Genomic DNA, 142,873 nt, shown 5'->3' with positions numbered 1-142,873 from the left:
AGGCAGGAGCCAGCCCTTGTCTCCTAGGCTGGTTTCCTGGGATTTGGATTACCCTGTTACTGGCATGCTGTTATGTGTGTCCAGGGTACACCAAGTGTCACTGTGGTAGAGATGAGCTGGGAGAAGGAACTTGGAGAGATGATGGTTTTGGTTATGTTGAGGCAAAACATCTGCGCTCTGGAGCATCTTTAAAGGGGAACTGGGCCCAGCCATACATTTCTCACACTCGGGTGGCTAATGTCCCCCAGAAGTTATTCAGGGACTCAGCATGACTGGCTGAGCTGAATGGAGCTCACAGCCAATTCAAGAAGCCCTGGGCAACTGCATGATATGGGCCAGAGGACTGTGCTGCTCCCAGCTAAGGGTGGGGCCTGGGTCCACCTTTCTTGACCCTCAGTTTCCTCATCTGCCATATTAGGGCATCAGTTGTCTCAGGTTTCTCTCCTACCGCAGGATCCAGAAGATCTTTGGTGATTCTTCCAGTGCCTGGTGGTTTCAGGCATCCTTTGCTCATGACTTCATCACTCCAGGCTCTGACTTACTTCATGTGGGTTCTCCTCTGTGTCCATGTCTCCTTTCTCTTAGGACACTATCATGGGTCTTAAGGACCACCCAAACCCTGGATGACCTCATATAAAGATTATCCAGTCAATTAAGTCTTCAAAGAAGCTGTTTGCAAATAAGTTGCCTTGCATATACACTAAGGATTAGGACATCGAAATCTCCTTTGTGGAATATATCAGTCACTTCAGTTGTCAAAGAGAATATTCCTAAGAGATCTTTAGAGAGATTTCCAGATCCTTCATCTTCAACATCTAGTTGGGAGAACTGTCTTAGATGTAAGCATGCATCACGGCTGGATCTTCCTCAGATTCCCCTTACCTACCCACCAGCATGATAGGGAACTCCCAAGACCTTCCTTCTGATCAACTAATGTTGTCCCTTAATGCACCTGAGGGTGAGGTGTCCAGTGTCAGCTCTGGGCCCACCAGTTTTAAGTGACATTTCTGGGGACACTTGTCCTATGATAGCCAGAAGAAGCATGAACATCCTTACATAATTATACCAGGCATTCTGGACAAGTGCAACTGAGTCTGGAACCCACAGAAACTGTGATCTCTCTTTTTGTACATGTGTGAGTCCTTCGTTTGCCCATAGATTAAGAGGACAGAGAAGTGCCTGACAGTGCAACCCAACCCAGAAGAGGAAGCTGTGTTTGATTTCCTCACCCACTATGGAAACTCACAAATATAAGAGAAACTCCTCTTGCTGTGGCTGAATTGTGTCTTCTTCAAAACTTGTGCATGCAAAACCTAGCCCCCAATACCTTAGGATAAAAACTTAATTGGAAATAGTATTTTTGCAGATTGATAAGATAGAATGAGATCATTTGGAGTTGGGCCAATCCCTAATACAACTTGTTTGGTCTCCTTATCAGAAGAGGAAATTTGGGTACAGGTGAGAATGCCATGGAAGGATAATAGCAGATGGGAGTGGGTGGATGCTTCTATCAGCCAAAGAATGCTAGTGGTTTCCAGAAAAGAAAAAAAAACACACACACAAGAAGCTAGAGAGAGATGTGGAAATAGTCCCTCAGAGTCTCCAGATAGTTGCAACCTGAGAACTCCTTGATCTCATTTTTTCGGTCTCCAGAGTTGTGAGGGAACACATTTCTACTGCACAAGCCAGCTAGGGTGGGTAAACATTTGTCATGACAGTCCCACAGAGTAAAAGCACCAGAAAATGAAGGAAAAATTTCACCAGTGGAACACATAAAGAGGATGAGATTAGAGAAACCATGGGTGTGCTACAACAAAGGTAAGAAGAACCTGGCAGACAAGATGCAACATTCAGAAGATGATATTGTGATAGAAAGAGATGAGGAATTGGCCAATGGGTTCATAAACTCAGTGGGAGAGAGGGAGGGAGGGAGGGAGGGAGGGAGGGAGGGAGGGAGGGAAGGAGGGAGGGAGGGAGAGAGATATAGATGCTCTGCAACTTATGATGGGGTTACACCCTGGTTAAAGCCATTATTAGTTGAAAATATAGGAAGTTGAAGCTTCATTGGATACATTTCACCTACAAAAAATCCCAGTTTGGCCTCCCTTAAATGTGCTCAGAACATAACCTTGTGGTTGGGTAACAACACTGCATGCAGATAGGTATATACATAAGTAGACATCCTATATATGCATCTGTCTATGTACCTATCTGCCTTCCTATCATCTATGAACTACCCACCAATAATTTCCCTACTTACTAATATATTTGCCTATCATCTATGATTTACTCATCTCTATCCACTATTTACCTAGCTGACAATCACACATCTCCTATCATCTATTAATTATTTATCAATCATCTGTCTCTTTACTACTTGTCAATCATCTATCATTAGTTAATTAACAATAAGTTTTCTAATTATTTTACCACCTATTCATCCCTCCATCCCTTTCTACCAATTACCCATCAATCATCTCTCTATCTGCCATTTACCTGTCATTCAACTCTTTATCATCTGATATACCAATCATCTCTCTCCACAATCTACTTATCATTTTTCATCAGTCTACCAACAAATTATGTAGTTATCTATCTTTGATATTTCTATCCATACAATGGGTTTCAAACTTAGATATTCTACCCACTGGGAACACTTGGGAATCCCTGGAAACATTTTTGGTGTCATGCTAGATGAAGGGAAACTTCCAATATCTGGTAGGTGGAGCCCAGGATGGTTGCTTAACACCCTATGCTGCCCAGGATGGTCCCACTACAGAGACACATTTTGTCCTAAATGTCAGCGTTGATGACCTAGAACAACTTTTGGCAAGGACAGCCTTCATTGAACACAAGGAGCTCAGGATTTCATTCAACGAGAGTACATGGAAAGTTCTTGGGGAGAAAATATCACAAGAGAGAAAGATATTCATTGCAAGGAATGGTGATTGTGTAAAAGCAAGTAGTTGTCATTTTCATGGGATGTTGAACAACTCAGGCTGAAAAACATTTTCTTAAAATCACCTGTGCATCCCCCATTGCTTTTTCTCATTGGCTTCTCACCCATGTGACAGATAGGGGGACCTGTCATGGAGGTGGAGATTTTGTCTTGAAGAAGGCTGAGTGAGACATAAGCAGTGACATCCCTAGGGGTCCTGGGCTGAGGTGAAGACAGGGGTCAGATTCAAAGCTAAGGATAGAAGCAAGGACCAGAAGAACTTCCTGATTCATCTAGAACTCTCCTGCTGGTGTCTTCTATTTCTAATCTTATAGATCTCACCAATGGGTTTGGCAATGATCCTTTTGGTAGGACACCCAAGATACCACACCTAAGCTCCATTTCATTCAAATTAACCACTCCAATTCTACCAGAGAAATTGTTGAAGAAATGAGAACACAAGCCACAGACTTGGAAAAGGCATTTGCAAAACACATTTGGATGAAGGTTGTATGCAAAATATACAAAGAGCTCTTGGAATTTACCACCAAAATGAAAGAGCTCAATGCAAAAATGGGTCAAGCACCTCACTAGAAAAGAGATGGGAAAATAAGCATGTGAAATCACATCCTACGCCATACGTCACCACAGAGTTGCTATTCCAGGCCACAGCAGAAAGCTGGATTGGAAGAGGAGCAGCCTGGGCTAGAACCGGCACCCACGGGGGATGCCACGCTTCAGGCCAGGGCGTTAACCCGCTGTGCCACAGTGCCAGCTTGAGCCTGTATCTTTTTAACTGGTGAGTTGAGGCCATTTACATTAAGGTGACTGGATTAGTAACACCTTGGCCCTGTCCTTTTCCTATAAAGATTCCTATTGCTTACTTTTATTTCTTTTGTAATTTTAGGAGGATTTTCTTTCTTTACTTTCTTTCATAATGATGACTCTCTGTGTCTGTGTATAGCGCATACTTAAGCATCTTTGAAGACTGGACAAGTGGTGACAAATTCTTTTAATTTCTATTTGTTCTGGAAGGTCTTTATTTCATTTTCACTCATAAATGAGAGCTTTGCAGGATACAGTTGACAGTTTTTTTTTTCTCTTAAGACTTGCATTATGTCTTGCCAGTCTCTTTTAGCCTGTAGGGATTCTGATGAGAAGTCAGCTATGAGTCTAATTGCAGACTCTCTGAAAGTAATCTGGCATTTCTCTTTTTCACATTCTCTAATTCATGAATTGAAATTTCATTCCGATTGGGAACTCTTGAGATGATTGAAATGTAATCCAACTGTGGTATGTAGACATGGGATCTTTGGGAGGTGAGTGGGATTAAACAAGGTCACCATGTTAGAGGCCCCACAGTTGAATTCTGGTAACTTATGAAGAAAAGGAACCGAAATCAGAAGACACACTCCCTTGCTGAATCTCTACCAGAAGAGTCATTCAGTTTCACTGGGAAAATATTAAATTGAGGGTCAGAGTAGCAGCTGATTCCAAGGTTAGGCCAGGAACTACTATGAATTTGGGACTTCTTGCTGGGCTACAATATAAAGATTATGGTTGGGGGCAGGAAATAGGGACACAGGAGCCAATTTCAAGAGCCTCTGTGGGAATAATATGGGCAATACAGGCTCCAGAGTGATTTAACAAGCCACAGATGATAAAGTATAAGGATATTTACTTGCATATGAATAACCATAGAGGCATCAGTAAGTGGTAGAAATTGAAGGGCTCTTGCTTGTAATAGAATGCAGAGTACCATTTGGTCACAAGGGATTTACAATGCTCCAGGGTTAAAGAGAAGTAGTCAGTATGTGTACCAGTCTCCAAGGGATGCCTTAAATAATTGCTCCAACTTGAGTGACAAAAAGCAAAAGAAATAAATTCCCTCTCCTGCTCAGGAGAGCAGAACTATGAGGTCAAGATGTGTTCAGGGATATAGTCCCTCGGGAGGGTCCATGGGAAGATCCTTTCTGCTCTTGGATTTTTCAGCTCTTGGTGGCTCCAGGAATCCTTCACTTGTGGCCGGGTGACTAGTCTCCACATTTATCTCATATGACATCTCGTCTGTTTTATGTCTCCTCTTTGTCTTTTTTAACGGCACTGCCACTAGGTTTAGGGCTACCCTAATCCATGATGGCCTCATTTGAAGACCCTAACGCATTTGAGTAATCACTCTATCTAAACTTTGAATAAATCAGAGCTCAGTGCCCAAATGGCTGCCACAATTGCAATTTCCATCTCTTCATGGGCTGCAAGTGACTGTTTTCCTCTGCAGCCTTTCAATGATCAAGGGAGTTGACTGAGTGCTTCCCGGGACTCAGATTAAATGTCTCAGTCCTGGATTTTCAAAATGGATGAAGGACACAAATCTTACCTGATTCCATCAAATTACTAGAGGAGAACATTGGGAAAACTCTGCAAGATGTTGGCATAGGTAAAGACTTTTTGGACAATACCCTAGAAACACAAGCAATCAAAAGAAAAATAGGGTAAGTAGAGTATATCAAGCTAAGAATCTTCTATACTACAAAGGAAACACTCAACAAAGTGCAGAGGCAACTGAAAAATGAGAGAAATTGCAAACTGATAAGCAATTAATATACAGAATCTATAAAAAATTCAAGAAATTCAACAACAATAAAGCAAACAATCCAGTGAGAAATGAGCAAAGAACATGAATTGGCATTTTCCAAAGGATACAATTCACATGCCAAGCAGAAACACAAACACAGAAATGCTCAGGATTACTAGATATCAGCAAAATGCAAATAAAACCAGACTCCAGTTAGAATGACAAAGACAAATAAATGCTGGCTGGGCTGTGAGGAAAAAGGTTTGCTAATCCACTGCCAGTAGGAATAAAAACTAGTACTACCTTTGTCTAAGACAGTATGGAGACTCCCCAGAAAGCTGAAAATAGTTCTACTATATGACGAAGCCATCCCTGTTAGGTCTGGAACAGTTTGGGGTTCTGACCTTTCATACCCCCAGAAAGGAGAGAAGGAAAAAGGAGTGGGAGACTGACCTCAATGGAGACAGTTTGCTTTATTGGAAGCAAAGAGGTTGGTGACAGTCTGTTCTTGTGAAGAGACTGCACCCTGGGCATATTTGGAACTCGGGTTTTATTGGGTTAGCAGAGAATTTGCCACAGAGTGGGGTGTGTGAAGAAGGCAGCTGGTGGAAGAGAAGGGGCTGTTGAAAGTTTCCAAGAATTTCTCCCTTATCAGTTTCATAGCTGCCCTGTGAAGCTTATCTGTTTTTTCATTTGCATTGCAAGGGGTTGAGAAGGGTCTGGTTAGGCATAAAGAATCTCGATAAAACAGAGGAAGTGGGGTGGAGAGGTGAGGAGGAAGAAAGGGAGGAAGGGAAAGGTGCAATAAGTTCTTTATTCCAGCCCCAAGAGGCAAAAAGGAAAAGGGACTTTGATTCCATATGGCTACTTGCTGCTGAGCAGGGGCATTGCGAGTGCTGGGGTTTGCCTCTAGAGCCTGGAATTCTCCTCAAGTGTTGAGGCAAGGGGCTGGCATCCATGAGTGAGGTGGTGGAGTAGCATCATGGTCTTAACTTTGTTTCTAGAGGCAGCTTTGATGTGGTTTTGTAAGAAATTTTGGAACAGGTTAAATAGGTATGGTCTGAATAGCAGAGCCTGTGGGGCCTGGTTAATATGTTGCCATAGAGATGATCTGGGACCTGAAAGGAAGGGAGAGGGCAAGTTGGAGGCAAGGGGGGAGGTGAGATCTCGAGCCTCAGAATGGTTCTGGTTCTTCCAAACATGACTTCAAGGAGACTGAATTGTAGGGGTTTCTGTGGCAGAGCTCTAAGCTTTACGAGGGCTAAGAGTAGTTTTGTCCAATCTAAACTGAGTTTGATGGAAAGTTTGATGAGAGTTTGTTTTAAAGATGATTGAGGCCTATAAGGGAATACGAAATTTCTAAGGGATATTGTAAACCCCCAATGACTTGTGAACCTGGGGGTGGGGGTGAATTTGGGGCCATTATGTGACTGGGGGGATGTGCCAGTTACCATGGAGAGCTGGATGCTCAATGGCCACTTCATGGTCCCCACCCCAGTTGCCACAAAAAGAAGGAAAGTAGGGAGGGGGAGGTTAAGACACACAAAGACCCATTCTCTGTATGGGCCACCAAATGTTAGGAGGTATGGAATAGCTCGGGGTTCTGGCCTTTCATGCCTCCAGAAAGGAGAGATGAAAAAAGGAATTGGAGACTGACCTCAACAGCGACGGGTTTCTTTATTAGAAGCAAAGAGGTTGGGGACAATCTGTTCTTGTGAAAAGACTGTTCTCTGGGTGCATTTGGAACACAGGTTTTACCTGGTTAGCAGGGAATTTGCCACAGGGTGCAGGGTGTGTAGGAGGCAGCTGGCAGAAGGGTAGGGGGCTCTTTGTAGTCTCCAAGAATTACTGCTTATCAGTTTCATAGCTGCCCTGTGAGGCTTATCTGTTTTTCCGTTTGCATTGCAAGGGGTTGAGAAGGGTCTGTTTAGGCACCAAGGACCTCAATAAACCAGACGAAGTGTGTGGTGGGGGGAGCAGAGGAAGAAAAAGAGGAAGGGAAAGGTGTGACAAATCCTTTAGTCCCACTCCTGGGAATCTACCAAAATAGGGTGATATCAGCATATAGAAAGGTTATCTGTACTCCCAACTTTATTGCAGCTTAATTCACAATAGCTAAGAGATGGAATCAACCCAGATGCCCATTACCTGATGACTTAAAAAGAAAATGTGGTATATATACACTATGGACTACTACTCAGCCATAAAAAAAGAATGGAATACTTGAATAGTCTTGAAGAGTTATGGAAAGAGTTATGGAAGAAGAGTTATGGACTACTATGGACTACTATGGACTACTACTCAGCCATAAAAAAAGAATGGAATACTTGAATAGTCTTGAAGAGTTATGGAAAAAATGGCAGAGGAAACTTCCATAATTAGCAGGACATGAAGGACCTACGAGGAGGGAGTGAATGCTCACAGCTTGGGGCTTGAATAGCCGAGAGCCTGAACACCAGCACAGGAAGGAGAGGTGAGATGAGACTGCAGTTGCCCAAGACTCTGGTGGAAAAGCAGTAGGAAGAGCCAGAAGAAATGAGGCGTGAAGCCCCATGGGGGAAAGCGCACTAGCCTAAATAGAGGAGAGAGAAAATATAAAAGGGCCAGTACAGACCCCATTCTCTCTCCAATCACCTTACAAAGATGTACAAGCTGATAGAGCAGGTGCCATTTTGGACATACATAACAGCTGCACCAGCATGGGGCTGCACCTGGCAATCAGCCAGAGAGAAAAACCTGACTCTGGTGGGGAATAATAACAGGAGACTAAAAGCAGTGAATGTGGAGAGTGTATGAAATGGGACTGTGAAAAAAAACAGGATGTGTGGGAGAACTCACATTATGGCTGAAATGCGAATAGTCTTGGCAGGAGACACCACAAGCTTGGGTGGCTTCGGCTACCTGGTGAGAGACACTGCAGGGGAATCTGAACTTACACTGAGGACTGCACAGATCCTTTCTGTGGTCCTTGAGACAGAGCAGACGAATATTATACCACTGGGGCTAGCACTCAGGCACTCATTGCCAAAGGAGAGAGAGAGAGAGAGAGAGAGAGAGAGAGAGGAATTTACCATGCCAAACCTGGGTGTGTCACCTTAGGCACACCCTTAAACCTGGAAAACTGAACAGAGATCTCTGGCCTCACCCACCACAAGCCTCTAGAGATTCACGGTAAGCAGACAGACCACTTATCTACAGAGTCATAATACAATGAAAAAAGCAGCAATAGCAGAAAAAAGGAAGAAACCAATGAGCATCTCCATAAATGCCAAACAACGAAAGAAATGACCCAAGAAACAAGAATAAGGAAGCAACATGATGGTCCCAAAAGAACATGACACTTCAATTAAGGATTATGAAGATGATGAGATTGAAGAAATGCAAGAAATGGAACTCAGATATTGATGATAAGAATACTTAGAAGTAATCAGAAGCAAACACACGAACTACTGAAATCCATGCATGACATGAAAAAATTCTCTCATGAAAATGAAATCTTAAGTAGGAACAAAATGAAATGCAGAATTCAATAGAATATGAAATTGAGATATTGAAGAGAAATTGAAAGGAAAAGAAGAATTCAATATAACAAATAAAAATGCAGTTGAGATTCTTAAAAACAGAATCAGTGAGGCAGAAGACAGAATCTCAGACTTAGAAGACAGAGCACAGGAAAGTATACAGTCAAACCAAAGAGAAGAAGAGGAAATTAGAAATCTAAAAAATAATGTTGAGATTCTATAGGGTACTATTAAAAACCCAACATTTGAGTTCTAGGATTTCCTGAAGGCATGGGAGAGAGAAAGAGTTAGAAGGCCTTTTTAGTGAGATACTAGCAGAGAACTTCCCAGGTTTGGAGAAAGACACGTCCAAGTACAGGAAGCTCCAGAACTCCAAATAGACATGACCAGAAATGATCCTCGCCAGGACACACTGTAATCAAACTCACTACAGTGAAACATAAAGAAAAAGTTTCTAAAATGAGCAAGAATGAAATACCAGATAACTCTCAGAAGATCTTTAATTGGACTCATAGAAACCCTACAGCCTAGGAGGGAGTAGTGAAATACAGCCCACGTCCTAAGAGAAAAAACCTGCCATCCCAGAATATTATACCCTGCAAAGCTCTGATTTGTGAATGAAGGTGAAATAAAAACCTTTCATAGCAAACAGAAATTGAAAGAATTTGTTACCACTCATCCAGCTGGGCAAAAGATGCTTAAAGATGTATTACACACAGAAACACAGAAACACGGCCATCAGTACGAAAGAATGTAAAGGAAGAAAGTCACAGTAAGTTCAATGCATGTATTAGAAATATCTTTGGAAAAAATGCAGGGCAAAGACACTACTTATCAATAGTGACTTTGAATGAAATTTGCCTCATGTCTCCAGTTAAAAGACACAGACTGGCTGAATTCATTAAAAAATAAAACCCATTATTTGCTGCTTATAAGAAACACATCTTTCTAACAAAGGTGATTGCAGACTGGAAGTGAAAGGTTTTAAAAAGATGTTCCATGCCAATAGAAACCAAAAAAGAGCTGGTTTAGCCATCTTAATATCAAAAAATCAGACTTTAAGACAAAAACTGTTAAGAGAGACAAAGAGCGTACTATATAGTGATTAAGGGATCAATTCAACAGGAAGATGCAACTATTATAAATGTATATGTACCTAATTACAGGTCACTGGGCTATATAAAAGACATCTTAAGGGGCTTACAGCAAGACTAGACTCTAATACAATAGTATTGGGGGACATCAATACTCCACTATCAGCAATGGGCAGATCAACTGGACTGAAAATCAACAAGGAAACAGCAGATTTAATCAACACTATAGCCCAAATGGATCTAATAGATATCCATAGAACTTTTCATCCTACAGAGAATACACATTCTTCTCAGCAGTACATAAAACTTTCTGTTGGATTGACCATAATGGGATTGACCATCTCTAGGACTGACATACTAGGTCATTAAGAAAGTCTCATCAACTTCAAAAGAATCAAAATCGTAGCATGCATCTTTTCACACCACAATGGGTGAAGCTGGAAATCAACAACTCAGGAATCTCTAGAGCATATGCAGACACATTGAGACTGAACAACATGCTCCTGAATGAACTGTGGGTCATAGAAGAAACCAAAAGAGAAATAAAAAACTTTCTCGAGGCAAATGATGGTAAGAACACAACATATCAAAACTTATGGGATACAGCAAAAGCAGTGTTACAGAGAAAGTAAATAGCAAAAGGTGCCTTAGAGATGGGGCCAGCACCATGGTGCAGTAGCTTAATCCTTGACCTGTGGCACCAGCATGCCATATGGGTGCTGGTTGTAGTCCTGGATGCTTCTCTTCCAATCCAGCTCTCTGCTATGGCATGGGAAAGTAGGAGAAGAAGGCCCAAGTCCTTGGGCTCTGCACCCACATGGGAGACTGGGAAGAAGCACCTGGCTCTTGGCTTCAGATTCGGATAAGTGCAGCTCCAGCCATTGTGGCCACTTGGGGAGTGAATCAACAGAAGGAAGACCTTTCTCTCTGTCTCTCCCACTCACTGTCTGTAATTCTACATCTCAAATAAATAAACAAAATCTTTTCAAAAATTAGAGATGAAAGCGGGAATGTAACAAGAGACACCACTGAAACAAATAGCCATCAGAAACTATTAGGAAGAGTTGTTGCCAACAAACTGGGAAATATAGCAGAAATGGATAGATTGCTGGGTGCATACAACCTACCTAAACTGAACCATGAATAAACAGAAAACATAAACAGACCATTAAACAAGTAAGAAATTGAATCAGTAATAATGGCCCTCCCAACAAAAAAAGCCCAGGAGCGGATGGATTCACTGCTGAAATCTACCAGACATTTAAAGAAGAACTAACTCAAAATCTTCTCCAACTATTCAAAACAATTGAAAGAGACGCTATCCTCCCAAATTCGTTCTATCCCAATTCCTGAACATAAAAAAGATGCAGCAGAGAAAGAGAATTATAGACCAATGTCTCTGATGAACATAGACCCAAAAATCCTCAGAAATTTCTGGCCAACACATTTAACAACAAATCCAGAAAGATCATCCACCAGATGAAATGGGATTCATCCATGGTGTGCATGGATAGTTCAACATTCACGAATCATATTTCTGATACACCACATTAACAGACTGCAGAATAAAAACTATTTGATTATCTCAACAGATGAAGAGAACGCATTTGATAAAATACAACACCATTTCATGATGAAAACTCTAAGCAAATTGGGTTTATAAGGAATATTCCTCAACACAATCAAGGCAATTTATGATAAACTCACGTCCAGCATCGTATTGAATAGGAAAATGTTGGAAGCATTTCCACTGAGATCTGGTACAGACAGGAATGTCTTCTTTCACCATTGCTATTCAATATAGTTCTGGAAGTTTTGGCCAGAGCCATTAGGCAAGAAAAGGAAATTAAAGGGATACAAACTGGGAAGGAAGAAGTCAAACTATCCCTCTTTGCAGGTGATATGATTCTTTACTTAGGGGATCCAAAGAACTCCACTAGGAGAATATTGGAACTCATAGAAAAATTTGGCAAAGTAGTAGGACACAAAATCAATGCACAAAAAACCAACAGTCTTTGTATGCACAGCACTGGTTTATTAAAAGAAATATTAAGGGACTCAAAGGGGGACTTAGATGCCAACACAATAGTACTCGGGGACTTCAACACTCCACTCTCAGAAATAGACAGATCAACAAGACAGAAGATCAACAAGGAAACACCAGATTTAATCGAACAATAGCCCAAATGCACCTTACAGAAATCTATAGAACTTTCAATCGTACTTTTAAAGAATTTACATTCTTCTCAGCAGTGCATGGAACCTATTTTAGGATTGACCACATACTAGGCCATAAAGCAAGTCGCAGCAAAGTCAAAAGAATTAGTATCATACCATGCAGTTTCTCAGACCACAGTGGAATGAAGGTGGAAATTAGAAACTCAGGAATCCCTAGAGAGTATGCAAACACATGAAGACTGAACAACATGCTCCTGAATGAACACTGGGTCATAGAAAAAATCAAAAGAGAATTCCAAAAGTTTCTGGAAGTAAATGAGGATAACAACACAACATATCAAAACTTGTGGGACACAGTGAAAGCAGTGTTGAGAGGAAAGTTTATAGCAATAGGTGCCTACATCAAGAAATTGGAAAATTGGAAAGGCACCAAGTAAATGAGCTTTCAACGGATCTCAAGGATCTGCAAAAACAGCAGCAAAACAGACCCAAATGCAGCAGAAGAGGAATAATTAAAACCAGAGAAGAAATCCACAGGATTGAATCCAAGAAAAATTACAAAAGATCAGCCAGACGAGGAGCTGTTTTTTTGAAAAAATACACAAAATTGACACCCCATTGGCCCAACTAACTAAAAAAAGAAGAGAAAAGACTCAAATCAATAAAATCAGAGATGAAAAAGGAAACATAAAAACAGACACCACAGAAATAAAAAGAATCATCAGAAATTACTACAAGGACTTGTATGCCAGCAAACACGGAAACCTATCAGAAATGGATAGATTCCTGGACACATGCAACCTACCTACATTGAACCATGAGGACATCGAAAACCTAAACAGACCCATACCTGAGACAGAAATTGCAACAGTAATAAAGGACATCCCAACAAAGAAAAGTCCAGGACCAGACGGATTCACTGCTGAATTCTACCAGACATTTAAAGAAGAACTAACTCCTATTCTTCTCAAGCTATTCAGAACACTCGAAAAAGAGGGAGTCCTCCCAAATTCTTTCTATGAAGCCAGCATCTCCTTAATCCGTAAGCCGGACAAAGCTGCAGCATCGAAAGAGAATTACAGACCAATATCCCTGATGAACATAGATGCAAAACTCCTCAATAAAATTCTGGCCAACAGAATGCAACAACACATCAGAAAGATCATCCACCCAGACCAAGTGGGATTTATCCCTGGAATGCAGGGATGGTTTAATGTGCGCAAAACAATCAATGTGACACACCACATTAACAGACTGCAGAAGAAAAACCATATGACTATCTCAATAGATGCCAAGAAAGCATTTGATAAAATGCAACACCCGTTCATGATGAAAACTCTAAGCAGACTGGGTAGGGAAGGAACATTCCTCAAGACAATCATAGCAATTTATGAAAAACCCACAGCCAGCATCCTATTCAATGTGGAATAGTTGGAAGCATTTCCACTGAGATCTGGTACCAGAGAGGGATGCCCACTCCCACCACCGCTATTCAATATAATTCTGGATGTTTTTTCCAGTGCCATTAGGCAAGAAAAAGAAATTAAAGGGATACAAATTGGGAAGGAAGAACTCAAACTATCCCTCTTTGCAGATGATATGATTCTTTATTTAGGGGATCCACAGAAATCTACTAAGAGACTATTGGAACTCATCGAAGAGTTTGGCAAAGTAGCAGGGTATGAAATCAATGCACAAAAATCAACAGCCTTTGTATACACAAGGAATGCCACAGCTGAGAAAGAACTGCTAAGATCAATCCCATTCACAATAGCTACAAAAACAATCAAATACCTTGGAATAAACTTAACCAAGGACGTTAAAGATCTCTACTATGAGAATTAGAATATCTTAAAGGAATAGAAGAGGATACCAAGAAATGGAAAAATCTTCCATGCTCATGGATTGGAAGAATCAATATCATCAAAATGTCCATTCTCCCAAAAGTAATCTGTAGATTCATTGCCATACCAAACAAAATACCAAAGACATATTTCTCAGATCTGGATAAAATGATGGTGAAATTCACATTGAGGCACAGGAGACCTCAAATAACTAAAGCAATCCTGTACAATAAAAACAGATCAGGAGGGCCGGCGCCGCGGCTCACTAGGCTAATCCTCCGCCTTGCGGCGCTGGTACACCGGGTTCTAGTCCCGGTCGGGGCACCGGATTCTGTCCCGGTTGCCCCTCTTCCAGGCCAGCTCTCTGCTGTGGCCAGGGAGTGCAGTGGAGGATGGCCCAGGTGCTTGGGCCCTGCACCCCACGGGAGACCAGGAAAAAAGCACCTGGCTCCTGGCTCCTGCCATCGGATCAGCGCGGTGCACTGGCCGCAGCGTGCCGGCCGTGGCGGCCATTGGAGGGTGAACCAACGGCAAAAGGAAGACCTTTCTCTCTGTCTCTCTCTCACACTGTCCACTCTGCCTGTCAAAAAAAAAAAATAGATCAGGAGGCATCACCATACCACATTTCAAATCTTACTACAGGGCAGTATAATGGTACTGGTACAAAAACAGCAGGGATAGACCAAGGGAACAGGATAGAAACACGAGAAATCAATAAACATCTACAACCAACTTATATTTGATCAAGCAGCTAAAACCAATGCCTGGAGCAATGACAGTTTATTCAACAAATTGTGCTGGGAAAACTGGATTTCCACATGCAGTCATATGAAGCAAGACCCCTACCTTACACTTTACACACACACACACACACACACACACACACACCAGTCAACATGGATTAAAGATCTAAAGCTATGACCTGACACCATTAATTTATTAGAGAACATCAGAGAGACCCTGCAAGATACAGGCATAGGCAAATATTACTTGGAAATGTCCACAGAGGGACTGGCAGTCAAAGCCAAAATTAACAACTGGGATTACTTCAAATTGAGAAGTTTCTGTACTGCAAAACAAACTGTCAGTATAGTGCAGGGGTAACATACAGTATGAGAAAAAAGCTTGCAAATTATACAAGTGATAAAGGATTAATAACCAGAATCTACAAAGAGATTAAGAAACTCCTTAACAACAAAACAAACAACCCACTTACGAGATGGGCCAAGGACCTAAATACACATTTTTCTTTTTTCTTTTTTTTTTTTTTGACTGGCAGAGTGGACAGTGAGAGAGAGAGACAGAGAGAAAGGTCTTCCTTTGCCGTTGGTTCACCCTCCAATGGCCGCCGCGGCCGGCGCACCGCGCTGATCCGATGGCAGGAGCCAGGAGCCAGGTGCTTTTCCTGGTCTCCCATGGGGTGCAGGGCCCAAGCACCTGGGCCATCCTCCACTGCACTCCCGGGCCACAGCAGAGGGCTGGCCTGGAAGAGGGGCAACCGGGACAGAATCCGGCGCCCCGACCGGGACTAGAACCCGGTGTGCCGGCACCGCTAGGCGGAGGATTAGCCTAGTGAGCCACGGCGCCGGCCAAAATACACATTTTTCAAAAGAGGAAATCTAAATGGCCAATAGACACATGAAAGAATGCTCAGGATCAATAGCCATCACGGAAATGCAAATCAAAACCACCATGAGGTTTCACCTCACCCTGGTTAGAATGGCTCACATTCAGAAATCTACCAACAGCAGATGCTGGTGAGGATGTGGGGAAAAAGGGACACCTACCCACTGTTGGTAGGAATGCAAACTGGTTAAGCCATTGTGGAATTCAGATTGGAGATTCCTCAGAAACCTGAATACAGTCCTACCACTGACTGAGAAATCCCATTTTTCAGAGTTTACCCAAAAGAACTTAAGTTGGCAAATAAAATAGCTATCTGTACCCTAATGTTTATTGCAGTCCAATTCACAATAGCTAAGACATGGAATCAACCTAAATGCCTATCAAAGAAGAGTGGATAAAGAAATTATGGGATATGTACTCAATAGAATACTATACAGCGGTAATGAAAAAAATTAAAACCGGGCATTTGCAACAATATGAGTGAATCTGGAAAACATCATGCTGAGTGAAATAAGCCAGTCCCAAAGGGACAAATATATGTTCTCCCTGATCTGTGACAACTGAGCACTAAAAGGAAACTTGTAGAAGTGAAACTGACACTATGAGACACAATTACTTGATCAACTCTTGTCCTGACTGTTGAGGACTTCTTACTATTTTATTCTTTTTAGTATTTTCTCTTCTATTTAATACCATTGTTTGATTCTTTAATTAGCACACAATTATTCTTAGGAGCTTTACTCTAACTGAAAATTAAATCCTGTTAAAAATAAATATGGAGAAGAGAGGAAAGAAATGTAGAGTTCAGCACATGCTCACTCAGACTTACCGCTAATGATAGAGCTACAAACATGCCATTGGACTCCACATCCCATTAAGTTGGCATGTACCAATGCCATCTCACTAGATAAACTGATCATTTTAAATTCTTTTTTTTTTAACAGGCAGAGTGGACAGTGAGAGAGAGAGACAGAGAGAAAGGTCTTCCTTTGCTGTTGGTTCACCCTCCAATGGCTGCCGCGGCCAGCACGCTGTGACTGGCACACCTTCTGATCGATGGCAGGAGCCAGGTATTTATCCTGGTCTCCCATGGGGTGCAGGACCCAAGGACTTGGGCCATCCTCCACTGCACTCCCTGGCCACAGCAAAGAGCTGGCCTGAAAGAGGGGAACCGGGACAGAATCTGGCGCCCCGACTGGGACTAGAACCCGGTGTGCCAGCACCGCACGGCGGAGGATTAGCCTAGTGAGCTGCGGCGCTGGCCTTAAATTCTTAATTGATCATAAAGATAGGATTAAGTATCAAAGGGATTACATAAATAACACCAGTGTCTGCTAATATTAATTGATAGAATTAAAAAGGAGAGAATGATCCAACATAGGAAGCCGGATACCCAGCAGACTCACAGGATGGCAAATGCCCTAAACAGCACACTGGACTCAGAATCAGCCCTTAAGGCATTCAGATCTGGAAAGAGCCCATGAGAGTTTCTCAGGCATGGAAAGCCAAGACACTCTGGCAAAAAAAATGACCTCAATGAAAGATCTGAGTGAGGTCCCAGCAGAAAGAATGGGCCATCAAAGAAGGAGGTACCTTTCTCTGAAGGGAGGAGAGAACTTCCACTTTGATTATGACCTTGTCTAAATACGGTCAGAGTTGGTGAACTCAAGGGGCTTCCATAGCCTTGGCAGCTCATGACAAGAGCCTCGGGTGATTACTGACATCACAAATAAGATTGTCAATTGTTAAATCAACAACAGTTTACACTGTGCATTTATTCCCAATGTAGAATCTCCATATTTGATGTGTCCTACTATGATAATTAATGGTAAAACTAGTATTCAAACAGTACTGTATACTTTGTGTATCTGTGTGGGTGCAATCTGTTGAAATCTTTACTTAGTATACAGTAAGTTGATCTTCTGTATATAAAGATAGTTAAAAATGAATCCAAATAAGAATGGGATGGGTGAGGTTGTAGGAGAAGGAGTGGTTTTGAGTGGGAAGGTAGTTAAGGGGGGAAAATCTGATATAATCCAAAAGTTATACTTTTGAAACTTATTTTTATTAAATAAAAGTTCCTCTCCAAAAAAAATAAAGAAATTCAAAACACACACAAATACACTTATTCTGTGAAGTACTAAGCCTTTTTGCAGTAATGGAAATTTAAAATATATTATGTCAAAAACTAAAAAAAAAAAAAAACAGAAAGAAAGAGAGAAGGAAGGATGGTGGGAGATAGAGTATAAGGGAGGATTTATTTTCATAGACTTTTATCTCAAACTCATTTTGAATCTCATAAAAATCAATTATTAAAATTTAAAAAGGGATTGAAGCGGCAAGATGTCCGAATAGGAAGGGAGCACACTGATAGTCCGGGGAGAGACAGTTTAATAAAAGTGGAGATACTGCAGGTTCAAGGAAGAGTAGGGGAAGAAAAAGCAGAAGAAACTCTTCCAGAACGAGTGATTCACAGTGGACCTGCATGGAGAGCGTGGGAGCCCACAGTTCGGGACACCAGCGGCAGACTCAACACACCAGTGCTGGAACATGAGGTGAGCCAAACCTCAATAGCCCGAGACACCGGCAGGCAAGTGGAAAGAGGAGACTAGAGGGAACAACCCCGGGGGGAAAGTTCACCAGGCTAACTAGAAGAGAGAGAGAGAGAGAAAGAGAGAGAGAGAGAGAGAGAGAAAAGTGACTGATATGGACACGGGTTTCTCTCTCTCTGCTCACCTCTCAAAGGCGAGCAAGACAAAGAGCAGGTGACATCTTGGACATACGTCATAGGCAGAGTGACCTCAGGTCTGCACTGGCCCTGAGCCTGGCAGAAAAACCTGACTCTGGGCGGGGTGAATTAACAGATCAGGACCTAGTGAATGTGTGGTGCTACTGAACTGAGACAGTGAAAAAAGAGACTGTGGGGGAGAGAACTCACAGAATTCACGTGAGTACTCTCCAGAGATGCTGCAATTCCGTAACTTTGGCAACCCAGTGGGAGACTGAAGGAGAATTTGAGCCCACTCTGAGGGCAGAACAGATTCCCTGTGTGGTCCTTGGGAAAGAGCTTCCAATCTCTGGCTCCTGTGGGTATATCATTTGCCTGCTAACTACCTCCAACTTCGTTCAGCTCTGTGGAATTATTTCCCTTTTGAATCAAAAAAAGAAAGAAAGAAAGAGAGAGAGAACTACCATGCCTAACCTGGGAGTGTCACCTTTAGCAAACCAGAGCTCTCAGGCCACACCCATCTCAAGCCTCTAAGGCTCTATCAAAAACAGTCCACTTAATCTAGAGTCATAGTATAACAAGAAAAAGCACCACAGTGAAGAAACCAAATATCTCCAATATGCCAAATAACAAATGCAAAAACCAAGGTAATAAAAACAAGGAAGTCACTATGACGCCCCCAAATGAAAAAGACACCCCAATTCAAGATTATGAAGATGATGACATAGAAGAAATGCAAGAAGCAGATCTCAAAAAATTGATAAGAACATTAAGAAGTTCTCAAAAACAAATTCTTGAACTACAGAAATCCTTAATGGACAAGATAGAAAATCTCTCTCATGAAAATGAAATATTAAGGAGGAATCAAAATGAAACGAAACAACTAGTACAACAGGAAACTGTGATAGTGATGAGAAATCATAATGAAATGAAGAATTCAATAGATCAAATGACAAACACATTAGAGAGTCTTAAAAACAGAATGGGTGAAGCAGAAGAATGTCAGACTTAGAAGACAGAGCACAGGAAAGGATACAGTCAGACCAAAGAAAAGAAGAGGAAATTAGAAATCTAAAACATATTGTCGGGAATTTTCAGGATACTATTAAAAAAACCAACATTCGGGTTCTAGGAGTTCCTGAAGGCATGGAGAGAGAGAAAGGATTAGACGGCCTTTTTAGTGAGATACTTGCAGAGAACTTCCCGGGTTTGGAGAAGGACAGAGACATCCGAGTACAGGAAGCTCATAGAACCCCTAGTAAACATGACCAAAAGAGATCCTCACCACGACATATTGTAATTAAACTCACCACAGTGAAACATAAAGAAAAGAACCTAAAATGTGCAAGAGAGAAATGTCAGATTACTCTCAGAGGATCTACAATCAGACTAAAAAAAAAAAAAGAAATATCCAATATCCCTGATGAACATAGATGCAAAAATCCTCAATAAAATTCTGGCCAATAGAATGCAACAACACATCAGAAAGATCATCCACCCAGACCAAGTGGGATTTATCCTTGGAATGCAGGGATGGTTTAATGTGCACAAAACAATCAATGTGACACACCACATTAACAGATTGCAGAAGAAAAACCATATGATTATCTCTAATGACGCAGAGAAAGCATTTGATAAAATACAACACCCTTTCATGATGAAAACTCTAAGCTAACTAGGTATGGAAAGAACATTCCTCAAGACAATCAAAGCAATCTAAGAAAAACCCACAGCCAGCATCATATTCAATGGGGAAAAGTTGGAAGCATTTTCCACTGTGATCTGGCACCAGAAAGGGATGCCCACTCTCACCCCCTGCTATTCAATATAGTTCTGGAATTTCTAGCCAGAGCTATTAGGCAAGAAAAAGAAATTAAAGGGATACAAATTGGGAAGGAAGAACTCAAACCATCCCTCTTTGCAGATGATATGATTCTTTATTTAGGGGACCCAAGGGACTCTACTAAGAGACTATTGGAACTCATAGATGATTTGGCAAAGTAGCAGGGTATAAAATCAATGCACAAAAATCAACAGCTTTTGTATACACTGGCAATGCCACAGCTGAGGAAGAACTTCTAAGATCAATCCCATTCACAATAGCTACAAAAACAATCAAATACCTTGGAATAATTTTCACCAAGGACGTTAAAGATCTCTACGATGAAAATTACACAACGTTAAAGAAAGAAATAGAAGAGGATACTAAAAAATGGAAAAATTTTTCCATGCTCATGGATTGGAAGAATCAATATCATCAAAATGACCCTTCTCCCAAAAGCAATTTATAGATTTAATGCAATACCAATCAAGATACCAAAGACCTTCTTCTCAGATCTGGAAAAAATGATGCTGAAATTCATATGGAGACACAGGAGACCTCGAATAGCTAAAGCAATCTTGTACAACAAAAACAAAGCCGGAGACATCTCAATACCAGATTTCAGGACATACTACAGGGCAGTTGTAATCAAAACAGCATGGTACTGGTACAGAAACAGATCAATAGAACAATGGAACAGAATAGAAAATCCAGAAATCAATCCAAACATCTACAGCCAACTTATATTTGATCAACGATCTAAAACCAATTCCTGGAGCAAGGACAGTCTATTCAATAAATGGTGCTGGGAAATCTGGATTTCCACATGCAGAATCATGAAGCAAGACCCTTACCTTTCACCTTACACAAAAATTCACTCAACATGGATTAAAGACTTAAATCTAAAATATACGACCTGACACCATCAAATTATTAGAGAGCCTTGAAAAAACCCTGCAAGATATAGGTACCGGCAATGACTTCTTTGAAAACACCCCAGAAGCACAGGCAGTCAAAGCCAAAATTAACATTTGGGATTGCATCAAATTGAGAAGTTTCTGTACTGCAAAAGAAACAGTCAGGAAAGTGAAGAGGCAACCGACAGAATGGGACAAAATATTTGCAAACTATGCAACTGATAAAGGGTTGATAACCAGAATCTACAAAGAGATCAAGAAACTCCACAACATCAAAACAAACAACCCACTTAAGAGATGGGCCAAGAACCTCAATAGACATTTTTCAAAAGAGGAAATCCAAATGGCCAACAGACACATGAAAAAATGTTCAAGATCACTAGCAATCAGGGAAATGCAAATCAAAACCACAATGAGGCTTCACCTCACCCCAGTTAGAATGGCTCACCTACAGAAATCTACCAACAATAGATGCTGGAGAGGATGTGGGGAAAAAGGGACACCTACCACTGTTGGTGGGAATGCAAATTGGTTAAGCCACTATGGAAGTCAGTTTGGAGATTCCTCAGAAACCTGAATATAACCCTACCATTCAACCCAGCCATCCCACTACTTGGAATTTACCCAAAGGAAATGAAATTGGCAAACAAAAAAGCTGTCTGCACATTAATGTTTATTGCAGCTCAATTCACAATAGCTAAGACCTGGAACCAACCCAAATGCCCATCAACAGTAGACTGGATAAAGAAATTATGGGACATGTACTCTATAGAATACTATACAGCAGTCAAAAACAACAAAACCTGGTCATTTGCAACAAGATGGAGGAATCTGGAAAACATCATGCTGAGTGAATTGAGCCAGTCCCAAAGGGACAAATATCATATGTTCTCCCTGATCGGCGACAACTAACTGAGCACCAAAGGGGAAACGTGTTGAAGTGAAATGGACACTATGAGAAACAGTGACTTGATTAGCTCTTGTCCTGACGGTTGATGTACAATGTAATACTTTATCCATTTTAGTATTTTTTTGTTCTAGTACCATTGGTTGAACTCTGTAATTAACACACAATTATTCTTAGGTGTTTAAATTTTAACTGAAAAGTGATCTCTGTTAGGAATTTGGAAAGCATTAAGCTGAGAGAAATAAGCCAGTCCCAAAGGGCCAAATCCCATATGTTCTCCCTGATTGGTGACAACTGACTGTACACCAAAAAGGAAACCTGTTAAAGTGAAACAAACACTATGAGAAACAGTGACTTGATCAGCATAGCCCTGACTGTTGATGAACAACTTAATACGTTATCCCTCTTAGATTTTTTTTGTTCTACTTAATACTTTTGGTTGAATACTGTAATCAATACACAGTTATTCTCAAGTGTTGAAACTTAACTGAAAAGTGATCGCTGTTAAATATAAGAGTGGGAATAAGAAAGGGAGGAGATGTGCAATTTGGGACATGCTCAAACTGACTTACTTCAAACGGTAGAGTTAGAAACATGCCAGGGGATTCCAATTCAATCCCATCAAGGTGGCATGTACCAATGCCATCTCACTAGTCCAAGTGATCAATTTCTGTTCACAATTGATCATAATGAAAGGACTAAGAGCCAAAGGGATCACATAAACAAGAATAGTATCTGTAAATACTAGCTGATAGAATAAAAATGGAGAGAATGATCCAACATGGGAAGCGAGATACACAGCAGACCTATAGAATGGCAGATGTCCTAAACAGCACTCTGGCCTCAGAATCAGCCCTTAAGGCATGTGGATCCAGCTGAAAAGCCCATGAGAGTATTTCAGGCATGGAAAGCCAAGACACTCTGGGGGAAAAACAAAAACCTAAATGAAAGATCTCCACGAGTGAGATCCCAGGGGAAAGAATGAGTCATCAAAGAAGGAGGGACCTTTCTCTGAAGGGAGGAGAGAACTTCCACTTTGATCAAGGCCTTGTCTAAATATGATCAGAGTCGGTGAACTCAGGGGCTTCCATAGCCTTGGCAGCTCATGACAAGAGCCTAGGGTGATTACTGAGGCCATAAACAAGAGTGTCAATTTGTTAAGTCAACAACAGGAGTCACTGTGCACTTACTCCTCATGTAGGATCTCTGTCCTTAATGTGCTGTACATTGAGATTTAATGCTATAACTAGTACTCAAACAGTATTTTTCACTTTATATTTCTGTGTGGGAGCAAACTGTTGAAATCTTTAATTAATGTATGCTAAACTGATCTGTATATAAAGAGAATCGAAAATGAAACTTGATGTGAATGGAAGGGGAGAGGGAGTGGGAAAGGGGAGGGTGGTGGGTGGGATGGACGTTATGGGGGGGAAGCCATTGTAATCCATAAGCTGTACTTTGGAAATTTATATTCATTAAATAAAAGTTAAAAATAAAAAATAAAAAAATTTAAAAAATAAAAAACATTTAAAAAGCACCCACCAGAGGAGACATGAGATTTATTTTCTCCATGACTCAGGTGGTGGGTGGTACTCAAGTCCCCAAGTATAAGGTGGGACTTGAGAGCCTAGTTCTCCACCACCTAGCCACCTTATCTACCCCATGGTGAGGATACAGAATTGTGTCTCTCATGGTCCTCGTAAGGATTGCCTGACATGGAGGAGGAACATTAGAAATGTCCCATGTGCACAGTAGTTTTGTCCCATACTGGCTATTTATCCCCAGTCTGTTGGAAGAATTGGAAAAGGCTGGAAATGTGCCGGTGCTCGAGAATGTTTACTCAAAGATGGCATCATTCTGTACAGGATTTGTAGCCAGCTCTGTGACCTAGTGAGGGACTCTGGGTGTCTATCAGAACGAGGACTCCAGGACCCACAGATATTGCCTCTTTTGGTTAGTATAAGGACCTTAGTCTTGGGAAAAGTTGGAATGCTGTGGGTTGAATTGTGTCCTTCCCAAAGGACACCTTAAAGTCCTCACTCCCACTGCTTATGAGCAGGGTTTTATTTGGAAATAGGATCTTTGCAGATGGAACTAAAATGCAAGGTTAGGATGATGTAAATCTGGCATACAGTGGGATTCTAATCCAAATACTGATGTCTGGCTAAGAAGAGGAGAGTAGGACACAGACACATAGACACAAAAGAGAAGAGACTACCAGACAAGTAATACCAAAGACTGTGGGCAAACACCAGAAGCTGAAGAGGCGTAAGAGAGGGGCTTTCTCAGACTCTGAGAGAAAGCATAGCTTTGCCAACAGTTTGGTTTCAGCCTCCAGAAATGAGAGAGAATACATTTCTGTTGTTTTAAGCCCTCCTCAGCTCTCTGGAGAAATATTAGGAAACACTTTGACTTTTTGTTTCTTCTGTCCATCAATAAGTCAATGTACTCATCCACCTACCCACCCATTCACCAATCCATCCATTCATTCATCCATCTACTCTCCCCATCGATCTGTACACAGCTCACTTATTCACATGTCCTTTCATTTATTCGCCCATTTTTATTTGTTCATTCTCCTACCCACCAATCCATCCACTCATCCATCCATTTACCCACCCCATCCATCCATCCCTTATTCATTCTTCTATCCATTCATTTATTCACTCACCTTTTCATCCATCCTTCCATCCATCCATTTATTCATCTATCCACATACTCATGTACCCATCCATTTCCATGCAGTTATCCACTTAACTATTCAATTATCTATTCACTAATTTCTTCATTATCCATCCACACACAATCAATTCTCACCCATTCCTTCCATTTATTTGACTGTCCATTTATTTATCCATCCAATGATTCATCTATCCAGGCATTATTTATCCATCCACTCAGCCATTCATTTATGAAATTATCTGTTCATTATTTATGTGTATGCATTCATTTCCTAGTCATCTGTCCATGTATTCATTCATCCACCCATTTATTCATCTATCCAGGTATCCATTTATCCATCTATGTATCCTTTCATCCATCCACTCTTTTATTCAATTATCTATTTTTCATTCGTTCATTATTCACCCACACATTTAATTCTTACACAGCTAGTCATCCACCTATTTATCTGTCCATTTATCCATCCATCCATTAACCACCCACACATCCATTCATTTATTCCTTATCCAGCCACTCACCCATCCTTCCATCTTCTATTATCCATTCATTCATCCATCCAGCTACTCATTTTCTATGCCAACCACTCATTCACTCATTCATTCATTCATTCATTCATTCATTCATCTATCCCTTTATTATCTCATCCCTGTAATCAGTTACTCATTTATTCATCCATTTAACTCATCTATTCATTCATTAACTATCTATCAATCCATTCATCTATATACCCATCCCTTTATCCACTCATGCACCACTTATTAATTCCTCATTCATTCATTTGTTCATTCACTTATGCATTCATCCATGCAACTAACCATTCAACAAACAGTATGGATCCACAGTAGTTTTTTCTAGTCTCTTACCGACAAAACCACACAAATGTCCTGCCCATTTGTTCTCTATGGCTGTAACTGATGCAAAGAATTTAGCACCTCTCTTATTCTATGTGAATGGTTGCTGATCTGTCCCTGTCCTGGATGAGAGGTGGCCTTTCCCTGTCTCTCTAAGAACCTGTGTGTATTCAGTACCCAGAACCCAATGCCTCCAAGTCCAGTCCAGAAGCATGTTGAAGGGCAATTTGTTGGGGGAGGGTTCCAAGGTGGCAGAGGAGGGAGGAAGCTTACTGATCTAGTCCAGAAGGTAGTTTTAAAAAGTGGAGGTAGTGTAGTCTCAGAAAAGAGTTCAGAAAAAAATGGCAAAGGAAACTCTACTTAAATTAGAGGGACACGGTGGACCTACATGGAGGGCATGTGCACCCATGGTTTGGGACTCTGATAGCTGAGAGCCTACACACAAGTGCTAGAAAATGAGGTGAGATGAGACTGCAGTATCCTGAGGCACTGACAAAAAAAGTGTCAGCAAGAGCCTAGAGGGAATAAGGCTCAAAGACCTGTGGGATAAAGTGTATCAGCCTAACTAGAGGAGAGAGAAAAAAATGATGGTATGGACACATTTATCTCTCCCTCTGATCACCTCACAAAGGCATACAAGATGATAGATCACCCACATTTTGTACATATGTTAACAGCTGTGCAAGCCTGTGTCTGTACCTGCAATCAGCTGAGTGGAGACTCCTGACTCTGGTGGGGAGAAATAACATGGGACTAGGAGCTTGTGACTGTGAAGCTTCTGAACTGAGACTGTGAAAAAAAGAAAAAAAAAACTGAGGGTGTGTGGGAGAACTTACAGTGCGGCTGAGATTTTGAGCAGTCTTAGTGGGAGGTGCCACAAGCTAGGGAGTCCTGGTTACCTGGTGAGAGACATTGCAAGGGAATCTTAACTTACACTGAAGACTGAACAGATCCTTTCTGTGGTCCTTAGGACAGAGCAGGCACAGCTCCAGCTGTTGTGGCTGGCTAGAGAGTGAACCAGCAGGTGGAAGACCTCTTTTTCTTTCTCTTTCTTTTCTTTCTTTCTTTCTTTCTTTCTTTCTTTCTTTCTTTCTTTCTTTCTTTCTTTCTCTCTCTCTTTCTCTCTCTCTCTCTTTCTTTCTCTCTCTCTCTCTCTCTCTTTTCCTCTCCTTCTATGTGTAACTTTGCCTTTCAAATACATACATAATCTTTAAAAAAACACAGAGCATTGTAATTCATGTACTTCTTCAGTCCTCTCTGTAGAATGCACAGTGAAAAATATCACAGGTTCAAGCCCACATTTAGTTTTTGAGCATATGAGTAGGTGTGGCAGATATGACTTCTACACAAATGGCTGGATTCTGGTTCTCAGAAAGTGGGAAAAAATCCTGGCTATTTTCCTCCCAGACTAGATCTGCAAGAAGACTTTGCATGTGGATGAACTTCACTATGGGTCTGCCATCAGCAGCTGCCTCCCCAAATATAGTCTGGCTTCCACCTGTCCTGCCCATCTTCAATAATCACATCAGAACCCTCCCTGGCTTATATACCCTCTCCTTTGTCTGCAGTGAAGTTCCTGTGCTCACAGAACAAGGCTTGTCCCTGAAGCCATTTGGCTCTGTCCCTCCACCCATGTTTCCTCACAAATCCCACCAATGCCAAGGACTCTATAAACCCTGGCTTCAGGACTGTCATATTTTTTGACTTTTATTTAATAAATATAAATTTCTAAACTACAGCTTTTGGATAATAGTGGCTTTCTGCTGGGATCTCACTCGCAGCAATATTTCATTTAGGTCTTTTTTATTTTTGCCAGAGTGTCTAGGCTTTCCATGCCTAAAATATTCTCATGGCTCTTCAGCCAGATCCAAATGCCTTAAGGGCTGATTCTGAGGCCAGAGTGCTGTTTAGGACATCTGCCATTCTATGAATCTGCTGGGTATCCCACTTCCCATGCTGGATCATTCTCTCCTTTTTAATTCTATCTGTTAGTATTAGCAGACACTACTCTTGTTTACGTGATCCCTTTGACTCTTAATCCTATCATTATGATCAATTGCGAGCTGAAACTGATCACTTGGACTAGTGAGATGGCACTGGTACATGCCACCTTGATGGGATTGTATTGGAATCCCCTGGCACGTTTCTAACTCTACCACTAGGGGCAAGTCAGATTGAGCATGTCCCACATTGTATACCTCCTGCCTCTCTTATTCCCACTGTTATATTTAACAGGGATCACTTTTCAGTTAAATTTAAACAACTAAGAATAATTGTGTGTTAATTAAAGAGTTCAACCAATAGTATTAAGTAAAATTAAAAAAATACTACAAGGGATAAAGTAGCAAGTTTTCATCAACAGTCAGGGCAAGGGCTAATCAAGTCACTATTCCTCATAGTGTCCCTCTCACTTCAACAGGTTTCCTTTTTTGTGCTTGGTTAGTTGTCATCATTCAGGGAGAACATATGATATTTGTCCCTTTGGGACTGGCTCAATTCACTCAGCATGATGTTTTCCAGATTCCTCCATTTTGTTGCAAATGACCGGGTTCCATTTTTTTTTTTACTGCTGTATAGTATTCTATAGAGTACATGCCCCATAATTTCTTTATCCAGTCCACTGGTGATGGGCATTTAGGTTGATTCCAGGTCTTAGCTATTGTGAATTGAACTGCAATAAGCATTGAGGTGCAGACAGCCTTTTTATTTGTCAATATAATTTCCTTTGGGTAAATTCCAAGGAGTGGGATGGCTGGGTTGTATGGTAGGGTTATATTCAGGTTTCTGAAGAATCTCCAGACTGAATTCCATAGAGGCTTAACCAGTTTGCATTCCCACCAACAGTGGGTAGGTGTCCCTTTTTCCCCACATCCTCACCAGCATCTGTTGTTGGTAGATTTCTGAATGTGAGCCATTCTAACCGGGGTGAGGTGAATCCTCATTGTGGTTCTGATTTGCATTTCCCTGAGTGCTAATGATCCTGAACATTTTTTCATGTGCCTGTTGGGCCATTTGGATTTCCTCTTTTGAAAATGTCTATTGAGGTCCTTGGCCCTTCTCGTAAGTGTGTTGTTTGTTTTATTTTTGTGGAGTTTCTTGATCTCTTTGTAGGTTCTGGTTACTAATCTTTTGTCTGCTGCAGAGTTTGCAAATATTTTTTCCCATTCTGTCAGTTGCCTCTTCACTCGCCTGACTGTTTCTTTTGCAGTACAGAAACTTCTCAATCTGAAGTAATCCAAATAGTTGATTTTGGCTTTGACTGCCTGTGCCTCCAGAGTCTTTTCCAAGAAGTCTTTGCCGGTTCCAATATCTTGCAGGGTTTCTCCAATGTTCTCTAATAATTTGATGGTGTTGGGTCATGGATTTAGGTCTTTAATCCGTGTTGAGTGGATTTTTGTGTAAGGTGAAAGGTAAGGGTCTTGCTTCATGCTTCTGCACGTGGAAATCCAATTTTCCCAGCACCATTTGTTGAATTGACTGTCCTTGCTCCAGGAATTGGTTTTAGCTCCTTGATCAAATATGAGTTGGCTGTAGATGTTTGGGTTGATTTCTGGTGTTTCAATTCTGTTCCATTGGTCTATCCATCTGTTTCTGTACCAGTACCATGCTGTTTTGATTACAACTGCCCTGTAGTATGTCCTGAAATCTGGTATTGTGATGCCTCTGGCTTTGTTTTTGTTGTACAAGATTGTGTTAGCTATTCGAGGTCTCCTGTGTCTCCATATGAATTTCAGCATCATTTTATCCAGATCTGAGAAGAAGGTCTTTGGTATCTTGATTGGTATCGCATTGAATCTATAAATTGCTTTTGGGAGAATGGACATTTTGCAGATATTGATTCTTCCAATACTGGGACTTTTTTTTCCAATTTACTGGGAGGTTTTCTTCCTTTACCTTCTTTTGTATTGATATCCATGTTTCTGTGTTTCTGTGTGCAACACATCTTTAAGCATCTTTTGCAGGGCTGGACGAGTGGCGACAAATTCTTTCAATTTCTGTTTGCTATGAAAGGTCTTTATTTCACCTTCATTCACAAATGAGTGATTTGCAGGATATAATATTCTGGGCTGGCAGTTTTTCTCTCTTTGTACCTGTGCTATGTCTCGCCATTCCCTCCTAGCCTGTAGTGTTTCTGATGAGAAGTCAGCTGTGAGTCTGATTGGAGATCCTCTGAGAGTAATCTGACATTTCTGTCTTGCACATTTTAGAATCTTTTCTTTATGTTTCTCTGTGGTGAGTTTGATTACAATGTGTCATGGTGAGGATCTCTTAGGTCATGTTAACTAGGGGTTCTGTGAGCTTCCTGTACTAGGATGTCTCTGTCCTTCTCCAAACCTGGGAAGTTCTCTGCTGGTAGCTCACTGAAAAGGCCTTCTAATCCTTTCTCTCTCTCTCTCCATGCTCCAGGAATTCCTAGACCCAAATGTTGGGTTTTTTGATTCCAACCATTATTTTTTAGATTTCTACTTTCCTCTTTTTTTCTTTGGTTTGACTCTATACTTTCCTGTGCTGTCTTCTAAGTCCTATATTCTCTCTTCTGCTTCACTCATTCTGTTTCTAAGGCTCTTAAATGTGTTTGTCATCTGTTCCATTGCATTCTTCATTTCATTTTGATTTATCTTCATTGTTTCAATTTCATGTTCTACTAAATCCTGCATTTCATTATGATTCCTCCTTAAGATTTCCTTTCCACGAGAGAGATTTTCTATCCTGTCCAGTATGGATTTCTTTAGCTCATGAATTTGTTTTTGATAACTTCTTAATGTTCTTATTATACATTTTTTGAAATGCGTATCTTGAATTTCTTGCATCCCATCATCTTCATAATCTTGAATTGGAGTGTCATGTTCATTTGGGGGCGTCATAGTGTCTTCCTTGTTCTTGTTTCCTCAGTTTCTGCATTTGTTGCTTGGCCTTGTGGAGATATTCTTTGGTTTCTTCTTTTTTTTTTTTCCTCACTGTGGTGGCTTCTCTCATTATGCTGTGACTCCAGATTAAGTGGACTGTCTGCTTTTGGCGGCTCTCTAGAGGCTTGAGCTGGGTGTGGCCAGAGAGCTCTGTTCAGTTCTTCAGGGTTAGGGGTATGCCAAAGGTGACACACCCAGGTTTGGTATGGGAAATTTCTCTCTCTCTCTCTCTCTCTCTCTCTCTCTCTCTCTCTCTCTCTCTCTCTCTCTTCAGAAGGGAAGTAATTCTGCCCAGCTGAGCTCTTCTCTTTGATGGCAATCAGTGCCTGAGCACTAGCCCCAGTGGTTACAATATTCATCTGCTCTGTCCCAAGGACCATGCAAAGGATCTGTGCAGTCCTCAGTGTAAGCTCAGATTCCCCTGCAATGTCTCCCACTGGGTTGCCACAGTTATCGATTTTTTGGTGTCTCCCACAGAGAGTACTCACGTCTCAGGCACACTGTGAGTTCTCCCACACACCCTCAGGTTTGTTTGTTTGTTTGTTTTTTTCACAGTCCCAAATCATAAGCTCCACACTTTCACTAGGTCTTAATCTCCTGTTATTTCTCCTCACCACAGTCCGGTTTTTCTGCTTGGCTGAGGGAGGGCACAGCCCTGAGCTGGTGCAGCTATTATGTATGTCCAAAATGGCACCTGCTGTATTATTTTCCCCACTTTTATAAGAGGAGGGAAAGAGAGAATCATGTCTATACCGGTCTCTTATTTTATTTATTTATTTTTCTCTCCTCTAGTTAGCCTGGTGAACTTTCTCCCATGGGGCTTCAAGCTTCGTTCCCTCTAGGCACTTCTTGCTGCTTTTCCATCAGTGTCTCTGGCTACTGCAGTTTCGCCTCACCTCCCTTTTCAGCGCTGGTATGTAGACTCGGCGGCTGGGGTCCTGAGCCATGGGTGCCCATGCCACCCACATAGGTCCATTGTGTCCCACTAGCTCCAGAAGAGTTTCTTCTGCAGTTTTTCCCTAACTCTTCCCTGAGACTTCACTATCTCCACTTTTACTAAACCATCTTTTCCTGGACTTTCAGTGTGCCCCCTCCCTATTCTGCCATCTTGGAGTACCTTGGACTGTCATATTTTTGCTGGAAACTTCCATGGTTTGTCCAAGTCTGACATGCAGCTACAAATTCCTGAATGAGGCCAGCTATGGATCTATGCATGACAATGTCCTGTCCATCAGGAGCACACACCAATCCTGACCAGTCATCCTTTGGCACTTCATGTGTGGCCTCAGTAGTCTTACTGAGTCTTGGAAGCCTCCACTCCCTGAACTCTTATTGTATAAAGCCTGTGGAGTCATGTCTTATTTTGTTGCTCATTTTTAAAAAGTTTTTCATGTACTTGAGAGGAGAGAGGATGGGTGGGGGGAGAGGGAGGGAGAGAGAGACAGAGAGAGAGACTGAGATGGAGTGAATCTGTATGTCTGTTTAAATCCCCAAATGTCCACAATGGCTGGAAATGTGTCTGGTTAAAGTCTGGAGACAGATTCTCAATCCAAGTTTTCCACATGGGTAACTGGGACCCAGGTACCTCCCAGGGTGCATTAGTAGGAAGCTGGAATCTTCATTCAGGCACTCCAACGTGAGATGCAGGCGTGTCTGTTTTTTGTTGTTTTGTTTTGTTTTTGAAGAAGTATTTTATTTATTTGAAAGACAGAGAGGTAGAGACAGGAAGAGAGCAAGGTCTTCCTTTCCACTGGTTCACTCCCCAAATGACTGCAATGGCCAGAGCTGAGTTGATCTGAAGCCGAGAGCCTGGAGCTTCTTCCAGGTCTCCACACGGGTGCAGGGACCCAAGGACTTGGGCCATCTTCTCCTGCTTTCCCAGGCCATAGCAGAGAGCTGGATCAGAAAAGGAGCAGCAGGGGCTCAAACTGGTTTCCATATGGGATGCTCGTGCTGCAGGCTGAGGCTCTACCCACTATGCCACAGAACTGGCCCAAGATGCAGGTGTTTTACCCAGTGTCTTCCTCATGCAAAACATTTGCCGGCTATGTTATTTTCAATGATGCAAGTAATTGTATATATTTACAGGGGCAATGTGACCCTTTGATACATGTACAAAGGACATTTTAAAAAAATTAATGGAAATGTCTAGGCATGAATTGCAAAAAATGTTTACACCAGAAAACACTTAAGTTTTTTATTACATTTTGCACAAGCTTTGAGAAGTACCCTTTTATGCAGTGTTAAGTAATGATAAAATCACATGCAGAAAGCACTGAGCCATCCCCACCATCTCCTTCTGAGTTTCCCACATCAGTACATCAGGTGTACAAGGCAGTGACCTTCCTCAAGAGGTCCATCCAGGTTTCCCTATTACTTCAGCAGGTGCACAATGCTCTGAACCATCCCTAGCAGCTTCAACAGCCTCATCTGGATCTCCCAGGCAGGTATAACAGGTGCATAGTAAGAGCCTGTGACATCTGTGCTGGAAACACAGGTGGCGCTCCTGGACACGGGTCAGCTTCCTGTCCTCCTGCTGCACCTCTGTGGAGTCCCCTGTGCAGCTTTGGCGATGGCTCAACGCCTTGTGCACCTGCTACGTACACATATCTTTGAAGCACGAGAGGTAATCAGAAGGCGCACAGCCCATCCCAAGACTTTACCCCATCTCGCATGTTGGACGTAAGAGACAGGCCCCTGACCGGTCGAGGGACCTGCCATTCTCTGCCCCAAACCTGCCTTGCTCAGCCCTCCGAATGAACCTGAGCAGCGCGAGTCTGCGTGCGGGACCCCGCCTGCAGCCAGTTCCTGCCCCGTGATGGACTGGGGACCTGCCGGCCTGCACCCAGAAGCGTCCCCACGGCCCTCCGGCTTTGCCCTGAGTGCTCAGCAGACCTCTCCGTCTGCTCCTAGAGATCGCCCACTTCCAGTCATGAGGACAGCTGTGCCTTGTTCCCGCCCCCTGCCTGCTCCTGATTAGACAGAGGACCTGACCGTCTGCACCCAGAGGCCCTCCGCTTCCTCGACCGCGGTCCGCCCCTGAGGAGAGGAGGGCACTGGCTGGCTGCGCCCAGAACCCCGCCTCGTACCGTGACCCTCCCTGTCCAAGACCACCTGGGGGAATTGCCCGTCTGCCCCAAGAACTCCCACCACGTCCCCTCTCCTGACTGGACAGACCACCAGCCGGTCGGAGCCCACACCCTGCCTTCTTCCCCACCCTGCTTGTCCCTGACCAGAGGGCAGACCTGTCATAGGCCGGCCAAAGCCCGCCACCTTCTCCCCTGGCAGGGCCCGACTGGACGAGGGTGTGCCAGCAGCGAGCACTCCGAAACCGGCTTCGCTCCCTCCCCTGCCTTCCCTGATTGGGCAGCGTGCGTGTCACTCGGCCACGGGGCCAGTAGTCATTGCCCCTTTCATCCCCACCCCCCGCCTTCGTCACTGAGTGCCCTCAGAGGACAGTGGCCCTGCCAATCTGCTCCCGGGACTTAGGAGTCCTCGGAACCCCCTTCCCAGCACCCTGCGGGAGAGAGAGCTGCCTGACGAGCTTGTCTTCACACGGCACCGCCCTCTTCTGCGTCTCTGCTCGCCCTTGATTGGAAGAGGCCCTGCCAATCTGCGCGAGGTCCAGCCCTCCTCCGTCGGCCCCTCCTCTCAGTGCCCCTGACTGGCTGAGACAGCAGCCAGTCTCGGCGCCTCGAGCCACGCCCCTCGCGGCTCCTGACTGGACAGCGGGAAGTGACGTCTGCGCGCACAACGCGGCAGTCGTCCCGCCCATGTCCAGCTCGGAACGGACCGGGCAGCTTCGGGTCTGTGTCCCGCACGTCCCTGGCAGCCCCTGAGCGGGCGCGTACCCTCCTGTCCGTCCGCCAGAACCTCGCCCTGGAGCTTGGCCCTGCCTGCCCTTGTCTGGGAGGAGGAACGCGCAGTAGGAGCCCAGAACCTGTCTTCTGCCACGCTGCCTGCCCGCGCCCAGCACGGGCGGGACAGGCCGCACTGTTCCTCCTCATCCAGCAGAGCCACTCAGGGCCGGGCAGAGGGCGAGGTTCTGAACCTAGACCTGCGCCTCACTCGTCCAGGGAGGCCAGGCAGCCACCGGCGAGGAAGGAGGTGGCGTTCTGCGCGCGCACTGGAAAAAGTCATTAGCGGCAGTGCAGAGGGCGGCAGGAGGCGCACTCGGGCGGCTTCCGGGTCGTGTTAGGGGCAGCAGGAGCGCTGAGGGGCTGGGGTGCTGGCGGGAGACTGACAGATTCTCGGTCCAGTCAGGGGCAGAAGGAGCGCCAAGGGGGTGGGGTTTAGGCGGGAGACTGACAGGTTCCCCGTCCAGTCAGGGGCAGGCAGGGGAGAGAATGAGGTGGGTTTCTTGCAACAGACTGACAGGTTCCCCGTCCAGTCAAGAGCAGGCAGTGGAGCCTAAAGGGGTGGGGTTCTTGCGGCAGACTGACAGTAGGACAGGCAGGGGAAGCAAGGAGGTGGGGTTCTGGCGGGAGACTGACAGGTTCCCGGTCCCGTCAGGGGCAGTCAGGGCAGCCTCAGGGGGTGGGGTTCTAGGCGCAGACAGGCAGGTTCCAGGTCCAGTGAGGGACAGGCAGGGGGTGGACGTTGGGGAGGGGGCGGAAGTTTTGTGGGCTTTATTATCTGGCTGGCATGTTGCCCGTCCACTCACTGGCAGGCATGGGCGGGCCGAGCCCAAACTGGCATCTCCGTCGTCCAATCAAGGGCAGGGAGGGCGGTGAACAGGACAGGACTTCTGGGTCCAGGTTGGCCAGAGCAGCGTCCATTCATGGCGGGCAGGGGAAAAGAGTGGAGGTGTTGTGTGCCAAAATGTGCAGTCAGGGAGACTGCGACTAGGGCCGGGGGAAGAGGGCGGGCTTCATGTTCTGCATGAAAGATCTGTGAGTGAGATCCCAGTGGAAAGAGCAGGTCATCAAAGAAGGAGGTACCTTTCTCTGAAGGGAGGAGAGAACCTCCACTTTGACTACGACCTTGTCTAAATAGGATCAGAGTCGGTGAACTCAAAAGGCTTCCATAGCCTTGGAAACTCATGACAAGAGCCTCGAGTGGTCACTGACGTCAAAAATAAGAGTGTCCGTTTTTAGATCAACAACAGGAATTCACTGTGCAGTTACCCGCATGTTGGACCTCTGTCATTCATGAGGTGTAGTATGAGAATTAACAGTACACCTTCAGACTGCACTTTATGTATTTGTGTGGGTGTAAACAGTTGAAATCTCTACTTAGTATTGAGTTGGTCTTGTGCATATTAAACTCAATTAAAAACTTACCTTAATGAAAAATGGAACCGGAAAAGGTGTAGGAGGTGGGATGGGAGTGGGGTGGAAGGGTGGGAATTGGGGGAAAAACACTATATTCCTAAAAGCTGTACATATGAAATTTGTATTCATTGGAAAAAAAGTCTTCTAAAAAAAAGACAAAAAATATAGCTACGTGAGACTGAATGAGTTAGTGACATTTATGGGCTTCTATGAAGTCATTTACTTAAAATACTGTTGGTTCTGTACCTGAATATTTCAGAGTGTATATTCCAAAGATCGTTTATGCTAATGTTATGGCTTTCAGTGCTTTGCAAAGTATAATTTTGAAAACAGAAATGGAGGCCGGCGCCGCGGCTCACTAGGCTAATCCTCCGCCTTGCAGCACCGGCACACTGGGTTCTAATCCCGGTCTGGGCGCCGGATTCTGTCCCGGTTGCCCCTCTTCCAGGCCAGCTCTCTGCTGTGGCCTGGGAGTGCAGTGGAGGATGGCCCAAGTGCTTGGGCCCTGCACCCCATGGGAGACCAGGAGAAGCACCTGGCTCCTGGCTTTGGATCAGTGTGGTGCACTGTGGCCATTGGAGGGTGAACCAATGGTAAAGGAAGACCTTTCTCTCTCTCTCTCTCTCTCTCACTGTCCACTCTGCCTGTCAAAAAAAAAGAAAAAAAAAAAAAAAGCCGGCGCCGTGGCTCAATAGGCTAATCCTCCACCTTGCGGCGCCGGCACATCGGGTTCTAGTCCCGGTTGGGGCGCCGGATTCTGTCCCGGTTGCCCCTCTTCCAGGCCAGCTCTCTGCTATGGCCTGGGAGTGCAGTGGAGGATGGCCCAGGTGCTTGGGCCCTGCACCCCATGGGAGACCAGGAAAAGCACCTGGCTCCTGGCTCCTGCCATCAGATCAGCGCGGTGCGCCAGCTGCAGCGGCGGCCATTGGAGGGTGAACCAACGGCAAAAGGAAGACCTTTCTCTCTGTCTCTCTCTCACTGTCCACTCTGCCTGTCAAAAATTTAAAAAAAAAAAAAAAGAAAAAAAAAGAAAGAAAGAAAACAGAAATGGAAATGCTTGCCTTTTGCACCCTACTTAATTCTTCCAAAACTAAAAAAAATAAAATAAAAATTTAATTATTTTGGTTTTGTGGCAATGTCATTGTTCACATGACTTCAGTAAAAACATGTTCTACCTGCCTGCACCGTGGCTCACTAGGCTAATCCTCCGCCTGTGGCACCAGCAGCCTGGGTTCTAGTCCTGGTCGGGGTGCCGGATCCTGTCCCGGTTGCTCCTCTGCCAGTCCAGCTCTCTGCTGTGGCCCGGGAGGGCAGTGGAGGATGGCCCAAGTGCTTGGGTCCCTGCACCCACATGGGAGACAGGGAGGAAGTACCCGGCTCCTGGCTCCGGATCGGCACAGCGCAAAGTCAACCAACCAACCGACTATAATATGTTTGCGGTTACATTTTAACTCTTGGTTTTTAAGCTGCAAACTTAATGTTGCATTCTTGTTGGCTTTGTTTTATATTTTCATGTTTGAATTGTGTGCTACAAAGTACAATTTTCCAGAATAATGCTGGTCTGACATTTTGGCATAACTTTTACCTACAGAACACACAAAATTAACAGTACCCTCTAGGAAAACTCACTCTAAGCAACCCTATGTTGTGGGAAAACTGGGAAGATGAGTCCAAATTGGTGTTCTAGTATCAGTGAGATATGAGACCAGACAAAATGTTGAAAAGAGAAGCAAAGTTTGAGTAGAGGACAGAGAATCTCTGAGCAAGTGGAGATGGCTTGCTGTCAGGGGTTAGGGTGAGAACTTCTTTGACTTCTGCAAGCTGAGAAGGGGCAGAGTAAGAACCCATCCTCAAACCAGGGTTCCAGCAAAAGGTGGCGTCTGAATGCGATGTGGAAAACTCAAGATAAATAGCTAATTTGTGGGCAGGAGATCACACTTCCCCCTACCCTAATGTAATGTAATGTAAAAATTTCCTCCTCTTTTCTTCTCATCTTGGGAAGGCCTCTACCACAATTTTAAAGTCAGTTAGAAACAAGTCTAATTAGAACATAAAGGACTCTGCCACAGTCCACATGGGAATTACTCTTTCACATGACAAAGAATTAAGATAATCTCTGTCTGCCACATATTCACCTGTAACACCCTCAATAATAGCGGTTACTCTAAACGCTGTAGAGGTTTTCTATCTGCAACAGTTGGGCTGGGCCAAACCTAAGTCACAAGATAGAAATCCCTTCAGAGTAACTGCTATATTCAAATACTTGAACCTTCTTGCAGCTGCCTCCTATAAGTTGCGTCTAAAGCATAGGCAAGACCAACAGGAAGCAGAATTAAATCCTACTCTGATATGGAATGCTGGCAAAAGGTTAGCTGTTTGTGCCACCATTTTTTGGACAATGATGTAGTTTTGGAGGAGATGAGTGTACTCTCCTTGACAGATAGTAGGTTAAATCTCCACTTACAACACCTGCATCCTATATGGGCACCACTTCACATCCCAGCAGTTCTTCTTCCATCCAGCTGCCTGATTTGGCACAGAAAAGTAGTGGAGGATGTCCCAAGAGTTTAGGCCCCTGCGCCTGCCTGGGGAACCTGGAAAAAGCTCCTGGTTCCTGGTTTTTGGATCAAGCTCAGCTCTGGTCGTCACAACCACTTGGGGAACCAGTGGAAACAAGACTTCACTTGTCTCTCCCTCTGTCTATAGCTCTGCCTCTCAAATGAATAAACACACTTACCACGTATCACCATTCATCAGATTGGCCATAAACTGATCACTCAATAAGGGAGAATTTCTTGTCGAACGGCAATCGTACATCATAGCACTTGTTCCTAGGCCCTTTCATACATTTTAATTATATCATCAGTGCTGGTTCTCTAGCTTGTTCCCTGCCAGCTGCAGGGCTTGATCTTATCTACCTATCTCTCCATACTTATTTCCATATATACGTATGGATCCAACTTTCTAGAGAATCCAGACTAACAGTACATCCCCAGCTCTATCATACCAGCTCAGTGTACTAATGGTCTATAAGATGGCTATGAAATACCATCACAGGTTTCTCTTGGGTCAATCTGATATAAGTGCACGCTCATGTGCAGAAAATACAGAAATAAATCCGTGGTACAGAAAATCTAGCAGTGATAACAGAACATTATTTCAGAGCAGACAACAGCAGTAATCATTGAGGGCAAGTAGAGTGAAAATGAAATTTGCACGTGTCTGGGCCTGACGTGAAATTCAATTTCAGAGATGATGATGTCAAACATGGTTATGGGAGTTTGTTGGACTTGGCAACTACAGCAAAGAAATTATGCCACTTGAATGCAAGCCTCAGACACTGTATGTTCAGTGGGCAGAGGCTAGCATCTGTACTGCAGAGCATTAAGTATACAAAAGCACCTATGAGGGGGGCCAGCAGCGTGGCACAGAAGGTTAAAGCCCTGGCCGGGAGCGCTGGCATCCCACATGGGCACTGGTTCTATCGGGCTGCTCCCCTTCCAATCCAGCCCTCTGCTATGGCCTGGGAAAGCCCAAGGGCCCAAGTCGTTGGGGCCCTTTACCTGCGTGGGAGACCTGGAAGGAGCTCCTGGCTCCTGGCTTTGGATTGGTACAGCTCCGGCTGTTGTGGCCATCTGGGGAGTGAACCAGCGGATGGAAGACCTCTCTCTACCTCTGTCTCTACCTCTGTAACTCTTTCAAATAAATAAAAAAATTTAAAAAGCACCTGTGACAAGGAAAAGCTTTCTCCTTGCTAGATCATTGCCTCAATCAAGTTTTTAAAGCACTCCTACCCGGTATCTCTGTGCTGTAAGGAAAACGACATTTAGGGGGAAAAAAGGACATCTAGAACTACAAAGTCAATGAAAGACCAATAATATAATTTACAGGCAAGCACATTATGCTGAGGCCATCGAGCTCGCCCCAAGTTTGTTGATTCAGTTATAGTTTAGAAATGAGACATCATTTTAGAAGCTGTCTGAGGTTTGGGAATACAAATGGAAACTTTGGATAACCTGGGTGGGTGAACAATGTGAAAGTAGTCAAAACTATTGGTTCTTTGAGGATTTTGTAGAATTGTCAAGACGAAAGGGAAAGATTAGGGTTCTTGTGAGGCCAGTGATGAGTCCTGCTGCTACAGATCATCCTAACACAGCTCCATGCTGCCCTGAATGAAGGAAGTCTGGAGATCCTGAAAACAAAACGGTGTTGAGGGAAGTAGGGTACTGGTTCTTCGTATTTCACCAGATTTACACCCTCCTTACATAAGGAAACCATGGTTACACAGGTTTCACTAAGAGTCGACCCATCAAGTACAATGAGGGTAGGATGAAACCTGCATGGCAAAGGCACAGGTGTCAAAGACTTAAAAGGCACATCATATTACAATAGTAAATCCATGTGTAACACATACAAATGTACTTTATTCCTAACAACTTGTTGTCCCTTTGTTACGGATGAGAAATATGGAATATGGGTTACAACCAAAGATTGAGGTGTGATAACCTCTAAATATAATTTATATGTGGTAAACCAGGTGTAAAATCTCTACCTTAGAATCAACAGGGAAGAGGGATTAGATCCTCAGATTTAACCCTGTTAATGGCTTTGCTGGTGTCACCATTTATTTTAGCAGATATGCCAAAATAAAGTTAACATACCGCACACTTCAATCAGTTGTACTTAGTCTGTCCTGTATCTTTGAATTTTCAGAAATTTCCATGTTGTGAGGGTGGAGCTGGACTCTGGATTATTACTTTAACATATGGAAATATGGAGAGAACAAGCATTGGCCCTTACCAAAACAAAGACATATCACATCTGGATCACTTTTTTATTATGAATGCCAATTTCAAACAGTAGAAAGCAGCAAAGAAAAAAAAGGTTCTTTGATCAAAGCTCAAGGAATGATGTAGCGTACATAAGGGACCTCAACGTCCTCGCCACTCTCACTGTTGCAACACAGTTCAAGCACCAGAGCCCGCACATGGTGGCCCAGTTTTCTCTTCGACACACAGCTCACAATTTCTGTCATTCTGAGACAAAAACAAAACAAAACAAAACAAAAACAGAAGGTTAAGGAGGTGAAACAGAAGAGAAGCACATATCGTAGGCAAAGACAAGATGAGAGTCAACTATTGCTTGATACAGCTGGAAATTTAAGACCCCACTGAGCAGGACACCTCCACCCTCCCTAGCTACCAACTCACGGCTGATCTAGCCGTTCCTTCAGCTTGGAGGCAGGCATAAAGAATGAGTAGAGCATGGACACACCCTGGGACAGCATGGTTATTTCCAGTTTGTGCTCTGTCTACAGAGGATGAGAAGGAGGAAGGGGAACGACCATCTGTAAGATTCTGAATTTATACAACTACCAACCCCGTGGGTAGGGGAAATGAAGAAGAAAAGCATCTTACCTTGAAGTATTCTAGGAACTGCCTGAGGGTCATCTCCTCACCATTAGGCTGTAATCCATGTACATCAAAGCGATCCCACAAAGTCCATTCTTGGTTATAATACTTGGAAACAAAGAACAGGGGGAAGGATAGTTGTTATTCCAGATGGTCTGGCCACTATCAGCCAACTTGACATGTTAGGTCAGAGCCACTGAAGTTCTTTATTCCAAGTAGTCTGATAGCCACATCTCAATTTAAGTAACTGTAATTCTTATAATGACCAAATAGTCACATATGACTGAGACCTTGTTACCTCTTCCACTCATTTTCCATCTCGTTTACTTTCCTCCTTTTAATTTCTTACAAGTACCTTGGCAATCTGTTGTTTTTTTTTTTTTCAAAATGTGTGTCGTGCTCCTACCTTGTACACTGAATGAATAAACCAGGGAACACAAAAAGCAGATACCTAGTAACAGAAACTTACATGTGCCATAAGGAATACGGATGACTGCACACACATACACACACACACATACACACTCACACACACATTTTTCACTCATATACATAGTTGGGGTAACATGACATCTCCATACAGGCAGGCCATTACCCTTCTCACCTGGTGATGTGGTGGGGCAACGGGCTCAGAGAAGCTGAAGAATGGCAGAGCCAAGTTCATGAAGCTGTTCTTATAGGACGCAAGCTGTTGGTGTCCCTGCACTACCTTGTACAGCTCCAGACACACAAGGCCAACTACAGCTGATGTGGTTGTCGCAATGGCTGGGATGATCTTTCCTGCAATAAGCTTGCTCTGTGAATCAAGTGTGCCATAGATGTTATTTTTAGAGAAGGCTGAAATCTACACAAGAAGCTAAGTTCAAATTCTAGACTTAAGTAAGCTTGCAAGGGGTGGAAGATTGATCAGACCGCCATTACCTTATGACGGTCTGCAGGGGATATATCATAGTTCTCTGCTCTGAGGTTGGATGCAGCAACAATGAAATCCATATGAAAGTTGCTATCATCATCCTGTTGTGAATGAGGAGGAGGGGGGAGAGGGGAAAGAATAAGCATGAAAAGGATTCTTGGCTACATGGGAGAAGTACATTTCCCACTCCAACTACCTGCTAACCTCCACACCACAAAGGATGACTGGGCCCTGTTGTAGATCCATAATGCTGACAAAGCCTGAGAGCTGAGCCACTGTCAACCTATTTCCCTACCCAGATCAGGGCCCCACCAACAACCTTCTCAAAATTGATGGGATACATCTTGAATCCGCAGAGTTTGTCTGGACTGGGAAGCACGGCCTTGAGCTCCTCTAGATGGCTGTCATCTGCACGAAAAGAGGAGACATGCTTAGTCCCTCTGATCCTAACCGTTTCTGAGGTAAAATCAGTAGCCCAGGGTACACAAAGTGTTCATGCATATGATGGACACTTTGGGAAATAGTGAAACAAGAAAAATAGGAGGGAATATTCCCCCAGAGAAAGAGGTACAAAGATGTAGGAAGCATGATAGGAAAATTATCCAGCATAGCCAAGAGGCAGAAGCAACCCAAATTTCTGTCAACAAAATGAAATAATCCATGTAACAGACTCAGTCTTAAAGAGGAAGGAAATTTTGACACATACTTTTAACACACATTAACCTCCTAGGTGTTTTGTCTGTCCATGCATTACTGAAGACATCACAGCCATAAAATAAATAAGACACAAAAGAAAAATAGTATGATTCTACTTTTTATATTCCTAGAATAATAACTTGTGGAAACAGAAAACAGGTATGCTGCCTGAGACAGTGAGGAAGGGGAAAATGAGGAGAAACTGTAACAGGACTTGAATTTTTAGTTAACATTAAAAAGTCTTAGAAAGTGGTTGTACAACAAGAACACATTTAGCATCACTGAACACTCATCATAAACAGGTAATAGTCTCATCAGACTTTGACCATATTAAAAAAAGAGGGAGTGGATAGGATCTTCACAGAAGACAGAAAAGATAAACCATGGATATCGAGGTCTTAAGGAAGAATAACACACACAGATGAGGAGATACAGGGAGGAAACACGAGACTGGAGTTAAAAAAGAAAATGAGTAAGGGAAGGAAGGAAAACTTCCAGACAGTAACAAAGAAGGGAACTATCAAGTCGGATTAATATCAAGAAATTTGAAGGGCAAGATTCAGTGGAAGAATACTAATAGAGATAGGTAACGTACATAAGGCGAGTCAAAAACAAATACATGGAAGGCAGACATGCATGAGAGATACAGATAAATACGTGCACAGAGGAACATAAAGAGGTGGCAATTATAAAGGAAAATAGGGCAGCTGATCTTAAGTCGTGAGATATGTAAAATGGAAGAAACACATTCAGGGTAAGATACTACAGAGAGGGGCCGGCGCCGTGGCTCAATAGGCTAATCCTCCGCCTGCGGCGCCGGCACCCCAGGTTCTAGTCCTGGTCGGGGTGCCGGATTCTGTCCCGGTTGCCCCTCTTCCAGGCCAGCTCTCTGCTGTGGCCCAGGAGTGCAGTGGAGGATGGCCCAAGTGCTTGGGCCCTGCACCCGCATGGGAGACCAGGAGAAGCACCTGGCTGCTGCCTTCGGATCAGCGTGATGTGCTGGCCGCAGCGGCCATTGGAGGGTGAACCAACGGCAAAGGAAGACCTTTCTCTCTGTCTCTCTCTCTCTCTCTCACTGTCCACTCTGCCTATCAAAAATTAAAAAAAAAAAAAGATACTACAGAGAGGAAGACACACAGCATGAGCCACACTGTAGACAGATGGAGATGGGAACTTGAGAATGAGGTGAGAAGACATATGGAGGACAACGTGATAAGGAGGAAAACAGAGAACAAAAAGTTTGGGGTAAATATTTACATGGGGATACAAGAGAAATTGAAGAGATAAAGCAGGTAAGGTATCAAGAAAAGATAACACTGGTTCAGATCATATAGAGAAGCAAAGAACAAAGGCAAACAAAAACCAGAAAAGGGATGATGAACAGCTATTTCTGACATCTATTGTGGTAGGAAGAAAAGAAATGAGACCTCCAACCAGTCATCCTTATTTCACACAGAATAAAAGTAACACCCAAAAAGATGATATGTTAGTAAACCCTATGCCTATAGTCACAGAGAAGGGCCAAGTGGTAAGGCTAGTGAGGAGACATGGGTGGAGAAAGTAGAGTGCAACTCCTGGCCAGCTGGCCAAAACTCACCAAGAGAGACACTGGCACTCTGCAGCTCCTGGTCAGAAACATGAATCCTGACACCAGACTTGGGGATGAATTCAGGTACCTGTAGAGACTGCAGGAGTGTGGCCACAGCAGGTCGGTCTTGAGAGCCCATCAGCCCATACATCTGGGCAAACAGGTTAGCAGCAGCCATCACATAGTCCAGATGTAGGGTCTATGAGAAGGCAAACACACAAAGTCAGTTCTCAGTGGGGAAATCTGCCTGTTTCCTATCTATGCAACTTCCCCTTGACCCAAAGAGATCCCAGGAAGTTGAGACTTACATTGTTGACATCAAATGTAAGTGGATGTGGACAGCGTTTGGGTCCAGACCAGAATGGGGCTCCTGAGCTTGTCAGCTAGGAGAGGAAAGATTTTGGAGGAGTAGAACCTGAGTGTAGAAGACCAGCTGGCAATGCTACCACCTTACTTTGTTCCTGTGAGTCTAGACACTATTCTGGGAAACTTTTTATCAGAATAACAAAAAAATCATAAACTTGTCAATCTGGCAGGCACTATACAAACTAAAGCTTAACATTTATATGTTAACCCTGAAAAAACCCCCATTATATGAGTTATTATTTCTTCTTTACAGATAAAGTTACTGAAATACAAAGAGGAAAATAAATGGCTTGCTCTAATGTCAAGTCCATTGGGTTTCAAACCAACAATGGCTGTTAAACTTGAAACTATGTTAACTATAAAACTTTAGAACTATAAAGCTTTCCCTGATAGTATCTACAATGTGAGATCAGAAACAATACTCCACACCATCAGCCAGGGAAACAGAAATGAAAAACCCCTTTCCTGGTGGAAAAGGAATGAGGCAGAACACGTTTGCAGAACTGCAGCTTGTTTTTCTGAGATACCAATCCTTGGGTTGCCTGTGACTGCTGGATTATCAAAAACCTAGGAGAATTCTCTTGTTTCCCAGAAATGTACTCTGCCCAAAGGTCCAGGAAAGTGCAATAATACCTGGTTGGGAGGGAAGTTGTGGAGTAGCTGCCGGATGTTGTTAGAATACTGGGTGTGCCAGTGGTAGCAAGCCCAAGTCACACAGTCAGCCCATGTATGTGGTCGCTGCAGTACCAGGCTACGCTGTAAGGCCTCCAGCACCTCCACTGGTTGGGTGCCTCCCAGCTGCAAAGTCCGTTCCACAAACTTTGGGTCTCTATAGGGAAGAAGCAAACAGCAAAATTATTCAACAGACCCAGAAGCAGGCTTCTTGAAAATCCCACACTCTCCATGCAAAGCCAGACGTGATTCCCAAAAGGTGTCAAGAGGCTCAAACATAATAAGGTACAGATGTGAGGGAAGCAGACACAAGGTTTTTAGGCTGCTGGGCAGGGGCAAGCATCACAGTTCATTTAGGTTACACACGTGAGATACTGGTTGACATTTTCTGCAGGGTGCTTGAAGAGGCCTTCAAATTCATCCCGGGCCCACTGCAGACAAAGCAAACATTACACAGGGACAATGAATAACACAGAGGTTTCTAAATGTATTCGAAAGATTAATCAATGAATCAAGCAAGTTGAAAGAAGCACTTTTGCTCTGTGAGTGCGCAACAGTGAAGTTTCTTAAATGTGGCTCCCCAAATTTACCAACTTCACACCGCTACTTTTTCAATGGCTTATCTATATAGTGGTAATGCAGGTGCTTAGGCATTAAAAGTTACTTGTCACGTCTGTGTACATTACTAGAATACGGGTGTTTTTCCTCAAAAAAAAAAAAAAAAGGAAAATTCACAGCTAAATATAACAACAACAATCCTCATACAGACCCTGGGACTGGCAAAAAACAAAGCACTTCTGCATATGTACTGCCATTTTATACTTTAAATACGAAATATTTATATAAGACCAGTAAGTACAATCACTTGCAAAGTCATCTGGATCTCTAGCGCCGGAGATTCACTGGAGACTGTAGCTCTTTCCTACTGCCTACTTCATCATTCTAGATAGTAATTTCTATGCTCCATGGACTTGCTACAAAGAAACAACCAAATACATATATATCTAAAGCTTATTCAAAATAGCAAATGCATGTTAAATGTTATAGAAAGGATGAGATACTAATTGTCATGGAAGTTTTATGGATAAGGAATCCGAGGCATGTGGAAGTTTCACAGAAGTCTGAGGTCATATAATGAAAATGTTTTAAAACCTTTCTCATAGATTTCCCTGCATGTTGGACACAAAAGAAAACGTGACCTACTAGAGGTTATATAAACATATAAATACACATGAGAGCCAAAAACTGACAGTCATGAGTACATAAATAAGTATATCCACTCATGCTGAAAGTGCTAAGTTGGGAAGGCAACTTTTTTTTTCCACAAATAATTCCTCCTAAACAAAGTCTCAAATATTACAGTAAGAAACACTCTAAACACACAATGGTGTGGTTCTTGGGTTGCAGATTAGCATTAGATTATGTGTATCAGTTACTCAGGTGTATTTATTTTCTTCAACTAAATATGCCCTGTTCTATATGTATGGCCATTATGTCAATAGAAACTATTCTGATAAACTAACTGTTGAAACATTTTGAGCAGCAGTTATAGAAATATAAACATATACTTTAACACAAATTTTTCTGTAATAACTTTGTTAACTTTGAAATAACAAAGTTAACAATGAAGTCAATTTTGCTCAGAAACACATTAGTGTTTACACATTCTCACTTTTCAGACGTTTACTGAAACTGTAGTCTTTAACAGAAGATTTTTTAAAGTTAAAAAAAGTTTTAAAAATGAAGTTATTGGTACACATGAAAACTGATTAGCAGAAAGATTTGCTGCACTGAGCCTTACAGTTCTGGAATGTCAAGGGCTTCAAAATCCAGAGGCTATGTCTGAACCTGTCTCTTTTACCTCCCAAAGTCCCCAAGGCTAGTCACCTGCAGAGTGTGTTCAATGGCATTGGGGAAGTTCTTCAGTGTGCAGATGGGGATGGACTTCTCAGGTGGGTCCTGGCTAGAGCTGTAAGATTCCGTCAGGAAGGGAATAACCACTTGCACACTGCCCTTGGTGCCCAGTGTCCCTGACTCCAACAATGGTTTACGGTAGTACACGCAGCGGCGGTCCATGTACAGGCCTTCATGGAGGTAAAGAGGATGTTTCATGAGAACTGGGAGAGGAGTATTAGGACAGGTACACCCCACCCTAATATGCACAATGATGGCTGTGCCCTATCCTCATGTGCCTAGAAACTCACGGGCATCTACATCGTCCAGGGCATTGGCTACACCATCCAGGTTTTCATAGAAGTCGTCGTTGTAGATACACTCAGTGTCAGGGCCTACACGATTCTGGTGGCTTATTACTCTGACGTATGGATTTATCTGACGCACAGATGCCGCAGCTACATCAGACTTTAACTTCTGAATGGGAATGGAGGGAGAAAGCTGTTTGTCATACATTCACACACAACCTTTTAAACAGCTAACCTAACAACTGAGTAAGTGAAGAAAAGCCTTGACTCCAAATTCAAGAACATCACCTGATGTTCTGTGACAATGCCACATGTGACAAATGTGAAATGAGACCAAGAGGGCCCAAAATATATGCCACAAATAGGAAAAAAATTCCTTAGTTTTACATTATTTTACCAACTAATTCCACTTTTTTTTTTCATTTAATGAGACCCAGAATAGAGATGACATCACCTAAATAAAAACAAAGACACACAGGATCTTTTCAAAGCCAAAGCCAAAACCAAGACCTTTTCTTATTTAAAACCCAACACTGGATGATGCAACACTGTGGTGAAGTGTTTTAAAACTGTGGCCTGCAGTGCCAGCATCCCAAATGGGTGCTGGTTCAAGTCCTGGCTGCTCCATTTCCTATACAGCTCTCTGCCATGGCACAGGAAAGCAGGAGAAGGATGACTCAAGTCTCTCGGCCCCTGCAGACCCGGAAGTAGCTCCTGGCCCCTGGGTTCAGATCAGCTCAGCACTGGCCACTGCAGCCATTTGTGGAGTGAACCAGTGGATGAAGGACCCTCTTCTCTCAAACTCTTTCAAATAAACAAAACTAAATCTTTAAAAAAAAAAAACCCTCCACTGGTAATACATTTTTCCTTAGAGAAAAATGAGCTGTCTCTATCATTGCACACCATAAAGTACAGTTTTGCTCAGGTTTTTACCTTTATCTGTTGGCACACTATTATGCTAGACATTCTAATCTACATCCTTCGAGTATCTGAAAAAAATTTCACTTTTTTTAAAGATTTTTTTATTTATTTGAAAGTCAGAGTTACACAGAGAGATGAGAAGGAGAGGGAGAGGGAGAGGGAGAGGGAGAGGGGGAGGGGGAGGGGGAGGGGGAGGGGGAGAGGGAGAGGGAGAGAGAGAGAGAGAGAGAGAGAGAGAGAGAGAGAGGTGTCTTCCATCCGCTGGTTCACTCCCCAATTGGCCGCAAGGACTGGAGCTGTGCTGATCCAAAGCCAGGAACCAGGAGCTTCCTCCAGGCCTCCCATGGTGGGTGCAGGGGCCCAAGGACTTGGGCCATCTTCTATTGCTTTCCCAGGCCACAGCAGAGAGCTGGATCGGAAGTGGAACAGAGCCGGGTCTTGAACTGGCAACCATATGGGATGCTGGCACTTCAGGCCAGGGTGTTAACACACTGTACCACAGCGCCAGCCCCAAAAATGTCATCTTTCTCATGAAAGATACCTTTGTTTACACTGTAAACCTTCCAAAGACACCTTTGTTTCTTACCACGTCCATACCCTACCTTTTCACGTGTTAATGATATTCTCTGTGACTGTATTTGTTTTTTTAAGTTATCAAACCAAGAAACTTTTTCTATACATTTTCATATCACATATTTAACTAGAAAGTAGAAAAAAATTAGACCATTTTAAAATCCTTAATAAATCCTACACATAATCTGAATCATCATAAAAATATTTTCCAATGCAAACTTCAGTAACAGGAGCTAAACTCCATTTACCTTTTGGTCAAATATCTTTATGTACTTCTTAATGACAGCTAGATTCTCATTTCTAATGCATTCAACCTGGTATTTTGTTTGAAGGAAAAGGCAGCACAGAAAAATAGTTTGACAGCCTATCAGCATAACTTGCAGGAGTTTAAAACTATATAGCAAACTTAACAAGTCAAAGTGTTTATAAGTTTGGTTTTAAGTAAATCTGGAATCCATATTCAATCAACTTCCATTTTGAATGGATATTTACAACTAGTACATATTCTGTCTCACGATACAGTGGTCATTTGGAAAAGTGTTTCATTGAATTAAAGGAGGATTTCCTGTAGAAGATTAGAAAGTTCCATTCTTTGATAAAATAAGAGTAAAAAAGTCAAATAATGGTCTTAGTGTTCTTAAAATGACTATTATAATCTTGTGGATTCCAAGAGTATTTTACTATTAATTTTCCTATTAGAAAAGGGCAGGAACTTCTTTTTAACATATATTTCAATGTCTAGAACCTACTATGTGGACTGTAAAGTTATAAGACTCTGAGCAGGCAGTAAAATTACTGACTTTCACAACGGCCTTCCATAACCCCAATTTACAGTACCGTATTCAAAATGGCCCAAAACCAACAACGCAGGAGTGGAGAAATTATGAAAACCTATCAATGAAATGACCTAAGTGCTTGATAAATGTTTGCTGAGGTGAAGACTGACCAGCAGACAATTAAATTTGGACACAGGTATGAGGGTATGAGACACACAGAGAGAGGTGTTCTAAGCCACTAGGATGAGAAGAGAGAGAGAGAGAGAGAGAGAGAGAGAGAGAGAGAGAGAGAGAGAGAGAGATATGACAGAAACTCATAAACCCCATTCAACTCACTGTGACATCCCAGGGCCGGAAGAGAAACTGTCGGTTCAGATTGGACTTTTCAATGGTATCCATGTCTGTCACTGTAATATTCCCACCCTCCCCACAGCCTAGTCCAATCATGGCAAAGTTCTTGAGCAACTCACAGCCAATGGCACCTGCACCCACCTGGAAGATGGGAAAGAGAGTCTGGTCAAGGTGACTGCAGATAGCAGGAAGCCATTTACCGCTCTGTACTTCCCGTAGAGGTACAAAGATGAAAGAAAGTCATCTATGCCACATATTTAAACCCCCAAATCACAAAAATCTATCATCATCTTAAAAATGGAAGCACTTGAGACCCAAAACAAAGAATATATCATGTTTTCCTTCAATTCACAGAAAGTGAAAAAGTGAATGTGATCAAGCCACAAAAGATCAGAAAGACCCAACTTCTAGAGACAAAAGAAAATCTAAGAGGGGTCAGAAGCTAGTAAGGAAGGTGAAGGTAGTGGGTGTCTACTCACCAGAAAGTACTTCTGCTTGCCTAGTTTCTCTTGTAGGTCTGAGCCAAATACTGCCACCTGCCCATCATAACGGTTCTGATGCTATCAAAAAAGGAAGGAAGGCAGGAAGGCAGGAAGGCAGGAAGGCAGGAAGGCAGGAAGGCAGGAAGGCAGGAAGGCAGGCAGGCAGGAAGGCAGGCAGGCAGGAAGGAAGACAGAAGGCAGGAAGGCGGGAAGGAAGGCAGGAAGGCGGGAAGGCGGGAAGGAGGGAAGGAGGGAGGGAGGGAGGGAGGGAAGGAGGGAGGGAGGGAGGGAGGGAAGGAGGGAGGGAGGGAGGGAGAGAAAGAAAAGAGAAAAGAAAAGAAAAGAAAAGAAAAGAAAAGAAAAGAAAAGAAAAGAAAAGAAAAGAAAAGAAAAGAAAAGAAAAGAAAAGAAAAGAAAAGAAAAAAGAAAAGAACAGGAAGGTTAAGGAAGAGTGGCTTTAGAGATGCTCACAATGAAGTCGTCACAGAGGACCCACATACCGGGAGACATTTGTCTTCCATGAAGGCTTCTTTGTTTTCAGGAAGGCATTCTAAAGCATCAAAGTACAACCACTGCATGATAGGCATAAACTTGCCAGAGCAGGCCTGGGGAGAAAAGGTTGTCAGTAGTTGAGGCTTGACAAGTGACAAGTAGAGGACACTTCTGGCCATGCCCTTAACCATCCATGCTGACCTTCATGACCTCCTGGGCGGCCAGGCCCCCAATGAAGGCATTTATAGGTGCCAGATTCCCAGCAGCTACATATGCCAACTTGCGAATGAGGTCTTCATCCAGGATGCCCTGCTGTCCTGGGGGCAAGGCTTCAGAATTCACAGTCTGTGCTAAGATCACCAGTTCTGCTGCATCTTCCTGACGAGTCAAAAAAGAACATTTCAGACCACCATAGGAGGATAAGGAGGAAGGAAATTGTAGGCAAATGGAAAAATGACCGCTTTGGTCCAATCCACTGGTTATCTCCCCATCTCATTTACCTCATTATGTGGTCGAGGAGATCGATTGTATTGAGAACAAAACCGATGCAGGGCCTGGAAGCCAATGTGCAGCTGAGCAGGGTGAGAATACTTGGCAAAGTCCATTATCACAAAATCTGGCTCTGCCAATGACGCTACTAAGGATTTCTGTGGAAAGTGGGACATCAGGATCAGAGGCCGGAAAAAACTAGAAAACGCCCAGAAACCTACCATCAACTCATACTCACAAAACTAATCTTCTTAGGTACTTTGACCTGACTGACAATGCCTCCACGAATATACTCAGAGAAGCTGGAGGTATCACATATGCTGAAGGTGTAAGGCCCTAAGGGAAACAAAAAAAGGTGGAGGGGAATATGTTAAGTCATGTAACAACTCTCCCATCTTGCCATCTAGCACCATTAAATTTATTTATTTTTTTTAACTTTTATTTAATGAATGTAAATTTCCAAAGTACGACTGATGGATTACAATGGCTTCCCCCCCATACCGTCCCTCCCACCCACAACCCTCCCCTTTCCCACTCCCTCTCCCCTTCCATTCACATCAAGATTCATTTTCGATTATCTTAATATACAGAAGATCAGCTTAGTATACATTAAGTAAGGATTTCAACGGTTTGCTCCCACACACAAACATAGAGTGAAAAATAATAGATGATTTTTTTAAATGATGATGAAATCAGATCAGACCTATTGTCATGTTTAATCCCAGTGAGAGTCAAGCTGGGAATTGATAATTTCTTTTTTCTTTTCTTTTTTTTTTTACAGAAGATCAGTTTAGTATGCATTAAGTAAAAATTTCAGCAGTTTGCACGCCCATAGAAACACAAAGTGAAATATACTGTTTGAGTACTCATTATAGCATTAAATCTCAATGTACAGCACATTAAGGACAGAGATCCTACATGAGGAGTAAGTGCACAGTGACTCCTGTTGTTGACTTTACCAACTGACACTCCTGTCTATGGCATCAGTAATCTCCCTATGCACCAGTCATGAGTTTCCAAGGCTATGGAAGCCCTCTGAGTTCTCCGACTCTGATCTTGTTTAGACAAGGTCATAGTCAAAGTGGAGGTTCTCTCCTCCCTTCAGAGAAAGGTACCTCCTTCTTTGATGACCTGTTCTTTCCACTGGGATCTCACTCACAGAGATCTTTTGCCAGAGTGTCTTGGCTTTCCATGCCTGAAATACTCTCATGGGCTTTTCAGCCAGATCCGAAAGCCTTTAGGGCTGATTCTGAGGCCAGAGTGCTATTTAGGACATCTGCCATTCTATGAGTCTGCTGAGTATCTCCCTTCCCATGTTGGATCACTCTCCCCTTTATTTATTCTATCGGTTAGTATTAGCAGGTACTAGACTTGTTTATGTGCTCCCTTTGACTCTTAGTCCTTTCATTATGATCAATTGTGAACTCAAATTGATCACTTGGACCAGTGAGATGGCATTGGTACATGCCACCTTCATGGGATTGAATTGCAATCCCCTGGTATGTTTCTAACTCTACCATTTGGGGCAAGTCAGCTTGAGCATGTCCCAAATTATACATCTCTTCCCTCTCGTATTCCCACTCTCATGTTTAACAGGGATCACATTTCAGTTAATTTTCAACACTTAAGAATAACTGTGTGATAATTACAGAATTAAACCAGTCATATTAAGTAGAACAGACCAAAAAAATACTAAGAGGATAATGTATTAAGTTGTTCATTAACAGTCAGGGCTATGCTGATCAAGTCACCGTTTCTCATAGTGTCCATTTCACTTCAGGAGGTTTCCTTTTTGGTGTTCAGTCAGTTGTCACCGATCAGGGAGAACATATGGTATTTGTCCCTTTGGGACTGGCTTACTTCACTCAGCATGATGTGTTCCAGATTCCTCCATTTTGTTGCAAATGACTGGATTTCGTTGTTTCTTACTGCAGTATAGTATTCTAAAGAGTACATATCCCATAATTTCTTTATCCAGTCTACCGTTGATGGGCATTTAGGTTGGTTCCAGGTCCTGGCTATTGTGAATTGTAGCACCATTCAATTTAAAATTAAAAACCAAAATACTTGTAGCGCAGACACTGTAAGCCTCTATTCTTACATTCAGGTATCTAAAACTGTTCCTCTCCTGCCCCAGGTTTAGCTCAACCCCCTCAATGACTCTACTTCTAAATACGATTCTAAAAAAAGCCATGTTTATAGCTCTTCCTTTTCAATTAAAAATTGTGAATACCTTCTATCCTTTTTGTCTACTTGAGTGTAGGAGACTGCAAGCACTCAGATACAAAGAATGAAATCTGTCTTTGATCTCCAGGGGTCTGCTCAGGCTCCTGAGACTCAGAACGTATGAAAGAGATGTCTCTCTCTCCTTCTCCAAACTCTAAGAAAGTGTCATCAACTCTCCACCTGAAACTAGGTAATCTGTATACCTTTAACCCAGATCCTTGGGAGAGTCACAACAATTAGGAGAGACCTCTCCTTCACACAACTCAAATCTTGAGGACGTGTCTCGACCATGTCTCACACATGTCTCTGACTTTGGGGCTCAACTCAGAATTTTGCCTCTAGTCCAGTCCTCAGACAACTAAAAGGTTTCAGTTCTGATTAATTTAACTTTCTATAATAATTAACGAAGAAACCACGGAAATCAGTTTTTAACCATGAGAAAAGGCAGTACAAAAAAATGATTCCTGTTAAAATAACAAATGCAATTAGCTGCCTGATTATTCCAGCTTGTTGCCAAAGCACAAGAAGTAGGAAGGATCACAGAAACCAGCAAACACCCTCATTTGACAATGAGTTCAGAATTCAGAGACAAGAACATATTGACTTCACAGGACACAGTTCTTGAGGACAGGGAAGCAAATTAAAGAACACCAGCCTTAGAAATATACTGCAGACCTGAGTATAAAGCATAAAAAATTAACAAACAAAAAAACTATCAAAGGCCAGGAAAACAACTATAAAAACACTAAGATCTCTTTGTAACTGAAGAATGGTTCTAGGAACTCGATGGATACAAAACTCCCACAGATGTTCAAGTTCTTCATACAAAATGCTGATCATACTTGCACACAAACTCTAACTCACATTAGGACATTAGGACTGCAATATCTAATGCAACACAAGTAGATAGTTACATGTGTTCCTGTATATGCTCAATATACATGCAATTTTTATCATTCACATATTTTTGATCTCTAATCGTTCAATCATGGATGCAGAGGGACAGGACCTTAAAACAGGGGGCAAGCATTTGAAATGGTGGTTGGCCGGCACCGCGGCTCCCTAGGCTAATCCTCTGGAGGCCTTGCGGCGCCGGCACACCGGGTTCTAGTCCCGGTCGGGGCGCCGGATTCTGTCCCGGTTGCCCCTCTTCCAGGCCAGCTCTCTGCTGTGGCCAGGGAGTGCAGTGGAGGATGGCCCAAGTGCTCGGGCCCTGCACCCCATGGGAGACCAGGAAAAGCACCTGGCTCCTGCCATCGGATCAGCACGGTGTGCCGGCCGCAGTGCGCCGTCCGCGGTGGCTATTGGAGGGTGAACCAATGGCAAAGGAAGACCTTTCTCTCTCTCTCTCTCTCTCTCTCACTGTCCACTCCGCCTGTCAAAAAAATAAAAATAAAAATAAATAAAAATGAAATGGTGGTTAAGACTGTGCTTCATTAGCCAGCACCTCAAGTTGGCATGCCTACTATGAATTCCAGCTATTACAGTTCTACTCCAGCTTCCTGTTATTGCGCACCGCAGGAGGCAGCAGAAGTGGCTCAAGTCCTCAGGTTCTTGATACATATGAGGGAGTTCCAGACTGAGTTCTAGGATCCTAGCATTAGCCTGGCCCAGGACAGCGGCTGCAGCTGTTTATGGAGTGAAACAGCAGATGAAGTTTGTGTCTGTGGAGGTGGAGGCAAGACGGTGGTATAGCAGTGGGATGTTCCAAGTTGCACAGGGAAAAATGGATAATTAACAAGAAGGAGGAATACAAGCAAGCACAGCAATAATAAAAAGTTTACGCAGAGTGGCTCAGGAGTTCACCAGAGTGTGCACAGGCCCACGTTGCAAAGACAGACAGGTGCCCAAAGTGCAGAAAGGGAACAGTGAGGAGACAGCCACCACTCCCTCAGTGACTCAGGTGAGAGGTTGTGAGCCCACAGAGATGCATACACAGATGAGTGTGGAAATTTGGTGAACAGTAATCGGTGCTCTAAGTGGGAAGAAGGAGAAATTCTGGGGGACGGGCAGAAAGGGTGAACATGCCACGATTCCTCGGTGTCTTACCCCGCCCCCTAACTGGAACTGCAGCTGGCAGGGATAGGCCACATTGGTTGCTTACATTTTCCAGTGTAGGCAGCGGGCTGCACTTTTGCCTCCTGTGCCATGAACCCAAAAATTGTGGGGGCCACCTCATAACACACCCCACCAGAGAACAACAATCACAACAATTCAGAGTGACTTCTCTCCCATCACGCAAGTTACACAGCAAAAAATAAATCTGAAAAACAAACACAAGCTCTTTTTAGTGAACAAAGGAGCAGGGAGACCAGCCCTAGTAGGTGGGGCTTAGTACATCAAAGCCTGGCTACTCTCCTCTTTAAGCTGCCAGAAATAAACAGAGCTCCAGGAGGTGGAGCTGCTTGCTTACACTGGCAACCAGCACAGACACATAGCAGCTCACAGCAGAGGAAAAACAATCTAAAAATTAAATCAATCAGAACACAAACAAATGCCAAAGAACAAAGGAAAAATTCTGAATAAGAGTAAGAAAGAACCAATGAACTTGCCAATGGAGCAATCTAAGTCTTCACAAATAGACAGAAGAAAAAGAAATTGAAGTCATGCTAGGAAAAGAGTTCAGAAAATTGATAAGATTACTTAAGAGCAATCAAAAACAAATTCAAGATCTGAATGAGAAGCACTCCCAAGGAACTGAGATTCTAAAGAGAAGCCAAAATGAAATACTGGAAATGAAAGCTTCAAATTGACCAAATAAAAAATGTCGTGGAATCTCTCAGAAATCAAACATATGAAATAGAAGAGTGAATATGAGAACTGGAAGACAAACTTCTGCAATTAATGCAGTAATACTAAATTAACACAGTAATACTAAACATAAGAAGAACAATTAGAAAATTAAAAATCACAGTTTTAGATTTACAAGACTATATCAAGCAATGTAATGTACAGATAATGAGAGCCCTGGAATGTGTGGAAAGAGAGAATGGATTAAAGGCCTTCTTAATGAAATCCTATCTGGCTGGCACCATGGCTCACTTGACTAATCCTCCACCTGCAGTGCTGGCACCCTGGGTTCTAGTCCCAGTCGGGACGCCGGATTCTGTCCCGGTTCCTCCTCTTCCAGTCCAGCTCTCTGTTGTGGCCCAGGAAGGCAGTGCAAGGATGGCCCAGGTCCTTGGGCCCTGCACCCGCATGGGAGACCAGGAGGAAGCACCTGGCTCCTGGCTTCAGATCGGCGCAGCACGCCAGCCATAGCGGCCATTTGGGGGGTGAACCAATGGAAAAGGAAGACCTTTCTCTCTGTCTCTCTCTCTCACTGTCTAAATCTGCCTGTCAAAAAATAAAGAAATACTATTAGCAAACTCCCACAACATCCAAGTACAAGAAATACATAGAACCCCCAACAGACATGACCAGAAAAAGTATTCACCACGACACACTGTAGCAACACTCAGCTCAGTGAAAGAACAGATCTTTTCTTTTTTTTTGACAGGCAGAGTGGACAGTGAGAGAGAGACAGAGAGAAAGGTCTTCCTTTTGCCGTTGGTTCACCCTCCAATGGCCGCTGCGGCCGGTGCATCACGCTGATCCGAAGCCAGGAGCCAGGTGCTTCTCCTGGTCTCCCATGCGGGTGCAGGGCCCAAGGACTTGGGCCATCCTCCACTGCACTCCCGGGCCACAGCAGAGAGCTGGCCTGGAAGAGGGGCAACCAGGACAGAATCCGGCACCCCGACCGGGACTAGAACCCGGGGTGCCGGTGCCGCAAGGCGGAGGATTAGCCTAGGGAGCCGCGGTGCCAGCCAAGAACAGATCTTAAAATGTGCCATAGAGAAACTGATAGATGACACTCTGAGGAATCCAATCAGACTCACCCCCGACTTCTCATCACAAACCTTACAGGCAAGGAGAAGTGGCATGATATATTCCAAGTTTTAAAAGAAAAATACTTCCACCTGAGAATACCGTACCTTGCAAAGCCACCATTTACAGATGAAGGGGAAGTAAAGATTTTCACAACAAACAGAAACTGAAAGAATTTTTATGTTCATGTGCAGCCCTTACAACACTGGCTCAAGTATGTGCTGCACAGAAACACAAAAAAAGGAACTTCACTACAAAGAAGATGAATGTGGAAAACGACCTAGCTAGAATACAAAGAAAAACCAAAATACATAAACAGCTCTACTTAAGGAAAGGTGACAGGAAAAAAGACAGTATTTAACAATAGTCACACTGAATGTAAATGGTATCAACTCTACAGTCAAAAGACACAGACTAGCTGAATGGATTAAAAAGAAAACCCATCTACAGAGAGCGGCAAGATGGCGGAATAGGAAGGGAGCACACTGACAGTCTGGGAAGAGACAGTTTAATAAAAGTGGAGATACTGCAGGTTCAAGGAAGAGTAGGGGAAGAAACAGCAGAGGAAACTCTTCCGGAACTAGTGATTCACGTGGACCTGCGTGGAGGGTGTGGGAGCCCACGGCTCGGGACACCAGCGGCAGAATCAACACACCAGCGCTGGAACACGAGGTGAGCTGAATCTCAATAGCCCGAGACACCTGTGGGAGAGCAGAAGGAGGAGACTAGAGGGAACGAGGCTTGAAACCCCGTGGGAGAAAGTTCACTAGGCAAACTAAACTAAGCAGAAAAACCTAACTCTGGGAGTGGGGTGGGGGGGTGAAATAACAGGAAATTGGGACCTAGTGAATGTGTGGTGCTGATGAACTGAGACTGTGAAACAAGAGATGGTGGGTGAGAGAACTCATGGAATTCACGTGAGTACTCTCCAGAGACACAACAATTTGGTAACCTTGGCAACCCAGTGGGAGACTGCAAGAGAATTTGAGCCCACACTGAGTGCAGAACAGATTCCCTGTATGGTCCTTGGGAAACAGCTTCCGATCTATGGCTCCTGTGGGTACATCATTCGCCTGCTAACTACCTTCAATTCCACTCAGCTGTGCAGAATTACTTCCCTTCTGAATCCAAAAAAAAAAAAAAAAGAAAGAAAAGAAAGAGAGATTTACCATGCCTAACCTGGGAGTGTCACCTTTGGCACACCCTTAACCCTGAGGAACAAACAGAGCTCTCAGGCCACACCCAGCTCAAGCCTCTAAGGCTCCATCAAAAGCAGACAGTCCACTTAATACAGTCATAGTATAACAAGAAAAAAATACCACAGCAAGGGAAGAAGAATCCAAAGAGCATCCACAATGCCAAGCAACAAATGCAGAAACTGAGGAAACAAGAACAAGGAAGACATTATGGCACCCCCAAAATGAACAAGACACCCCAATTCAAGATTATGAAGATGATGAGATAGAAGAAATGCAAGATACGGATTTCAAAACATTTATGATAAGAACAATAAGAAGTTTTCAAAAACAACTTCTCGACCTACAGAAATCCTTACTGGACAGGATAGAAAATCTCCTTCGAGAAAATGAAATCTTAAGGAGGAATCAAAATGAAACGAAGCAACTAGTAGAACATGAAATGCTGATAGTGAAGAGAAATCATAATGAAATGAAGAACTCAATAGATCAAACGACAAACACATTAGAGAGCCTTAAAAACAGAGTCAGTGAAGCAGAAGAGAGAATATCGGATTTAGAAGACAGAGCACAGGAAAGCATACAGTCAAACCAAAGAAAAGAAAAAATATTGTTGGGAATCTACAGGATACTATTAAAAAAACCAACATTTGGGTTCTAGGAGTTCCTGAAGGCATGGAGAGAGAGAAAGGATTAGAAGGCCTTTTTAGTGAGATACTTGCAGAGAACTTCCCAGGTTTGGAGAAGGTCAGAGACATCTGAGTACAGGAAGCTCACAGAACCCCCAATAAACATGACCAAAAGAGATCCTCACCATGACACATTGTAATTAAACTCACCACAGTGAAACATAAAGAAATATTCTAAAATGTGCAAGAGAGAAAAAAAAGAATCATCAGAAATTACTACAAGGACTTGTATGCCAGCAAACACGGAAACCTATCAGAAATAGATAGATTCCTGGACACACATGCAACCTACCTACATTGAACCATGAGGACATCGAAAACCTAAACAGACCTGTAACAGAGAAAGAAATTGAAACAGTAATAAAGGCCCTCCCAACAAAGCAAAGCCCAGGACCAGATGGATTCACTGCTGAATTCTACCAGACATTTAAAGAAGAACTAACTCCAATTCTTCTCGAACTATTCAGAACACTCGAAAAAGAGGGAATCCTCCCAAATTCTTTCTATGAAGCCAGCAACACCTTAATCCGTAAGCCGGACAAAGATGCAGCATTGAAAGAGAATTACAGACCAATATCCCTGATGAACATAGACGCAAAAATCCTCAATAAAATTCTGGCCAATAGAATGCAACAACACATCAGATAGATCATCCACCCAGACCAAGTGGGATTTATCCCTGGTATGCAGGGATGGTTCAATGTTCGCAAAAACAATCAATGCGATATACCACATTAACAGACTGCAGAAGAAAAACCATATGATTATCTCTAATGACGCAGAGAAAGCATCTGATAAAATACAACGTCCATTCATGATGAAAACTCTAAGCAAATTGGGAATAAAAGGAACATACATCAATACAATCATAGCAATTTATGAAAAACCCACGGCCAGCATCCTATTGAATGGGGAAAAGTTGGAAGCATTTCCACTGAGATCTGGTACCACACAGCGATGCCCACTCTCACCACTGCTATTCAATATAGTTCTGAAAGTTTTAGCCAGAGCCATTAGGTAGGAAAAAGAAATTAAAGGGATACAAATCGGGAAGGAAGAAGTCAAACTATCCCTCTTTGCAGATGATATGATTCTTTATTTAGGGGATCTCTACTAAGAGACTATTGGAACTCATAGAAGAGTTTGGCGGAATAGCAGGATATAAAGTCAATGCACAAAAATCAACAGCCTTTGTATACACAGGCAATGCCACGGCTGAGAAAGAACTGCTAAGATCAATCCCATTCACAATAGCCACAAAAACAATCAAATACCTTGGAATAAGCTTAACCAAGGACGTTAAAGATCTCTACGATGAGAATTACAAAACCTTAAAGAAAGAAATAGAAGAGGATACCAAGAAATGGAAAAATCTTCCATGCTCATGGATTGGAAGAGTCAATATCATCAAAATGTCCCTTCTCCCAAAAGCAATTTATAGATTCAATGCAGTACCAATCAAGATACCAAAGACCTTCTTCTCGGATCTGGAAAAAATGAAGCTGAAATTCATATGGAGACAGTGGAGACCTCGATTAGCTAAAGCAATCTTGTACAACAAAAACAAAGCCAGAGGCATCACAATACCAGACTTCAGGACATACTACAGGGCAGTTGTAATCAAAACAGCATGGTACTGGTTACAACAGCATGGTACTGGTTCAGAAACAGATGGGTAGACCAATGGAACAGAATAGAAACACCAGAAATCAACCCAAACAACTACAGCCAACTTATAGTTGATCAAGGATCTAAAACCAATCCCTGTAGTAAGGACAGTCTATTCAATAAATGATGCTGGGACAACTGGATTTCCACGTGCAGAAGCATGAAGCAAGACCCCTACCTTTCACCTTACAGAAAAACCCACTCAGCATGGATTAAAGACCTAAATCCACGACCCGACACCATCAAATTATTAGAGAACATCGGAGAAACCCTGCAAGATATAGGTACCGGCAAAGGCTTCTTAGAAAAGACCCCGGATGCACGTGCAGTCAAAACCAAAGAATGGGAAAAAATACTTGCAAGCTATGCAACAGATAAAGGATTAGTAACCAGAATCTACAAAGAAATCCAGAAACTCCACAACATCAAAACAAACAACCCACTTAAGAGATGGGCCAAGGACCTAAACACACATTTTTCAAAAGAGGAAATCCAAGTGGCCAACAGGCACATGAAGAAATGTTCAGGATCACTAGCACTCAGGGAAATGCAAATCAGAACCACAATGAGGCTTCACCTCACCCCGGTTAGAATGGCTCACATTCAGAAATCTACCAGCAATAGATGCTGGAGAGGATGTGGGGAAAAGGGACACCTACCCACTGTTGGTGGGAATGCAAACTGGTTAAGCCTCTATGGAAGTCAGTCTGGAGATTCCTCAGAAACCTGAATATAACCCTACCATACAACCCAGCTATCACACTCCTTGGAATTTACCCAAAGGAAATGAAATTGGCAAACTAAAAAGCTGTCTGCAACTTAATGTTTATTGCAGCTCAATTCACAACAGCTAAGATCTAGAATCAACCCAAATGCCCATCAACAGTAGACTGGATAAAGAAATTATGGGACATGTACTCTATAGAATACTATACAGCAGTCAAAACCAATGAAACCCAGTCATTTGCAACAAAATGGAGGAATCTGGAAAACATCATGCTGAGTGAAATAAGCCAGTCCCAAAGGGACAAATATCATATGTTCTCCCTGATCGGCGACAACTGAGCACCAAAAGGGAAACCTGCTGAAGTGAAATGGACACTGTGAGAAACGGTGACTTGAACAGCCCTTGCCCTGACTGTTGATGTACAATGTAATACTTTATCCCTTTTAGTATTTTTTTTTGTTCTAGTACTATTGGTTGAACTCTGTAATTAACACACAATTATTCTTAGGTGTTTAAATTTAACTGAAAAGTGATCCCTGTTAAATATAACAGTGGGAATAAGAGAGGGAGGAGATGTACAATGCGGGACATGCTTAAGCTGACTTGCCCCAAATGGTGGAGTTAGAAATGTGCCAGGGGATTCCAATTCAATCCCATGAAGGTTGCACGTACCAATGCCATCTCACTAGTCCAAGTAATCAATTTCAGTTCACAATTGATCACACTGATAAATCTAAGAGTCAAAGGGATCACACAAACAAGGCTAGTGTCTGCTAATACTAACTGATAGAATAAAAAAGGGAGAGAACGATCCAACATGGGAAGTGGGATACCCAGCTGACTCATAGAATGGCAGATGTCCTAAATAGCACTCTGGCCTCAGAATCAATCCTTAAGGTAGTCGGATCTTGCTGAAGAGCCCATGAGAATATTTTAGGTATGGAAAGCCAAACACTCTGGCAAAAAAAAAAAAAAAAAAAACAAGAAAGAGAGACCTAAATGAAAGATCTCTGCGAGTGAGATCCCAGTGGAAAGAACAGGTCTTCAAAGAAGGAGGTACCTTTCTCGAAGGGAGGAGAAAACTTCCACTTTGACTATGACCCTATCTGAATAAGATCGAAGTCGGCGAACTCAAAGGGCTTCCATAGCCTTGGCAACTCATGACTAGAGCCTAGGGTGATTACTGACGCCATAAACAAGAGTGTCAAATTGTTAAGTCAACAACAGGTGTCACTGTGTACTTACTCCTCATGTGGGATCTCTTTCCTTAATGTGTGTCCAATGTGAAGTAATGTTATAACTAGTACTCAAACAGTATTTTACACTTTCTGTTTCTGTGTGGGCGCAAACTGATGAACTCTTTACTTAACATATACTAAATCAATCTTCTGTATATAAAGAGAATTGAAAATGAATCTTGATATGAACGAAATGGGAGAGGGAGCGGGAGATGGGAGGGTTGTGAGTGGGAGGGAAGTTATGGGGCGGGGGAAGCCATTGTAATCCATAAGCTGTACTCTGGAAATTTATATTGACTAAATAAAGATAAAAAGAAAATGAAAGGCAACCCATCTATCTGTTTTCTTCAGCAATCACACCTCACCAGCAAAGATGCTTGTAGACTGAAAGGGAAAAAAGGTATTCCAAGCTAACAGAAACGAAAAAAGTGGCCATCCTAATATCAGACAAAATAGACTTTAGCACACCAACTATTAAAAAGAGACAAAGAATGACACTACATAATGATTAAAGGATCAATCCAACACAAAGACATTACTATTATAAATCTGTATGCATCTAATTACTGGGCGCCTGGCTATTTGAAAGAATTATTATGGGATCTAAAAGAAGATACAGACTCAAATATCATAGAAATAGGGGACTTCAATACCCCACCTTCAGCAAGGGACAGATCAAACAGACAGAAAATCAACAGGATGGCCGGCGCTGCGGCTCACTAAGGCTAATCCTATGCCTGAGGCGCCAACATCCCGGGTTCTAGTCCCGGTTGGGGCACCGGATTCTGTCCCAGCTGCTCCTCTTCCAGTCCAGCTCTCTGCTGTGGCCTGGGAAGGCAGCAGAAGGTGTCCCAAGTTTTTGGGCCCTGCACCCGCATGGGGGACCAGGAGGAAGCACCTGCCTTCTGGCTTCGGATCGGCGCAGCGTGCCGGCCGTAGAGGCCATTTTGGGGGGTGAACCAATGGAAGGAAGACCTTTCTTTCTGTCTCTCTCTCACTGTCTAACTCTGCCTGTCAAAAAAGGAAAGGAGAGGGGAGGGGAGGGGAGGGGAGGGAAGGAAATCAACAGGGCAACAAACAGAGCTATTTGATACTACAGATCAAACAGACCTAGCAGATATTTACAGAGCCTTCCACCCCACAGCTACAGAGTACACATATTTCTCCCCTGTGCATGCAACTTTCTCTAGGATTGACCATATGCTAGGTCATAAAGCGAGTCTCAGCTAATTCAAAAAAGTTTAAATCGCACCATGTATCTTCTCAGACCACAATGCAATGAAGCTGGAAATCAACAACTTGGGAATCTCTAAAGCATATACAAACACGTGGAGACTGAACAAGATGCTCCTGAACAAACAGTGGGTCGTAGAAGAAATCAAAAGAGAAATCAAAAAATTTCAGGAAGCAAGAAGACAATACAACCTATCTATATTTGTGGGATACAGCAAACGGTAAGAGAAACGTTTATAGCAATAGGTGTCTACTTTAAGAAACTGGAAAGTCACAAAATAAATGAACTCTCTAAGTACCTCAAGGATCTAGAAAAACTACAGCAAACCAAATGCAAAGCTAGTAGGTGAAAAGAAACTATAAAATTAAAGAAGAAATCAACAAAATTGAAACAAAAAATAAGCAAAATGAAGATTTGGTTTTTTGGAAAAATAAACAAAATTGACACAACATAGGCCCAACTAACTGAAAAAGGTGATAAGACTCAAATCGATAAAATTAGAGATGGTAATGGAAATTTAACAACAGACACACCATAAATAAAACCTAAACAGACCCATAACCAGACAGAAATTGAATCAGTAATAAACGCCCTCCCAACAAAGAAGAGCCCAGGGCCAGATAGCTTCATTGCTGAATTCTACCATAAATTTAAAGAAGAACTAAACCCAGTTCTTCTCAAATTATTCAAAACAATTTAAGGGGAAGGAATCCACCCAATAAGCCAATATCACCTTAATTCCTAAACCTAGAAAAGATGCAACAGAGAAAGAAAACTATAGACCAAGCTCCCTGATGAATACAGAAGAAAAAATACTCAATAAAATCCTGGTCAAGGCTGGTGCCGCGGCTCACTAGGCTAGTCCTCCGCCTTGCGGCGCCAGCACACCGGGTTCTAGTCCCAGTCGGGGCGCCGGTTCTGTCCCAGTTGCCGCTCTTCCAGGCCAGCTCTCTGCTGTGGCCAGGGAGTGCAGTGGAGGATGGCCCAAGTGCTTGGGCCCTGCACCCCATGGGAGACCAGGAGAAGCACCTGGCTCCTGGCTTCAGATCAGCGCGGCGCGCCGGCCACAGCACGCCGGCCGCGGCGGCCATTGGAGGGTGAACCAACGGCAAAGGAAGACCTTTCTCTCTGTCTCTCTCTCTCACTGTCCACTCTGCCTGTCCAAAAAAAAAAAAAAATACTGGTCAAATGAATCCAACTACACATCAGAAAGATCACTCACCCAGACCAAATGGGATTTATCCCTGGTATGCAGGGATGGTTGCACATTTGAAAATCAACCAATATGATAAATCACATTAACAAACTGAGGAACAAAAGCCATTTGATTATCTCAACAGATGCAGAGAAAGCATCTGACAAAATACAACACCCTTTCACGATGAAAGCTGTAAGCAAATTGGGTTTATAAGGAACATTCCTCAACACAAGCAAGGTAATTTATGACAAACCCATGGCCAGCATCACATTGAGGGGGGAATATTTGTAAGCATTCCCACAGAATTCTAGGATGAGAGAGAGATGCCCACTCTCACCACTGCTATTCAATATAACTCTGGAAATTTTAGCCAGAGCTATTAGGCAAGAAAAATTAATCAAGCCGGCGCCATGACTCAATAGGCTAATCCTCCGCCTGTGGCGCCAGCACCCCGGGTTCTAGTCCCAGTTGGGGCGCCGGATTCTGTCCCGGTTGCCCCTCTTCCAGGCCAGCTCTCTGCTGTGGCCCGGGAGTGCAGTGGAGGATGGCCCAAGTCCTTGGGCCCTGCACCGCACGGGAGACCAGGATAAGCAGCTGGCTCCTGCCTTCGGATCAGCGCGGTGTGCCAGCCGCAGCGCGCCAGCCACAGCGGCCACTGGGGGGTGAACCAACCAAAAAGGAAGATCTTTCTCTCTCTCTCACTGTCCACTCTGCCTGTCAAACAAACAAACAAAAAGAAATCGAACAGAAGTTGGGAAGGAGGAAGTCAAACTATCTCTATTTGCAGATAACATGATTCTGTATTTAGGGGATAAGAGACCTTTGGAACTCATAATAGAGTTTTGTAAAGTAGCAGGATACAAAAACAACACCCAGAAATCAACAGCTTTTGTATACACAGACAATGCCATGGCTCAGAAAGAATTTCCAAGGACAACCCTACAAAAGCAATCAAGTACCTTGGAATAAATTTAACCAAGTATTTCAAAGATCTCTACAATGAGAATTACAAAACATTAAAGAACAAAATAGAAGAAGATATAAAAAAAGGAAAAATCTGCCATTCTCGCGTATTGGAAGAGTCAATATCATCAAAATGTCCATTCTGCCAAAAAGCAATTTATATATTCAATGCGATAACCAATCAAAATACCAAAGACATTCTTCTCAGATCTAGAAAAAATAATGCTGAAATCAAATGGGGGAACAGGAGACCTCAAATAGCTAAAGCAATCTTATACAACAAAAACAAAGCTGGAGGCATCACACTACCTGACATCAAGATATGCTACAGGGTAGTTATAATCAAAACAGCCTGGTACTAGACAAAATTGCAACAGAATAGAAACCCCAGAAATCAATCCAAACTTCTACAACCAACTGATATTTGACAAAGGAGCTAAAACTAACCCCTAGTGCAGGGACACTGTCTTCAACAAATGGTGCTGAGAAAACTGGATGCCCACATACAGAAGTATGAAGACCCCTACCTTACACCCTACACAAAAACCCACTCGACATGGATTAAAGATCTAAATCTATGCCACGACACTGTAAAATTAATCAAGAACACTGGGGAAACCCTTCAAGACATTGCAACAGGCAAAGAATTCCTGAAAAAGACCTCAGAGGCACAGGTAGTGAAAGCAAAAATGAACAAATGAGATTACCTCAAATTGAGAAGCTTCTGAACAGCAAAAGAAACAGTCAGGAAAGTGCAGAACAGGAGAAACTATTTGCAGACTATGCAACCAAAAAACAATTAATAAACAGTATCTACAAAGAGATCAAGAAACTCCACAAGAACAAAACAAACACCACAGTTAAGAGAAGGGCCAAGGACTTTAACAGGCATTTTTCAAAATATGAAAATCAAATGGCCAACAGACACAAGAAAAAATGTTCAGGATCTCTAGCTGTCAAGGAAATGCAAATCAAAACCATAATGAGGTTTCACCTCACCCTGTTAGATTGGCTCATGTACAGAAATCAACAAACAACAATAGGAATGTAAACTGGTAAAGCCACCGTGGAAAACAGTACGGAGATACCTCAAAAATCTGAACACAGACCTACCATATGACCCAGCCATCCCACTCCTGGGAGTTTACCCAAGGACATGAAATCAGTAAACAAAGAGCTATCTGCACCTCCATGTTTATTGCAGCTCAATTCACCATAGCTATGTCATGGAAGCAACCTAAATGTCCATCAACCAAAGTGTGCATAAAGAAATTGTGGGATATGTACACTATGGAATGCATGGCAGTTAAAAAAAAAAAAAAAGGATGAAATCCGTTCCTTTGCAACAAAATGGAGCAAGTTGGGAAACCTCATACTTAGTGAAATAACCCAGTCCCAAAGAAAGGGACAAATACCATATGGTCTCCTTTACTTGGGAGAACAGAACTTCTAAAATAAAAGCTAAAGAAGCAAAAATGACACTTTTAGAATCAGTGACTTGAATAGTCCTTGACCTGACTGTCGAGGGAGAGTTTATTATTTTCACTTTTTATTTTGTGTATTTTTCCTCTGTTTTCTTTCTTTTCCTTTTCTCTTCTTCATACTATCTACTGAACTCTTTATGTAACATAAGAGTTAATCATATGTATTTTAATTCAATTGGAAAAAGATACATGTTAAAAACAAGAGAGGGAATAAGAGAGGGAGGAGGTAGTCTATAATTGTAAAGCAGTACAGTTCTGCATACAGTCATGCAGACTTAACTCCAAGGGTACAGCCTAAAAAATGGACATGGGACTCCAAACACATAAAAATTGGTGGTACAAATGCCATCTTTACTGTTAAAGTGGTCATATTAAATGTTAAAGTCAACATATGGATAGGTTTAAGTGTAAAAGTGATCATATTTGTAACATCAAGTGCCTGGTAATAATCATAGAATTAAAAAGGAAAGAAAGGCAAATATGGGAAGCAGTTCACACAGCAGACTCCTAGAATGACATTCACAGTAAATAACATTGACCTCAGAATCAACCCTTAAGGCTCCCTTGTCTGGCTGAAAGGCCTGTGAGAGAATTTCAGGCATGGAAAGCCAAGACTTTGGCAAAAAACATCCTATATGGAGGATCTCTGTGAAATCTCAGAGGAAAGAAAGGACCATCAAAGAAGGATGTAGGGATGAGAGAACATCCACTTTGCTTATGGCCATGTCCAGATAACGATGTAGTCTATGGTCACAAAAGGCTTCCATAGTCTTGGCAGCCCATGGCAAGAACTTCAGGTGATCACTGATGTCATAAATAAGAGTGTTAATTGTTAAAGGAACGACAGAAGTCACTATGCACTTAATCCCCATGTAGGACCTCTGTCCTTTTTGAGTTGTACTATGAGAATCGGCTGCAAATCTTTTCTCAAACTGTACTCTCTATGCTGTGTGTATGTGTGTGGATGCAACCTGTTGAAATCTATGCTTAACGTGGAGTTGGTCCACTGTATATAAAATCAAACTAAAAATGAACCATAATGAAGAAGTAGATGGGAGACAGAGAGGTGGCGGGATGGGAGTTGGGGTGGGAAGCAGGGGTATAGGGGAGAAGAACCATTATATTCCTGAAGTTCTGTGAAAAAATTCATTCTTTAAATAAAACCTTAAAAAAGATTGCTGTCTGCCTGTCTTTAGCTTTCAACTAAAATGAAATAATTAAAAGCAGTCAGGAAAACTGATTGTTTTTTTTTTCCCTCAATGATAGGATAACTTTTTTTTTTCTTTCTCAATGATAGGATCACATCAAGTTTTCACTAAATATAAAAGCTCACCTTAGGTGATTCAGTGGAAATGAGATTATCTCTATAAAAATTACAAAATTACTGTAGAAATAAACATATACAAAATTCTACCAAAAGTATGTAATCTTCACAACTGTTTATCAAATGCCATTGTTACCTAATTTCACTGAGTCTTATGACCTGTGACCTTACCATTCATTAAATTTTAAAATTTTGGCCATAAATTCTTTCAGAAACCTTTTTTTGGTCATATTCCACTGTACTGAGCCACAAGTATTTTTCATATGTAGAAATGAAATTTATGTCTCTTTGGTATCTTCCAAGTCTCAACATATTCATTTGTTTTCTAGAGCTTCGTGAATATATAGGATTTATAACACTAACATTAATCTTTTTTAGTAAATTTATTGAGAAAATTAATCATATTTAGACCACTAACAGACTGGTAAATGACACAGTAAAATAAAAGAAAAGGAATAAACCAAGAATAAGTGAACTGTGCAGCATGAGATAGTTTAAAAAGGCATTTCTAAAAGTTTCTGGAAAACCAGAATTACCTACTGCATTACAGAGCTCTTTGAAGATAAAAACATTTTAGTTTCAATTACCATGAGATTCTGACATGCTCTTATACACATTTTATCCAAGTCTTTAAGAAGGGATGATGGGGAGCTGGTGTTGTGGCAAACTCAGCTCTCTTCTATGACCTGACCAAAGCAGGGGAAGATGGCACAAGTGCTTCAGCCCTGGCACCTGTGTGGGAGACTTGGAAGAAGCTCCTGGCTCCTGGCTTCGGATCAGCTCAGCTCTGGCCACTGTGGCTATATGGGGCATTAACCAGCAGACAGAAGACGCCCCCACCCACCCACCCATGGCCTTCTGTAACTCTTCCTTTCAAATAAGTACATACATATATTTTTTTTACAGGCAAAGTGGACAGTGAGAGAGAGAGACAAAGACAAAAGTCTTCCTTTTGCCGTTGGTTCACCCTCCAATGGCCGCCGTGGCCAGCTTGCTGCGGCCGGCACACTGCGCTGATCCGAAGGCAGGAGCCAGCTGCTTATCCTGCTCTCCCATGGGGTGCAGGGCCCAAGCACTTGGGCCATCCTCCACTGCACTCCCGGGCCATAGCAGAGAGCTGGCCTGGAAGAGGGGCAACCGGGACAGAATCCGGTGCCCCGACCGGGACTAGAACCCCGTGTGCCGGTGCCACAAGGCGGAGGATTAGCCTATTGAGCCGTGGTGCTGGCTCATACATATTTTTTTAAAATGGGATGATGGATGAAGGGCAGTGAGAAAGCATTATTTTGAAAAACAGAAAAGGCTAGCATTTTTCCAAACATGGCACACAGCAAAAAACTCAGAGATCAATTCAGCAAGTCCCAGGGAAATGACTCATGAAGAAACACATAAAGGTAAATTACCATCATAATGCTTATAATCAGTGGTAGAAAATACAGGCATACTACAAAGGGAAGAAAAGTATGAACAAGAATTACTGAGGAAAACAATGCAGTCAAGTAACCCAGAACAGTTGTTCTGGGTTGAAGCAAAACGACTGTCAACGTACACTTTAAACTCATAAGAAAATTCTTTAAAAAATAACTAAGATAATGGCAATTTCTGACACGAAAAATAATGATCACGTACACATAAATGTTAAAAGGCATTCTTTAGGCATAAAGAAAATATTACCTGATGAAAATATGGGCCCAAAGACAGGCAGGATGAAAACTAAAAATTCTGAGAATTTGGGTGATTTTATTCATTATATTTCTTTGTAAATAATGTATTGCAAAGTTTATGGTACATATAAACAAAAATATTTGATACAAAGATGATAAAAATCAAAGTATTTTAAGGTTCTGTGAATCAACAAAATATCGTAAGCTACACTAAGCACATATTAAGGATATACTACAAATTTAAAGTCAACAATTTAAAAGCAAATGGAACCAAACACTAGTGGCATGCACTCCAAAGTCTCTCGGTAACTTTATAACTTCCTTTTTCTATGATCTCACAGACACCTCTCTAAGTCCCAGCTAAGATTCCAGACTCATTCTTGACTTTTATTTTAGTTTGAAGTGCAGACATGTTACTACATAGCTTTTGCATTGGCTCACCTACTTTCCCTTTGTTCCAAGCAACCACTTCTCACTTGTGGCCCACCCCTGTGATGGCTATGACATACCCAGAACTTTGATCTCAACAGGATGAATGCCATTCAGTTCACTCATGCCCTGAACTTCCGTGAAGGAGACAAAGTCTCCACTCTCAAATCCATGTCGGGTCTCATCCAGGCATGTAACAATCCCAGGGTTGTCCTATATGGAGAAAGAGTTAAACTTCAGAAGCAGGCTCAACTGCCAGCACAAAGAATGATTTGGTACCGTCCTGCTTATTCTGGAACCCCTAGGATTGGTCTCCTTACCTTCGTGACCATAGAAACCATAGCACTGAGTGGCTGCTCCCCATTAGAATCCCTAACAATCATTTCCTTTCCAAAGTCACAGAACAGCTGCCTGTAGAGGGAACCAAAAGGACTGGTGCATGACACCCACGAAAACAGACACTGCAGGTTCTTCAATATACAGTAAGTACTGGCCAAGCAAACTCGGTACACTGGTGACAATTAGGTGGCACCGAATCATGCCATACTGGGAGAATGAATATGTGAAACTGAAAATTCAGATGTCTAAATGGAATCTGAAGGCAATACACGCCTCCCAGTGTGAGTCTGGCAAGTGTTGGAGGAAGGAAGGAAAGATAAAAACTCACCCAAACAGGCCACGTGTGTCTGCTACCACAAGCTTGATGCCATGGTTGTGGCAGAACTCACCCACCTGCAGCTGATCCTCCAAGGGAGTGTTAGTAAGGACCACTACCTGTAAAAAATCATAGGACTGGGCTAAAAACCTGACACTGTAAGTAACAGAGAGAATAAGCACTAAGTTTTCCTCTGGTTAAACTCTCTTCCTCAAACTGTTGTATACTTCCTGTGTGTGTCAGATTCGGGAGGGTAAGAACTGGTGAAACAATATGAACTCTCAGAGACTATGACAAAAAATCAAAGATGACCTGTAAAGAATCTGATGAACAACTATTTCATTTCTTTAACTAATACTCACTACTGCCTGTATTTTTTTGTGCTTGAGGGGTCAAAAAAAAAAAAAAAAAAAAGCAACAACACTATTCCAGTGAAAACATCTTGCGTTTATCTCCACCAAACCCTATTGCTCCAATACTTAAGAAAATAGTTGTAGGGGCCACTGCCTGTGGTGTTGTAGGTTAAGCCTATGCCTGTGGTGCTGGAATCCCATATGGGCACAGTACGAATCCTAGCTGCTACACTTCTAATCCAGCTCCCAGGCTACGGCCTGGAAAAGAGGTGGAATATAGCTCGAGTGCATGGGCCCCATACCCACACGGGAGACCTGGATGAAACTCCTGGCTTCTGGTTTTGGATCAGCCCAGCTTTGGCAGCTTAAGCCATCGGGGGAGTGAATTAGTGGATGGATAACCTCTCTGTGTGTCCCTCTCTCTCTGTAACTCTGCCTTTCAAACAAATAAATGAATTCTTAAAATACTTATTCAGCCACAATCTATAGGATTTGTTTTTTATTGCCATCATTTATTCACCAGGATAAATTCCAACTCCTACATCAGGGATCCTTGTGCCCTAGTCCTCTAGTATAGAAAATCAGCTATTTAATTTTACTAAAAATTAGGCGCACTATTAAGCCTAAGTCTCATAAATACTCTGTAAGGCCCACATTTCTGTGTATTCACAGGAAATAATAAGGCAGAAGAAGTCAAATGACTTTCTCTAGACCATACTCTAGGCTGGCGCTGCGGCTCACTAGGCTAATCCTCTGCCTTGCAGCGCCGGCACACCGGGTTCTAGTTCCGGTCGGGGCACCGGATTCTGTCCCGGTTGCCCCTCTTCCAGGCCAGCTCTCTGCTATGGCCTGGGAGTGCAGTGGAGGATGGCCCAAGTGCTTGGGCCCTGCACCCCATGGGAGACCAGGAGAAGTACCTGGCTCCTGCCATCGGATCAGCACGGTGTGCCGGCCACAGAGCACCAGCCGCGGCGGCCATTGGAGGGTGAACCAACTGCAAAAGGAAGACTTTTGTCTTTGTCTCTCTCTCTCACTGTCCACTCTGCCTGTCAAAATAAATAAATAAATAAATAAAAATAAAAAAAAATAGACCATACACTAGAAGAGTTCAAGACTTAAACAGTAGCAGTTGAACTACAAAGTTCTACTACAATAATCCACGTACCACAATGTATGGCCATATCTTCCTTTAAATAGATGAAAAAGGACAGCTCGGCTTCTCTTTGCAATAAACCTAAGCAATAAACCTAAGATACCAGGTCACCCTGCTAGGTAAATATTTACTAAAGGAATCAGAACTAACATCTGGAAAAAAGATAAAGGCCTGCATATTACCTGGAAATCTCTAAGGAAGTCCTCAACAAACAGCGGTCCTGTATAGGTGCTGACAGGCACGTAGCTGTTGAGTTCAGCAAGGCGGGGTTGGGATACTTCAGCTCGGTTTTTACCAATATCTTCTTCCCGTAGGTAGTACTACAGTATTAAAAAAGAGAACTGAACTACATGAGGAGTCTAAGGAGTTTGTCTTTCCAATGGTTAAGAAAGCAGAAATGAGGTACCTGAGAAGAGAGATCAGCCCACTGGGCAGTGCCCTGGTCATGCAGGGTAACAGCTTTCACCCCACCAAGGATGATGTTCTTGGCGATCTCAACACCCAGGCCCTGCAGGCCTGACACTAGCACACTGGATGTCTGAAGACGCTTCATTGCTTCATGACCCAGCACATACCTGCCAGATTCAGAGAGGCCTCTGGGTCAAACCATAATCTTGCTGCACCTATTTTCAACACTCATCATTAGCTCTGGACCCACTTACAGCTGGCGGGAGTAAAGACCTTCATCTATGTCTGTTTCAATACTTTTCTGCATTCCCTATGGATGGAGGAGAGAAAAACAGAGTTGGGAAAACAGGCATTAATGGAACATGGAGAGATGGATAAAGGCACTTTCTTCAGATCATGCTACATACCCACTTCTCAGATTTCCATGGAGAAAACACTTACGTTGGTTGGTTCTGAGGGCACTTCCAACGTCACAGGGTAGGTAGGGAAACAGTGAGACTCTAGTGTTGAATCAGGCCCAGAAACACGGCGTTTCTTAGATGAGAGTGAGCTAGACATCTACCAGAAAGCCAGCATAAAACATAAGGTACTTAAGGATGGGATTTTTTGTCAGAAGCAATTCTGGGAAAGAACAGAGCTTTAGTATTAATATACCATCTTTAAAGAAACACAGGACACGCTACTGAGGTTATCCTGAAGGAAAACTGAGGCTGAGTTTAAACAGTGTAGGGCCCAAATTATTAGATTCAAACTTGCTAGATGGAAAGTGAGGCTCAGGGGCCTGCATGGTGGCGCACTAGGTTAATCCTCCACCTGCAGCACCAGCATCTCATGCGGGCGCCAGGTTCTGGTCCCACTTGCTCTTCCTCCAGTTCAGCTCTCTGCTGTGGCCCCGGAGGCCAGTGGAGGATGGCCCAAGTGCTTGGGCCCCTGCGCCCACATGGGAGACCAGGAGAAGCACCTGGCTCCTGGCTTCGGATCTGCGCAGCGTCGGCTGTTGCGGCCGTTTGGGGAGTGAACCAACGGAAGGAAGACCTTTCTCTCTGTCTCTCTCTCTCTCTCTCTCTCACTGTCTTTAGTAACTCTACCTGCCAAATAAATAAATAAAAATCTTAAAAAAAAAAAGTGAGGCTCAGTTTCACCACTCAGTAATACTGAACCCCATTTTGACTTTTTTAAATTGTTTTTACAAATTTTATTTGAATGTCAGTGAAAGAGAAACATAGAAAATGAGTCTCATGAATGTGAGATATCTCCCTTCCAGTGGTTCCCTTCCCAAATCCCCAAAACAGCCAGAGATGTGCCATGCCAAAGCCAGGAGGCTGAATTGCAATCACAATGACCAGGATTTCAAACAGGCACTCTACTAAGGAATTTGGGTATCCCAAGTAGCAACTAATAATTGTCTCACATGTTGACCAGAAACATAATTTTTTTTTAATTTTTTTTTTTTATTTTTTTGACAGGCAGAGTGGACAGTGAGAGAGAGAGACAGAGAGAAAGGTCTTCCTTTGCCGTTGGTTAGCCTAGTGAGCTGCGGCACCGGCCCCAGAAACATAATTTTAAACTCTGATTTTTAAAGCGATTTATTTATTTATTTTATTTATTCACTTGAAAATCATACTTATAAGCAGGGGAGACAGGGAGAGAGACAGACACATTCTCCATCTGCTGGCTCACTCCCCTCATGCCCCAATGGGAACGGGGCTAGCACAAAGCCAGGAGCTTTATCCATTTCTCCCATATTGTAGCTGGGGCCCAAACACTTGCGCTACCATCTCCTGCTTCTCCAAGGCCATTAACAGGGAGCTGGATTTGAAGTGCAGCAACCTGCACATGGACAAGCATGCACAGGGGATGCCAGCTTTGCAGGTACCAGCTTCTACACCCTTTTAAGAGAACACAGGTGAGGCCGGCGCCGCGGCTCACTAGGCTAATCCTCCGCCTAGCGGCGCCGGCACACCGGGTTCTAGTCCCGGTCGGGGTGCCGGATTCTGTCCCGGTTGCCCCTCTTCCAGGCCAGCTCTCTGCGTGTGGCCAGGGAGTGCAGTGGAGGATGGCCCAGGTGCTTGGGCCCTGCACCCCATGGGAGACCAGGAAAAGCACCTGGCTCCTGGCTCCTGCCATCGGATCAGCGCGGTGCGCCGGTTGCAGCGCAGCGGCCGCGGCGGCCCTTGGAGGGTGAACCAACGGCAAAGGAAGACCTTTCTCTCTGTCTCTCTTTCTCACTGTCCACTCTGCCTGTCAAAAAAATTAAAAAAAAAAAAAAAAAAGAGAACACAGGTGGACATCCAGCAGGGGAGCTGAAGGGGGGGGGGTCTCACAATTAATAACAAATTTGATAGGATCTGTGAGGGAAAAATACTAGTGGGAATGGTATAGACTTCTGATAACTATGAGTCCAAACATGTATTTCTTTGATGTACGGTCTTTGGGGTACATCTTAGGGGAGACACTGAGAGTTTTCTGAAAAGAATTCTGACACCCTGCGGAGAATAGTATTCCATAAAAGTATATCCTGGAAGTGTGCCTCTAAATGGCTAGTGAAGAAGAGTTTCCATTGGAAGGTGATGTAATTTGCATTGTGGAGGTGGGGCCAATATTGGGTGTAGGGGTCTTCCTAACGGTCAGTTCATGGAAGTCTCCAAAGGCAGATTTTGGATTTGACAACTTTCTAAAAACTAATTTAAACGATCCAAATAGAATTTCTGGGCTACACAGAAAGTACAACCAAAAATGAGATCTCAGAGGCAAAGTAAATACGGTCTGCCACAGAGCCTGGTCCTGCTTTAGCTCCTAAGTTAATCTGGGGGTCAAACAGCAAGGGAAGAGATATATCTGAAGGAAAATGTCATATAAAGTTCTACATTGGGGGGAAGCTAAAAAGCAAACTAATCTTCCTTAGAATTTGGTCTCTGTTAGAAGCTGTGGGACAAATACGGGAGGGTCAGGGCGCCTAAGGATTTTAAAGACCCTACAGAGGAAGTAAAGACCACGAAGATTCAAAAGTGAAACGCTACAGGAAACATTCAGATATCAGACGCTAGGACCGGCAGAATATGGTTCCAGGCTCAGAGCAGTAAAGCCTGATACACTAAAACATGAGCCCTGGTATGTGGGTTGATTAAATGCGTGTCAGCTAAATCCCAGAATCAGTTGTGTTTGGGCGCCCCCTCTCCAAAACCTGCTTTCCTTTTCCCCTCCCCCAGTCTGCATTTCCAGGCTCTGTTCCTCCTTTCCAAACTGAACTTCCTCTCCCCCACCTCTGTGGGCACGCCTCCCTGCCTCTCCTCCCCCATTCCCTGCCGCCTGTTCTACTCGTCATTTCCCTCCTCGCTTCCCTCTGCATCTTCTAATTCCTCTACTCCCACTGTTTCTGCTTGTAAGCCCCCTCTCCACGCTGTCCTCCACTCCCTCCCGATTCTCGCTTTCCAACCTGCCCTCAAAAAAGCGTTTGCGCCACAACAGCCCGGCTCAGCGACTACGCAGGCCCTTTCAATGCCCCAACACATCTACTAGCAGTGATAAAGCAAGAAAGGCTGTAAGTTACCAGATGCCGTTTTCTGATTCTTCCGCTGTGGTGGACACCTCAACGAGCCAAGGTCAGTCACACGCTGCCGCCGTCTCCCTACTGCTCCCTGCTGGCTTGACCAGCTAGACTTGGGGCTGTCGCCTTCCACTCCCAAAGCCGTTGAAATTGTTGTCCTCCTTCACTAGGCGCTGAAGAAAGATGGCGACCGCCAAACCGGAAGCTGAGCAATATGTTTGTTGGATTCGGTGACCAGGATGTAGGAGGACCACGCCTCCTTATGAATTATGCATGACGTCATCAACGCCTAACTAACATAAAAGTGAGAACGAGGATAGCGGTTCTGCCTCATGGCTGGAGTTACTAAAATTGTTAAGACTTAGATATAAATGTATGTTCAGTGACTAACGATAAGATGGTAAGACATAAATAGGTTTTTGGTCACAAATCGTACATCACAGTGGGTAGTAGGGAACTCAGAAATTCAATTTTTAAAAAAAGACAACAAAGGCAAATGGCAAGTAAAGCGGAAGAGATCGACATTTTCCAGAACTGAAAAGCAGTTATTTCTAAATTTTAATTAATAATCTCTGGCCAGGGATTCACGATTTCTTTCAGACTCCTAAAATTATACTTGAGGAGAAACCAATGCCTCATTTCCTCTTCTGTAAAGCTGATAACAGGATGAATTATGGAGTTTGAGATTTAAATGTTGAATGTCATTTATGGAAATAAGAAAATAAAAAGCACATGCATTCTGTGTTGCAAACTCCAAATGTCAAATTTAAAATAATAGTTGATATAAATGTTACATTATTAGATAAGTTATGTGCTAATATAATTTTGAATTAGACATCATGCAAATCTGCAACTTCAGGCTTTTAAGTCACAAAGAATGGGCACACTGATGCAAGACCAGTGTTGTAGTGCAGTGGGTTAACCTGTTGCTTGTAACATTGGCATCCCTGTAACACCAGTGTGTCTCTTTGCTACTTCACACCTACCTTCCTGCTAATGTGCCATTGAGTATATTGTTGTAAAGTTCACCTATGTTGCAGCACTGATTAGTATGTTGTTCATTTACCCATGAAATGATTGCTGAACATCTGGATCCTTTTCATCACTTACCTATGGGGAATATTGCTGCTTAAAAATACACTTGCACATGGATCTCTTTAGATAGCTGTTTCCAATTTTTCTATTGATAGAAGTGGAGCTTCTGGGACACATGATAATTTCTATTTTTTACATTGGAGGAACAGCAAAACTATTTTCCACAGAAGGAACCCTACTGGCAATTCCCACTGTTTTTCATACCTTTGTCAGTAATTGTCATTTCTGATTAAAAATGTATATCTATCTGTTATATATTAATGTCAGCCGTCGCAAAACACACCAAACACCTGAGTAAGGGAAAGGGTTTACTGGGGAACACCCTACAGACCGGAGTGAAGGGGCAGCAAAGGAAAAAGAGAGAAAGAGAGTATAAGAGAGAGACAGAGGAGAGAAGATAGAGTAGAGAGATGAGCCAAGAGAGAGGAGAGAGCGCAGGAGAGAAGAGCCAGGAGTGCAGGAGAGCAGAGCCAAGAGAACATGTGTGCAGGAACAGGCCCTTTTAAAACTTTGCCTGAGGGCGGGCAGGGAAGCAGGAGCAGCGAATCCCATTAGGATGGGGGTGGAGCCTGGCTCAGGTAGCTGGGCCATGCGGCCACCTGGCTACAACTGCGCCAGTTTCCTAACACTATCCAATATGTGTGAGGTAATAAAATGGTACTTATTTATAGTTTCCTAATAACTAATGAAAATGACCATTTTTCATATATTTTTCATCACTTTCTTTGTAAAAAAAAACCTGTATGTCATTTTTTAACTTTTTAAAAAAAAATACTTACTTGTTTATTTGAAAGGCAGAGCCACAGAAAGAGAGACAGAGAGATAAAGAGATCTTCCATCCACTGGCTCACTCACCAAATGGCCACAATGGCTAGGGCTGGGCCAAGCTGAAGCCAGGAGCTGGGAGCTTCTTCTAGGTCTCCCATGTGGGTGCAGGGGCCCAATGACTTGGGTCATCCTCTACTGCTTTCCTAAGAATATTAGATCATAAGTAGAATACCTAGGTCATGAACTGCTGGTTGTACAGTAAGAACACATTTAATATTACTGAACAAACGTAAATGAATATGGAGAAAACATATGGTATCTATCTTTTGGGTACTGGCTTATTTCACTAAGTATAATGCTTTCCAGTTGCATCCATTTTGTTACAAAAGACAGGATTTCAATTTTATGGCTGTGTAGTATTCCATAGTGTATATATACCACATTTTCTTTATCACTGCAGTTTCTGAAGGCCTGTTTCTATAAAGCATTTGAAATAAAAATAGGCCGGCGCTGTGGCTCACTAGGCTAATCCTCCACCTGCAGCGCCGGCACCCTGGGTTCTAGTCCCGGTCAGGGCGCGGGATTCTGTCCCGGTTGCTCCTCTTTCAGTCCAGCCCTCTGCTGTGGCCTGGGAGTGCAGTGGAGGATGGCCCAGGTCCTTGGGCCCTGCACCCACATGGGAGACCAGGAGAAGCACCTGGCTCCTGGCTTTGGATCAGCACGGTGTGCCGGCCACAGCACGCCAGCCGCAGCGGCCACTGGGGGGTGAACCAACCAAAAAGGAAGACCTTTCTCTTCTCTCTGTCTCTCTCTCTCTCTCTCACTGTCCACTCTGCCTGTCAAAAAAAAAAAAGTACTACAAAAAAAAAAGAAATAAAAATAAAAATATAGTTATAATATGGGATAAGACAGGTAGTTAGATTAGGGCCATAAACTGGAAAACACACTCCCCACCACACCCTGTGTAACACTACCTTCGTGCCTAAGTCAAATCACTCCCTTCCCAGGATGTACCTCCTTTCACCTGGGACCTGGTAGAGGTGCTAGTTAACCACTCCCCTTTAAACTTTATAAGACAGGGTGTCTAGCTGCAATAAACATGGGGGTGCAGATCACTTTACATTTAAGCACATTTATCTCAATTGCTTTATAAAATTTGCATTTAGAAATTATACCTGGATGACTGAAGGTGCTGGTATTTTATCATACCTCTATCTAAATTAAGGTCAAAATTGCATCTATTCAATATTGAATTCTACTTCTTTTTATGAAACTCTAGCTTTAAATCAGCAACATGAAAACAGACATTGGAAAGTCCACCTTAGGGGCTGTATACTTATTATCCATTGCTATATAATGGGAAAGCTGTTAAAACCAAATTGCAAACCATGTTTGGCAAGTTACAAAACAATATTTTTAAAGGCAGTGATTTTCCTAGATTCAAGAAATTCTTTTAAAACCAATGTCCAGCTACAGCTGAACGAAATTTTCATGTACAAGATTGTTATTTACCTAACACATGTTTTTAGAGTTTAATTGAATTTGAGTTTAGTGTTCCACTGGAGATTGTTCATCATGTTAGGTTTAATAGGGGAGAGCATTCATCAGAGTAGAAGGATACCCCTCTGGTTGGAGAGATTTTTAAAGGGAAGAATCTGATAGGTGACAGAGTAAGGGGCAACTAGGGAAAAGGAGACATGTCTGAAAATAGTAATTAACCAGGTAGGCATGCTGGTTTGAAGGGCTAGTAGTCATTATTATTTCACAGAGATTGGAAGATACCTTAAGAGTAATGTTGTCTTTGAAGGGGGACCTTAGAGCTGAGTCTGCCCATACAGAGAGCAGGGCGTGTTTGAAATTAAGTTTAAAGAGCAGAGCTGCTTGTTGGGGCACTTGTAGAGCACTGCAAGGACTCTGATAAGGAAGGCAGAAGATGCAAGGAAGGCTCTTTGGTGAGGTTTACTGTGTATTTTTTAGCAGTTTAGGCTTTTACGCAGGAGAGAGTGTCAGAACGGAGGAGGGGGGTTTAGGAAGAGAGAGGTAGTTTTCGCTGTTAACCCAGTGCTAATAAATGAAATGTCTAGGAAATGCTCACTACTAGGACCAGGAAATTGAGTTTGTAGGAATTGAGGAGACCTGGCAAGGCCAACTTGACATTCAATTAGGGATAAAACCTATCAAAAGATCTGATAATCACACCTGGCTTGCTCATGACAAAGCAACGAGCTATTAGAAGGGTGAAGATAGGTGATTTGATTACAGTAGATTGTTAGCTCAAGAGGATGGACTCACCACTCCCTTGCTATTCTTATGGTAAAATTGGAACAGAGGGAGGAGTGAAGGTTATTTGGAGGACCTGGGCTAGAGGGTGATGGCATGGAGACAACCTGTTCCTGAACTTGCCTTTGCTTATCCAGGAGGGTGTTAGAGAGGATCATAGATAAGGCAAAGGGAGTAGACAAGGTGGGCAGTAGACCTAAAGGGCTGGTTCTGAGATAAGGTTGGGATTCTTAGGTGGGAGAAAGGAGGTATGGTGAATGAGACAGTGAAGAGCTAGAAAGGGGCTTGGCTAGTAAGGGCTTTGGAAGTAAATAGAACTTGAGCTGAAGAACGTGAGGTATGAAGAGAAGGTTTAGACAGCACGCTTGCCTCAGAATCAGCCCTTACGGCATTCGGACCTGGCTAAAAAGCCCATGAGAGTTTCCCAGGCATGGAAAGACAAGACACTGCAAAAATGACCTAATTGAAAGATCTCTGTGAGTGAGATCCCAGTGGAAAAAACGGGCCATCAAAGAAGGAGGTACCTTCCTCTGAAGGGAGGAGAGAACTTCCACTTTGACTATGGCCTTGTCTAAATAAGGTCACAATTGTGGACTCAAGAGGCTTCCACAGCCTTGGCAGCTCGTGACAAGAGCCTCGGGTGATTACTGACATCACAAATAAGAGTGTCAATTGTTAAATCAAGAACAGGAGTCACTGTGCACTTATTCCCCACATAGGATCTCTGTCCTTAATGTGTCGTACTGAGAATTAACGGTAAAATTAGTCTTCAAACAGTACCCTACACTTTGTGTGTCTGTGTGGGTGCAGTCTGTTGAAATCTTTACCTAGTATATACTAAATTGATGTTCTCTATATAAAGATAATTGAAATGAATCTGATGAAGAATGGGATGGGAGAGGGAGTGGGAGATGGGATGGTTGCGGATGGGACAGTGGTTATGGGGGGGAAAACCACTATAATCCAAAAGTTTTACTTTTCTTTTTTTTTTTTTTTGACAGGCAGAGTGGACAGTGAGAGAGAGAGAGACAGAGAGAAAGGTCTTCCTTTGCCGTTGGTTCACCCTCCAATGGCCGCCGCGGCCAGCGCGATGCGGCCGGCGCACCGTGCTGATGCGATGGCAGGAGCCAGGAGCCAGGTGCTTTTCCTGGTCTCCCATGGGGTGCAGGGCCCAAGCACCTGGGCCATCCTCCACTGCACTCCCTGGCCACAGCAGAGGGCTGGCCTGGAAGAGGGGCAACCGGGACAGAATCCGGCGCCCCGACCGGGACTAGAACCCGGTGTGCCGGCGCCGCTAGGCGGAGGATTAGCCTAGTGAGCCGCGGCGCCGGCCTAAGTTTTACTTTTGAAATTTATATTTATTAAATAAAAGTTTTCTAAAATAAAAAATTATAAAAAAAGGTTTAGAGAAGAGATAGGAGAAAGCTTAGATATACGGAATCTACTTTCACTTTCCCAAACACCCACAGATTCCCGAGTGTCAGAGTCAAATGTGCCATTAAGTGGCCATTTTAACTGGCTGTTGAGGTCATACATGGGCCTCGCCTGATACCAAAAAGAGGCAATGACATTTGAGATTTGGAGGCAATTTAAGAGGGGCTAAATTGTTTAGGAGACAACTGAGAGGAGAATCAGATGGAATGTGGGATGAGGAAGCTCCCATGGCGACCTGTGAGTCAGACTGGTGGTTATCAGGTATCCACAAGATCATGGCTGTCTGAAAGGGAGGGTACAGGAACAGAGAGTTGGGATCATCACCCGTGTAGCCATTGGCGCCTATGGCCTAAAGCCCATGGAAGGCCTACAGTCCATGGATGGCTTAAAGTCCGTGGAAAGGCATAAAGCCCGTGGAGAGGCATAAAGCCTTGGGAGTTGTGGTGCCTGGTACCAGGACTTCAAGACAACACAGAGCAAAACCACAATCCGTGGTAAAAGTCACAGTGGGAGAATTCCCCATTCCCCATCTTTCTTGAGGATTCTGAATGGCAAGTGTGCGGATGGAAATCACAGAACATTTGGTAATGAAGGTAGCCCAAGGAGTGAGTTTTGTGGTTGGCAACAGGCCAGGATCCCAAAGCCTCCCAAATCACCAAGGGGAGAACGAGGTCCACAGAGAACTTGGATCCAAGTCACAGAAGCAATGGAGGGCCACCACAAAACACCAAACATTAAAGTTAAAGGAAAGGTATGTTGCTGGGTGGGAAACAGGCTGGAGGAAGAGGCAGAAAAGGGAGAACGATCAGGAGCACGTGTATGGGCAGCAGGTTTTGTTATAGCCTTAGAGAAGGTAGGCAAATGGAAGCAATGAATCTCATTAGGGTGGAGGTGGAGCTGATGCTTGTGGTTGGGCCATTTGGTCACCTGACATTTAGCAAGCCAGGCTGGGCTTAGGACCAAAGTTTACTATACAAGATGGCAATGGGGTCATAGCCTAAGATGGTGCCTGGGACTTAGATGGTGCCACGCATAAGACTGCACCATTTTACTAACACCACTTGATGCTCTAATCTGTCATTTAACAATTTTTAAACCTAAGTAGTGTATTAAATTTCTTTTTTTTAATTTTTTTGACAGGCAGAGTGGACAGTGAGAGAGAGAGAGAGAAAGGTCTTCCTTTGCCGTTGGTTCACCCTCCAATGGCCACCACGGCCGGCGCACCGCGCTGATCTGAAGCCAAGAGCCAGGTGCTTCTCCTGGTCTCCCATGGGGTGCAGGGCCCAAGGACTTGGGCCATCCTCCACTGCACTCCCTGGCCACAGCAGAGAGCTGGCCTGGAAGAGGGGCAACTGGGACAGAATCTGGCACCCCGACCGGGACTAGAACCCGGTGTGCCAGTGCCACAAGGCGGAGGATTAGCCTAGTGAGCCGCGGCGCTGGCCTTAAATTTCTTATATGCTATATGCTTTTTGAGTTTTTACACAAAGAACTGGTATTATGGGGTAGAAGATAGAATTGCTGCCTGCAAAGCCAGCATCCTATAATGGGCACTGATTATTCTATCAGCTGCACCATTTCCAATCCAGTCCCCTGCTAATTAACCTGGAACAACAGCAGAAGATGGTCCAAGTAGTTGAGCACATTTAGTCAAGTGAGAGACCCCTATAAGCTTCCTGGCTTCAACCTGGCCCAGCCCCAGCCATTGTGGACAGTTGGGAAGTTAACTAACAGATGGAAGATCCCTCTCTCTCATTTTCTCCTCCTCTAATTCTGGCTTTTAAATCAATAAACCTTAAAGGAAGTTTTTACATGAATTTCAAATGTTGAAGCCTCTTTATTTCCTATTCATGATCTTCAGCTGAATTTGCTAAAAACCCTAACTGTGCCACATTATTACCAATTTTAAGAACATAAATTTTTATTTAAAATCATTTTCAACTATTTCAAGAATTAATTTGAACTCCTAAATAGCCTTGTACTCCAATATTTCTAAACCTGGCAATACTTATTTTATTAAGAAATGTATTAAACTGAGTTAGTTCAGATTTGATTTAAATGGAAATTAAGGGTTCCAGTAACTCTCATTTCAGTCATTTAGTTCTCTAATTTGGATACAAAAAATATTTTTTTCCAGTTTGTTCAATTTCAGTATGAGTCTTTCCTTTCCTAGCATAGCAGTTAATTGCCTATAACCATCACCCAATTGTCTGGGAAACATTACTGTATCTTTCAATTCCATTTTCCTGCCATGTATCAGGACACACACACACACAAAAAAACTTAGTATTAGGACAGTGATTATTTTTTAAGATTTATTTACTTTACTTGAAAGTTAGAGTTACACAGGGAGAGGAGAAGCAGAGAGAGGTCCCCCATCTTCTGGTTCACTCCCCAATTGGCTGCAATGGCCAGAGCTGCACTGATCTGAAGCTCCACCAGGTGCTTCTCCCAGGTCTCCCACATGGGTGCAGGGGCCCAAGGACTTGGGCCATCTTCCACAGCTTTCCCAGGCCACAGCAGAGAGCTGGCTGGGAAGTGGAGCAGCCGGTCTCAATCCAGCTCCTGTATGAGATGCTGGCACTGCAGGCAGCAGCTTTACTTGCTACACCACAGTGCTGGTCCATGGACAATGAGTTTTAAAGCCATTCTGGAGACTTCTCAAACCTTTTTACATGTTTCACTTTTTAAAAAGAGCAACTTAATGATTTGCTTATCCTGCTTAATTAAGGCCATCTTGCCATGAAGAAATTTAATGACACAAATGAAATTTCAAATACAAGGGTACTTTTAAAAAACTCATTAGTTTAGAGTTGGCATTGTAGTACAGGAGGTAGAGCCGCCTCCTGCGATGGCAGGCACCTAATATGGGTGCTGGTTTGAGTCCTGGCTGCTCCACTTCCAGTCCAGCTCCCTGCTCACACATCTGGGAAATCGGCAGAAGATGGTCCAAGTGCTTAGGCCTCTTGCCACCCATGTGGGATACCAAGGTGAAGCTCCGGTTCAGTCCAGCCCGGGTTATTATGGCCACTTGGAGAGTAAATCAGTGGATGTAAAACAGTCTCACCCTCTTTCTTTTCTTTCTTTCTTTCTTTCTTTCTTTCTTTCTTTCTTTCTTTCTTTCTTTCTTTCTTTCTTTCTTTCTTTCTCTCTCTCTCTTTCTTTCTTTCTGACAGGCAGAGTGTGGACAGTGAGAGAGAAAGAGAGAGAGAGAGAGAGAGACAGACAGAGAGACAGACAGAGAGAGACAGAGAGAAAGGTCTTCCTTTTTGGTTGGTTCGCCCCCCAGTAGCCACTGCGGCCAGAGCGCTGCGGCCGGCACACCGCGCTGATCCGAAGCCAGGAGCCACTCGCCTCTCCTGGTCTCCCAAGGACTTGGGCCATCCTCCATTGCACTCCCAGGCCACAGCAGAGAGCTGGACTGGAAGAAAGGAGCAACCGGGACAGAATCCAGCACCCCAACCGGGTCTAGAACCTGGGGTGCTGGCGCCGCACGTGGAGGATTAGCCTATTGAGCCACGGTGCCGGCTCACCCTCTTTCAAGTAATTATTTCTTTATAATATAAAGATAGTTTAAGGGCTGGTGTAGTGACATACATGCAACAAAGAACAATGCAACGGGACACAGGGTTTTGTGCAAACTTTTATTCTAAGAACTTTTAACAGTACAAACACTCTCAAGAAGAAACGTTTATTTCTCAACAGCGACACTGACATTACTTTAAACAAATCTATCTATATATTGTAAAAGGGAAAAGTCACAGAAGAGAAGTTAATATATGCCCCCTCCTCCAAAACCAAGGTATTTCTTTTAATAGCTAGTACTTACAACACAAGAAAAGTAGCATTTAAATTTTCTGTCTGCAAAGGAAGTTTGGCAAACAAGTGTAATTTTTGTTTTAGTACCTTCTTCGTCCTCCTCTTTCAGACTGGCCTCTCCCCTGACTGCCTCTAGAAGCCCCACAACTCGAACTACCATATGATCCATGAGGAACATAGTACACCCTGTCCAGAGAAGGTGGGAACCCTCGTTCCCGTCTGCTACCACGTGCACGACCAGTTGGATACATGTCACTTCGACTGCTTGAGTAACTGTCCCGATTTCCACCATATCCATCTCGTGTACTGTTACAATCTTCGTAACGATTGTTTCCACTGTAAGTCAGTGGAGGCCCTCGTGCAGATAGTACGCCACGGGAATTCCCTGCAGTTCAATGATCAGAAAGCAAAACTTCAACACTTTTTGGGTATCATTACACCATGATACTGGTTATTAAACAGTTGAGAAAACATGCTTTTATCTGCCTCTAATGACATCAATTAAGCTGTAGTAGGCAGGGGTCTTAAGTTGAAAGTAACAAATATTTACTTCCTCTGAAAACAGAGTGAATTTTAATGTTTCATGCAGATCCTATACAGAACATTGTCACACTCATTATTTTAAAATGTAAAGATTAAACTTCCCAATGGGAGGAAAGATTAACTTTCATTAATAGCAAACTGTTTGGCTCAATATTCTCAATCTAGTCAAGAGACCATAATAGACAATTTACATTTTGTGAGTAAAATTATATTCACCATGTGGCTGGTTTAGCTAAATCTATACTACACAAATCAAAATTGGACACTTACCATAATTGTCAAATGCATCTCTATAAAAGCCTCTACTTGGATGCTCAGAATAATCTCTATTGCGACCATAGCCACCACGGTCACTAGATTTAGGAAAGATTTAATTAATTTAAAAATTACCAATTTCAGTAACATAATTGATAAGCACAGAATTTTCAAGGTACCTATATCCTCTAGAGAAATGTTCATCCCGAGGACTAGAATGGCCATAATCATGGTACACAACGTCTCTAGTTGGAGGACCATAATCCTTGCCTTCTTGGGAACCTGGATAATCTCTGTAACTTAAAAGCAGTGGGTTTTAAAATATTAATTTCTAAAGTACAAAACACAAAAACACTATCTCTTAAACACACACAAAAAATCAGCGAAGTTATTGAACAGTATTCCTTCAAATACTACATACAAATGGGCTAAAAGTACATGACACAACTCCGTAATTCATTAGGAAAATGAAAATGATGACCAAATAAAGACATGTTTCCTATCTACTACAAAGTCTATACTAAAAAAAAAAAAAAATTGAAAAAGGGGCCAGCTCTGCGGCACAGTGAGTTGTTCCTCTGCCAGTGGCACCGGCATCCCATATAGGTGCCAGTTCTAGTCCCTGCTGCCCCTCTTCCAATCCAGCTCTCTGACATGGCCTGGGATAGCAGTAGAGGATGGTCCAAGTCCTTGGGCCCCTGCACCTGCACAGGAGACCGGCAGGAAACACCTGGCTCCTGGCTTCGGATCAGCCCAGCTCTGGCCACTGCAGCCATCTGGGGAGTGAACCAACAGAAGGAAGACCTTTCTCTTTCTATCTCTCCCTCTCACTGTCTGTAATGCTATCTTTCAAATAAATAAATAAAATCTTTTTAAAAATGGAAAAAAGAGAGGATATAAACACACTGGGATCCTAGAGTATTGGTAATATAAAATAAACTGGTGCAACTGCTATGTTGTAATTTAATGACTCATCAAAAAATTAAACCTAATTATTACTTCCCTCAATAATTGCAGTTATTTATGTATATATCCAAAGTAACTGGAAACAGATACTCAAATATGATTTGAATGATCCTAGGAATATTATGTTAGAAAAGAACTTAAATAGGGTGAGGCTGTGGCACAGAAGGTAAGACCACCGCCTGCAGTGCTGGCATCCCATATGTTAGCACTGCTTTGAGTCCTGGCTGCTCCACTTCTGATCCAGCTCTCTGCTATAGCCTGGCAAAGCAGTAGAAGATGATCCACTTTCTTGGGCCCCTGCATCCAAGAGGGAGACTCAGAATAAGCTTTTGTTCCTGGCTGTGGACCAGCTCAGCTCCGGCTGTTCCAGACATTTGGGGATTGAAACAGTGAATGAGAGATCTCTGTTTCTACTTGTCTGTAACTCTTTCAAATAAATAAAAGAAATAAAATAACATAAGTACCAAATACATGCTATAATGTCAGCGAATCTTAAAAACATGCTAAGGAAAAGGAGACACAAAAGATCACATGAACTATCCTCTATAGATCATACAGATAAAATAAACATGCTATTTGTCAGGGGTTGAGAGGGGGGGGAACTTTGGGATGTAATGTTTAATTGGTAAAGATTTTCTCTGGTGTAAGGCAATATTTTGAGGTCTAAATGGAAGTGGCTCTTACATAATACCAAACTGTTAATTTTAAAATTAAAAACTGATTTCCTTTACCTATCTTTTGCAGCATAACCACCACCTCTTGGTGACACATAGTAATCTCTCCGGGAAGACACTGGCTTTCTACGCGGTAGATCTCCATAATTCTCTCTCCCGCGTGATTCAGGACCTTTAGTTTCAACATCATAACATTAAGTACCTCAAAGAACATTTTTTCCTCTTTACAGAAGTCAAAAATTATTCCAAGACTCCATCAATGCTTTTCTGTTTACCGCTTAAACGTTATTCACATTTTTTTCTTGTTATGTTCCCTCTCTACACAGAAAGTTTAAAATAATGTTACCTTATGTAGACAAAACCTCAAAAATAAGATTACTTACACATTTTCCTTCATTGAATGTCTCCTTCTGTTCCTTTTGCACTTGACTATCCTTCCCTTGCATGTGTCATCATTTCAGTTATCTATCCCTTCTCATCACATCAAATTATTCTTAAAAACTTGTCTTCACTCTTACTGCTTATAATTGTTCATCATACTGGTCCATTATTCCTGTTCTTTTTACTATTCAAATTTCAAACACAAAATTAAACCAAGTAATTACAATTTAGTGTAAAGACTAGTTGAAACAAATCTGTCACTATCCTTTCAACCTGTTTTCTTTTTTTAAAAAGCCTCAGTATACTCCAGTCTTCTTGCTGTTTAACTCATTTGTTTTTACATACCAGCATTGGCAACTTAGTGCAACAAAACCTTTTTGTAAATACAGATGCTTCTCATAATTTAGTTCTAAGTCAAAATCCTCCTTAAGTTAAATATGAATTTAATATATTATATCTCCTGAACATCGCAGCCAGTTACTAACACAACATACTTCTACAGAAATATAAGATCACAGGGGTTACTGGGAACTGCAGCTTACTTTCACTACCCCGTATCAGAGGAGAGTAAAAGATCACCTATCACCAGCCAGGAAAATAGCAAAATTCAAAATTTGAAGTACATAGTTCTTTCACATTATGGTAGAGTGGAAAAATCTGAATTCAGGCTACTGTAAACTTTGGAACTATTTCTTATTTTGTTTTACATAACTGCCTCATTTTCAAAAATTTCACTTTTTTCTGTAGCCACCTCAGTTTTTAAAGGACCTAAGTTATCCTTAACATACTTCTTTCTTTTTCCTTTAGAGTCTTTCAAAATAAAGTTCTGTTATCAATTAATCCTCTTTCCCATTCATTCTCCTAACAAGACTTTGTTATATTTTATGTTTTATACTATATATTCTCTTTGCCTTTGCATATTTTTAAAAGATTTATTTGTCATTTGAAAGAGTTACACAGAGAGAAAAGGAGAGTCAGAGAGAGAGAGAGAGAGAGAGAGAGAGAGAGAGAGAGAAAGGTCTTCCATCTGCTGGTTCATTTCCCAACTGGCTGCAATGGCCAAAGCCGCGCTGATGCGAAGCCAGGAGCCGGGAGCTTCTTCCAGGTCTCCCATGTGGGTGCAGGGGCCCAAGGACTTGGGCCATCCTCTACTGCTTTCCCAGGCCATAGCAGAGAGCTGGATTGGAAGTGGAGCAGGCCGGGTCTCGAACCAGCACCACATGAGATGCCAGCACTGCCGGCAGCGGCTTTACCCGCTACGCTACAGTGCCAGCCCCTGCCTTTGCATATTTCTAATGTCTCCCCCTGCCCTGCCCTACCCTGAATGGCTAAAAGTATGTAACTCAGGAAAATTTCTCATAGTTGTATGTATCTTAATATGCCTTCAGGACCAATGATTCTCATAAACAAGCAGCAAATGAAACACCAATTTTAGTGCTTAAAAACTTCTTTAGAAAAGACTTTCTGGGGGCCAACGTTGTCTCACAGCACATTTATCTACCACCTGCAAAGTCTGGTTCCCATGTCAGAAAACCAGCTCAATTCCTGGCTACTCTGTTTTTTAATCAGTTTCTTGCTAACGTATCTAGAGAGAAAGCAGAGGATGGCCCGTATTTAGCACCTTGTCACCTATTGTGAGAGATCAGGATGGAGTTTCCTGTTCCTGAATTCTTTCTGGCCCAGCCCTTACTGTTGCAGCCCTTTGGGAAATGAACCACCAGATGGTAATTTGCTACTCTGCCTTTCCAATAAATTATATTAAAATCCAGGGCCGGTGCTATAGATCAGTATGTTAATCCTCCGCCTGCAGTGCTGGCAAGCCATATGGACACCAGTTCTAGTCCCGGCTGCTTCTCTCCCAATCTAGTTCTCTGCTATGGCCTGGGAAAGCAGGAGAAGATGGCCCAATTCCTTTGGGCCCTGCACCTGCATGGGAGAAGACCTGGAAGAAGCTCCTGCTCCTGGCTTCGGATCAGTGCAGCTCCGGCCATTTCAGCCATTTGGGGAGCGAACCAACGGAAGGAAGACCTTTCTCTCTGTCTTTCCCTCTCACTGCCTGTAACTCTACCTCTCCAATAAGTAAATAAAATCTTTAAAAAACATTTTTGCATCTTCATTTATTCCTTTACATATGAAATATATTTTAAATGCTTGTTTTTAAATTAAAAATAAACAATTTTGAAGCAAAAGAACAAACTCTCATCCCCCTCTCCAAATGCCCCACAAAAGCCACAGAGGAAGTTGAAAGAGAGATCTGAATCCAGGTTCCCTACTGTTTGGCAGGAACTCCATTACTTATCAGTCAGCACTACCTTCTGCAGTCTGCATTAACAGGAGGGTGGGACCTGAACTGAAAAATGAACTTAAGTAGTACAATGTGGGACACTATCTTCATTTGCATCTTAACTGTTAGGGTAAATAAGAGCTCCCTACTAATGAATATTAATGACAAAAATGTAAACATTCAAACTATTTACTTCATAGAGTTCATTTTTTATTTTTTATTTCTTAGCTAAGAAAGCCATCTTGCTATTCAATCCATCTTACATACACAAACTCTGCTACCTTTTAACTGAAAAATTATTACAAGCTAAATTTTTTTATTTCCTAAATTATTACCAAGTGGCTAGTTTTATTTTACTGCTAATGAACTAGCTTACCCTTGCATATTAGTAATGTAATGGAATATTCATTTGGGGAAAACTGTACCTTTTAAAGCAAGCAATTTTCTCAAATCTTGTCTTGTGTTAATTCTTATTCCTCAATTCCTAGAGATCAGCGTTTCATGTTTTAAGCACTCACTGGCTAATCCTCTAATGGAAATAGGTTTGCTCCGTATGTATTCTGAAGATGCAGATATCTGTATTCACTGATAACTGTATTCAAGGTAAACTGGATAATGGCAGCATCAAGAACCCACTGTACCAAAGTTTAAAAACAGAACTAGAGATTATACTTCTCTCTTTACATGAAGTAAGATATTATGTTGTTAAGCCTCTTTACTAATAAATGTTCTTACTTCTGCTTTGTAATCCAGGACCTTATTTTAAATCTCCTCCTAAACGTTATCTGTTTTATTTGTTCTCACACCTTTTTTGTGTGCTTTCCTGCTTTTAGTTCACTTCAAATCTCTTCATTAGTCCACCAGTGACAATTACATTAAAATTCAATCTTTCCGGCTGGCGCCGCGGCTCACTAGGCTAATCCTCCACCTTGCGGCGCCGGCACACTGGGTTCTAGTCCCGGTCGGGGCGCCGGATTCTGTCCCGGTAGCCCCTCTTCCAGACCAGCTCTCTGCTGTGGCCAGGAGTGCAGTGGAGGATGGCCCAAGTGCTTGGGCCCTTCACCCCATGGGAGACCAGGAAAAGTACCTGGCTCCTGCCATCGGATCAGCGCGGTGCGCCGGCCGCAGCCCGCAAGCCGCGGCGGCCATTGGAGGGTGAACCAACGGCAAAGGAAGACCTTTCTCTCTGTCTCTCTCTCTCACTGTCCACTCTGCCTGTCCAAAAAAAAAAAAAAAGTTCAATCTTTCCTGCACTATTAGATCTTCCATACATTTCACAACTATGCAAGTGACATGAACTGACTCCTTCCTTAACTATTATGTAAATGTTACATAAAATGTCTTCTATTGATTTCTCTGTATTTCCTTGCCATAAGAAATAAATTATCGTTCATGTTTTTCTGTGTTTATTACTAGCCTCACAATCAAAAAGGATGCCTTGAACAGAAATAGTTCTGTGATCTTAGCACTAACAATGTTATGATTGCCAAGTTTCAGTTATTTTATAATTACTTTAAGAACATAAAACCAGCTGTTAAAATATACAACCCAAAGTTAAACATGTGAGACAATTCTCACAGGACATAATTTTCAAGAGAATCTTGAGGAAAAGCAGCCTTACAATCAAAGAATGTTGGAGGGGACTTTTAATAAAATGTAATAGATTCTGTAATGAATTAATGAAGGAATGGTTTTACTACTATGGTCATTAATTACCTATTACATCTATTATGGGTAACTGAATTTATCTCTTCATCCTGAATTTCCAAATTCCAAATTGCAATTCCAATTCCAAATTCCAAATAATAAGATGCAGAAATACATAGGCAAGTAGATAGGCAGATTTACTATTTCTATGTTGCTTCTTAGGCTTAAACATTAATCCAATTTAACTCATTTTCATTCATAAGAAAACAACTTTAGTTCTAAGGAAAGAAAACTTGTTGTTGCATAATATTTACCTCGTCCTCTCACTGCACTATTGCTTCTTGCTGGAACAGAAGGAGCAGATCTTTTAGGAGGAGGACCTCCACTTCTTGAAGATGGACCTCTTTTAACTGCAAAGGGTCCCCTAGAAGAACTCATGTTGACATTATAAGTGTAGCCTCCATCATCTGCATTTAAGCAAAAAAAATCTTTTTTATTAAGCAATATCAACATTCTAATGGCCAAATTTGTTGCTTAAAAATGCCTACTAAATAGTATCATAGTCTTGAGAAGTATTCAACTGTCAAAATTTAGTATTTATAGGATAAATTCTGCTTATGATGGATTAGCTTGAAAATTCTAGAAAAAAAAGTTCAAGTAGCATTTTATACTGGTGTGGAAAAGATTGGGAGAGAATAAGAGAGTGAAAGAAGAGGGCAAAGTCTTACAAACAAAATCCAGTTAAAGTGAAGGTTTTTTGGTATATTAGGAAGAAAATAATTGATCTTTTGCCTGGTATAAAGGAAGTGTTTTCAAAATAGATCAGCATATAAACCAAAACATCCAAACAGAAACCCAGGTCATTCACAAAATCAAAAGATGATGTGTCAGAAAAAAATGCGGCTTTTACACTAATATAACATTATACAATTCTTACAGTTAATTTATGAAACACTCCTACAATCAATCAATTTGGACTTTGCTAAGTTTTAAAGAAATGAACATTAAAATGTAAAAACTTTATCTAACTGGAATCACTCTTAAATATATTCTAATTCCCTGCTATTATCAAATAAATAAATGTATAGTCTCCTGTAAGGTGGTAAAGTTGATTTTCAAGATCAATTTACTTAGAGAAAAAAAAAAATCCCAAACTATGGAACTGAAATTTCACATGAAACATCTTCAGTCTTTCATACATCTGATTATAAATATTGGTTGGGTTTTTTTTTTTTGGTTTATAATGAATATATTCCTTTTGAGTGTAAAACAACATTTTTTAAATGTAAGGTATACAAACCATGCATTTCATACACACAAATATAGGAACATAATGACTGTTTGCAAACCTAACTGCTCTCACACCCATACTCCTGCTCTTCTTCCTCCTCCTTCTCCTAGTCCCATTCTTATTTTTTACTAAGATCTATTTTCAATTAACTTTATTCACATAAGATTAACAAATAGTATGAAAAAAACTGTTCCTTAACAGTGAAGACAAGAGCTATTGAAAGTCATTGCAACTGAGAGTGTCAATTTCACCTCTATATATTACTTTCAGGTATTCTATTTGTTACCACAGATCAGGAAAAACATAAGGTACTTATCTTTTTGGGACTGGCTTATTTTACTAAGTATAATGGTTTCCAGTTCTATCCATTTTGTTGCAAACAACAGGATTTCATTTTTATTTTTCCACTGTGTAGTATCCTACAGTGTACATATAGCATTAATTCTTTTTCCAGTCTTCAGCTGACAGACATCTGGCTTGATGCCATATCTTAGCTACTGTGAACTGACCTGCATTGAACATTCTCCAAACTGTCTTCCACTGTGGCTGTACAGTTTTATATTCCCAGCAGTAGTGGATTAGGGCAACTTTTTTCCCCCCACATCCTTAATCAACATTTGTTATTTGTTGATTTTTGAATGAAAGCCTTTGTAACGGGTGAGTTGAAGCACCATTGTGGTTTTGATTTGCATTTTGCTAATGGCCACTGATCCTGAGCACTTTTTCTTCTGTGTGTTGGCTATTTGGATTTCTTCTTCTTTCAAGATTTATTTATTTGAAAGGCAGAGTTACAGAGAAGCACAGGCATAGAGACACAGAGACTTCCCAGCTGCTGGTTCACCCCCTAAATGGCCCCAATATCCAGAGCTTTGGCAATCCAAAGTCAGGATCCAGGTGATTCCACTGGGTCTCCTAAGGCGGCCCAAGGATTTGGACCAACCATCTTCTACTGCTATCCCAGGCCATAGCAGAGAGCTGGATCAGAAGTGGGTCTTGAACCGGCACCCATATAGGATTCCAGCACTGCAGGATGCTTCTTTACCTGTTAACACACAGTGCTGGCCCCTGGATTTTCCCTATTGAGAAGTGTACATTCAAGTTCTTTGCCCATTTCTTAACTAGACTGTTTTACTGTTGTACAGTTTATTGATTTCTCTATATATTTTGGATATTAATCCTTTATCACCTGCATAGTTTGTAAATATCTTCTCCCATTCTGTCAGTTGCCTCTTCACTTTGCTGGATGTTTCTTTTGCAGTGCAGAAGCTTCTCAACTTGAGCAATTCCATTTATCAATTTGTCTTTGTATTTCTGTGCTTCTGGGGTCATTCCCAAGAAAACTTCACCCATCCCAGGGTCTTTCAGGGTTTCCCCAAGGTTATCTAATAATTTCACAGTACTATGTCATAGATTTAGGTCTTTGAACCATTTTGAGTGTATTTTTGTGTAAGGTGGAAGGTAGGGGTCTTACTTCATACTTCAGCATGTGGAGATCCAGTTTTTCCAACATCAATTGTGTGAGACATTGTTCTCACTCCAGGGATAGATTTTAGCTCCTCTGTCAAAGATAAGTTGGTTGTAGATGTGTGAATTGATTTCTGGAGTTTCTATTCTATTCAATTGTTTTATTCATCTGTTTTTATGCCAGTACTAGGCTGTTGTGATTATAAATGCTCTTTATTATGTTTTGAAATCTGGGAATGTGATGCCTCCAGCTTTGTTTTTTGAGATTTCTTGTGTTTCCAAATGAATTCAGCATCGTATTTTTTCTGTATCTGAAAAGAATGCCCTTGTTATCTTGACTGGGATTATGAGAGTCCTAAATCCACACAGGTCCAAGATATCTCCCATACTCTTTCCTGGCATCAAGAAAATAAAAACATTGGTGGCACACTCCTAGAGAGCTTCACCATTCTCATAATCTGTCCTAGCTACAAATCAGGCCTGAGAGACTTTCTGAGCTTCACCATTCCCGCAACTGCTCCCAGTTACAAGTCAGAGATCCTGTGCTTCCAGGTCCCTATTACTGCCACAGCTATAAATGAGGCAGCCCTGATGACTCCTTGTGTCAGGAACACCATCTCACGGTATCTAGTATCCTCTCCAGATGCTCCAGCCCGAATCCCACCTTGTTTTGTTTGGCCACTTCAACTCTCCTCCCACCTAACTCTGAACTCCCTTGACACAAGTTCCCTATAAAACTCCAGCTCTACACATGCACTCTGAGCTCCTCTCCCTCTGATGCTGCTCCTGGAAGTTCTTTGCCCTAATGGAACTTATTGAGGCTCAGCGTGGTCTTGGTTGTCGTTCTTGGTCATGGCTGAAAACACTAACAGGGACACACTGAATCTGTAAATGGCTTTTGGTAGTATGGATATTTTAATGATGTTCATTCTTCCAATCCATGAACATGGTAGTTTCCATTTTTTGTGTCTTTTTCTATTTATTTCTTTAATATTTTGTATTTTTCATTGTAGATATCTTTGATGTCCTTGTTTAAACTTATTCCAAGGTGTTTAATTTATTGTGAATCCATTGTGAATGGTTTTGATCTGAGAAGTTCTTTCTCAGCCATGGCATTATCTGTGTACACAAAGGCTATTTCATTGTATGTCCTGCTACTTTACCAAATAGTTTTTTGCCTTTCAATAGTCTCTTAGTGCAGTCTTTTGAATTCCTTATTTATTGAATCATGTCTGTAAATAAGGATAATTTGACTTCCTCATTCCCAATTTGTATCTCTTTCATGTATTTTTCCTTCCTAAAAGTTCTGGCTAAAACTTCTAGGCCTATATTGAACAGCAACAGAGAGAGTGGGTGCCCTTGTCTGGTTCCAGATCTCAGTGTTGCTTCCAACTTTTCCCCATTCAATAAAATCGCTGGCCCAGGGTTTGTCATAAATTGCCTTGCTTGTGTTGAGGAGTGTTCCCTCTATAAACAACTTGCTTAAGGTGCTTTCTCGACATCTACTGAGATTTTTTTTTTGTTCTAAGTTTGTTAATGTGTTGTATCATGTTGATTGATTTGTGAATGTGGAACCATCCATGCATTCTGGGGATAAATCCCACTTGGTCTGTGTGAATGGTATTTATGATGTGTTGCTGGATTCAACTGGCTATTATTTTGTTGAGGATTTTTGCATATGTGTTCATCAGGGAAACTGGTATGTAGTTCTCTTTATCTTCTGCAGGTACTGGAATTAAAATGATGTAGGCTGAATGTTTGGGAAGATTCGCTCCCTTTCAATTGTTTTGTATAGCTTGAAAAGAATTCTAGTTAGTTCCACTTTAAATGTTTGGTGGAATTCAGCAGTGAAGCCAACCTATTCTGAGCTTTTCTTTGTTGGGAGGGTATTTATTATTGATTGGATTTTTGTCTTGGTTACTGGTCTGTTTAGGTTTTGTGTATCTTCATGAATCAATTTTGTTAGGTTGTGCATGTCCAGGAATCTATCCATTTCTTCTAGTGGCAAGGCCAAGGCACTTTCAGCTAGCTGACAAGGTCACAGCAGAAGGTCTGTCTCAGCAAGGCATGAGAACAACAGCTAAGGTCCTCTTGGTGGTTTTAGGTTTGTTGGGAATTGCACTCTGTATAAGAAGCTAGAACTTCCTGGTGGTCCTGCTAATGATAGCTGTATTTCTAATGTTAGGGAAGAGCGCTTGGTCTCGTAATCCCCAAAATGTCCATTGCTTTGTAAAATTTTAATCAAGAAGAATGTTGGTATAGGAGAAGGGGTTGATGCTTTATGCAAAGTTGAGTTGTTTGTGGAAAAGAATTAAAAGGCAATAGGCTCCTGGTGTATACTTCCCACTAAAATAAAGGTAAATGTTATTAAAGCTTTAATTCAATACGTGCTACAAATACCAGTATGGTTAGGATGTCAAAACTGAGGAATAGATCTAAGTGAACCTTTAGAAAAGCACAATAAATAAAGAGTTACGGAAAGAACTGCAAAAGAAGGGATACATTTTAAAAAGGGCCTGCTTTGAACACTAGTACTTCAGTAAAGATTAGATTAGGAAGGTAATATTCTAGCTGTGTAGCCAATTTCTGCATAACTTGACAGCACTCGAGGCCTTGGCTCATATGCGCAGCCCATTATCTTGCATCTGTCTGATAGTAACCCATGCTCTGAATATGCCCTTGAAAATCAAAGAAATTGTTACTACATGAGAATGGGTAACAGACTTGTTACTGTAAGGAAAATCATTATGTGACTTATGATATAAAAATAAAGCCTGGTGCTCAAGCGCCAGAGCCATGCCATCAGCCTTGCTGTCCATTTGTCTCTCATTTCTTCCTGTGCTGACCCTATCACACCTTTGGGAACCCCTGGACTGGCTGGTGCAGGACTCCAACTTTCTAGGTTTCCCAATTTGTTGGCATGAAGCTCTTTGTAGTGATTCCTGATTAATGTTTTTTATTTCTGTGGTAATCTGTTATATTTCCTTTTTCTTTTCTAATGTTATTGATTTGGGTCTTCTCTTTTTCTGGTGGGTCAATGGTGTATCAATTTTTATGTTTTCAGTAAAACAGATCTTTATTTTGCTATCTTTTGTAGGTTTGGGTTTCTATTTTTAAAATTTCTTATTTCTTTTCTCATAATTTTGGATTTGCTTTGCTGTTGTTTTTCTAGTCCTTGAGATACACTGATAGCTCATTTATTGGTGCCTTTCCACTTTCATGATGTAGGCACCAATTGCTACAAACTTTCCTCCTCTTAACACTACTTTAGTTATACCCATAATTTCTGATATGTTGTACTGTTGTCTTTTGTTTCCAGAAATTTTTTTGATTTCTCTTTTGATTTCTTCAGTGTTCATTCAGGAACATGTTGTTCAGTCTCCATATTTTTGCATATGGTCTAGAAATTCTTAAGTTGCTGACTTCCAGCTTGATTCCGTTTTGGTCAGAGAAGATGCATGGTAAGACTTTGATTTTTTTTTAATTTGCTGAGACTTGCTTTATGGCCTAGAATATGATCTGTCCTAGAGAAACTTCCTTGTACTGGTGAGACTCTGTATTCTGCAATTGTAGGATGAGAAGTTCTGAAGATAGCCATTAGGTCCATTTGGTTTGTAGTGTCATTAAACTCTACTATTTCATTTCTGATTTTTCTGTCTGATTTCTCTGTCCTTTGCTGAAAATGGGGTACTATAAGTCCCCCATTACTACTGTATTACAGTCTATGCCTCTTTAAATCCATTAATATTTCCTTGTAAAATCCACTTTCCCTGCAGTTGGGTGCATATTACATTTATTATAGTCACATCTCCTGTTGAATTGATCCACCAGTCATTTCATAGTGCCCTTCTTTGTCTCTCTTTTATGTCAAAGCCTACTTTGTCTGATACTAGGATGGCTACACCAGCTCTTTTTTGATTTCTGTTAGCATGAAGTATCTTTTCCTTTCTTTCAGTCTGTTGTATCTTTGTTGGTGTGATGTCTTCTTTGGAGGCAGCAAACAGACGAATGTTATTTTTTAACCATTCAGCCGGTCTATACAAATATTTTATTTATTATTTGAAAGAGTTACAGAGAGGTACAGGCAGAGAGAGACAGACATACAGACAGACAGGTCTTCCATCTGCTGGTCCATCCCAAATGGCTGCAACAGGCAAAGCTGTGCCGATCCAAACCCAAGAGCCAGGAGCTTCTTCTGGGTCTCCCAAGTGGGTGCAGGGGCCGAAAGGCTTGGACAGTCTTCTACTGCTTTTCCAGGCTATAGCAGATAGTTGGCTTGGAAGTGGAGCCACCAGGACTTGAACTAGTGCCCATATAGAATGCTGGCACTGCAGGTAGCAGCTTTGCCTGTTATACCTCAGCAGCAGCTTATAACTGGAGACTTGACGCCTTTTAAATGCAGTGTTAACTATTGGTAAGTATCAATTTTGTCCTCCATTTTGCGTATTCCTACTGTTTAACTTGGATTTTCCTTGGGCTTTAACTGGGAAATATTTTGCCTTCACATTCTTTCACAGTGGTGACCATGTTTCTGTGTTTCTGAGTGTAGCAAATCTCCAAGCATTTTTTTTTTAAGGCTGGGCAGGTGGTGACAAATTTTTCCAATTTCTGTCATGGAAGTCTTTATTATTTCACCTTCATTCATAAGTAAGACCTTTTCAGGGTACAGTACTCTAGGTTGACTTTTTTTTTTTCTCTTAAGACTTGATTATATCTTGCCATGCTCTCCTGGACTGAAGATTTTCTGATAAGTCAGCTGTGAGTTTTGTGAGTTTAACTGGAGATCATCAAACTAATATGGTATTTCTCGCTTGCAAATTTTAGAATCTTTTCTTTATGTTTTACTTGGAAAGTTCACTACAACACGTCATGCTGAAGATCTTTCTGATTATTTCTATTAGGAGTCTATGTGCTCCCTTTACCTGGACATTTCTTTCTCCTAATTTGGGAAGTTTTCTGTATTTATTTCACTAAAAATGCCTTCTAATTCATTCTCTTTTCATGCCTTCCAAAACTCCAAAGACTTGTATGTTGGGCTATTTCAGAGCATCCCATAAACCTCCAACTTTAATTTTTCTAATTTCTCCTTTTGGTCTTATGTAAAATTTTTAAGAACCTATTGTTAATGCCATTTTTAATGCCTTATTGAATTCTTCTTTGCCAGTACTTCACTTTTTCTTTAATATCTCTGTTTCATGAGAAAATTTTCATTCACATCATATATGGATTTATATAATTCTGGGATTTGCTTCTGATTACATCTGAGTAATCCTTTGACTTTTAAATTCCATTTCTGGCATTTAATCTCTTCATCTTCATTCTAGTACTGAAGTGCTAGTGTTTCCTTGGGGTATCATGTTGTCTTCCTAATTCCTGTTTCTTGAATTGCTGCATTTATGTTCAGGCATTTGTGGAAATACTTGTTGAGTTTTTTTCCTCCTTCTGATGGCTTTTATCTTTGGACTACGCCTCTGTGTGCTTTTTCAGTGCATGCCCAGGGGAGTATGCTGGGTGTGGCCAGGAAGCTCTGTTCAGTGCTCCAGGGTAAAGGGAGCATCCAAAATGACATCCATATTGGGCATGTCAAATCTTTTTCTTTAATCAGGGGGGAAGTTTAATCAGCTCTGTTGGCATAGTCTCATACTCAGCTCCTCTATTCCAAGACCCAGGCTCTAGGCCCAGTGGGTACAATAGTCATCCATGCTGCCACAAGATCCAAATGATCTGTGCAGTCCTCATATTGAGCACAGATCCCACAGGAATGACCCATCAAAGGCAATCAGGGAGCCCTAAGCATATGGAGCCACATACAGCTACTGCCCAGAAACTTAGCCACACCCTACACCCTCCCATACAAACACACTGTTTCCACTGTCCCAGCACAAAAGGCTCCCAGTCATTGGATCCACTCCGCTTTGTTAGTCTATCCCATCCATGGAGAGGTGAAGACACTCCCACAGCCAGCTGCCTATCAGCGTTCTGCCCAGGCTGCCAGAGCCCCAGAGCTTGTGACATGCTGGGAGGCTGGAGCAGCCCACAATCCTAAGTGGGCACCCAGTCCGCATCAGTCCTTCTAGCCAGCCTCAGATGTCTCCTCTGGGCTGGTCCGTGGACTTGTGAACACAAGCTGCTGTAACCGTTACCTACATCTCAAAATGGTGTCTCCCCTCTCTCAGTTAGTTGCAGGGTACTTCTGCTGGGTAGTCAGGTTGGCAGGTATACTGTCCCCCAAATGGCTCTAAGCCAGACTCACACAGGCTCTCCCCACAACTTTATTGCTAGTAGCTCGGACTGCCGCAGTCCAGTCACACCTCACTATCCAAAAAGATGGTGCTGAGGCTCTTGGCTGTTGGTGTCTTGTGTTGTGTCTATTTTCCTGCTTCAGGTCTATAACCCCCATAAAGATCCACTACATGCTATTTCCACCACAGTTTTCTCCATAGCTGTTCCCTGAGATTGCACTCTCTCCACTTTTATTTTTACAACCCTCCCCTATCCTAGAGCAACAAGCTCCCTCCCTGTTCTGCCATTTTGGAATCTCTATTCAATACTGGTTATTAAATCCTTTCTTTTTGAAGAGCAATAAATAAGTAAAACAATAAAACCTGATAATACAGATTTTTTTTAGCACATGGGTAATTTTTAAAATGTTCACGACCCTCCCTTGACTGTGAAAATAAGGCATCTCTGAAAATAGCTTAGGTACCATTTTCAATGATTCAGCCTCTAAAATTAATGAAAGTGTTTTCACTTTTCCAGAGTTAAAGTCACTCCGAGAACTACAGCCCTGGATGCAAACTTCCTCACAACAGACCAACACACAATTCCCTCTATAAAAATGACCATGTATCGGAGCCAAGATGGCGGAATAGTGAGGGCGCGCACCGATAGTCCGGGAAAATTTAGTTTAATAAAAGGGGAGTTACGGTAGCCACAGAAAAAAGAACCAGGAAAAAATTGCACGGGAATCGTGTATCGGAGGACCTACTGGGAGAACAAGGTCGCCCACCGCGCGGAAGCCAAGTCGCGGGACTGAGCCGCAGAAGCCCCAGTGCTCCAAGGGGAGTGCATGCCACACAGACAACAGCGGGGAGACTTGGGACGCTCAGGGCTCCGAGTCCACACATCGGCGCTGGAAGGGGAGGTGAGCTCAATAACCCAAGACATTGGTGGGGAAATGGGGGTCAGAATCTAGAGGGGGGCCGGAAAGTGCAGCAAACTCACTACCGGAAAGAAGGAAAAAAAAAAAGCTTCGGGGGTTTCTCTTCCCCCTAACCTTGCAAAGGTTACAAGGCTGCAAGGCTAGAATTCCCAAGAGACAAAGAGCAGGCCTGCTCTCTGGATTTACATATCAATGGGGGAGAGCTAAGGAACTGAGTCACTACAATTCAGTAGCCTAGGCAACCCAGTGGGAGTCCAGAGGAGCCAAAGACTGGAAGCTAAATACCATCAATTCTGCACAGCCGTGCCCTGCGGTGTTACTTACCCCCTGAATAAATAAAATAAATAAATAAATAAAAAGAGAGAGATTTACCACGCATAACCTGAGGGTGTCACCTTTGCACACCCTTAACCTGGAAGAACCAGGCAGAGCTCTCAGGCCGCACCCATCTCAAGCCTCCAAGGCTCCTCCAACAGCAGGCAGTCCACTTAACACGGACACAGTATAAAAAAAAAAAAAAAGAAAGAAAAAAAAACGCACAGTGACGCAAGAAGAATTAACTATGCCGAGTAACAAACACAGAAATAGAGGGAGCAAGATCAACGATGACACTATGATGCCTCCAAATAAGCAAAACACCCCAAGCCAAGAGTATGAAGATGATGAGATAGAAGAAATGCAAGATACGGATTTCAAAAAATTTATGATAAGAACATTTAGAAGTTTTCAAAAGCAAATCCTTGAACTACAGAAATCCTTAATGGACAAGATTGAAAATCTCTCTCATGAAAACGAAATTTTAAGGAAGAGTCAAAATGAAACTCAGAAACTAGTAGAACAGGAAAGTGTTATAGTGAAGAGAAATCAAAATGAAATGAAGAGCTCAATAGATCAAATGACAAACACATTAGAAAGCCTTAAAAACAGAATGGGTGAAGCAGAAGAGAGAATATCGGACTTAGAAGATAGAGCACAGGAAAACATACAGTCAAACCAAAGAAAAGAAGAGGAAATTAGAAACCTAAAAAATATTGTTGGGAATCTACAGGATACTATTAAAAAAACCAACATTCGAGTTCTAGGAGTTCCTGAAGGCATGGAGAGAGAGAAAGGATTGGAAGGCCTTTTTAGTGAGATACTAGCAGAGAACTTTCCAGGTTTGGAGAAGGACAGAGATATCCTAGTACAGGAAGCTCATAGAACCCCCAATAAACATGACCAAAAGAGATCCTCACCACGACACGTGGTAATTAAACTTACCACAGTGAAACATAAAGAAAAGATCCTAAAATGTGCAAGAGAGAAACGTCAGATTACTCTCAGAGGATCTCCAATCAGACTCACAGCTGACTTCTCATCAGAAACCCTACAAGCTAGGAGGGAATGGCGAGACATAGCACAGGTGCTAAGAGAGAAAAATTGCCAGCCCAGAATATTATATCCTGCCAAGCTCTCATTTGTGAATGAAGGTGAAATAAAGACCTTTCATAGCAAACAGAAATTGAAAGACTTTGTGGCCACTCGTCCGGCCCTGCAAAAGATACTTAAAGATGTGCTACACTCAGAAACACAGAAACACGGTCATCAATATGAAAGAAGGGAAAGGAAGAACACCTACCAGTAAAAGAGCATGGGAAGCTCAAAGCATATACTAGAAAATATTTCCGGGAAAATGGCAGGGCAAAGTCACTACGTATCAATAGTCACATTGAACATTAATGGTCTGAATTCTTCAGTTAAAAGACACCGTTTAGCTGACTGGCTCACAGAACACAACCCAACTATTTGTTGCCTACAAGAAACACATCTCTCTAACAAAGAGGCATGCAGACTGAAAGTGAAAGGTTGGAAAAAGATATTCCATGCCAACAGAAACCAAAAAAAAGCAGGTGTAGCCATATTAATATCAGACAAAATAAACTTTAATACAAAAACTGTTAAGAGAGACAAAGAGGGACACTATATAATGATTAAGGGTTCAATTCAACAGGAAGATGTAACTATTGTAAATGTATATGCACCTAATTACAGGGCACCGGTCTATTTAAAAGATATGTTAAGGGACTTAAAGGGAGATTTAGATTCCAATACAATAGTACTGGGGGACTTCAATACTCCACTCTCAGAAATAGACAGATCATCCGGACAGAAGATCAACAAGGAAACAGCAGATTTAATTGACACTATTGCCCAAATGGATCTAACAGATATCTACAGAACTTTCAACCCTACATCTACAGACTTCACATTCTTCTCAGCAGCGCATGGAACCTTCTCTAGGATTGACCACATACTAGGCCATAAAGCAAGTCTCAGCAAATTTAAAAGAATTAGAATCATACCATGCAGCTTCTCAGACCACAGCGGGATGAAGTTGGAAATTAGCAACTCAGGAAACCCCAGAAAGTATGCAAACACATGGAGATTGAACAACATGCTCCTGAATGAACACTGGGTCATTCAAGAAATCAAAAGAGAAATCAAAAACTTTCTGGAAGTAAATGAAGACAACAACACAACATATCAAAACTTATGGGATACAGCAAAAGCAGTATTGAGAGGCAAATTTATAGCAATAGGTGCCTATACCAAGAAATTGGAAAGGTACCAAATAAATGAGCTTTCAGCGCACCTCAAGGACCTAGAAAAACTGCAGCAAACCAAACCCAAATCTAGTAGGAGAAGAGAAATAATTAAAACCAGAGAAGAAATCAACAGGATTGAATCAAGAAAAACATTACAAAAAATCAGCCAAACGAGGCGCTGGTTTTTTGAAAAAATACACAAAATTGACACCCCACTGGCCCAACTAACTAAAAAAAAGAAGAGAAAAGACCCAAATCAATAAAATCAGAGATGAAAAAGGAAACGTAACAAAAGACACCACAGAAATAAAAAGAATCATCAGAAATTACTACAAGGACTTGTATGCCAGCAAACACGGAAACCTATCAGAAATGGATAGATTCCTGGACACATGCAACCTACCTACATTGAACCATGAGGACATCGAAAACCTAAACAGACCCATAACTGAGACAGAAATTGAAACAGTCATAAAGGCCCTCCCAACAAAGAAAAGCCCAGGACCAGACGGATTCACTGCTGAATTCTACCAGACATTTAAAGAAGAACTAACTCCAATTCTTCTCAAACTATTCAGAACAATTGAAAAAGAGGGAATCCTCCCAAATTCTTTCTATGAAGCCAGCATCACCTTAATCCCTAAGCCAGAGAAAGATGCAGCACTGAAAGAAAATTACAGACCAATATCCCTGATGAACATAGACGCAAAAATCCTCAATAAAATTCTGGCCAATAGAATACAACACCACATCAGGAAAATCATCCACCCAGACCAAGTGGGATTCATCCCTGGTATGCAGGGATGGTTCAACATACGCAAATCAATCAATGTGATTCACCACATTAACAGACTGCAGAAGAAAAACCATATGATTATCTCAATTGATGCAGAGAAAGCATTTGATAAAATTCAACACCCTTTCATGATGAAAACTCTAAGCAAATTGGGTATAGAAGGAACATTCCTCAATATAATCAAAGCAATTTATAAAAAACCCACAGCCAGCATCCTATTGAATGGGGAAAAGTTGGAAGCATTTCCACTGAAATCTGGCACCAGGCAGGGATGCCCACTCTCACCACTGCTATTTAACATAGTTCTGGAAGTTTTAGCCAGAGCCATCAGACAAGAAAAAGAAATCACAGGAATACAAATCAAGAAGGAAGAAGTCAAACTATCCCTCTTTGCAGACGATATGATTCTGTACTTAGAGGATCGAAAGAACTCTACTAAGAGACTATTGGAACTCATAGAGGAGTTTGGCAAAGTGGCAGGATATAAAATCAATGAACAAAAATCAACAGCCTTTGTATACACAAGCAATGCCATGACTGAGAAAGAGCTGCTAAGATCAATCCCATTCACAATAGCTACAAAAACAATCAGATACCTTGGAATAAACTTAACCAAGGACGTTAAAGATCTCTACGATGAAAACTACAAAACCTTAAAGAAAGAAATAGAAGAGGATACCAAAAAATGGAAAAATCTTCCATGCTCATGGATTGGAAGAGTCAACATCATCAAAATGTCCATTCTCCCAAAAGCAATTTATAGATTCAATGCGATACCAATCAAGATACCAAAGACCTTCTTCTCGGATCTAGAAAAAATGATGCTGAAATTCATATGGAGGCACAAGAGACCTCGAATAGCTAAAGCAATCTTGTACAACAAAAACAAAGCCAGAGGCATCACAATACCAGACTTCAGGACATACTACAGGGCAGTTGTAATCAAAACAGCATGGTACTGGTACAGAAACAGATGGATAGACCAATGCAACAGAATTGAAACACCAGAAATCAACCCAAACATCTACAGCCAACTTATAGTTGATCAAGGATCTAAAACTAATTCCTGGAGCAAGGACAGTCTATTCAATAAATGGTGCTGGGAAAACTGGATTTCCACGTGCAGAAGCATGAAGCAAGACCCCTACCTTACACCTTACACAAAAATCCACTCAACGTGGATTAAAGACCTAAATCTACGTCCTGACACCATTAAGTTATTAGAGAACATTGGAGAAACCCTTCAAGATATTGGCACAGGCAAAGAGTTTCTGGAAAAGACCCGGGAGGCACAGGCAGTCAAAGCCAAAATCAACTATTCGGATTACTTCAGATTGAGAAGTTTCTGTACTGCAAAAGAAACAGTCAGGAGAGTGAAGAGACAACCGACAGAATGGGAAAAACTATTTGCAAACTATGCAACAGATAAAGGGTTAATAACCAGAATCTACAAAGAGATCAAGAAACTCCACAAAAACAAAACCAACAACCCACTTAAGAGATGGGCCAAGGACCTCAATAGACATTTTTCAAAAGAGGAAATCCAAATGGCCAACAGGCACATGAAAAAATGTTCAAGGTCACTAGCAATCAGGGAAATGCAAATCAAAAGCACAATGAGGTTTCACCTCACCCCGGTTAGAATGGCTCACATACAGAAATCTACCAACAACAGATGCTGGCGAGGATGTTGGGAAAAAGGGACACTAACCCACTGTTGGTGGGAATGCAAACTGGTCAAGCCACTATGGAAATCAGTCTGGAGATTCCTCAGAAACCTGAATATAACCCTACCGTTCGACCCAGCAATCCCACTCCTTGGAATTTACCCAAAAGAGTTTAAATTGATAAACAAAAAAGCGGTCTGCACCCTAATGTTTATTGCAGCACAATTCACAATAGCCAAGACCTGGAACCAACCTAAATGCCCATCAACGGTAGACTGGATAAAGAAATTATGGGATATGTATTCTTTAGAGTACTATACCGCAGTAAGAAACAATGAAATCCAGTCATTTGCAACAAAATGGAGGAATCTGGAACACATCATGCTGAGTGAAGTAAGCCAGTCCCAAAGGGACAAATACCATATGTTCTCCCTGATCGGTGACAACTGACTGAACACCAAAAAGGAAACCTCCTGAAGTGAAATGGACACTATGAGAAATGGTGACTTGATCAGCATAGCCCTGACTGCTAATGGACAACTTAATACATTATCCCTCATAGTATTTTTTTTGTCTGTTCTACTTAATATGACTGGTTTAATTCTGTAATTATCACACAGTTATTCTTAAGTGTTGAAAATTAACTGAAATGTGATCCCTGTTAAACATAAGAGTGGGAATAAGAGAGGGAAGAGATGTATAATTTGGGGCATGCTCGGGCTGACTTGCCCCAATTGGTAGAGTTGGAAACATACCAGGGGATTCCAATTCAATCCCATCAAGGTGGCATGTGCCAATGCCATCTCACTACTCCAAGTGATCAATTTCAGTTCACAATTGATCATAATGAAAGGACTAAGAGTCAAAGGGAGCACATAAACAAGTCTAGTATCTGGTAACACCAACCGATAGAATAAATAAAGGGGAGAGTGATCCAACATGGGAAGTGAGATACTCAGCAGACTCATAGAATGGCGGATGTCCTAAATAGCACTCTGGCCTCAGAATCAGCCCTAAAGGCACTCGGATCTGGCTGAAAAGCCCATGAGAGTATTTCAGGCATGGAAAGCCAAGACACTCTGGCAAAAAGATCTCTGTGAGTGAGATCCCAGTGGAAAGAACAGGTCTTCAAAGAGGAGGTGCCTTTCTCTGAAGGGAGGAGAGAACCTCCACTTTGACTATGACCGTGTCTAAACAAGATAAGAGTCGGAGAACTCAAGGGGCTTCCATAGCCTTGGAAACTCATAACTGGTGCATAGGGAGATTACTGATGCCATAAACAGGAGTGTCAATTGGTAAAGTCAACAACAGGAGTCACTGTGCACTTACTCCTCATGTAGGATCTCTGTCCTTAACGTGCTGTACACTGAGGCTTAATGCTAAAACGAGTACTCAAACAGTATATTTCACTTTGTGTTTCTATGGGGGTGCAAACGACTGAAATCTTTACTTAATGTACACTAAACTGATCTTCTGTAAAAAAAAAAAAAAAAAAGAAAGAAAGAAATTATCAATTCCCAACTTGACTCTCACTGGGATTAAACATGACAATAGGTCTGATCTGATTTCATCATCATTTAAAAAAAAATCATCTATTATTTTTCACTTTATGTTTCTGTGTGGGAGCAAACTGTTGAAATCCTTACTTAAGGTATACTAAGCTGATCTTCTGTATATTAAGATAATCGAAAATGAATCTTGATGTGAATGGAAGGGGAGAGGGAGTGGGAAAGGGGAGGGTTGTGGGTGGGAGGGACGGTATGGGGGGGGAAGCCATTGTAACACATGAGTCGTACTTTGGAAATTTATATTCATTAAATAAAAGATTAAATAATAATAATAATAATAATAAAGTTATACAAAGGCAAAAAAAATAAATTAAAAAAAAAGAAGATGATGAGATAGAACAAATGCAAGAAGCAGATCTCAAAAAATTGATAAGAACATTAAGAAGTTCTCAAAAACAAATTCTTGAACTACAGAAATCCTTAATGGACAAGATAGAAAATCTCTCTCGTGAAAATGAAATATTAAGGAGGAATCAAAATGAAACGAAACAACTAGTACAACAGGAAACTGTGATAGTGACTGAAGTGAAGAATTCAATAGATCAAATGAAAAACACAATAGAGAGCCGTACAAACAGAATGGGTGAAGCAGAAGAGAGAATATCGGACTTAGAAGACAGAGCACAGGAAAGGAGACAGTCAGACCAAAGAAAAGAAGAGGAAATTAGAAACCTAAAACATATTGTCGGGAATCTTCAGGATACTATTAAAAAACCCAACATTTGGGTTCTAGGAGTTCCTGAAGGCATGGAGAGGGAGAAAGGATTAGAAGGCCTTTTTAGTGAGATATTAACAGAAAATTTCCCAGGTTTGGAGAAGGACAGAGACATCCTAGTACAGGAAGCTCACAGAACCCCTAATAAACACGACCAAAAGAGATCCTCACCAGGACACGTTGTAATTAAACTCTCCACAGTGAAACATAAAGAAAAGATCCTAAAATGTGCAAGAGAGAAACGTCAGATTACTCTCAGAGGATCTCCAATCAGACTCACAGCTGACTTCTCATCAGAAACTCTACAAGCTAGGAGGGAATGGCGAGATATAGCCCAGGTACTAAGAGAGAACAACTGCCAGCCCAGAATATTATATCCTGCAAATCACTCATTTGTGAATGAAGGTGAAATAAAGACTTTTCATAGCAAACAGAAATTGAAAGAATTTGTTGCCACTCGTCCAGCCCTGCAAAAGATGCTTAAAGATGTGTTACACACAGAAACACAGAAACACGGTCATCAATATGAAAGAAGGTAAAGGAAGGAAACCAAGGAAGGAAACCTCACAGCAAAAGATCACAGGGAATTCAAAGCATATATTAGAACTTATCTTTGGCAAATGGCAGGGCAAAGTTACCACTTATCATTAGTCACATTGAACGTGAATGGCCTGAACTGTCCAGTTAAAAGACACCGATTGGCTGATTGGGTTAAGGAACAAAACCCATCTATTTGCTGCTTACAAGAAACACATCTTTCCAACTAAGATCCATACAGACTGAAAGTGAAAGGCTGGAAAAAGATATACCATGCCAACAGAAATGAAAAAAGAGCGGGCGTAGCCACCTTAATATCGGACAACATAAACTTTACCACAAAAACTGTTAAGAGAGACAAAGAGGGGCACTATATAATGATTAAGGGATCAATACAACAAGAAGATATAACAATTATCAATGTATATGCACCTAACTACAGGGCACCAGTTTATCTAAAAGATTTATTAATGGACTTAAAGGGAGACTTAGACCCCAATACAATAGTACTGGGGGACTTCAATACTCCACTCTCAGAAATAGACAGATCAATAGGACAGAAGATCAACAAGGATACAATAGATTTAAACGACACTATAGCCCAAATGGATCTAACAGATATATACAGAACTTTCAATCCTACAGCTAAAGATTTTACATTCTTCTCAGCAGTACATGGAACCTTCTCTAGGATTGACCACATACTAGGCCATAAAGCAAGTCTCAGCAAATTCAAAAGAATTAGAATCATACCATGCAGTTTCTCAAACCATAAAGGAATGAAGTTGGAAATTAGCAACTCAGGAATCCCTAGAGCATACGCAAACACATGGAGATTGAACAACATGCTCCTGAATGAACAATGGGTCATTCAAGAAATCAAAAGAGAAATCAAAAACTTTCTGGAAGTAAATGAGGATAACAGCACAACATACCAAAACTTATGAGACGCAGCAAAAGCAGTGTTAAGAGGAAAGTTTATATCAATAGGTGCCTACATCAAGAATTTGGAAAGGCACCAAATAGATGAGCTTTCAATTCACCTCAAGGATCTAGAAAACCTACAGCAAACCAGACCCAAATCTAGTAGGAGAAGAGAAATAATTAAAATCAGAGAAGAAATCAACAGGATTGAATCAAGAAAAACATTACAAAAAATCAGCCAAACGAGGCGCTGGTTTTTTGAAAAAATACACAAAATTGACACCCCACTGGCCCAACTAACTAAAAAAAGAAGAGAAAAGACCCAAATCAATAAAATCAGAGATGAAAAAGGAAACGTAACAAAAGACACCACAGAAATAAAAAGAATCATCAGAAATTACTACAAGGACTTGTATGCCAGCAAACACGGAAACCTATCAGAAATGGATAGATTCCTGGACACATGCAACCTACCTACATTGAACCATGAGGACATCGAAAACCTAAACAGACCCATAACTGAGACAGAAATTGAAACAGTCATAAAGGCCCTCCCAACAAAGAAAAGCCCAGGACCAGACGGATTCACTGCTGAATTCTACCAGACATTTAAAGAACTACTAACTCCAATTCTTCTCAAGCTATTCAGAACACTCGAAAAAGAGGGAGTCCTCCCAAATTCTTTCTATGAAGCCAGCATCACCTTAATTCCTAAGCCGGAAAAAGATGCAGCACTGAAAGAGAATTACAGACCAATATCCCTGATGAACATAGATGCAAAACTCCTCAATAAAATTCTCGCCAATAGAATGCAACAACACATCAGAAAGATCATCCACCCAGACCAAGTGGGATTTATCCCTGGTATGCAGGGATGGTTTAATGTGCGCAAGACAATCAATGTGATACACCACATTAACAGACTGCAGAGGAAAAACCATATGATTATCTCAATAGATGCAGAGAAAACATTTGATAAAATGCAACACCCGTTCATGATGAAAACTCTAAGCAAACTGGGTTTGGAAGGAACATTCCTCAATACAATCAAAGCAATCTATGAAAAACCCACAGCCAACATCCTATTGAATGGGGAAAAGTTGGAAGCATTTCCACTGAGATCTGGTACCAGACAGGGATGTCCACTCTCACCACTGCTATTCAATATAGTACTGGAGGTTCTAGCCAGAGCTATTAGGCAAGAAAAAGAAATTAAAGGGATACAAATTGGGAAGGAAGAACTCAAACTATCCCTCTTTGCAGATGACATGATTCTTTATTTAGGGGACCCAAAGAACTCTACTAAGAGACTATTGGAACTCATAGAAGAGTTTGGCAAAGTAGCAGGGTATAAAATCAATGCACAAAAATCAACAGCCTTTGTATACACAGACAATGCCATGGCTGAGGAAGAACTTCTAAGATCAATCCCATTCACAATAGCTACAAAAACAATCAAATACCTTGGAATAAACTTAACCAAGGACGTTAAAGATCTCTACGATGAAAATTACAAAACCTTAAAGAAAGAAATAGAAGAGGATACCAAGAAATGGAAAAATCTTCCATGCTCATGGATTGGAAGAGTCAACATCATCAAAATGTCCATTCTCCCAAAAGCAATTTATAGATTCAATGCGATACCAATCAAGATACCAAAGACCTTCTTCTCGGATCTGGAAAAAATGGTGCTGAAATTCATATGCAGACACTGGAGACCTCGAATAGCTAAAGCAATCTTGTACAACAAAAACAAAGCCAGAGGCATCACAATACCAGACTTCAGGACATACTACAGGGCAGTTGTAATCAAAACAGCATGGTACTGGTACAGAAACAGATGGATAGACCAATGGAACAGAATTGAAACACCAGAAATCAATCCAAACATCTATAGCCAACTTATAGTTGATCAAGGATCTAAAACTAATTCCTGGAGCAAGGACAGTCTATTCAATAAATGGTGCTGGGAAAACTGGATTTCCACGTGCAGAAGCATGAATCAAGACCCTTACCTTTCACCTTATACAAAAATCCACTCAGCATGGATTAAAGACCTAAATCTATGACCTGACACCATCAAGATACTAGAGAACATTGGAGAAACCCTTCAAGATATTGGCACAGGCAAAGAGTTTCTGGAAAAGACCCGGGAGGCACAGGCAGTCAAAGCCAAAATCAACTATTCGGATTACTTCAGATTGAGAAGTTTCTGTACTGCAAAAGAAACAGTCAGGAGAGTGAAGAGACAACCGACAGAATGGGAAAAACTATTTGCAAACTATGCAACAGATAAAGGGTTAATAACCAGAATCTACAAAGAGATCAAGAAACTCCACAAAAACAAAACCAACAACCCACTTAAGAGATGGGCCAAGGACCTCAATAGACATTTTTCAAAAGAGGAAATCCAAATGGCCAACAGGCACATGAAAAAATGTTCAAGGTCACTAGCAATCAGGGAAATGCAAATCAAAAGCACAATGAGGTTTCACCTCACCCCAGCTAGAATGGCTCACATACTGAAATCTACCAACAACAGATGCTGGCAAGGATGTGGGGGAAAAGGGACACTAACCCACTGTTGGTGGGAATGCAAACTGGTTAAGCCACTATGGAAGTCAGTCTGGAGATTCCTCAGAAACCTGAAGATAATCCTACCATACAACGCAGCCATCCCACTCCTTGGAATTTACCCAAAGGAATTTAAATTGGCAAACAAACAAGCGGTCTGCACCCTAATGTTTATTGCAGCTCAATTCACAATAGCTAAGACCTGGAACCAACCTAAATGCCCATCAACGGTAGACTGGATAAAGAAATTATGGGATATGTACTCTTTAGAATACTATACTGCAGTAAGAAACAACGAAACTTTGGAAATTTATATTCATTAAATAAAAGATAAAAAAAAATCAACAACAGGAGTCACTGTGCACTTACTCCCCATGTAGAACCTCTATCTTTAATGGGTTGCACTATGAGGATTAATGGTAAAACTAGTCTTCAAACAACACTTTATACTATGTGTCTGCAAACTGTTGAAACCTTTATTCAGTATAGAGTTGATCTCCTGTATATAAAGTAAATTTAAAAAGAATCTTAATGAAGAATGGGATGGGAGAGGGAGTAGTAGATGGGATGGTTTGTGAGTGAGAGGATGGTTATGGGGAAGAACCGCTGTAATCGAAAAGTTGTATTTTTGAAATTTATATTTTCTATATAAAATTTTCTATTTAAAAAATCCCTATGCTCAGGCTAAATGGTTTTATAGTCTGCATAAGGAGCCTATCTCCACATACTATCTGGGAGTCTATGAAATGTATTATTTCCATCTTAAAGTGCACTCTAGTTGCTACTTGCTTTCTTTTAGCTTTCTGAGAGTAATGATGATAATGTGGGAGACGCAGCCATTGGCAGTGTCTGAGATCATGAAATGAACTCTTTAGAAGAGATTTCCACTCCCAGGATAGGCAGGGCCTGCATCCATGATCAACAGGAGTAGATACAGAAGATATGATGAGTCTATGCTCTTTAGCATCCCCATAAGATTAAGGCTCATGAATCTCTGAGAGGGAAATTATATGGGAGTGGGCAGGGAGAAAAGATTAGGCTCACAAGCCACACCCCTTACCCCTCATGTACTCTCCCCTATAGCCACCCACTTGTCAACCAGACTATGTAACCACTCCCCTATTGGAAGTGAAGAAGAGCCCTGGTGAGCATGTGCCCAGCCCTCTCCTGCCGGCCCCATGTTCCATGTTTCTCTTTTCTGCCCTCTCGCTTGCACTCTCTCGCCTGCATGCCCTCTCACTTGCAGACTCTGGTCTGACCCCTGGAAACAACTGATACGGAAATCTCTATTTACCCTTTCTGGCCCACTCCCCCTTTATAAAGACCTCATGTTCCTGTGTATTCTTCTCACTTTACGGATACATCCTAAACCTCACCACGCTGCATGTCTTGCTTGAGCCAGTGCTTGGAATTCATCTCTAAGTAAATGGCAAGAACCTGAAACGTTAAATTTTGGTTAACAGCCCATAACACTTCTGTGGTCTGCTTAATAGAGACCAAGAGGAAGAGGGGTGATCTAGACAGCAGGATCAATGTAGGGTTAGGTGGCAGGCCAATTAATAACTGCTTTACACAGTGATCTCCCATCAAGGAGACCCAACAAGGGCCAGTCAATGTGGAAAGCCCAGGATTTGGACAGTAGGCAGTCCAAACAAAAACCAGCATCTAAAGAGGCCTTTTGGCTCTACCAGGAGCTGGGCCACTGAAAACGGAACTGCCCCTAGGATTGAAGGAATCCGGGATTGCTGCAGACCCTGTTGGCCCTCCCTAAGCTGACAAAGCCCTTCTCTCTGCCCAGCCTTCAAAGTAACCACTGCCATCAGGGAAGGCAGCCTGAGGTTAGTAACATTACATGCAAAACTGACAATTTCCTTTTAGAGATCCTGCTTATTCTATACTGACCTATTCAGGACAGCTCTGTTCCCAGGCCAGCTAGAAAATCAGAATCAACAGAGTGCCTTCCCTGAAAAGGGTCACACTTCCTTTATGATGTGACTTCCAGGACTGCAGGTGAACACCTTTAGCCAACTCTACACCTTCCTCCCAGTCCTCCGGGAAGATCTCTAGATGACATCACTCCAAAGCTCATTTGATTACCTCTGACAACAGGTCATCATCAATCTCTAGCTCTGAAGAGTGTTCATCTGCTTCACTCCAGACCAGACTGACTTCTTCACTCTCACTTTATATCCCAAACTTCGACCAAAAACAGGAGAGTCATCGGTACTAGACTCCACCAGTCTACCTCTGATCTCATCACAGGTTGCTGACTCTGGAGTGATGTATGAAACCTCACACCCACACAGATACCCTTTTTAACTTTCTGTTTGTACTCCATTTTGTAATGCATTGTCACCTCTTGCTAGTGTCTGCGTAGTCCTGGCTCTAATCTTCACCAACCCATACTGGCTGCACTTGTGGTGAAAACTTTCTTAACACTTGTATCTCTTTTGGGCAGGATGCTTTTCTGCTGTCTCCCATGGGAAGTGGGCATGGTTAGCTCCTCTTACCAGGTCTGTCACAGTCATCCCTATAGCCCTGCTATTCACACCATGCCTATTTAATTTGTTCCAAAGTTTCTTACAGAATCACATCAAAGCCATCTCTCAAGATCAGGTTAAGACCATGATGCTAGTCCACCACCTTCTCTCAAAACCCAAAGAGAATTCCAGGAGAGGTGCTAGAGGAAAAACCCCATGGCTCTTCTCAGCAGTAAGTAGCCAGATAGAATCAATGTTCCTCTTCCCTTTTTTACCTTGAGGGTCTGGGATAAAGGACAATAAGGCTCACAAGAATGTCACCCTTCCCTAGTCCCCTTCACGGGAAATCTACTTTCAGTCTCTCTCTCTCTCTGCCCACCCAGAAAATGCCTGGCAAAACTAGATATGCCAAAGGCCTCCAATGCTTCTGGAGAGCCCCTCAGCAACCAGACCAGATAAAAGCTTGGCCCTACATGCACGCTATACATCGTCTCTTCAGAAACCTTCATCACCTCTTTGCTTCAATAAAGCAAGCTGTCTCTGTTGAAGTCAATCTCATTTCTGGGCACACAAAAGCCAGAATCCCAAGTTTTTAAACCTATTAGGTGGCACAGCAAGTTAAACCAGGATCCCATTTAAGTGCAGGGTTGAATCCTCTTTTCATGCTCCTGACCCGTCTCCCCGCCAATACATCCAGGAAAGCAGTGGAAACTGGTCAAAGTCCTCGGGCCCCTGCCACCCACATAGGAGAGCTGGATGCATGCAGTTCCTGGCTCCTTCTGGCTCATCTCTTGCAGTTGTGTCTCATGTGCTGGCATTTAATTTTTTAAGGTTTTCTATTCTTTACCAAATAAGTGCTCCCTTCATGCATATCAGCCTCAATGTCATTGCTGTTCACATGTGAAAAACTTGCCAGCAACAAGTTAGGTGCTTTCTCCTTTCTACAGGAATATAGATCAACTCTGTGAGGTAGTGCCTGAGTATCCCAGAGATAGTTCTCGTCCCAGAGGCTGTAAGCCCATGAAGGCTGGGGGCAGAGCAGTGCTTCCAGTGCTCCCCAACCCGTGAGTCTTCAGGAGAGAGGCTGAGAGGAAGGCCTCCTATCCCTGCTCACTTGGATTTTCTGAACTCTAGTCAGGAATAAGCCGTCCAAGATAGCTACATTGTCATCATCCCATGATGAAGCTTGGCTCATCTTCTTTCTCATCTTTTGTTCCAGAAGCCTCCTCACACAACTAGACTGCAGCTTCTGGGCCCGACTAGCTCATTCTTTTAGATTTTTTCTGCTAAATTTTCATCTTCTTTGCCAATAATTTCTTACCCTTTTAACTTCTGGAGCTTTGTCCAATGCTTTGTTATCTGCTCCGTGGCAGCGATGATATCCTCTTCCACGCTCGCCTGAAACTGCATCTAGTAGTCTTTGCTTCTCAGCCATGGCATCCATGTAGTCGTGTTATTGGTACTCTCTCTAGCATAGATACCTGTACACATAGAACTCTCCACTTCTGGCCTCAGCACTTGGACCCATTACATCTCAGACAAATTCTGGGGAAGGTCGAGGCAATCATTCACTGTTTTTTCTGGAAAGGGGACTGTTCTATTCAGGTTCTGCATGAACTGTTCCAGCCTGAGCTTCTGCTCTTCTGTCACATTCCTGGTGACATCTGGGGCTCTTTCTTGGGCCTTGGTGATCACAGCAAGTAGGCAATTTAGCTCTTCATGACAGCTTTTCCACATGACCCTGAATAAATAAATCTCAAACAAAAATAAAGAACAATTCAAGGCATTTAGTACACCAGGCATGCCATGTAACTGTCCCTTCTGTCTGGTTACAGAGAACTCTCGACCTCCCCAAAAAGGGATTCCACTGCCATGGGAAGTCACCTTCTTTTCCCCAGTCCCTGCCAATCACTAGCCCTGTCTTTGTAGATTTACCTGTTCTGGACATTTCCTATCAAAGGGATCACACAGTAAGGGACCTTTTGTGTCTGACATCTTTCACTGAACATCATGTTTTCAAATATGCCCACACAGTAGTGTGTCGGTGTATACTATTTCACTGCAGGGATGGAACACATTGCGCTTACATATTCATACCTGCATGCTTTGGTTGTTCTGTATCTTAGATATTACAAATAAAGCTTTTCATGTCTTAACACTCAATTCTAGAAAACCCTCCATGAAGCTGAAGATTGAAGTAGTATTCCTTTTGGTCTTCATTGCTGTTGAACTCGCAGAAGTCAAATGAGGACAAGACACCAAGCAGCAGCAGTTGTATCCTGGCAACTGAAATTGGTTGATGATCATGGTCTTCTCACAACAAGCCACATTCTGTGGGTCCTGAGTTATGTCCTGGGAGCTGCCACATAGCTGGGTAATGAGAAGGACCCAGGAGGCAGGAGCCAGCCCTTGTCTCCTAGGCTGGTTTCCTGGGATTTGGATTACCCTGTTACTGGCATGCTGTTATGTGTGTCCAGGGTACACCAAGTGTCACTGTGGTAGAGATGAGCTGGGAGAAGGAACTTGGAGAGATGATGGTTTTGGTTATGTTGAGGCAAAACATCTGAGCTCTGGAGCATCTTTAAAGGGGAACTGGGCCCAGCCATACATTTCTCACACTCGGGTGGCTAATGTCCCCCAGAAGTTATTCAGGGACTCAGCATGACTGGCTGAGCTGAATGGAGCTCACAGCCAATTCAAGAAGCCCTGGGCAACTGCATGATATGGGCCAGAGGACTGTGCTGCTCCCAGCTAAGGGTGGGGCCTGGGTCCACCTTTCTTGACCCTCAGTTTCCTCATCTGCCATATTAGGGCATCAGTTGTCTCAGGTTTCTCTCCTACCGCAGGATCCAGAAGATCTTTGGTGATTCTTCCAGTGCCTGGTGGTTTCAGGCATCCTTTGCTCATGACTTCATCACTCCAGTCTCTGACTTACTTCATGTGGGTTCTCCTCTGTGTCCATGTCTCCTTTCTCTTAGGACACTATCATGGGTCTTAAGGACCACCCAAACCCTGGATGACCTCATATAAAGATTATCCAGTCAATTAAGTCTTCAAAGAAGCTGTTTGCAAATAAGTTGCCTTGCATATACACTAAGGATTAGGACATCGAAATCTCCTTTGTGGAATATATCAGTCACTTCAGTTGTCAAAGAGAATATTCCTAAGAGATCTTTAGAGAGATTTCCAGATCCTTCATCTTCAACATCTAGTTGGGAGAACTGTCTTAGATGTAAGCATGCATCACGGCTGGATCTTCCTCAGATTCCCCTTACCTACCCACCAGCATGATAGGGAACTCCCAAGACCTTCCTTCTGATCAACTAATGTTGTCCCTTAATGCACCTGAGGGTGAGGTGTCCAGTGTCAGCTCTGGGCCCACCAGTTTTAAGTGACATTTCTGGGGACACTTGTCCTATGATAGCCAGAAGAAGCATGAACATCCTTACATAATTATACCAGGCATTCTGGACAAGTGCAACTGAGTCTGGAACCCACAGAAACTGTGATCTCTCTTTTTGTACATGTGTGAGTCCTTCGTTTGCCCATAGATTAAGAGGACAGAGAAGTGCCTGACAGTGCAACCCAACCCAGAAGAGGAAGCTGTGTTTGATTTCCTCACCCACTATGGAAACTCACAAATATAAGAGAAACTCCTCTTGCTGTGGCTGAATTGTGTCTTCTTCAAAACTTGTGCATGCAAAACCTAGCCCCCAATACCTTAGGATAAAAACTTAATTGGAAATAGTATTTTTGCAGATTGATAAGATAGAATGAGATCATTTGGAGTTGGGCCAATCCCTAATACAACTTGTTTGGTCTCCTTATCAGAAGAGGAAATTTGGGTACAGGTGAGAATGCCATGGAAGGATAATAGCAGATGGGAGTGGGTGGATGCTTCTATCAGCCAAAGAATGCTAGTGGTTTCCAGAAAAGAAAAAAAAACACACACACAAGAAGCTAGAGAGAGATGTGGAAATAGTCCCTCAGAGTCTCCAGATAGTTGCAACCTGAGAACTCCTTGATCTCATTTTTTCGGTCTCCAGAGTTGTGAGGGAACACATTTCTACTGCACAAGCCAGCTAGGGTGGGTAAACATTTGTCATGACAGTCCCACAGAGTAAAAGCACCAGAAAATGAAGGAAAAATTTCACCAGTGGAACACATAAAGAGGATGAGATTAGAGAAACCATGGGTGTGCTACAACAAAGGTAAGAAGAACCTGGCAGACAAGATGCAACATTCAGAAGATGATATTGTGATAGAAAGAGATGAGGAATTGGCCAATGGGTTCATAAACTCAGTGGGAGAGAGGGAGGGAGGGAGGGAGGGAGGGAGGGAGGGAGGGAGGGAGGGAGGGAGGGAGGGAGAGAGAGATACAGATGCTCTGCAATTTATGATGGGGTTACACCCTGGTTAAAGCCATTATTAGTTGAAAATATAGGAAGTTGAAGCTTCATTGGATACATTTCACCTACAAAAAATCCCAGTTTGGCCTCCCTTAAATGTGCTCAGAACATAACCTTGTGGTTGGGTAACAACACTGCATGCAGATAGGTATATACATAAGTAGACATCCTATATATGCATCTGTCTATGTACCTATCTGCCTTCCTATCATCTATGAACTACCCACCAATAATTTCCCTACTTACTAATATATTTGCCTATCATCTATGATTTACTCATCTCTATCCACTATTTACCTAGCTGACAATCACACATCTCCTATCATCTATTAATTATTTATCAATCATCTGTCTCTTTACTACTTGTCAATCATCTATCATTAGTTAATTAACAATAAGTTTTCTAATTATTTTACCACCTATTCATCCCTCCATCCCTTTCTACCAATTACCCATCAATCATCTCTCTATCTGCCATTTACCTGTCATTCAACTCTTTATCATCTGATATACCAATCATCTCTCTCCACAATCTACTTATCATTTTTCATCAGTCTACCAACAAATTATGTAGTTATCTATCTTTGATATTTCTATCCATACAATGGGTTTCAAACTTAGATATTCTACCCACTGGGAACACTTGGGAATCCCTGGAAACATTTTTGGTGTCATGCTAGATGAAGGGAAACTTCCAATATCTGGTAGGTGGAGCCCAGGATGGTTGCTTAACACCCTATGCTGCCCAGGATGGTCCCACTACAGAGACACATTTTGTCCTAAATGTCAGCGTTGATGACCTAGAACAACTTTTGGCAAGGACAGCCTTCATTGAACACAAGGAGCTCAGGATTTCATTCAACGAGAGTACATGGAAAGTTCTTGGGGAGAAAATATCACAAGAGAGAAAGATATTCATTGCAAGGAATGGTGATTGTGTAAAAGCAAGTAGTTGTCATTTTCATGGGATGTTGAACAACTCAGGCTGAAAAACATTTTCTTAAAATCACCTGTGCATCCCCCATTGCTTTTTCTCATTGGCTTCTCACCCATGTGACAGATAGGGGGACCTGTCATGGAGGTGGAGATTTTGTCTTGAAGAAGGCTGAGTGAGACATAAGCAGTGACATCCCTAGGGGTCCTGGGCTGAGGTGAAGACAGGGGTCAGATTCAAAGCTAAGGATAGAAGCAAGGACCAGAAGAACTTCCTGATTCATCTAGAACTCTCCTGCTGGTGTCTTCTATTTCTAATCTTATAGATCTCACCAATGGGTTTGGCAATGATCCTTTTGGTAGGACACCCAAGATACCACACCTAAGCTCCATTTCATTCAAATTAACCACTCCAATTCTACCAGAGAAATTGTTGAAGAAATGAGAACACAAGCCACAGACTTGGAAAAGGCATTTGCAAAACACATTTGGATGAAGGTTGTATGCAAAATATACAAAGAGCTCTTGGAATTTACCACCAAAATGAAAGAGCTCAATGCAAAAATGGGTCAAGCACCTCACTAGAAAAGAGATGGGAAAATAAGCATGTGAAATCACATCCTACGCCATACGTCACCACAGAGTTGCTATTCCAGGCCACAGCAGAAAGCTGGATTGGAAGAGGAGCAGCCTGGGCTAGAACCGGCACCCACGGGGGATGCCACGCTTCAGGCCAGGGCGTTAACCCGCTGTGCCACAGTGCCAGCTTGAGCCTGTATCTTTTTAACTGGTGAGTTGAGGCCATTTACATTAAGGTGACTGGATTAGTAACACCTTGGCCCTGTCCTTTTCCTATAAAGATTCCTATTGCTTACTTTTATTTCTTTTGTAATTTTAGGAGGATTTTCTTTCTTTACTTTCTTTCATAATGATGACTCTCTGTGTCTGTGTATAGCGCATACTTAAGCATCTTTGAAGACTGGACAAGTGGTGACAAATTCTTTTAATTTCTATTTGTTCTGGAAGGTCTTTATTTCATTTTCACTCATAAATGAGAGCTTTGCAGGATACAGTTGACAGTTTTTTTTTTCTCTTAAGACTTGCATTATGTCTTGCCAGTCTCTTTTAGCCTGTAGGGATTCTGATGAGAAGTCAGCTATGAGTCTAATTGCAGACTCTCTGAAAGTAATCTGGCATTTCTCTTTTTCACATTCTCTAATTCATGAATTGAAATTTCATTCCGATTGGGAACTCTTGAGATGATTGAAATGTAATCCAACTGTGGTATGTAGACATGGGATCTTTGGGAGGTGAGTGGGATTAAACAAGGTCACCATGTTAGAGGCCCCACAGTTGAATTCTGGTAACTTATGAAGAAAAGGAACCGAAATCAGAAGACACACTCCCTTGCTGAATCTCTACCAGAAGAGTCATTCAGTTTCACTGGGAAAATATTAAATTGAGGGTCAGAGTAGCAGCTGATTCCAAGGTTAGGCCAGGAACTACTATGAATTTGGGACTTCTTGCTGGGCTACAATATAAAGATTATGGTTGGGGGCAGGAAATAGGGACACAGGAGCCAATTTCAAGAGCCTCTGTGGGAATAATATGGGCAATACAGGCTCCAGAGTGATTTAACAAGCCACAGATGATAAAGTATAAGGATATTTACTTGCATATGAATAACCATAGAGGCATCAGTAAGTGGTAGAAATTGAAGGGCTCTTGCTTGTAATAGAATGCAGAGTACCATTTGGTCACAAGGGATTTACAATGCTCCAGGGTTAAAGAGAAGTAGTCAGTATGTGTACCAGTCTCCAAGGGATGCCTTAAATAATTGCTCCAACTTGAGTGACAAAAAGCAAAAGAAATAAATTCCCTCTCCTGCTCAGGAGAGCAGAACTATGAGGTCAAGATGTGTTCAGGGATATAGTCCCTCGGGAGGGTCCATGGGAAGATCCTTTCTGCTCTTGGATTTTTCAGCTCTTGGTGGCTCCAGGAATCCTTCACTTGTGGCCGGGTGACTAGTCTCCACATTTATCTCATATGACATCTCGTCTGTTTTATGTCTCCTCTTTGTCTTTTTTAACGGCACTGCCACTAGGTTTAGGGCTACCCTAATCCATGATGGCCTCATTTGAAGACCCTAACGCATTTGAGTAATCACTCTATCTAAACTTTGAATAAATCAGAGCTCAGTGCCCAAATGGCTGCCACAATTGCAATTTCCATCTCTTCATGGGCTGCAAGTGACTGTTTTCCTCTGCAGCCTTTCAATGATCAAGGGAGTTGACTGAGTGCTTCCCGGGACTCAGATTAAATGTCTCAGTCCTGGATTTTCAAAATGGATGAAGGACACAAATCTTACCTGATTCCATCAAATTACTAGAGGAGAACATTGGGAAAACTCTGCAAGATGTTGGCATAGGTAAAGACTTTTTGGACAATACCCTAGAAACACAAGCAATCAAAAGAAAAATAGGGTAAGTAGAGTATATCAAGCTAAGAATCTTCTATACTACAAAGGAAACACTCAACAAAGTGCAGAGGCAACTGAAAAATGAGAGAAATTGCAAACTGATAAGCAATTAATATACAGAATCTATAAAAAATTCAAGAAATTCAACAACAATAAAGCAAACAATCCAGTGAGAAATGAGCAAAGAACATGAATTGGCATTTTCCAAAGGATACAATTCACATGCCAAGCAGAAACACAAACACAGAAATGCTCAGGATTACTAGATATCAGCAAAATGCAAATAAAACCAGACTCCAGTTAGAATGACAAAGACAAATAAATGCTGGCTGGGCTGTGAGGAAAAAGGTTTGCTAATCCACTGCCAGTAGGAATAAAAACTAGTACTACCTTTGTCTAAGACAGTATGGAGACTCCCCAGAAAGCTGAAAATAGTTCTACTATATGACGAAGCCATCCCTGTTAGGTCTGGAACAGTTTGGGGTTCTGACCTTTCATACCCCCAGAAAGGAGAGAAGGAAAAAGGAGTGGGAGACTGACCTCAATGGAGACAGTTTGCTTTATTGGAAGCAAAGAGGTTGGTGACAGTCTGTTCTTGTGAAGAGACTGCACCCTGGGCATATTTGGAACTCGGGTTTTATTGGGTTAGCAGAGAATTTGCCACAGAGTGGGGTGTGTGAAGAAGGCAGCTGGTGGAAGAGAAGGGGCTGTTGAAAGTTTCCAAGAATTTCTCCCTTATCAGTTTCATAGCTGCCCTGTGAAGCTTATCTGTTTTTTCATTTGCATTGCAAGGGGTTGAGAAGGGTCTGGTTAGGCATAAAGAATCTCGATAAAACAGAGGAAGTGGGGTGGAGAGGTGAGGAGGAAGAAAGGGAGGAAGGGAAAGGTGCAATAAGTTCTTTATTCCAGCCCCAAGAGGCAAAAAGGAAAAGGGACTTTGATTCCATATGGCTACTTGCTGCTGAGCAGGGGCATTGCGAGTGCTGGGGTTTGCCTCTAGAGCCTGGAATTCTCCTCAAGTGTTGAGGCAAGGGGCTGGCATCCATGAGTGAGGTGGTGGAGTAGCATCATGGTCTTAACTTTGTTTCTAGAGGCAGCTTTGATGTGGTTTTGTAAGAAATTTTGGAACAGGTTAAATAGGTATGGTCTGAATAGCAGAGCCTGTGGGGCCTGGTTAATATGTTGCCATAGAGATGATCTGGGACCTGAAAGGAAGGGAGAGGGCAAGTTGGAGGCAAGGGGGGAGGTGAGATCTCGAGCCTCAGAATGGTTCTGGTTCTTCCAAACATGACTTCAAGGAGACTGAATTGTAGGGGTTTCTGTGGCAGAGCTCTAAGCTTTACGAGGGCTAAGAGTAGTTTTGTCCAATCTAAACTGAGTTTGATGGAAAGTTTGATGAGAGTTTGTTTTAAAGATGATTGAGGCCTATAAGGGAATACGAAATTTCTAAGGGATATTGTAAACCCCCAATGACTTGTGAACCTGGGGGTGGGGGTGAATTTGGGGCCATTATGTGACTGGGGGGATGTGCCAGTTACCATGGAGAGCTGGATGCTCAATGGCCACTTCATGGTCCCCACCCCAGTTGCCACAAAAAGAAGGAAAGTAGGGAGGGGGAGGTTAAGACACACAAAGACCCATTCTCTGTATGGGCCACCAAATGTTAGGAGGTATGGAATAGCTCGGGGTTCTGGCCTTTCATGCCTCCAGAAAGGAGAGATGAAAAAAGGAATTGGAGACTGACCTCAACAGCGACGGGTTTCTTTATTAGAAGCAAAGAGGTTGGGGACAATCTGTTCTTGTGAAAAGACTGTTCTCTGGGTGCATTTGGAACACAGGTTTTACCTGGTTAGCAGGGAATTTGCCACAGGGTGCAGGGTGTGTAGGAGGCAGCTGGCAGAAGGGTAGGGGGCTCTTTGTAGTCTCCAAGAATTACTGCTTATCAGTTTCATAGCTGCCCTGTGAGGCTTATCTGTTTTTCCGTTTGCATTGCAAGGGGTTGAGAAGGGTCTGTTTAGGCACCAAGGACCTCAATAAACCAGACGAAGTGTGTGGTGGGGGGAGCAGAGGAAGAAAAAGAGGAAGGGAAAGGTGTGACAAATCCTTTAGTCCCACTCCTGGGAATCTACCAAAATAGGGTGATATCAGCATATAGAAAGGTTATCTGTACTCCCAACTTTATTGCAGCTTAATTCACAATAGCTAAGAGATGGAATCAACCCAGATGCCCATTACCTGATGACTTAAAAAGAAAATGTGGTATATATACACTATGGACTACTACTCAGCCATAAAAAAAGAATGGAATACTTGAATAGTCTCCGGGAAGAGTTATGGAAAAAATGGCAGAGGAAACTTCCATAATTAGCAGGACATGAAGGACCTACGAGGAGGGAGTGAATGCTCACAGCTTGGGGCTTGAATAGCCGAGAGCCTGAACACCAGCACAGGAAGGAGAGGTGAGATGAGACTGCAGTTGCCCAAGACTCTGGTGGAAAAGCAGTAGGAAGAGCCAGAAGAAATGAGGCGTGAAGCCCCATGGGGGAAAGCGCACTAGCCTAAATAGAGGAGAGAGAAAATATAAAAGGGCCAGTACAGACCCCATTCTCTCTCTCTCCAATCACCTTACAAAGATGTACAAGCTGATAGAGCAGGTGCCATTTTGGACATACATAACAGCTGCACCAGCATGGGGCTGCGCCTGGCAATCAGCCAGAGAGAAAAACCTGACTCTGGTGGGGAATAATAACAGGAGACTAAAAGCAGTGAATGTGGAGAGTGTATGAAATGGGACTGTGAAAAAAAACAGGATGTGTGGGAGAACTCACATTATGGCTGAAATGCGAATAGTCTTGGCAGGAGACACCACAAGCTTGGGTGGCTTCGGCTACCTGGTGAGAGACACTGCAGGGGAATCTGAACTTACACTGAGGACTGCACAGATCCTTTCTGTGGTCCTTGAGACAGAGCAGACGAATATTATACCACTGGGGCTAGCACTCAGGCACTCATTGCCAAAGGAGAGAGAGAGAGAGAGAGAGAGAGAGAGAGAGAGAGAGAGAGAGAGGAATTTACCATGCCAAACCTGGGTGTGTCACCTTAGGCACACCCTTAAACCTGGAAAACTGAACAGAGATCTCTGGCCTCACCCACCACAAGCCTCTAGAGATTCACGGTAAGCAGACAGACCACTTATCTACAGAGTCATAATACAATGAAAAAAGCAGCAATAGCAGAAAAAAGGAAGAAACCAATGAGCATCTCCATAAATGCCAAACAACGAAAGAAATGACCCAAGAAACAAGAATAAGGAAGCAACATGATGGTCCCAAAAGAACATGACACTTCAATTAAGGATTATGAAGATGATGAGATTGAAGAAATGCAAGAAATGGAACTCAGATATTGATGATAAGAATACTTAGAAGTAATCAGAAGCAAACACACGAACTACTGAAATCCATGCATGACATGAAAAAATTCTCTCATGAAAATGAAATCTTAAGTAGGAACAAAATGAAATGCAGAATTCAATAGAATATGAAATTGAGATATTGAAGAGAAATTGAAAGGAAAAGAAGAATTCAATAGAACAAATAAAAATGCAGTTGAGATTCTTAAAAACAGAATCAGTGAGGCAGAAGACAGAATCTCAGACTTAGAAGACAGAGCACAGGAAAGTATACAGTCAAACCAAAGAGAAGAAGAGGAAATTAGAAATCTAAAAAATAATGTTGAGATTCTATAGGGTACTATTAAAAACCCAACATTTGAGTTCTAGGATTTCCTGAAGGCATGGGAGAGAGAAAGAGTTAGAAGGCCTTTTTAGTGAGATACTAGCAGAGAACTTCCCAGGTTTGGAGAAAGACACGTCCAAGTACAGGAAGCTCCAGAACTCCAAATAGACATGACCAGAAATGATCCTCGCCAGGACACACTGTAATCAAACTCACCACAGTGAAACATAAAGAAAAAGTTTCTAAAATGAGCAAGAATGAAATACCAGATAACTCTCAGAAGATCTTTAATTGGACTCATAGAAACCCTACAGCCTAGGAGGGAGTAGTGAAATACAGCCCACGTCCTAAGAGAAAAAACCTGCCATCCCAGAATATTATACCCTGCAAAGCTCTGATTTGTGAATGAAGGTGAAATAAAGACCTTTCATAGCAAACAGAAATTGAAAGAATTTGTTACCACTCATCCAGCCAGGCAAAAGATGCTTAAAGATGTATTACGCACAGAAACACAGAAACACGGCCATCAGTACGAAAGAATGTAAAGGAAGAAAGTCTCTCAGTAAAAGATCACAGTAAGTTCAATGCATGTATTAGAAATATCTTTGGAAAAAATGCAGGGCAAAGACACTACTTATCAATAGTGACTTTGAATGAAATTTGCCTCATGTCTCCAGTTAAAAGACACAGACTGGCTGAATTCATTAAAAAATAAAACCCATTATTTGCTGCTTATAAGAAACACATCTTTCTAACAAAGGTGATTGCAGACTGGAAGTGAAAGATTTTAAAAAGATGTTCCATGCCAATAGAAACCAAAAAAGAGCTGGTTTAGCCATCTTAATATCAAAAAATCAGACTTTAAGACAAAAACTGTTAAGAGAGACAAAGAGCGTACTATATAGTGATTAAGGGATCAATTCAACAGGAAGATGCAACTATTATAAATGTATATGTACCTAATTACAGGTCACTGGGCTATATAAAAGACATCTTAAGGGGCTTACAGCAAGACTAGACTCTAATACAATAGTATTGGGGGACATCAATACTCCACTATCAGCAATGGGCAGATCAACTGGACTGAAAATCAACAAGGAAACAGCAGATTTAATCAACACTATAGCCCAAATGGATCTAATAGATATCCATAGAACTTTTCATCCTACAGAGAATACACATTCTTCTCAGCAGTACATAAAACTTTCTGTTGGATTGACCATAATGGGATTGACCATCTCTAGGACTGACATACTAGGTCATAAAGAAAGTCTCATCAACTTCAAAAGAATCAAAATCGTAGCATGCATCTTTTCACACCACAATGGGTGAAGCTGGAAATCAACAACTCAGGAATCTCTAGAGCATATGCAGACACATTGAGACTGAACAACATGCTCCTGAATGAACTGTGGGTCATAGAAGAAACCAAAAGAGAAATAAAAAACTTTCTCGAGGCAAATGATGGTAAGAACACAACATATCAAAACTTATGGGATACAGCAAAAGCAGTGTTACAGAGAAAGTAAATAGCAAAAGGTGCCTTAGAGATGGGGCCAGCACCATGGTGCAGTAGCTTAATCCTTGACCTGTGGCACCAGCATGCCATATGGGTGCTGGTTGTAGTCCTGGATGCTTCTCTTCCAATCCAGCTCTCTGCTATGGCATGGGAAAGTAGGAGAAGAAGGCCCAAGTCCTTGGGCTCTGCACCCACATGGGAGACTGGGAAGAAGCACCTGGCTCTTGGCTTCAGATTCGGATAAGTGCAGCTCCAGCCATTGTGGCCACTTGGGGAGTGAATCAACAGAAGGAAGACCTTTCTCTCTGTCTCTCCCACTCACTGTCTGTAATTCTACATCTCAAATAAATAAACAAAATCTTTTCAAAAATTAGAGATGAAAGCGGGAATGTAACAAGAGACACCACTGAAACAAATAGCCATCAGAAACTATTAGGAAGAGTTGTTGCCAACAAACTGGGAAATATAGCAGAAATGGATAGATTGCTGGGTGCATACAACCTACCTAAACTGAACCATGAATAAACAGAAAACATAAACAGACCATTAAACAAGTAAGAAATTGAATCAGTAATAATGGCCCTCCCAACAAAAAAAGCCCAGGAGCGGATGGATTCACTGCTGAAATCTACCAGACATTTAAAGAAGAACTAACTCAAAATCTTCTCCAACTATTCAAAACAATTGAAAGAGACGCTATCCTCCCAAATTCGTTCTATCCCAATTCCTGAACATAAAAAAGATGCAGCAGAGAAAGAGAATTATAGACCAATGTCTCTGATGAACATAGACCCAAAAATCCTCAGAAATTTCTGGCCAACACATTTAACAACAAATCCAGAAAGATCATCCACCAGATGAAATGGGATTCATCCATGGTGTGCATGGATAGTTCAACATTCACGAATCATATTTCTGATACACCACATTAACAGACTGCAGAATAAAAACTATTTGATTATCTCAACAGATGAAGAGAACGCATTTGATAAAATACAACACCATTTCATGATGAAAACTCTAAGCAAATTGGGTTTATAAGGAATATTCCTCAACACAATCAAGGCAATTTATGATAAACTCACGTCCAGCATCGTATTGAATAGGAAAATGTTGGAAGCATTTCCACTGAGATCTGGTACAGACAGGAATGTCTTCTTTCACCATTGCTATTCAATATAGTTCTGGAAGTTTTGGCCAGAGCCATTAGGCAAGAAAAGGAAATTAAAGGGATACAAACTGGGAAGGAAGAAGTCAAACTATCCCTCTTTGCAGGTGATATGATTCTTTACTTAGGGGATCCAAAGAACTCCACTAGGAGAATATTGGAACTCATAGAAAAATTTGGCAAAGTAGTAGGACACAAAATCAATGCACAAAAAACCAACAGTCTTTGTATGCACAGCACTGGTTTATTAAAAGAAATATTAAGGGACTCAAAGGGGGACTTAGATGCCAACACAATAGTACTCGGGGACTTCAACACTCCACTCTCAGAAATAGACAGATCAACAAGACAGAAGATCAACAAGGAAACACCAGATTTAATCGAACAATAGCCCAAATGCACCTTACAGAAATCTATAGAACTTTCAATCGTACTTTTAAAGAATTTACATTCTTCTCAGCAGTGCATGGAACCTATTTTAGGATTGACCACATACTAGGCCATAAAGCAAGTCGCAGCAAAGTCAAAAGAATTAGTATCATACCATGCAGTTTCTCAGACCACAGTGGAATGAAGGTGGAAATTAGAAACTCAGGAATCCCTAGAGAGTATGCAAACACATGAAGACTGAACAACATGCTCCTGAATGAACACTGGGTCATAGAAAAAATCAAAAGAGAATTCCAAAAGTTTCTGGAAGTAAATGAGGATAACAACACAACATATCAAAACTTGTGGGACACAGTGAAAGCAGTGTTGAGAGGAAAGTTTATAGCAATAGGTGCCTACATCAAGAAATTGGAAAATTGGAAAGGCACCAAGTAAATGAGCTTTCAACGGATCTCAAGGATCTGCAAAAACAGCAGCAAAACAGACCCAAATGCAGCAGAAGAGGAATAATTAAAACCAGAGAAGAAATCCACAGGATTGAATCCAAGAAAAATTACAAAAGATCAGCCAGACGAGGAGCTGTTTTTTTGAAAAAATACACAAAATTGACACCCCATTGGCCCAACTAACTAAAAAAAGAAGAGAAAAGACTCAAATCAATAAAATCAGAGATGAAAAAGGAAACATAAAAACAGACACCACAGAAATAAAAAGAATCATCAGAAATTACTACAAGGACTTGTATGCCAGCAAACACGGAAACCTATCAGAAATGGATAGATTCCTGGACACATGCAACCTACCTACATTGAACCATGAGGACATCGAAAACCTAAACAGACCCATACCTGAGACAGAAATTGCAACAGTAATAAAGGACATCCCAACAAAGAAAAGTCCAGGACCAGACGGATTCACTGCTGAATTCTACCAGACATTTAAAGAAGAACTAACTCCAATTCTTCTAAAGCTATTCAGAACACTCGAAAAAGAGGGAGTCCTCCCAAATTCTTTCTATGAAGCCAGCATCTCCTTAATCCGTAAGCCGGACAAAGCTGCAGCATCGAAAGAGAATTACAGACCAATATCCCTGATGAACATAGATGCAAAAATCCTCAATAAAATTCTGGCCAATAGAATGCAACAACACATCAGAAAGATCATCCACCCAGACCAAGTGGGATTTATCCCTGGAATGCAGGGATGGTTTAATGTGCGCAAAACAATCAATGTGACACACCACATTAACAGACTGCAGAAGAAAAACCATATGACTATCTCAATAGATGCCAAGAAAGCATTTGATAAAATGCAACACCCGTTCATGATGAAAACTCTAAGCAGACTGGGTAGGGAAGGAACATTCCTCAAGACAATCATAGCAATTTATGAAAAACCCACAGCCAGCATCCTATTCAATGTGGAATAGTTGGAAGCATTTCCACTGAGATCTGGTACCAGAGAGGGATGCCCACTCCCACCACCGCTATTCAATATAATTCTGGATGTTTTTTCCAGTGCCATTAGGCAAGAAAAAGAAATTAAAGGGATACAAATTGGGAAGGAAGAACTCAAACTATCCCTCTTTGCAGATGATATGATTCTTTATTTAGGGGATCCACAGAAATCTACTAAGAGACTATTGGAACTCATCGAAGAGTTTGGCAAAGTAGCAGGGTATGAAATCAATGCACAAAAATCAACAGCCTTTGTATACACAAGGAATGCCACAGCTGAGAAAGAACTGCTAAGATCAATCCCATTCACAATAGCTACAAAAACAATCAAATACCTTGGAATAAACTTAACCAAGGACGTTAAAGATCTCTACTATGAGAATTAGAATATCTTAAAGGAATAGAAGAGGATACCAAGAAATGGAAAAATCTTCCATGCTCATGGATTGGAAGAATCAATATCATCAAAATGTCCATTCTCCCAAAAGTAATTTGTAGATTCATTGCCATACCAAACAAAATACCAAAGACATATTTCTCAGATCTGGATAAAATGATGGTGAAATTCACATTGAGGCACAGGAGACCTCAAATAACTAAAGCAATCCTGTACAATAAAAACAGATCAGGAGGGCCGGCGCCGCGGCTCACTAGGCTAATCCTCCGCCTTGCGGCGCTGGTACACCGGGTTCTAGTCCCGGTCGGGGCACCGGATTCTGTCCCGGTTGCCCCTCTTCCAGGCCAGCTCTCTGCTGTGGCCAGGGAGTGCAGTGGAGGATGGCCCAGGTGCTTGGGCCCTGCACCCCACGGGAGACCAGGAAAAAAGCACCTGGCTCCTGGCTCCTGCCATCGGATCAGCGCGGTGCACTGGCCGCAGCGTGCCGGCCGTGGCGGCCATTGGAGGGTGAACCAACGGCAAAAGGAAGACCTTTCTCTCTGTCTCTCTCTCACACTGTCCACTCTGCCTGTCAAAAAAAAAATAGATCAGGAGGCATCACCATACCACATTTCAAATCTTACTACAGGGCAGTATAATGGTACTGGTACAAAAACAGCAGGGATAGACCAAGGGAACAGGATAGAAACACGAGAAATCAATAAACATCTACAACCAACTTATATTTGATCAAGCAGCTAAAACCAATGCCTGGAGCAATGACAGTTTATTCAACAAATTGTGCTGGGAAAACTGGATTTCCACATGCAGTCATATGAAGCAAGACCCCTACCTTACACTTTACACACACACACACACACACACACACACACACACACACCAGTCAACATGGATTAAAGATCTAAAGCTATGACCTGACACCATTAATTTATTAGAGAACATCAGAGAGACCCTGCAAGATACAGGCATAGGCAAATATTACTTGGAAATGTCCACAGAGGGACTGGCAGTCAAAGCCAAAATTAACAACTGGGATTACTTCAAATTGAGAAGTTTCTGTACTGCAAAACAAACTGTCAGTATAGTGCAGGGGTAACATACAGTATGAGAAAAAAGCTTGCAAATTATACAAGTGATAAAGGATTAATAACCAGAATCTACAAAGAGATTAAGAAACTCCTTAACAACAAAACAAACAACCCACTTACGAGATGGGCCAAGGACCTAAATACACATTTTTCTTTTTTCTTTTTTTTTTTTGACTGGCAGAGTGGACAGTGAGAGAGAGAGACAGAGAGAAAGGTCTTCCTTTGCCGTTGGTTCACCCTCCAATGGCCGCCGCGGCCGGCGCACCGCGCTGATCCGATGGCAGGAGCCAGGAGCCAGGTGCTTTTCCTGGTCTCCCATGGGGTGCAGGGCCCAAGCACCTGGGCCATCCTCCACTGCACTCCCGGGCCACAGCAGAGGGCTGGCCTGGAAGAGGGGCAACCGGGACAGAATCCGGCGCCCCGACCGGGACTAGAACCCGGTGTGCCGGCACCGCTAGGTGGAGGATTAGCCTAGTGAGCCACGGCGCCGGCCAAAATACACATTTTTCAAAAGAGGAAATCTAAATGGCCAATAGACACATGAAAGAATGCTCAGGATCAGTAGCCATCACGGAAATGCAAATCAAAACCACCATGAGGTTTCACCTCACCCTGGTTAGAATGGCTCACATTCAGAAATCTACCAACAGCAGATGCTGGTGAGGATGTGGGGAAAAAGGGACACCTACCCACTGTTGGTAGGAATGCAAACTGGTTAAGCCATTGTGGAATTCAGATTGGAGATTCCTCAGAAACCTGAATACAGTCCTACCACTGACTGAGAAATCCCATTTTTCAGAGTTTACCCAAAAGAACTTAAGTTGGCAAATAAAATAGCTATCTGTACCCTAATGTTTATTGCAGTCCAATTCACAATAGCTAAGACATGGAATCAACCTAAATGCCTATCAAAGAAGAGTGGATAAAGAAATTATGGGATATGTACTCAATAGAATACTATACAGCGGTAATGAAAAAAATTAAAACCGGGCATTTGCAACAATATGAGTGAATCTGGAAAACATCATGCTGAGTGAAATAAGCCAGTCCCAAAGGGACAAATATATGTTCTCCCTGATCTGTGACAACTGAGCACTAAAAGGAAACTTGTAGAAGTGAAACTGACACTATGAGACACAATTACTTGATCAACTCTTGTCCTGACTGTTGAGGACTTCTTACTATTTTATTCTTTTTAGTATTTTCTCTTCTATTTAATACCATTGTTTGATTCTTTAATTAGCACACAATTATTCTTAGGAGCTTTACTCTAACTGAAAATTAAATCCTGTTAAAAATAAATATGGAGAAGAGAGGAAAGAAATGTAGAGTTCAGCACATGCTCACTCAGACTTACCGCTAATGATAGAGCTACAAACATGCCATTGGACTCCACATCCCATTAAGTTGGCATGTACCAATGCCATCTCACTAGATAAACTGATCATTTTAAATTCTTTTTTTTTTAACAGGCAGAGTGGACAGTGAGAGAGAGAGACAGAGAGAAAGGTCTTCCTTTGCTGTTGGTTCACCCTCCAATGGCTGCCGCGGCCAGCACGCTGTGACTGGCACACCTTCTGATCGATGGCAGGAGCCAGGTATTTATCCTGGTCTCCCATGGGGTGCAGGACCCAAGGACTTGGGCCATCCTCCACTGCACTCCCTGGCCACAGCAAAGAGCTGGCCTGAAAGAGGGGAACCGGGACAGAATCTGGCGCCCCGACTGGGACTAGAACCCGGTGTGCCAGCACCGCACGGCGGAGGATTAGCCTAGTGAGCTGCGGCGCTGGCCTTAAATTCTTAATTGATCATAAAGATAGGATTAAGTATCAAAGGGATTACATAAATAACACCAGTGTCTGCTAATATTAATTGATAGAATTAAAAAGGAGAGAATGATCCAACATAGGAAGCGGGATACCCAGCAGACTCACAGGATGGCAAATGCCCTAAACAGCACACTGGACTCAGAATCAGCCCTTAAGGCATTCAGATCTGGAAAGAGCCCATGAGAGTTTCTCAGGCATGGAAAGCCAAGACACTCTGGCAAAAAAAATGACCTCAATGAAAGATCTGAGTGAGGTCCCAGCAGAAAGAATGGGCCATCAAAGAAGGAGGTACCTTTCTCTGAAGGGAGGAGAGAACTTCCACTTTGATTATGACCTTGTCTAAATAAGGTCAGAGTTGGTGAACTCAAGGGGCTTCCATAGCCTTGGCAGCTCATGACAAGAGCCTCGGGTGATTACTGACATCACAAATAAGATTGTCAATTGTTAAATCAACAACAGTTTACACTGTGCATTTATTCCCAATGTAGAATCTCCATATTTGATGTGTCCTACTATGATAATTAATGGTAAAACTAGTATTCAAACAGTACTGTATACTTTGTGTATCTGTGTGGGTGCAATCTGTTGAAATCTTTACTTAGTATACAGTAAGTTGATCTTCTGTATATAAAGATAGTTAAAAATGAATCCAAATAAGAATGGGATGGGTGAGGTTGTAGGAGAAGGAGTGGTTTTGAGTGGGAAGGTAGTTAAGGGGGGAAAATCTGATATAATCCAAAAGTTATACTTTTGAAACTTATTTTTATTAAATAAAAGTTCCTCTCCAAAAAAAATAAAGAAATTCAAAACACACACAAATACACTTATTCTGTGAAGTACTAAGCCTTTTTGCAGTAATGGAAATTTAAAATATATTATGTCAAAAACTAAAAAAAAAAAAAAAAAAAAAACAGAAAGAAAGAGAGAAGGAAGGATGGTGGGAGATAGAGTATAAGGGAGGATTTATTTTCATAGACTTTTATCTCAAACTCATTTTGAATCTCATAAAAATCAATTATTAAAATTTAAAAAGGGATTGAAGCGGCAAGATGTCCGAATAGGAAGGGAGCACACTGATAGTCCGGGGAGAGACAGTTTAATAAAAGTGGAGATACTGCAGGTTCAAGGAAGAGTAGGGGAAGAAAAAGCAGAAGAAACTCTTCCAGAACGAGTGATTCACAGTGGACCTGCATGGAGAGCGTGGGAGCCCACAGTTCGGGACACCAGCGGCAGACTCAACACACCAGTGCTGGAACATGAGGTGAGCCAAACCTCAATAGCCCGAGACACCGGCAGGCAAGTGGAAAGAGGAGACTAGAGGGAACAACCCCGGGGGGAAAGTTCACCAGGCTAACTAGAAGAGAGAGAGAGAGAGAAAGAGAGAGAGAGAGAGAGAGAGAAAAGTGACTGATATGGACACGGGTTTCTCTCTCTCTGCTCACCTCTCAAAGGCGAGCAAGACAAAGAGCAGGCGACATCTTGGAAATACGTCATAGGCAGAGTGACCTCAGGTCTGCACTGGCCCTGAGCCTGGCAGAAAAACCTGACTCTGGGCGGGGTGAATTAACAGATCAGGACCTAGTGAATGTGTGGTGCTACTGAACTGAGACAGTGAAAAAAGAGACTGTGGGGGAGAGAACTCACAGAATTCACGTGAGTACTCTCCAGAGATGCTGCAATTCCGTAACTTTGGCAACCCAGTGGGAGACTGAAGGAGAATTTGAGCCCACTCTGAGGGCAGAACAGATTCCCTGTGTGGTCCTTGGGAAAGAGCTTCCAATCTCTGGCTCCTGTGGGTATATCATTTGCCTGCTAACTACCTCCAACTTCGTTCAGCTCTGTGGAATTATTTCCCTTTTGAATCAAAAAAAGAAAGAAAGAAAGAGAGAGAGAACTACCATGCCTAACCTGGGAGTGTCACCTTTAGCAAACCAGAGCTCTCAGGCCACACCCATCTCAAGCCTCTAAGGCTCTATCAAAAACAGTCCACTTAATCTAGAGTCATAGTATAACAAGAAAAAGCACCACAGTGAAGAAACCAAATATCTCCAATATGCCAAATAACAAATGCAAAAACCAAGGTAATAAAAACAAGGAAGTCACTATGACGCCCCCAAATGAAAAAGACACCCCAATTCAAGATTATGAAGATGATGACATAGAAGAAATGCAAGAAGCAGATCTCAAAAAATTGATAAGAACATTAAGAAGTTCTCAAAAACAAATTCTTGAACTACAGAAATCCTTAATGGACAAGATAGAAAATCTCTCTCATGAAAATGAAATATTAAGGAGGAATCAAAATGAAACGAAACAACTAGTACAACAGGAAACTGTGATAGTGATGAGAAATCATAATGAAATGAAGAATTCAATAGATCAAATGACAAACACATTAGAGAGTCTTAAAAACAGAATGGGTGAAGCAGAAGAATGTCAGACTTAGAAGACAGAGCACAGGAAAGGATACAGTCAGACCAAAGAAAAGAAGAGGAAATTAGAAATCTAAAACATATTGTCGGGAATTTTCAGGATACTATTAAAAAAACCAACACTCGGGTTCTAGGAGTTCCTGAAGGCATGGAGAGAGAGAAAGGATTAGACGGCCTTTTTAGTGAGATACTTGCAGAGAACTTCCCGGGTTTGGAGAAGGACAGAGACATCCGAGTACAGGAAGCTCATAGAACCCCTAGTAAACATGACCAAAAGAGATCCTCACCACGACATATTGTAATTAAACTCACCACAGTGAAACATAAAGAAAAGAACCTAAAATGTGCAAGAGAGAAATGTCAGATTACTCTCAGAGGATCTACAATCAGACTAAAAAAAAAAAAAAGAAATATCCAATATCCCTGATGAACATAGATGCAAAAATCCTCAATAAAATTCTGGCCAATAGAATGCAACAACACATCAGAAAGATCATCCACCCAGACCAAGTGGGATTTATCCTTGGAATGCAGGGATGGTTTAATGTGCGCAAAACAATCAATGTGACACACCACATTAACAGATTGCAGAAGAAAAACCATATGATTATCTCTAATGACGCAGAGAAAGCATTTGATAAAATACAACACCCTTTCATGATGAAAACTCTAAGCTAACTAGGTATGGAAAGAACATTCCTCAAGACAATCAAAGCAATCTAAGAAAAACCCACAGCCAGCATCATATTCAATGGGGAAAAGTTGGAAGCATTTTCCACTGTGATCTGGCACCAGAAAGGGATGCCCACTCTCACCCCCTGCTATTCAATATAGTTCTGGAATTTCTAGCCAGAGCTATTAGGCAAGAAAAAGAAATTAAAGGGATACAAATTGGGAAGGAAGAACTCAAACCATCCCTCTTTGCAGATGATATGATTCTTTATTTAGGGGACCCAAGGGACTCTACTAAGAGACTATTGGAACTCATAGATGATTTGGCAAAGTAGCAGGGTATAAAATCAATGCACAAAAATCAACAGCTTTTGTATACACTGGCAATGCCACAGCTGAGGAAGAACTTCTAAGATCAATCCCATTCACAATAGCTACAAAAACAATCAAATACCTTGGAATAATTTTCACCAAGGACGTTAAAGATCTCTACGATGAAAATTACACAACGTTAAAGAAAGAAATAGAAGAGGATACTAAAAAATGGAAAAATTTTTCCATGCTCATGGATTGGAAGAATCAATATCATCAAAATGACCCTTCTCCCAAAAGCAATTTATAGATTCAATGCAATACCAATCAAGATACCAAAGACCTTCTTCTCAGATCTGGAAAAAATGATGCTGAAATTCATATGGAGACACAGGAGACCTCGAATAGCTAAAGCAATCTTGTACAACAAAAACAAAGCCGGAGACATCTCAATACCAGATTTCAGGACATACTACAGGGCAGTTGTAATCAAAACAGCATGGTACTGGTACAGAAACAGATCAATAGAACAATGGAACAGAATAGAAAATCCAGAAATCAATCCAAACATCTACAGCCAACTTATATTTGATCAACGATCTAAAACCAATTCCTGGAGCAAGGACAGTCTATTCAATAAATGGTGCTGGGAAATCTGGATTTCCACATGCAGAATCATGAAGCAAGACCCTTACCTTTCACCTTACACAAAAATTCACTCAACATGGATTAAAGACTTAAATCTAAAATATACGACCTGACACCATCAAATTATTAGAGAGCCTTGAAAAAACCCTGCAAGATATAGGTACCGGCAATGACTTCTTTGAAAACACCCCAGAAGCACAGGCAGTCAAAGCCAAAATTAACATTTGGGATTGCATCAAATTGAGAAGTTTCTGTACTGCAAAAGAAACAGTCAGGAAAGTGAAGAGGCAACCGACAGAATGGGACAAAATATTTGCAAACTATGCAACTGATAAAGGGTTGATAACCAGAATCTACAAAGAGATCAAGAAACTCCACAACATCAAAACAAACAACCCACTTAAGAGATGGGCCAAGAACCTCAATAGACATTTTTCAAAAGAGGAAATCCAAATGGCCAACAGACACATGAAAAAATGTTCAAGATCACTAGCAATCAGGGAAATGCAAATCAAAACCACAATGAGGCTTCACCTCACCCCAGTTAGAATGGCTCACCTACAGAAATCTACCAACAATAGATGCTGGAGAGGATGTGGGGAAAAAGGGACACCTACCCACTGTTGGTGGGAATGCAAATTGGTTAAGCCACTATGGAAGTCAGTTTGGAGATTCCTCAGAAACCTGAATATAACCCTACCATTCAACCCAGCCATCCCACTCCTTGGAATTTACCCAAAGGAAATGAAATTGGCAAACAAAAAAGCTGTCTGCACATTAATGTTTATTGCAGCTCAATTCACAATAGCTAAGACCTGGAACCAACCCAAATGCCCATCAACAGTAGACTGGATAAAGAAATTATGGGACATGTACTCTATAGAATACTATACAGCAGTCAAAAACAACAAAACCTGGTCATTTGCAACAAGATGGAGGAATCTGGAAAACATCATGCTGAGTGAATTGAGCCAGTCCCAAAGGGACAAATATCATATGTTCTCCCTGATCGGCGACAACTAACTGAGCACCAAAGGGGAAACGTGTTGAAGTGAAATGGACACTATGAGAAACAGTGACTTGATTAGCTCTTGTCCTGACGGTTGATGTACAATGTAATACTTTATCCATTTTAGTATTTTTTTGTTCTAGTACCATTGGTTGAACTCTGTAATTAACACACAATTATTCTTAGGTGTTTAAATTTTAACTGAAAAGTGATCTCTGTTAGGAATTTGGAAAGCATTAAGCTGAGAGAAATAAGCCAGTCCCAAAGGGCCAAATCCCATATGTTCTCCCTGATTGGTGACAACTGACTGTACACCAAAAAGGAAACCTGTTAAAGTGAAACAAACACTATGAGAAACAGTGACTTGATCAGCATAGCCCTGACTGTTGATGAACAACTTAATACGTTATCCCTCTTAGATTTTTTTTGTTCTACTTAATACTTTTGGTTGAATACTGTAATCAATACACAGTTATTCTCAAGTGTTGAAACTTAACTGAAAAGTGATCGCTGTTAAATATAAGAGTGGGAATAAGAAAGGGAGGAGATGTGCAATTTGGGACATGCTCAAACTGACTTACTTCAAACGGTAGAGTTAGAAACATGCCAGGGGATTCCAATTCAATCCCATCAAGGTGGCATGTACCAATGCCATCTCACTAGTCCAA

At 42.1% G+C, this 142,873-nt stretch overlaps 2 protein-coding genes, 1 long non-coding RNA gene and 1 pseudogene across 3 annotated transcripts; 1 reads left to right on the top strand and 3 right to left on the bottom strand.

The window, feature by feature from the left end:
- Positions 1-40,683: 40,683 nt before the first annotated feature.
- On the bottom strand, positions 40,684-78,028 carry LOC149119174 (ubiquitin-like modifier-activating enzyme 1). The gene is made up of 26 exons (XM_089325160.1): positions 77,821-78,028; positions 74,712-74,828; positions 74,525-74,580; positions 74,269-74,437; positions 74,045-74,182; positions 72,369-72,475; positions 72,022-72,112; positions 71,782-71,914; positions 52,033-52,130; positions 51,806-51,952; positions 51,507-51,683; positions 51,314-51,418; positions 50,811-50,891; positions 50,317-50,472; positions 47,714-47,879; positions 47,397-47,593; positions 45,876-45,940; positions 45,471-45,666; positions 44,780-44,854; positions 44,481-44,670; positions 42,507-42,595; positions 42,196-42,288; positions 41,879-42,070; positions 41,281-41,382; positions 41,074-41,174; positions 40,684-40,899 (listed from the first exon to the last, which is right to left on the bottom strand). Exons 2-26 carry the CDS (start codon positions 74,826-74,828, stop codon positions 40,764-40,766), a joined length of 3,177 nt encoding a protein of 1,058 aa, XP_089181286.1. The 5' UTR covers positions 77,821-78,028; the 3' UTR covers positions 40,684-40,763.
- Positions 77,554-78,974, top strand: LOC149119173 (uncharacterized). The gene is made up of 2 exons (XR_016228672.1): positions 77,554-77,872; positions 77,988-78,974. It is a non-coding gene; the product is annotated as an uncharacterized LOC149119173 (long non-coding RNA).
- An 8,060-nt stretch (positions 78,975-87,034) lies between these two features.
- On the bottom strand, positions 87,035-117,774 carry LOC149119172 (RNA-binding motif protein, X chromosome-like). Its single transcript, XM_089325292.1, has 7 exons — positions 117,757-117,774; positions 116,623-116,683; positions 94,278-94,430; positions 89,709-89,823; positions 88,191-88,310; positions 88,027-88,109; positions 87,035-87,598 (listed from the first exon to the last, which is right to left on the bottom strand). Exons 1-7 carry the CDS (start codon positions 117,772-117,774, stop codon positions 87,294-87,296), a joined length of 855 nt encoding a protein of 284 aa, XP_089181418.1. The 3' UTR covers positions 87,035-87,293.
- A 1,121-nt stretch (positions 117,775-118,895) lies between these two features.
- On the bottom strand, positions 118,896-119,738 carry LOC149119171 (PRKR-interacting protein 1 pseudogene; annotated as a pseudogene).
- Positions 119,739-142,873: the final 23,135 nt, after the last annotated feature.

The sequence above is a fragment of the Oryctolagus cuniculus genome, chromosome Y, assembly GCF_051225735.1.
Source record: "Oryctolagus cuniculus isolate XC-2025 breed Fujian yellow rabbit chromosome Y, ASM5122573v1, whole genome shotgun sequence".
NCBI lineage: Eukaryota > Metazoa > Chordata > Mammalia > Lagomorpha > Leporidae > Oryctolagus > Oryctolagus cuniculus.
Note: the sequence above shows the minus strand (reverse complement) of the source record. Positions and strands in the feature narration are given on the sequence as shown.

What these genes read in the sequence shown, in the direction of transcription:
- LOC149119174 (XM_089325160.1), bottom strand. Translation starts at nt 74,828, where the DNA reads ATGTCTAGCTCACTCTCATCTAAGAAACGCCGTGTTTCTGGGCCTGAT. An exon ending in TGGAAGACAAATGTCTCCCG is followed by an intron (nt 50,892 to 51,313) that starts GTATGTGGGTCC and finishes CTTTTTTGATAG; the next exon opens with CATCAGAACCGTTATGATGG. An exon ending in GAGTGCCAGTGTCTCTCTTG is followed by an intron (nt 42,596 to 44,480) that starts GTGAGTTTTGGC and finishes CTTTTCGTGCAG; the next exon opens with ATGACAGCCATCTAGAGGAG.
- LOC149119172 (XM_089325292.1), bottom strand. An exon ending in CAAGCAAGACATGCAGCGTG is followed by an intron (nt 94,431 to 116,622) that starts GTGAGGTTTAGG and finishes GCTTAAATGCAG; the next exon opens with ATGATGGAGGCTACACTTAT. An exon ending in GGTTATGCTGCAAAAGATAG is followed by an intron (nt 88,311 to 89,708) that starts GTAAAGGAAATC and finishes ACTGCTTTTAAG; the next exon opens with TTACAGAGATTATCCAGGTT.